The 144,179-nt window shown below is 45.2% G+C and overlaps 1 protein-coding gene and 1 pseudogene across 5 annotated transcripts; one reads left to right on the top strand and one right to left on the bottom strand.

Moving 5' to 3' along the window:
* The first annotated feature begins 25,999 nt into the window (after nt 1-25,999).
* Nucleotides 26,000-114,961, top strand: FGF1 (fibroblast growth factor 1). Of its 4 annotated transcripts, none has more exons than XM_079771677.1 (4): nt 26,000-26,122; nt 93,399-93,601; nt 109,091-109,194; nt 113,647-114,961. In XM_079771677.1, the coding sequence occupies exons 2-4, from the start codon at nt 93,433-93,435 to the stop codon at nt 113,839-113,841; spliced, it is 468 nt and encodes a 155-aa protein (XP_079627803.1). In that variant the 5' UTR covers nt 26,000-26,122; nt 93,399-93,432; the 3' UTR covers nt 113,842-114,961. The 4 variants fall into 4 exon arrangements, with proteins under 4 accessions (XP_079627803.1, XP_079627802.1, XP_079627804.1 ...); XM_079771676.1 differs by lacking the exon at nt 26,000-26,122 and adding an exon at nt 35,947-36,087; XM_079771678.1 differs by lacking the exon at nt 26,000-26,122 and adding an exon at nt 72,161-72,277.
* Nucleotides 67,362-67,920, bottom strand: LOC307100569 (large ribosomal subunit protein uL6-like; annotated as a pseudogene). Its single transcript has one exon. The product of its transcript is annotated as a large ribosomal subunit protein uL6-like (transcript).
* Nucleotides 114,962-144,179: the final 29,218 nt, after the last annotated feature.

The following is a 144,179-nucleotide window of genomic DNA, read 5'->3' as shown; positions in this document are numbered from 1 at the left end:
CCAGGAGCTCCAGTGGCGCAATCGGTTAGTGTGCGGTACTTATAGACTTCTCATCCCCCTGCAGGGGTGGGGAACCTTTTTTCTGCCAAGGGCCATTTGGATATTTGTAACACCATTCGTGGGCCATACAAAATTATCAACCTAAAAATCAGCCTGCTATATTTGGTCAAGTATTTAATTAACTCACCCCTAATCCATTGGCAGGGCCAGACCAAATGATTTTGGAGGTCTTATATGGTCCTCGGGCCATACGTTTGCCACTCCCTGCCCTAGAGGAAGAAACAAACCCTAAGTTATTTGAGCTCATCAAGTTTCTGTTACTCCTAACTAAACATCACCTCCAATTGATAATCCTCATACAAATAAATAAGTACTTCCTTGATTTCTCTCTCAAACATACCATCTTCTTCCTTCATAGCACTTATACTTTACTAGAGGCCTGTTGCATGATATTCGTGCAATAATAGGCCTTCCTTTCCCTGGCTTTGCTACCGGCCGCCAGGGAGCCGCCAAGTTCCCACTCCTGGGCCACCCGAGAGCCACCAAGTCCTCGATCCCAGCCACAGCACCGCTCCTATAGCTCCCTCCGCCTGCCCTCCCCCTCATAGTAGGCATCCCACCCCGCCCGGCCACTCTGTACCTGCATATGCAAATTAACCTGCCATCATTGTTGGGTTAATTTGCATACTCACTCCTGATTGGCTGTGGGCATAGCGGAGGTACGGTCAATTTACATGTTTGTCTATTACTAGGTAAGATAATTATTTGTTTGTTTGACTAATGGCTTAAACTTCTTACTAGTCTAAACTAGTAAGCTCCGTGAAGTCTAGGTCTTATTCTCCTTTGCTCACTGCCATATTCCTAGCACCTAGAAATCTGCACAATTTCTGTGGTGACCAATGAATTCCACTGGGAAGTAGCCCCACCAAGAGCTGAAAGAACAGTCTGAATGTCAAGTAAGCAAGTAGGAGTCTTTCAAAGGAACTACACTTGTGTTGGAATTTCTGAAAAGACAAAGTAGAAAATAAATCAAACATCTAGATCAACGAGCAGAATAAACTTGTCCTTTTAATCCAAGTAGTTTCTGTTGTTATTTTTATTCCTAGGACTGGGTTTTTGCCAGAGGCAATGACCTAGCTAAAAAGAGAAGGTTCAATTAAATAAGAGCATGTGTGATAAAATTGTGAGGATTTTGGAATTTTTAACCATGATCACTATTGTGATAATAATACTACTTGGTGAATATCTCCTTCAACTACTGTCTCAAGATAATTATTTGCATTTATAACCAATTTCCCTGCTTAATAACTCCCAGGACTTAAATAAGCAGATTGATTCTCCTCCACTGAAGGTCATATCCAAATAAAACCTTGGTCTCGTGTTCATTTGTGTACATTGGAAAGAGCCATTACAATAGGAAACTGTTTAGATTTACTTCAACTTTTTTTTCTGGAAAATATTTCAAATTCTCACTTCAGTAGAAAAACATGACCTGGAAAAAAATATTTGCTGAGTGTGTTTGAACTTGTTCCCGCTCATGATTTGATAAATCTGCATAGACAGTGTACAGTTGAATAGAGCACATATCATGCAAATCTCAACTGGAAAGTGTCAAAATGACCATCGTCCCCTGATTTGCAGGCAGCCCCTGACGTTGTTTGGGCTTCCCCAGAAGCAGACCTGGAAACAAATATTTGAGAGCAGCCAGCGTAAGTGGGAGGTACAGGGACACGGGTAAAGGGTTGGGAGGTCGATAGAAGAAAAGGAAGACAGCAAACAGGGGTGTGTTAGTAAGCCAGCAACTAGAGCAAGTGACTGGAACTGAACTCTACAGAGAAACTGGGAAATTATGTAAAAGTCACACCTCAGATGTTTCCCACCGGAGGGATGAGGCAGCTGGGTACTTTCACACCAATTCCCATCAGTCAGTGGTTGAGGCTACTCTCAGAGATGGGAATTTGCTGGTAGCTTGTAGAGCAGGACAGAGGGGCCTTATGGAAAAAGTCCTCAGGTACAAAGGTGCAGATCCTGGCAGTGAGAAGGGTCAAGAGCACAAGAAGCAGGAAAGCCTCTGCTCCAGTGCCTTTCAAGTAAAGCTCCGACATCAATGTCCTGTTTCATAGGTGACATAGGAGAAGGCTTTAGATGGCACATGGACAAACTTTTAAAAAAGTAGTTATAAATGAGGTTTACATTTCCCTTCTACTTAATGTATAAGATGTTGGTTTTCCATACTTAATGCATAAGGTGCTGGTTTTCCATTTGTGTAAGTGTTATAATAAACTAGAGGCCCAGTGCATGAAATTCTTGCACGGAGGGGGGTGGTTCCTCAGCCCGGCCTGCACCCTCTCGCAATCTAAGACCCATCGGGGGATGTCCAACTGCCAGTTTAGGCCCAATCCCACTGCGGGACCACTGGCTCCTAACTGCTCACCTGCCTGCCTGCCTGATTGCCCCTAACTGCTCGCCTGCCTGCCTGATTGCCCCTAACCTCCTCTGCCTCAGCCCTCGCTGCCGTGGCTTCATCCAGAATGACATCTGGAAGGTCATTTGGCTGTCTGTTCTAATTAGCATATTATATTTTTTATTATTATAAATTATTATAGATAGACTAGAGGCCTGGTGCATGAAAATTCATGCACTGAAGGGGGGTCCCTCAGTCCGGCCTACCCCCTCTCACAGTCCGGGAACCCTCAGTGGCGGGAGGTGACCTGGCGATCAGGGGAAGGTGACTCCCCATCACACCTCTGCTGCTGCCACTGCCTGCAGTGTAAGCCTTGGCTGGCCCCAGTTACCTGAGCCTTGGGCGGCCCTGGGCAGCTGGGCAGCCGCCATCCAAGGCTTGCTTAAACCTCGGGCCGACCCTGGGCAGCTGGGGGGCTGAGAGGACTGGGGGACTCCAGAGGCAGGCGTGTGGAGCAGCCGGGCCCACCTGGGTATGGGCCCGGCAGTGCCACATGCCTGCCTCCCCGGCAGGGCTGAAGGGACTGGGCGCCACCATCTTGTGGCTGTGGGCGCTGCCATCTTTGAGGGCGGGGCAGTCAATTAGCATATTCCCTCTTTATCAGATAGGATTATAGAAGAAATCAAGTAAAACAAAGGTGATTGATGCATTTAAAAATACTGAAAAATGTAATTGTACAGAGGTGCAGCAAAAGTAATGGGGAAATAACTGAAGTTTGGGAAACACTGGTAGGTATTTTACAGGTGGTGAAACTCAAGCATAATGCTGAGTGTTTAATAAATATCTATTGTGTTCTCAGCACTCTTCACGAACATAAGAGACTAAGAAGGCATGAACCCTGCACTAGGATTTTACCAGTAGTGCTAGCAGTAGCAGTGGCAGTAGCAATGGTGCTAGGAGCAGTAGTGGTAGTACTAACAGTAATAGTAATGGTACTATTTGGTGAAATCTTATGCTGACCAGCTCCTCATTTGCCTTCCTCTGGGAAGCTGTACCAACCTTCATAAAGTACATCCTCTGTTTATGCAGAGAATGAGGGTCAGGCTGCACTAGAAGAGGTTTCATTAAGGTTTCAAACTGTGGAAAAGAAATCTTCATGGCAGCATGAGCAAAGACAGAGAGAAGGGGCCTGGCCTGTCAGTGGCCACAGTCAGAGAACAAGGCAGGCACAGCCTTAGATACTTCATCCACTGACCCACTTCCTACTCCACTCAGGCCACCGAGCTGGACTCAGCAGCTGGGAGCAGTAAGGATGGAGAGGAAGCGAGCTGCAGATGACGCTGCCAGCCTGCCCCAAAAAGTGCCGTCTTGAGAGGCTGTCTTATTGTGTAAAAAAACACACACACAAAAAACAACAACAACAACAACAACAAAACACACACACATAAAAAAGACATAAAATATCCAGGTGGCAATTTTTGGATGTTCAGCTTCCTTTACAGAAGTCAGATTTCCCAGTACATCCTAATTCTTGTGTGTGTGTGTGTGTGTGTGTGTGTGTGTGTGTGTGTGTGTGTGTGATGGCCAAATGTCATTAACAATGGGCAGGCATGTAAATGAAGAGTCATTAGACTAGGAAGGGCTTAGCAGCTTCACTGCTCTGTGTCCTCGGAGTGGAGGTACAATGGGCAGAAACCATTGCTGGGCTACATCTAAGTGTCCTGCAGCCTCCAGGGACCGTCACACATCTGTAAGCACAAATCTGGACTGACAGCAACATCACATTCAATCAAGGCCTAGGCTTACCCTCAGAGCCACAGGCTTGCTACAGAAAATGCCTGAATGGTTGCCTCAGAAAATAAGTGCTTATTTGCATTAGAACTTAAATTTGCATGTTGTTTACTTCACTTACGTTCAGAGAATAGAGCTGTAGACTGTGCTCACATAGCTCCACATCCTTCTGACTTCAAACTGGGTTAGCCAACCTTAAAATACTCACTCAAGCATGTAACCTAGGGAAATTTGCCTAGCTTCCCAGAGCTTCTCCTCTTCTTTAAAATGGGGGCAACAGAAATCGCTGGCCACTTCCTAGGATTGTCATAAAAATTAAATGAGGTAAAATTAGCTTGATGTCTGATACATGTGTAAGAAGTGCATGATCATGACTAAGTGTGACTGATTTCAATTGTGGCAATCTTTGCTCAGCCTTTATGTCCTTCCTTGTTGCAGAACAGCAAAGCACACTTATTGTTAAACTAACTAAACAAGGAGGCCATTAGACTGAGGTGGCTTTAATGTCCTGGAGACCTACTTATGCAAACCAAAATCTATGCCTCAAGGATACCAAGTTGAAACCTACAGACAACCAATCACAAATAGCCAACAAGGCTTTAAGCTATAGCCAATCAAAAAACTCCCTTTCTTTGCTTCCATACTTGCCCCTCACTACTTCTGGTTTGGTGCTACCTGGCTGGAGTTGATTTTTGCTCAGATAAATTCTTAAAATTTTTAATATGCCCCAGTTTATCTTTTAATAACAGTATGAAGAGAAATTAACATAAAAATGGGGATATGATTTGAGCAAGTCCAAGCCTTACAAGAAGATTAAAAAAAAAGAGAGAGGGGGGAAAGGATGACTAAGGTTCTGAAATGCCAAACAGGAATGGAAGATGGGAAAAGACAAAGAACCCGTTTTAAGAACATGCTTCTACTGATAAACACAAAGTAATTTGACTGTGATGGAGCATAGCATTTAAAATAACTTAGTGGGGAACTGAATATGTTTAATCCCAAATAAAAAGGGAACTAAGAAAGAGTATAATTAAAAGGTCCACTGGAAGGGGAAACCTTAATGAAACCTCTTCTAGTGCAGCCTGACCCTCATTCTCTGCATAAACAGAGAATGGTGCTTTTGCTGGCAAAATCAAAACACTACCTTAGAAATTTATAAAAAATGTCTAACTTTTATGCTGTACACATGAAACTAATATACTAGTGAATGTCAATGGTAATTTAAAAATTTTTAAACATTTAACAAATAAAACAGACACTGTCCTAGCTGCTTTGGCTCAGTGGATAGAGCATTGGCATGCAGACCAAAGGGTCCCGGGTTTGATCCTTGTCAAGGGCAGGTACCTTGGTTGCAGGCTCTTCCTTGGCCCAGGCACTGGTCGGGGCTCATGCAAGAGGCAACCAATCAATATGTTTCTCTCACATCAATGTTCCTCTCTGTCTTTCCCTCTCTCTTCTACTCTCTCTAAATCAATGGAAAAATATCCTCGGGTGAGGTTTAACAATAACAACAAAACAGACACTGATGTCTGCTGTGGCAGGAGAGGTATGGGCTCCCACTGTCCCAGGAGCCACAGTCTCCTGTGTGCCACACGACTGCCTCTCTGTGGTCTCCTGCTTCCACTTTTGCCCCCCATGTTCCACTCAGCAGCCAAAGTTAAATTTTTAAAAGTATAAATCAGATGTTAATGCTCTACTTCAAATCCTTTTAATGGGATAGGGCCACAGCCTGAAAGGTCAGGATCTGGTCCCTGATTACTTCTCTGGCCTTCTTCTGCACCACCACCTCAATCATGATTCCAGAGCAGGCCAAGCTGTTCCTCCCACCAAGGCTGTTCCCTCCGCCTCGACCACTTCTGTTCACATCTTTCATGCCAGGATCTCAATTCAGACATCAACTATGAACTCTCCCGATCCAGTCTCTATTCCTCTGCTTTCCTTTATTCTCTTTCTAGCACTTTTAACACGGGGCCAAATCTCCTATGATTGTTCATGCAGTTATCATCTGACTCCTGTCACTAGGCTGTGAGCCTCTGGAGAGAGGGAACTGGTCACTAATGACTCTCAGGTACTAGAATTGCACCCTACACAGCACAGTTCTTGAATAAGTAAGTAAATAAATGTAATGGCAGGCCGCAACAAGGCCTCTCAAAAACTGCCCTCACCTTCGGATAACTAGGATTAAATTCCAGGACCTGCTGGGCCTGATGAGGGAGGAAAGAGACTATACAATGACAGCTGTAAGGATTAGCTAGCATGTGTCAGCAGGAGCCAGAGAAGGACCTCAGGGATTAGATTTGAGGGTTCTTGATCAAGAGCACAAGACTCAAAAATTTTGATTTGGATGTACTTCCTTGAGACATGGGATTTAAAACCCTGTCAAGGACCCTAAGAGGCACACTTGTTGCTAGGGTAGTTATGGTAGGCAGCCTCCAAAATGGCTCCCAATAACCCCTGCCTCCTGGTATTAATGCTCTTGTGTAATCCTTCCCCGAGTATGGGCTGGACCATGGACTCACCTCTATCAAGTAGAATATGGCAGACGTGATGGGATGTCACTTCTGTGAAATAATGTATGCTGTTTTAAGCTACCAGGTTTTGAGGGAATTTGTTCCACAGCAATAGACAGCAAACCCAACAGCTCTTGGAAACCTGGAGAAAGTGACGGCCCACGCTGAACAAAGTGCTTTGCTCTGAAAGACAGTAGAGGGAAGAATAAAGGGGCGAAGGAAGTAAGAAGGTTGGGATATGTATACATTATATAAGGACAGGAGACCTTAGGATCCTGTTCCATGAGGCGGCCTAGAGGACACACCATTAACTAAGGCCTCAGGACCTTATTAACTTAGCGTCACTAAGAAGGTCAGCGCTGGCCCTTCTCTGTAGTCCAGAGAGGTGGCCACAGAGCTGGGCTTGTTAATACCCACGGGGATGACCCTCCATTCTCAAGTAACAGAGGCCAGGTGTCAATCATCAGAAGCCAGCTGGCAAGTTTAGAGGAGCAGCTAAGAGAGGCTAACCTGCAGGGAATTGTGGAGATTACTGATAGAGCATGGCATTCCTAGGAGCAAAAAAGATGAGCAGGTCACGGGTGATGTTTGATGTTTATAACAAAAGACAAACAAACAGAAAGAAAGAGTGGAGGAACAAGAGACTGAAGGCAGTTGTCCCAATACGAAGTCATGGCCCCCACTCAGTTCCTGGATGAAGTGAATTTTCAGATCCAGACCCTGTTAACTGAAGCAGTAGATAGATCCTTAAGAGAAAGGAGCCATCTTAAGAGAAAGGTTCTTGGCCTTTGGCCTAAGAGCTATCATAGTGGAGGAGGTCAAATGGAAACTCTGAAGCTGCACCCTACCTCCTGGAGGGATGGAAAAGATTAGTGTCACCATTAAAACTCTAAATGATGCAGAAGTGGTGGTCCTTCTGTATCTTTATTTAATTTGCCAACCAGACCTCTGCAGAGACCAGATGAGATGGATCTGGAGAATGACTGTAGATGACTACAACTCAACCCAGTAGTAGCCCTGATGCAGCTGTCATGCTGGCTGTGGTATTTTTGCTGTCAGGGATTAATAAGGCCTAAGGTAGATGGTATGTGGCTCTTTATTCAGTGAATGTATTTTATATTTTTAATGGAAAAGAGGATCAGAAACAGTTCACATGATCATGAAACCGACAACACTTATAACCAGTTTTGCTTCCATGCTCTTTTAACTCCCTCACCTTCTGTCATACGTAGTCCAAAGAGAGCTGGACCACCTGGACATCCCACAGAACATCACACTGATCCGTTATATTGATGGAATAAGGCTGATCAGACAGGATAAGCAAAAGGTGACCGAACACTGGAAGCTTTGATAAGTGCATTCCATAGGGTGGGACACGAATGCTATGAAGATTCAGGGACTAGCTACAGCCACTGTAAAGTTTTTAGGGGCCCAATGCTCAGAGATATACCAGAATACCCCCCTGTCAAGTAAAAGACAAATTGAGGAAAGACCCAGTGGGAGAATCATGATACAGTCCTGTGATTCTAGCTCAAGGCCATGCACCTTTAGAAAAACAATTCTTGATATGTTACTGGGCCCTAGTAGAGACAAAACGCTGGACCATTGGGTACAAAGTGATCACGTGTCTGCAACTGCCTATTATGAGTTGCATTCTGTCAGATCCACCAAGTTATAGAATTGTGTGGGCCCAGGGATCATCAGCTGCAGCAGAGGAAGAAAAAAAGACCCTCTTGAAGGCCATGGTCAAAGAGTATGGTAAAACTGTGCTTTGGGGAGAAAAGTGTACCTTCTCAGCCTATGAGTTATGGGGTCAAAGTTGGAAGGAGAGTTTTAAACTTGCCTGCCCCCAAAGGGTACAAGGGTGGTTTCTGGGTTAGCTGCCTGGGGGCCAGCGAATGCAGAAACAGAATGGCCACTGTCTGACCAGCTGGGTTCCTAGAGAATTGGCTCTGTACTGGCTCCACAGGGACTCACACGGTTCACGCTGGCCGATGGCCGCCAGGAGAGGGGACACAGGACACAGGACGGCGAAGGCTCCGTGAGGCTGGCAGCAGAGCCTACCTGGCAACACTGCCCAGGCACGTGGACTGAGCCCCCTGCTCCCTTGAGGTCTGACCCTGCAGGCTGAGGCCAGGGCTGGGCGTCGGACCTCTGGGTCCAAGTTTCCCAGGCCAGGGGAATAAAGGGCCATGCACATTTAGCAACCACAGCTCCTCCTCTGGAAGGAGCTTGGGCACTACAATGTCCCTTCACCAAAGAGCTGTGTAGTGTCGACTGTCTTCAGGTTTTCACACACCTCCTTTGACCCTCCAAAGCTTTGTTGCAGTCAAGGTGAGGAGCCCTGGTGTTTTTCCATCACATTCACTGGCCTCAGACTCATCATGGCCTCAGATTACATCACTTTTCTACTTTCTTTGCTTCTTTGTGTTCTGTTGCCCAACACTTTGCTTGGTTGCTGAGGGAAGTCTAGTTGGGTCAGGAAACAAAAATTCAAGCTTAATTGTTGTTGGGCAGAGGCGTGGTAGGTCAGAATCATTTATGCAACTGTTCTCAAACATAAATGTGTTCAAGAATCGAGGAGGAACTGGTTACAAATAAAGCTGGTCACACCCTAGGGCTGTCTATTTAGTGAGTCTGGGGTGGGGCTGAAGAACCTGAATTTTAAAGCAGTGCCCCAGGTGATTGGAGGCAGGCCTAAGGAGCTGTTGAACCATACAGGTGGCTGGGTCTGGCCACACACCCACTGATTCAGAACAAGCAGCCCTGAGTGTGTCCTACTCCACAGAGGAATCTAGCACACAGCTAATTTTGGGACCCACTGCCATAGCAATTATTTCATTAAAAAAAGTATTTATCTGGACGTTCTTTTTTGTAGTCCTTCCCTTCAGGGGGTCTCATCACTCCCTGAAAATCAATGCACACAGCTGCCAGCACAGAAACCCTGGAGAAAAACTCACATGTACCCCCAGCAGCTGAGATCCTTAAATAAAAATGATGACAGACATGGAAAGCATGATTGCAATCATTTTACAGAGCCTTTCTCTCTTCTCCTGGGTCCAGTGGAAATCCCCAAGGTCACCTGGAGCTGCCCACCTGGCTGGGAGACAGTCCTGCTCCATATTATTTGGGAGCAAGAGCAGGCAGCTGTATCCACCAATCTTCAGAGCCAGCCTGGCTGGCCAGCATCCTGAACGGCTGCGGCTGCGTAGCACCACCAGATGGGCTCCTCTGTGCCAGGTGCCAGGTTGCTGCAGCTGCCCAGGGGGGAGGGTTCCGGCGGTGGGGCTGTCTGCACCTGCAGGGAGTGATGAAACCTAAGGAATGTAGATTCGCCCGAGTGCAGACAAATCCTCTGGGGAAAATCAGCGGCCTCAGCACCAAATTATGGCTGATTAAACAGCAGGATCTTTGATCAGACTTGCCTGTCGGGCTGGCTGCCTCTCAGGAGGACCGGATGGCTTCATTTGGAGTTTATGATAAAGCTGAAGTCCCATTCAAACGAATAGGACCCTTATTCCCCAGTCCTCAAAAGACAAGTGGAATCATGGGCCGGTCTCAAGCTTAAGCTCCTGCCCTGATTGCTCACCTCCAGTGGGTGTCACTGGGAATGGCTTACACCATTGCTCTCATTCATTCGTTCATTCATTCAACAAACACTTACCAAATGCCTACAATACTAACTCACATTGTCTGAGTGATTGCCCTGGGCCAGGCATCTTACGCAATACTCACCAAATGGCATGAGTGACAGACTCCGTCTTCCAGATGAGGAAACCGAGGATCAGAGAGGCGAAGCAGCCTGCCTACAGCCTGCCAGGTGGTCCGCCGTCCTGTCTATGTTCCAGGCTGAGCAGAGGCACTGCCCTCTTCCTGCCTTTCAGTTGATTAATCTCATCCACTCCCTCTACACACAGACCTTTATTCTCTCCATGGGGTCCACCCCTCAGCCTATCAACCCTGCCTCCTCGGGCACTGGCCCTTCTTCCTATGTATTCATGGGGGTCACACTCGCAGGTAGAGTCGTCCCTGCTATCCCCTGGCTCCTCCTTCATGTGTGGTCACCACTCTCCTGCTCTTCCTTATACCCTCTGGTTCCTCCAGTGGTCAGCCTTTTAAATCTTGAGGTTTCTCACAGTCCTTTGACACTTAGCCCCCATGACATTGCTCCCACATTCACGTCTTCACTGTAGGATCTCACTGCACTGACGATGCCCTTATCCCAACATGATATCCCATCAGAGGTTGACATTTTGCATTTCTATTTGTCAGCATCCCCTATTAAGACAGTCTCATGAAGCGGGGCCTCTGGTGCCCAGCACAGTGCATGGCACATTGTGGGTACTCAATAAAGGTTTGCCAAACTGACCAGAACAGACTCACATGCCTTATATACCAAGGCATGGGCAGTAAAAAAAAAAAAAAAAAAAAAAAAAAAAAAAAAGCCAATCTGTTATTTTAACACAAGAAGGTAAACGCAACCTCATGAATATCACTCGTGCTTAGAAGAGGGAAAGCATGACTGAAATGTGGTAACTGAATTACGTAGGAAAGGAAATAACATGTAGGTTAAATGCATGGCTCGGGAATCTGCCCACCTGGGTTTGAGTCCTGGCTCCCCCACTTACTAATTAATAACTGTGATCTCGAGCCTTAGTTCTGTTATCTCTAACATGGAAGTAACTAACTTTACAGGATAGTGTGAGGGTTAAGTGGCATAATCCATGTGAAGTGTTTAAAACAGTGTTAATGTTCAGTAAATGTTATATTTATTTTCTGTTCATAATAAACTAGAGGCCCAGTGCACAAAATTTGTGCACTCGGGGAGCGGTCCCTCAGCCAGGCCTGTGCCCTCTTGCAGTCTGGGAGCCCTCGGGGGATGTCCAACTGATGGCTTAGGCCCCTCCCCATGGGGAGCAGGTCTAAGCCGACAGTCATACATCCTTAGTGCTGCTGTAGAGGTGGGAGAGGCGCCATGAGCCTGGCTCAGGGCATCTGACTGAGCAGTGCTCCCCCTGTGGGAGTGCGCTGACCACTGGGGGGCAGGCACCTGGGACCCAGGCTTCCCTCCAGCCCGGGCTTCGTCTGGAAGGATGTCCGGTCTAATTAGCATATTACACTTTTATTATTATAGATGGGTTTGATAGAGAAGAGTGAGAAACAAACTAAGAAGAAACAATAGTAATAGTATTTTGAGAGTGTGGTACCAACCTCCAGGTCATGTAAAAAGTGCAGGTCAGAAGTGATCAACCTGAGGCCCATATTTAAAATTTTTAAATTAGCTGCTAAAAATAAAAATGAAGAAACTTCACATTAAAAAGAAAGAACCCCCGAGTTCTGACTTCTCTCTCCAACTCACTACAGCCACTCCACATGACTGCTTCATACTGGCCTGCTTCTCACTTGTAGGAGTTTGAGTGTGTGACCCCTGCCATAGAAAATGCCTTTACAATACAGGTATTATGTATTCTTATATTCTCTGCTCAGGAACCTACTGTATCGCCCTAGTACTTCTCTCATCGAACTCAAACTTTAACTGTCACCTCCTCAGTCTGGGGACCCATCCAGTCTCCCTTCCCCATTACACCCCCACCCCCAACAGGCTGCTCCTTCCCCAGACTAGCACAGCACCGGGGACAGGAGCAACAATTACTCAAGTGCGGTTGAGTGTTCTCCGTCTTTCCCCTGAACAGAAATCTGTCCTTTTCCACTCAGTTCTGTCCTTTCCCCCTGCTGTTTGGCGTCCTTGCTTTTGCTGGATCTATCACTAGACTTTTGTGAATGAGGTAGTGGGGGATGGGATAAGAGATGGGAGGTTAGGGGAAAGAATGAGGAAACTAGGGGCAACTAGGGTTGGTGGCTGAGCGGAAGGGGGACAGGGAGGGCCTGGAGCGGTTGGGTGAGAGACGGGAAGAGCAAGGACAGGAAGGGGAAGTTGCAGTCCGCGTGCTTCCACTGCAGTCACAACCACACCATTCAGGCCTCTGGGTCTTTGGTCCCTGGGGGCAATACCTCCTTCTGCAGGAGAGTGGAGACCCAAGAGGGCTGACACCTTACTGAGCGCTCCTTCCTGTCGCTCAGGGCTCAGGGACTGCACAGGGTCATGCAGAGGGACTGACCTCAGTGTCCTCAGGTGTTCTCAGGTAAGTGGCCTGAATAAGATGTTGGGCATCAAGAACCTGGGCTCTTCAATTTCACCTCTTGGCAGAAGTGTGATGAGATTAGATAGCAACATGGTTTTGTGTCCTGGGCCATTAACCAGGAAGATGCTCTAGAGAGCAGTGGTTCTCAAGCTTGAGCCTGTGCCACCGTTACCCGAAGAGGAGGGCAAGGAGGTGACACTTGTTAAAGCAGGGATCACTGGGATCCACCCTAGAGGTTCTGATGCAGCTGGTCTGGGATAGGTCCAAGATTCTGCTTTTCTAACAACTTCCCAGGAGCTGCTGCGGGTGATGAATGGGGGTCACACTTTCAGAACCCCCATTCTAGAGTCCAAGGCTGAGGTCTAACTGCAAAGCCACATCACTCAGCCACTTTAAGGGGGGGGAGGGGAGAGTAACAGTCCCCTCCAAGCCACCCTTTGCTATCACTCATCTTTCAGTGCCTTTACTGGACCATAGATGCCCAAGGTGTAGTGGAGAATGCCTCCTTGTGGTTGGAATGCAAAATTACCTGAACTGTAATACACTTGCTTACCCTTAGCAAGGTTTGCAGAACTAATTTAATTGTATCCGCCTGACAGAAGCTCCAAGGAAACCTGAGATGTCATCATTCACCAGGTTTGGTCCACATGCAGACAAGGGGCCAAGGGGCTATTCAGGTCCAAAGTGCCTAGGGACAGCAGAAATGATTTATTTTCATGCTTTGGGGACTGGACTTTATAGGGTGAGACATGTTTTAGAAAAAATAATCCAAACTGAATTATTCACTAAATTCCCTGTTGGAGACTATGCCTTTGTAACAAGCTACAACTGAACAATTTCAAAACCCTCAGGTGACAAGAAGAAACCTTGAATGACTTCGAACCATATCTTCCCACCCCCATCCTGACATTAGAAAGCTGGCATTAACTGCGGTCTAGTAGTGCAAATGCACCCTCGCACCCAATTTTGTTGCCAGTAGATTTGGAGCAAGCCTACAACTTCTCAGCTTCTAGCGGGTGTTGCAATAATGTCATATAATTTGCTGCCACCTACTGCTCGGACCTGGAATGTGCAGGAGTTGGTAACTAGAAAACAGCTAAGCAGGCCTCTCAAACTTGAGTGCCTTAGCATTACCTGGAGGGCTTGTTATACCACAGATTTCTGAGCTCCACCCCTAGAGGCTCTGATTCAACAGGACTGGGGTGGGGCCTAAGAATTTGCTTTTCTAACAATGTCCTGGGTCAGTGGTCAGCAAACTCATCAGTCAACAGAGCCAAATATCAACAGTACAACGATTGAAATTCCTTTTGAGAGCCAAATTTTTAAAACTTAAACTTCTTCTAATGCCACTTCTTCAAAATAGACTCGCCCATGCCGTGGTATTTTGTGGAAGAGCCACACTCAAGGGGCCAAAGAGCCGCATGTGGCTCGCGAGCCGCGGTTTGCCGACCACGGTCCTGGGTGACGCTGATGCTGCTCGGTGGAGGTGCACCACTTCAAATGGCACGTGTAGGCACGTGTAGGCACCTGTACGCTGTAGGATGTTCAGCAGCATCTCTGGCCTCTACCCACTAGATGCCAGTAGCAACCTCTCCCCCCAGGTTTGGACAAGCAAACATGTCTCAGAAATCACCAGATGGCCCTGGAAGGCAAAACTGCCCCCAGCCGAGAACCGCTGCCCTTAAAGGTGGGCAGACTTCCCTCTCCCGTCGAGTAGGCTGAAGGCTTCCTCAGGCACCGCCTTAAGTACATGATGCTACTGACATTCGGTAATCTCCTGGCTCACTGGGTTTAAACAACACCAGGAAAACTCACTTACATTTGTTCAATACCTACGATGTGCCAGGTACCCTATTAATGCCTTTTAATTACTTTCATTCTCACAACCACTCTTTTGCTGATGAGGAAACGGAGACTTTGACAGGTTAAATCACTTGTCCAAGGTCATGGTTAAAACCTATTGGATCTGGGTGGGGCAAGGGGAACGCGGGGCTGTCTGGACTTGAGTAGTCCAACAAAAATATAAAGCAAGCCGCAAATATGAGCCATGTGTGTAATCTTACATTATCTAGCAGCCACATTAAAAAAGCAAAAAAATAGAAGAGAACTTAAATTTTAGTATTCTGCCCAACATTTATATTCAAACTGTTACCATGTTAACATATAATCAGTTTTTTAAAAATCGCTGATATACCAACTGTCCCCATGGCAGCTCTCTAATGAATTAGCTTGACCTTCAGTGACAAACCCTGGTGAACAGTTAGTGCTAACTCATGTGGAAGCTGAGCTGCTGGGCTGGTGCTTCGGGGTTTGATGGATGAGGCTGGCGTGCTCCGCTGTCTGCTGGCTAGTGATGTGAGCACCTGCCGGAGCAGCCTGGGCGAAGGCCTGGCTGAGAGCAGGCGGTGGCTGCACTAGCTCTGAACATGCACCTTCCCTGCTCATTCCTTCCTCACTACAAGCCAGTGTTTACAAACTCCTCATCCCTCCCAGACCTGGCAGTGGCAGGGGACAGAGATGCATGTCCTCAGAGAGGGACCTCCCCTTCCCCACAGCCTGTGACCCCAGCCCAGGACCCTCACTGACAGTCACCCAGACCCTCTGACCTCTGTCACCAGATGTGTACTCGTATCCCACCTACCCGATGACACTGTCCCTTCCCCCGCCTCTCCGGGCAGCACATCGACCCACAGAAATCCTGCCATGAAACCCAAGCTTCTCTCCTTTCTAAAATCTCTGGATGTAGGCTGCTCATGTTTGGTTTCAGATGGTGACATTTATGCCAGCGGGGTTGACCTGTGATTTTCCTTTCCTGTCGTATCTGCTGTGGGGTGGCATCAAGATTCTCCCGATCCAGGGAAAGCAGCGGGCGTGTTCTCTGGAAGACCGTGTAGGAGGCTGGCATGATTTCTGAAATATTTGGTAGCAATCAGAGGAAACCACCTGGGTCTGAAGGTTGCTTTGTGGAAAAAAATATTTTGCATTTTTTGCTTCTAATTGATGTTTACTTCTTGTCAAGTACCCAGATCTGAAGTGTAAAGCTTTATGGTTCCTTATCAATATAAACACATCTGTTGCCAACACCCAGTTCAATATGCAGAATGTCTCCAGCACCTGGCAGCCTCCTGTAGAAAGAGGTTTTTAAAAAATTGCTGATATAATTTACTTTTTTTTTTTTTTGCGCTCAGTCTTTGAAATCTGTATTTTACACTTACAGCATACCTCAGTTCCCACTAGCCACATTTCAGGTGCTCCAGAGCCACACGCGCTCCGGGCTCCCCTCTAGATAGCGCAGGCCGAGACTCTGCCTCTGCCCAGATGCCTTTAGAGGGGGAACAGCAGGTGCCAATTCTACTGCAATGCCCTCCCCTTTCTGCCCGCATGTCAGCCCTTTTATCAGACCCACATACCTACTCGTCTCCTCTGCAATCTGTCCTTGGGGTAGTTCTGCTTATTTTAAAATGAGGTCACAGTTTTACCAGATTCATCAAACAGCAGACACCTCCTCTGGTGGCCAGACTGTGGACTATTATCTCATTTTAGTTCCGAGAGATTTCCCCGTGGCTATCTTCCCAGAGTCTGTGTATGTCCTTGCAATAGCAGAGATCACTCATCCCATCTGAGGCTCACCACCAAGGCAAACATCTAATCCTCTCTGTGTCTTTTGGTTTATCTCCAACATCTACAAGTGCCCATCCTCATTTGAGGATTCTGCCTTTTCTTTAGCCCTATGCCATGTTTCTCCCTGTAGTTCCTCATGCTGTCCGTATGATGGGTTTCTGATTAGGAAACCAATGATCTCTAGAGAATTTTCCAATAAACCCCTTCATCTTACCACATTTGCTCATTAAAGTTTTATTGGTATGGAAATCAAGGAAGACTTAAATACTAGGTCAACTTACACCAATGAAAGGTAGAAATGAGAGCTACTCCTTATATATTGCTTCTCAGCCGTGCACAGGTTCAGCACTTGGCACAGGTCATCTTACTCATTTCTCCAAACAGTCCTATGAGGTAGGTGCTGTTATACCTGCCCGTTTTAGAGGCAAGGTGAGGTGAGGCGGAACAGAGTTTAAGTAAGATGCCCAAGGTCTCCCAGCTAGCAACCGGCAGAGTTGGGGATGGCATCGAGGTCTGGTAATAGAGTTGATCTCCTAATCTCTCTGCTCCACTATCTGAAAGATGATTTGCACATGTTTTCAAGGATGTGGTTTCATAAATTATACACCTTCCCCAGGATAATACCATATGCTTTCTTTTGATGAGGAAGAAATATTTATGTATCCTTGGTGTTCTAGGGGCTGCCTCTGAAGCAAGCTGTCTCAACTCTCAGGATGCCAGGCTCTTTCCTTGAACAGGGGCTGGAATCAGGTCCACCAGGAGCCCCAGCAGCAGCAGGTGGCCAGTAAGGTCACAGTAGAACCCAGACCAGGTCAACTGAGGGCAGAAGCCAGAGTGGGAGGGGGATGTAGAATCAGAGAGTGAAGACAAGCCTCCAGGAGAGGAGAGGGAGAGAAGGTGGGAGTAAGAGCCAGCCAGGGATCAGGGAGGGGCTATGCTTTTGCTTTGCAATTTTGTTCTGATGGAGGGAAAGCTAAGACAGTGGAAGACACAGGAGAGCTTGGGGAGGGGTTAGATGGAATCAGCAAGGGCCCTAAAGAATCAGGACAGGAAGGCATTTGAAGCCCATGTGGGGGGAACATGTTTGCCAGGTTTGGTGCCAAAGCCTTATACCTGCTTCACTCTATCACCTCCTGCTGTCAGAGTTTCCACGGTCACGTGTTTATAGTCAGAAACATTTTCTCCCTACTAAGCATAACTTCGTATCCTTTTTCATTGAGGAAATACAAAACACATGATTCCAGAACACATATCGTGGGGCAGCCCCATGTACCACATGGCATGGTTTGATGCCAGGGACACTAAGTCTGTTTCCACCTAAAACAGCACCCACCAGCTTGCTTCAGGCCCCTGAAATCGCACACTATATAGGTTACCTTCCTAAAGCACCCTGTTAAATATAAACAGGTCAAAGCCGTTGAAAAGAGCAGCCGTGCTCATAGCAGCATATTCACAATGGCCAAAAGGTGAAGCACCCCAGTGTGCGCTGCTGGATGAGCGGATACACAGAAGGCAGCATGGCCATGCAATGGCATGTTATTCAGCCTTAAAAAGGAAGGCAGTTCTGACACCTGCTACAATGTGGACGAACCTCGAGGACATTGTGCTAAGTGAAATAAGCCAGTCACAAAAATACAAATAGTGTCTGATTCTACCCACATGAGGTACCTAGAGCAGTCAAACTCTGAGAGACAGAAAGTAGAATGGTGGTTGCCAAGGGCTGAGGGGAGGGGAGGGCTGAGGGGAGGGGAGGGCTGAGGGGAGGGGAGGGCTGAGGGGAGGAGTTACTGTCTCATGGGCACAGAGTTTCAGTTTTGCAAAATGAAAGAGTTCTGTGGATGGAGGGTGGTGACGGTTGCACAGTGTGAATGTACCTAATGCCATTGAACTCTATACTTAAAATGGCTACAATGGTAAATTTTATGTTGCCTGTATCTTACCACGATTTAAAGAAAAACAATAAAAAATAACGACCCAGGCCATTTAAAAGGGGCTTCTTGGTCACTTGTTCTCATCTAGAATTAGTTTGGCTCAGCTTTGCTTTTCTGTAAAGGAAGCTCAACCGAGAGCAGGGTATTGAGGAGCTGGGATCTGGAAGAGTGGGTGATAGAGACGACAGTCATGAGGACAGTAATCCCCTTGGCTCTAGGCTGTGCTTTGAGAAAGGCCAGGTCCTAGGCTCCCATCTTAACCTAAAGGGGACCCCCTGCGGGCTCCTCAGTAGCAGGAGGAGAAGGTGAAGGAAGGAAATCCCTCCCCGCTCCCCAGACGCTTTGGGAGCTGCTTGAGGGAGGAGGGGAGACAGTAGCCTCTGCCTATTTTACCCTTTGCCTGAGGGCTGCTGGACTAGAGCCCCCCCTCCACGGAGTAATAAGATTGCACACTTATTACTAATTAGGCCTCATGACTCAGCAACACTGACTTGTTTAGAAAACCTTCTCCCAGGTCTCTCCTCTCACAAGCTGGTGTGAGAGGGGCCCAACCCTTGTCTCAACGTCAAGGGCAGGTGAGAATGGTGAAGCCACACCCACAACCAGCAGGGTTGGTTGGGGTGGGGGGCACTCTCAGCCTTGTGCTGGCACCTCCTCCATCAGACCTTGGGAAAGAAATGTATTTTGGTCGGAGAAACGCAGCATTTTAAAGCTCTCTCATTAATGAGAGAGACATAACTGTGATACTAGTGTGGAAATACTCAAGGAAGAGCCTCCAGCTTGAGTCCCAAGCTTAACAGATGCCATTTTTATCAAATGCTTTCTATTCTGTGACATGCTTTGCTTACTTGTTTTTATTAGACAAGTCAGGAAAAGTCCACATTGGATTTCTCTTCTTTCTGGCTCCTCACCCCCCATTTGTGGGAGGGGTGGTGGTTTAGGTAGGGGTCCCTGTCCTTTCAACAGAGTGTAAGCTTCCGCCATCTGAGAACTCACGTTGGTGCCGAAGCATCCAGAAATGGGCTCTGCCTCCTTTGCAAATGACGACTCGTCCGGTCCTGGCTTCACCCCATCCCAGATGGCAGAGCTGAGGAGACAGGAAAAAATACATATTTCAGAGTCTTTACAGCATTGTTCCTCCCACCCCCCACTTCCTGTGAAGGAGGATTTCGTCTTGGCCAGCTAACTTCTGAAGCTTTTCCTGTGCAGAATGTAGGAAAACGTGGGAAGGGATTCTGAATTGTGCAGTGCTGTGGGTGGGATGGCTTGGTGGGTCCACAAAAAAAAAAAAAAAAAAAAAAGAAGAAGAAGAAGCAGGGCGTTATCTACTAAAGCAAAATAGATCAGAAGGTGACAGACAGAGCCAGGGATGGGTTGAACTTGAGGGAATTCAAGAGATAAATTAAAGGGGATTGGAGTAGCCGCTGAGCTATCATGAGGAGGATATGGGAGATTTTTCAGAAATGCTGTTGGTGCTATGAATGGAATCCACCCTCCCCCTTGGCATCTTGGAAATTTCAGTAAAGACATAAATTGGTTTCAGTGCTATTTTTTGTCTGAGGGACTGGATTTACTCTCTCATCCAAACTACGAAGGCTAAAGTTTCATAATGAGGGAGAATCAACCTTCACCCCTCTTCTCCCACCAGCACAGACTGTAGCCATATATTTCAAGCTCGTATCCAAAGGCTGGGTTTAGCAGCGGTCGCCAACCGGTGGTCTGTGAGGTCCGAAAGGTTGGAGACCACTGGTTAGACAGCAGATATGTCTTGTTTGGTTTATTGAGAGTAAATTTTTTCAAAAGGCACCATTGAAAATTGGGATTTCACATTTTAAAAGCCTGAATTTCCTACTTCTCCTAAAAAAAAAAAATTGAAAAATCTGGCAACATAAGACTCTCATTCTCCTAAGGCAAAAATAGCTCGTGCTCTCCAGTTAACCCCGTACCCACCACCCACGTAAGGTGTGCACTTGCGCATACACCTGGCCTTCCTGCATTTGTATTTCCTGCCATCTGGTAATGGCAGGTAAGATAATTAGGGCTTGCTCTCCTGCTGAGGACAGGAAGAAAAGCTGGACAAAAAAAATAAATAAATAAAATCAACTTGAAGGCCTCAAAAAGTTAAAAATATAATGAAAAACTTGCCAAACCAAGATCTGGGAAAAGATGGGCATTCAGGGAGGTGAGTCCAACAACTGGGGATTCTTTTCCCTTTAGTACATTTACTGCTTCTGGAAGGACCACTAAGAAGCTAAACATCGACCAGCTGCCTCCTGCACACCTCCTACTGGGGATGTGTCCCCAACCAAGGTACATGCCCTTGACCGGAATCCAACCTGGGACCTTTCAGTCCGCAGGCCGACGCTCTAGCCACTGAGCCAAACCGGTTAGGGCTGTTCAGGATTGTTTAGCAGAAGTAAATACTATAGGGTGTTCTTTAAGCAGAAGGAAAATGATTTAAGATGATAGGGTATAGATGCAGGAAGAAAGGAAGAGCAATGCAAAGGTTGGTTTAAGGGAATTCAAAAGCATTAGACTGTAAAAAAAACAACATAACCATGTCTACCCGGGGTTAAAAAATATATAAATATACACAAGTACATATAAGTCAGGAGTGGGGGGATACATGGAATTAAAATGTTCTAAGGTCCTTGTTTTACTACAAAAGAAGATAAAAATACCAATTGGCATTAAACTTTGATAAATCAAAGATACATATTTTGATATCTAGGATAACCTCTAAAAGAATAGTAAAAAAAAAATAAAAAGGATACAACTTCTAAGATTATAGAGGGGAAAATAGAATATCCAACCATTCCAAAAGCAGGCAGGAAAGTAGAATAAAAAGAATACAGAGCATGTGAGATAAATGAAAACATTTAACAAGTTGGTAGATTTAAATCCAAATATATCAGTAATTATATTAAATGTAAGTTAACAAAATACTTCAATTAAAAGTCCAAACATATTGAACTGCAAAAAGAATTTATATACTCTTTATAAGAAACATCTACAGTTTTAAAAATGTTGAAAGTAAATAAACGGTGGAAAATATATTAATAGTACATGTTAATATCAAAGTAGATTTTAAGGCAAAAAGCATTACTACAGCTAACGAGGGATACATAATGATAAAAAGTTCAATTGTACATACCTTATAAGGCTGCTTTAGAAATCTGAAGCTAAGATCGACAAAAACCATAAGCAGAAGTGACCAGACAACTGAGTAAGGATGTAGATTATGAGAACAAGATTAGCAAACTTTACCTCCTGGACATATATAGAATATTGCACCCAACAATCACAGAATTCACCTTCCCCAACTATTTATCACTCCCCACTTTCCAGGCAAACAAGAGGATTGAAATTCTCCACCCCATTGAATGCTAGGTGTGGCCATCAAACTTATTTTGGCCAATGAAATGTGAGTACAGGTAACTTCCAGGTGCTGGTATGTTAGTAAACGTATCTCCCCTTTCCCTCAGTCTGGGTCCTTGATTGAGAATGACATGGAGCAGAGCTTGCCAGCCAACCTGTCAATGGACATGTTAATGTCAATGAGTGAGAAATAAACCTTTGTTATTTTAAGTCACTGTCATTTGGGGATTATTTATAACCACAGTATAACCCTGTCTGTCCTGACTAGTACTGGTACAAAAAGAGAAGGACTTTTTTCCAGCCACAGAGGTGACCCAGTTTTGAAAGAGTGAAGAGTTCTGGTGAGTTCACTGTGGCTTAAGCTCCAGGGAGGTGAGGTGGAAACAGGGCTGGGGCAACAACTGGGGATGAGAGCCGCTCCCAAGAAGAGCCTGTGAAGACTGGCTAGAGGCAAGTTTGGAAAGTTTGGAAGAGCCTTGGACTTAACAATAAGACATGGATATTGTGCTGGAAGTTCAAGGACTTCTAGAAGTGGTGATGGATGAATATCGGTAGTAATGGAGAGGATGAGCTGGGGAGAATCTAATCAGGTGAAAGGAAGAAGTTGGGTAGAGAGCTATTCTCAATGAACATGTTATAGGGCAGTGGTGGGCAAACTCATTAGTCAACAGAGCCAAATATCAACAGTACATCGATTGAAATTTCTTTTGAGAGCCAAATTTTTTAAACTTAAACTTCTTCTAACTCCACTTCTTCAAAATAGACTCGCCCAGGCCGTGGTATTTTGTGGAAGAGCCACACTCAAGGGGCCAAAGAGCCACATGTGGCTCGCGAGCTGCAGTTTGCCGACCACAGTTATAGGGTTTTCTTCTGCCCCCTAGAGGTAGCTGTTCTTAAGAATTTGGTGAGAATTTCTCCAGGAACTGCATGTACATGCAAACACACACATAAGCCAATTTTAAAAACACAGATCAGATCAATTGTATTCTATCTGCTATTCTGAAATTTTTTCCAATTAATAGTACTTTGTGGTTATTTTCAGCAGCATCTCAAAGAGATTTACCTCTTTCCTTTTTATTGGCTGTCATTGTATAGCTGTACCATAATCAAGTAACCATTCCCTGTTAATAGACATTTAGGCTGTTTTCACTAGTACAAACAATGCTTTGGTGACCATTTTGTGAATGATACTAATACATTTTAATGTCTTCTTTCTATAGACAATAAGACCAGTTTTGCTACCATTCTAATGGTGGAAATTTTAGGCTGGTGACAGAAACACAACTAAGACAGGCCATTTGAAGCCACGATTTTATTTAGGGGGTGCCTTGTATGGCTGGATTATGCCCAGAATAGTATCTTAAACACAGTGGGCACTGAATAAGGATTTGTTGGATGAATGAATGAATGAACAAATGAATCCACATCCACTGTAGACACTTGTTGGGCCTGCCCTGCCCTCATCTGTAACAGGATTTCTCAACCTAAGCTCTACTGACTTTTAGGGCTGGACTCTTCTTCATTGTGGGGCTGTCTTGTATGTTGTGGAATGTTTACCAGCATTCTGGCCCTGACCCAGTAGGCGCCACTGGTACAATCCCATTTACAGCAATAAGAATGTATCCAGAAACTGCCAAAGATCCCCTGGGGAAACATTGCTACTGGTTGAGAAGCACTGATTTATAATATGGGTTGTATTTGTCTAAGGACAAAGGCCCTTTCTAAAAACAACCGACTACAAAGTTTGATCCCATTTCTACCCAATCCTCCCACATTAAAATGACCTCTCTTCATGGATTTTCACAGAGATTTCTGGATGTCTTATTCTTGGTCCAGATTTTACTTCTCTAGGGCCACCTGGCACGTCCCCCATGAGTTAGGTCAACCTCATTGTACATTGTAAATCCCCATTATGCATTCTCTAATTACCAAACACACCTCCTTGGAAGTACTTATCAAAGTGAATTCTTACATTTATTGCAGTAATTATTAAATTATTCTGTGTCCCTCACTCAACTTCCTAGAATTTGGCATGTTACCTATCATTTTTTGTTCACCATTTTCATATCTAGTGCCCGAAACAATGCCTGACACATATTAGGTGTTCAGTGTGTGTTGGATGGATGAATGGATGGATGGATGGATGGATGGCAGTATTTACCCACTTTTGCTCCCGTGCCTTTTAAAAAAATTTTGAAAAACAATGTTACCTATACCAACATTTACAAGTTGATACGTTAAACGTTCATCATTAAGTCCATATATATTCAAGGTAACTTCCAGCATATTGTAATATTGGGTTTTAAAAATTAAACTGTGACATCATTCTCTAAATGTACCTATTAATTTATTGTCCTTTCCAATATTTTCTACCATTTGCTTTCACAATACTGTTCCTCAAGTTCAAGGGATGGAAGAAACAAGGTTGTTAAATAAAAAATTCCTTAAATAATTACTAAGGGAAGCTGAATTAAATAATTAAAGGAAGCTTCCAGTTTGGGGGCCTGGACCTGGGGATTTTTACATTTGGTGAAATGGCAACTTGGCAAGATTTGTGAAGGGTGTGAACCCAGACACATTCGCAGGCAAGCCCGTTTGAGGGAAGAGTCCCCATAGAAATTGAGAACCTGGACAGTGATTCTCTAAAACGAATCCTTGGTGCGCCCCTTGGAAAGTCTTCAAAACCATCATCCTGGGGTAATGCAGCCTAGTGGCCTGCAGAGGGCAGTGTTGGACAAGCCGTTGGGCTCCATCTCAGGCTCGCCCTCTGGTTAGCAGAGAGAAAGGGCAACTAGCTTTGAACGCAGTAGGGAGCCCAGGCTGGGCGTCCCAGCCCTGTCCTCTCCACTGTGTGTTGTTTGCACAGTGAATTATTCACAGGAAACCAGGAGGAGGAGGCCAGAGACTCTCCATTCTGTACCTAGAATCACCGCCTGGGACTATAAACAGATGCAAACCTCATTCACTCTTCCTCCCCTTCGAGAATTGAGTTTGGGGGGAAAATATTGAGGATTGAAGTCATGGGACTGAGTCAACCGTGAGGTTTTTGCTTTTCCTCTAAGGAAAGGAAAGTAACAGTGACATCTCAATAATGTGTTGCCTCGGGAGACAGTGAGCCAAGGGCGGAAAGCGTCTGCCCTGGAGTCGGACAGAGGGAGGCTCACCTTTGGAGCCAGCCTCTGCCTTCCTGATGTCAATCAGAACAAGGTAGCCTTCACGGGCTGTGGTGAGGATGAGGGACACAATGCAGGAAAGGTGGGCAGCATATGACGGACATGTAGCAGGAGCTCAGTAAGTCATGGTGATGATGGCGAAGAGCATGACACTCCATTGGCCATGTGCCAGGCAGGGGTGTCTCCGAACTTTCCATTCAAGTCTGAAGAGGAAGGATCTGAATCAGGTTATCCAATAAATGCCTTAGGTTTTACAAGCCTATGAGCTATAAGCAGAAACAGCCGGAGGAGGAACACAGAGTCGGGGGATTCAATGTTGGATCCTAGCTCCTTGACACTGTGCCTCCTAGGGCCGGGGTCCCACCCCGATGTTGGTAAGAGGGTCTGTGTGTCTAAAACAGTGTGTCCATGATGACCCTATGTATGTGGACTAGATGATGTGTCGCCAGCCTCCGACATAAAAGCAATTGCTTTGTTCACTGCATTTATCCTCTGTGAAACCTCCAAGAGTGGGGGTAAACTAGTGCAAATAAAGTTAGTCATTTGGACTAATTGCTTGGATATATTCAAAGTAAGGCTCCGAGCGAGACCCCTCCCCACTGCCTTACGTGGGGAAAGGTACCAGGGACTAGTTCCGAGAGGCACGGAGACAACTTGGACGAGATAACTGTCCTTTCACCTGGCAGCTGGCCAGCCCCCAAATAGCTCTCGTGTCCAGTCCAAAAATAAGATCACATGGGAGGGGGAGAAATAAATACGCAAGTGCGTGTCCTTGGGCTTCCCGTGGGCGCACCAGCATTGGCCGCACCAACAGGCACCCCAGGAGGGTGGCCTGGGGACCCCTCTGCCGCCTCCTCTCCAGGCTCCAAGACTGGGAAAAAACAACCTGTGCCAGGGAGGGTGTGGTGTGTGGTTGGCACCCAGCCCATCTCTTGGGGCTCCCTTGAGCTCCATTCACACCAGAGAAGGAGCAGGAGGGAGAAGACAAGCGGATCCAACAGCCTGGAATCCTCCTTTTGTTGAAGGACACTCCCTTCTGATGGCGGCTGGAAACTCCCTTCCTGCTGCAGCGGCCGGCCTGCCCTGGTCCTGGTAGGACAGGGTGGACGCTGTAGACTGTTGCAGCTGCCGTGGCCCCAGAGAGAAAGTGCCCCAGAGCCAAAGCACAGAGGTGAGTACATCCGTTTCTCCAAGGGGCTCAGACTGCCCTGGACTCTGCCTGGCTTCAGGCTTGCCTCAGCATGAATGCTCTCCCCACCCCCTTCCCCCTCTCCTCCCTGATCTGAGTCTCCGCGGCAGGCTTGAGTCCGTGATGGATGCTAGAGTAAATATCCCTGTACTCCCTTCTTGCATTCGGAGGCCCATTGGCTCCCGGAAAGAATGGGGTAGGTCTAGTTCTTAGCGGGGGAAGCAGGAAGCGATTCCTACCGAGTGAATTATCTTTGCTGAGACCCACGGAAGACGTTTCGCAGGAAATCGTTAGACAAATCCCATTGCAGTAGAGTTAATGCTTCGTTTTTAAAAGCCCTGCATGAAGTAGGAGATGAAAGGATGCCAGCTGAGTCTTGGTAATTGGGCAAAAGGGGAAAACACGGAAATGGGATATGTGGAGCTTCCTTTCCCCTCAGCCCCTTCTCCATCTCTTCCTGGCTTCTTAGGGCCCTGCAGAATGTACCTAACAGATCCAAGGAATGCTTTCTTGTTTGAGAACAAGAGGAACAGAATCAAAGGTTCGGGGAGAATTATTCTGTAAGCAGAGTCAAAGCACAAAGAAGAGAAATGTATTTTGCAGAGTCTTGGTTTCTCCTTCTAACATCTGCGCACTCCCAAACACGTGACATGCATGTACCTGTGCGCATTTAGGGACATGTATAGAGGTCTCCATCACTCGTACACAGGTACCATTATTCCTGGTCACACACCGCCCCTCGGCTATGGACTACAAATATCTTTGCTAGGGATAGGCCAACACAATGCTTGTGGGAACAAGACAACTACCCGAATAAGTCAGGATTCTTTTAGTAACAATGGACTGAAACCTAGTCTGTGGGGATGAAGGCAAAACAAAAAGGAAACGTTCCCCCTTGTGTAATTGAAACGGCCAGGGCTTTGGTGTGGTAAGATCCAGCTGTGCAGACAGTGGCATCTCGAATCCATCTTTCCCTATTTTTTGGCTTTGCTTCCCTGTGTCCTATTCTATTCTCAGGGAGACTTATCTATCATGGTGGCGAGACGGCTGGCAGCCAAGTCCAGGCTGACACTCGACTGGCACGGCCACCCTACAGCAGTTCTAGCTACCGTCTCAGAGGCACATTTCATCGCACCAATGTGGGTCCTGTGCCCACCCCTCCCTGGGGCTGTAATCATCCCCGTCCAAAAACCACATGGACTGAAGGCCATGAAGGGCTGGGTCCCCACAGATGCCGAAGGTGCTGGTCCCGGAGAAGGGGGCAGGACAGCCAGGGCTGTCTCTCCGCTGCTCTGTGAGATAGTATCCATCAAGAGTCAGAGCTCTTCCAACACAGCTGCTCCTCCTTTTCTCTCTTATAGCCCACACACGCTTATTAGTGACAGAGGTTGCAATGTAAGGACAATGATCAAAGCAGGTGAGTAGAAGAACCCATGGCATGGCATTTCTAGAGACCCCTGGCAGTGTGAAGTGACTCTGGCTCAGTGCCCAGACTGAGTCACCATGTCCAGACCCACTGGACACCCTGTGCTCACGCAGGTCTCCCCTCCCCACTCCTGTCTCCCTCTGCTCTGCTGCTGTGAACCCATCTTGCCTTTCAAGGGAGGGGGTGCTGCCTCCCCGAGGCCTCATCTGGCCTGTCTGCCTTTCTGCTGTCTCCCTCTCTGAGCATGACGGCACTGACTCTCAGCATTATCGGTGCACATGTTCTTTAAGAACTTCATGCATCTAAGTTTCTCTCGCAGCTTGAATTTTACATTTCTGGGGGAAAATTAAATTTCGTCCCCAGCCCTCTCTGTGGTGTCTAACACATAGTAGGTGCCCGATTAAGTGCTACCAATTAATTGAGCAACAGAAAACCAGCCTTACTGAACAGCTTAGAGAGGATGGCTAGATTTCTTGAGGTCCTTAATTCTGATTTTAAAAGTAATATAATAATTATAGCAAACATTGAACTCTGAAGGTATGCTGGAGTCCCTATAGGCATTGTGTCAGATAATCCTCATAATGACCCTAAGGTGCAATTACTGCCATTTTTCCCATTTACTGGGTGGGAAGACTGAGTCTGAGAGAACAGACTTGTTCTAGATCATACAGCTAGTAATTGGTGACATGGGAGTTAGAGCCCAGGCATGCCTGCCATCTCATTTTCTATTAAATTCATCGTTTACGTGTTTATCAGTGGAGCTTCCTGGTGCCTGATTTTAAAGAGCAAGAGGCACAAGTGATTGGTCAGGAAGCATGAGGAAGCTCAGATATTTAAGATCCCCCTTCTGCCCCTTGTGCTCCCAGTGCCTCTACAAGGGATCCGTATTAGATTGTACCCAATGGTGCAGGGTCACACCCTACCCCAGAGCCAACAAAAAGGTCAAGAGCACAGCGACTGTACAAAAGGAGGTGCCTCGGGGGTCTGTAGAGAGCAAGGTGCTTTGTAATTAGATGAGGGTAGACTAGTCTTTGAGAAACAGTAGCTGGAGTGTGGGCCTTAGAATGCGAGCTTGCCCCTCTGGCTGCCCATCATTAGGCATGACCCTGACCTTTCTCTTGCCCCCCAGACCAGGGGGACCAGGCAGGAGGCCTTCCTCCGAGGTGGCTTGCAGGATTCTGAAAGCAACCAAATTCTGATCTCAAAGAAAGCCCCACTCTTGGGAAAACGGTCACTGTTTTTTTATACTATCGGTGCCTCTACACCCAGACACTGGCCTCAAGGCTGGTGCAGTCATCAGTGGTGCTGGAGGTGTCTGCATACTAACCTGTGCGTGAGCCTCTTCTCAAGAGCAGATCCTATCTGACTGATGTCGGGAGTCCTCACAATATCCCGTGAGAGGGTCCGAGAGCTGGTGCGCAAAACTGAGTCACATCCAGATCACACAGGCCCGGACTGGGGATAGAGGAGCTTTGAGTCTTTAGGATCCAAGCCCGCTTGCTTCTCCAGGGGGTTATAACAGAAAAAAGTGAAAACCAAAAGTAAGAACCATTCTTTGGATAAACCTTTTAAGAGCAAAACCACTGATAAACCCAAGAGAAACAAACACATGCCCACACCAACACTTGCACACTAATGTTCGTAGCAGCGCTGTGCATGACAGCCAGAGGAAAGGTGCCAAATGTCCATTCACGGTGAGTGGGTAAATAAAATGTGGCATATCCCTGCAATGAAATATTACTCAGCAATAAAAAGGGAGGACGTTTGGATACACGATACAACACAGATGAACCTTAAGGACATTACGCTTTTAAGGGAAAGAAACCCATACGGTATGATTTCATTTATCTGAAATGGCCAGAACAGACAAATCTATTAAGACAAAAAGTAGATTAGTGGTTGCCTGGGTCTGGCTGGAGGGGGAAAAGGGGAATGGTGCTAATGTGCCTGGGGTTTCTTTCGGGGATGACAAAAATCTTCTAAAATTAGTGGTGAGGGCTGTACAACTTTGTGAATATACCAAGACCACTTAGTTGTATACTTTGAATGGGTGAACTGCATGCTATATGAATTATATCACAATAAAGTTGTGGAAAACCCAAACCATGGCTAATGAAATGATGAACCCAGTGATAGGGCTTCACTGAAAGATGTGGTCTCACCCTGTCTGCCCTGATGAGCTTCTGTCTTGACTCACTGCATTGGCCATGGGCCACCCAGACACTTCAAGTGGAAAATATATAGACGGAAAACATAGGATCCATAGATTTCTCCACAGTCTAATCTAGGAGGAGCTTTTTCCTTCTTCTTTGTACAGATCGTTTAAAATTTTATGGGCTCAGTCTCACTATTCTGTTTCCATTTCTGCGTTTCCAATCATGCTTCCAACAGCATTCCCCATTCGACGATGATAACGATGAGTTCCTCTCATGCTTTCCTGTAATGTTTTCCTTCCAGGTTTGTCTTATTATAGTTAAAGCTGCAATTCCTCGGGAATTTAAGCAACAAATGGGGGACCCAGGTTTTTGTGTGCCTGTGTTGTTGTTGTTTTGCCAAATAGCTAACTAATGATTAGATTGAGAATTTTAAATTTGGGCTTAAAATGAGTTTAGGGTATCTTATAAATTTCTGAAATTAAATGTAAAAACCCCCACAAAACTGTGTGTGTGTGTGTGTGTGTGTGTGAGAGAGAGAGAGAGAGAGAGAGAGAGAGAGAGAGAGAGAGAGAGAGCGAGCGCACGCGCCCAGGGAAATGGTTATAGACCTTGTGAGAGTCTCAAGGGTTTTTTTGTGACTTACAAAAAGCCACCGTGCTCTCTGTATCTCATAACCTGGGGTCCATGTAGACCAGCTGAGCACCTCCCAGCGACTGACACAGAGTCCAAGCCAACGGATCTGTTGTTAAACAATTATAGGGGAGGCCTGATCGATGACTCCTGGGTCAAGTTCTCTGTCACGTGTCAGGTGAGGGTCACACCACCTTTCAGTTTGACATTTGACTGAGATGGAGAACCAGATGCAGCTCTAACTGGCTCCCCGTGGACCAAACTGTAGGTTTCTAATCATCCGCTGACAAATCAATGGAGCTGAAAAAAACTGGGGGCTCTCCTAGCACAAAGAATGTGAGGAGGCTCACAGTGCAGTAAGTATAAATAAATATAAAAATGGAAATAGAACTACAAAGTGGAAATGCCCCTATAAAGAAGGTGGCAGATCCTATATTCAGACTCATGCCTTCGTGTAATAAATATATATGCAACACCCACTGTGTGTCTAATAGGCAATATCTAGACAGATGGTTCTCAAGGCGTGGTCCTGGGACCAGCACCATCAGCATCACCTGGGAACTTGTTAGACATGCAAATTTCCTGGCCCACCTAAGACCTACTGAATTAGATACTCTGGGGTTGGGGCCCAGCAATGCAGGTGGTTCTGATGCACATTCGAGTTTGAGAAGTACTGGTCTAGGGACTGGGACTATAATGATGATAAGACAGATAAAATTCCTGTCTCCTCATGAAATTTATTTACATCCCAGTGAATGTGTGGTAGAGGGAGACAGAAAACTAATAACTGAATACAGTAATTTTCAGATAGTAGTAGGATCTATGAAGAAAAAGATCTACGTGAAGGACAGTGGAGAGGGGCTGATTTAGAACAGGTGGTCAGGGAGGAGATAGTCTAAAATGAGACCAGAGTGGTAAGCAAGAGCCAGCTATGCAAAGAATAAAGGGGCAGAAAATAAATGCATACACTTTAGACAGAGGGAACAGCAAGTGCAAAGGCTCAGAGGTAGGACCATGCTTGGCTTGAGGAGCAGAGTGACTGAGCACCATGAGCAAGGGGTGAGTAGGGGATGGGCTTGGAGAGGCAGGTGGTGGTAGCAAGCTCAGCTCTTGTTCTTAGTGCAAGGGAAAGGCACCGGACAGTTTTGAGCAAGTCGGGACATGATCTGTTTACCTTTTAGCAGGATCCCTCTGGAATGAACTGTAGGGGGTAAGGGAGGGCAGCTAGGAGGATATTGCAATAATTAAGACAAGGAATATTGATGCTTGGATGGACTAGACCAATGCGCAAAGATCCATTAGTAAATGAAAAACAAACAGCAATGCAGGACATTGTGCACAGGAAATTGTTTTTAAGCATACACACATTCAGGAGTACAAAGACTTTTTTCTCCCCTTGAAAGGATCCAGAAAAAGAAGTTAATAGTGGTTACTTTTGGGGGAAAGGGGGTTAGTGAGGGTCTTTTTATACCTTTCAGTGTATTGTACATTTTTATGATGTGCACAAAGCATTACTATTCTTTAAAGATAAAATATTTTAAAATAAAGATTGAAAAACTGAGATAGAGGGAAACATAAAATAGAATAAGTGATGGGTGATCAATGTCAGAGAGAGGAAGCCCACCTCCCATGGGTATAACTCTTTGCAAACATCCTGTCCAAAGGGTAACGGAGAGTCAGGCTGACAAAGGGGTGTGACTCCTGTTCTTGTATTAAAATGGGGACTGGGCGAGGCATCTTCCCACTGGAAACTGCTGGACCCTGCTTCAGTCCTGCAGCTCTGGTGATATTTGTGGTTATGAGGTCTCCTTGGGCAACTAATACAATTTCCCGTGGATGTCTGCTGCATTTCCCTTTGCCTGTTTGTCAAATCGCTCCCCTCCTTCTTCTTGGCAGCTGGTTCACCATGAGGCCAGCATGCCCTTCATCTAATTGCATGATTGGGCATAAACAGAAGGAAATTCTTCGCTGGAGGGAGAGAGTGGCATGCAGCATCTGATTTCTCCTATCAGCTGATGAGGATTTGTTGAGTCCCGTCAAGGTCAAATGAGATTAGAAAGAAAATGCAGTGTGTCTGGTGTGCATTCCACCTAACTGTATCACTTATGTAAACAGGATGAACAAAGGAGAAATTTTACAGCAAATATTGACTGTCAGCTTTAAGATTCAAGGACAAGAAGCCAGGGCTTATATGTTATACCTGAAGAGAAAGAAAATGTATTTATTGGGGACATGTTGAACCCTGCTGATTCTCTCATGCTCTGATTCCTTTTTCTTGTTGGTGCAGTTAAAAAGTGATTGTTTGCCCCGACCAGTTTGGCTCAGTGGTTAGAGTGTTGGCCTGCAGACTGAAGGGTCTTGGTTTCTATTCTAATCAGGGGCACATACCTTGATTGCAGGATAGATCGCCATCCGGGTCCAGTGCAGGGGAGAGGCAGGCAACCAATCGATGTCTCTCTCTCACATCCATGTTTCTCTCTCTCTCTCTGTCTCTACCTCTCCCTTCCAGTCTCTCTAAAAGTCAGTGGGGGGAAAATATCCTTGGGCGAGGATTAACAAAACAAAAAATTTAAAATGATTGTTTTATGTCTTGATTTTCAGAGGCACTGAGCAAAGAATAAGTAAAATCGTGGAAATGCCACATTCTCTTTTATTATCCTTCTAAAGTGCTTATGAGAGGTTTAGAGCCACTTTCTAAAATAGCAACTGTGGAAATGCTCGGGAGTGAGTCAATCTCTTAGGACGCGGAAGGACAAAATCTCACCTTCGGCAGCAGCCACATCTCCGATGTGGATGACTCTGGCCAAGGCCACATCTCTGTGTACACCTACTGGGCTTCTACTAGGACTTTTGTTGGTCCTCCAAATCTGTCATTTATTTCCTTGCTCTGACCCAGCCTCTGCAGCACTAGCAGACTTGATTATAAGGCTTTAATCACGGCAGAAAGATCATTAAAAGTGGCCTCAGAACTTTGAGGGAAGATGGGGTTTCTGTTACATTCTGTGTATTGGGTCTAGCGTTCTGTGGGTGCCTAATACATGGCTTCCACAGCTATTATTTCAATTGACTATTTCCTGGCCCGGAGCTGGAGCTATTCTGAGGCCAGACTTTAAACTAGCCATCTCCATGTCCCTTCCCACACTAAATGAGGCCAAAGAGCATTAACATATTTCATGACTCAAACCATCTGAATGTATATTATTGAAAAGATAAATCTAGATACTTGATCTGGAAGTTGAAATAAATAGGGAACCTGAGGGATGTTAAACTGCAATTTTAAGACATTTCAACACTGAAGGGAATTCTATTACAGTAAATACTTTAAGGACCCAAGGCACCATTCTTTCCCAGCATTTGGACAGGAACATTTCCGAACACCTGATATGCAGTAAGGAAATTCACTTGTCTCAGTAGTGAGGGGACGATCCTTTGTCCAAGAGCTGCGCAGTTTGTTTGTGTTTAACAGCGTCTCGCACCTGTGTGTAATGGAGAAACAAAACTGCAGTAATGACTTACACTGCCTTGCAGTTTCAAGGTGCTCTCACACTTTAGCACATTTGATTGTCACAATACTCCTGCCAGCTTGCAGGGAAGGCGTGGTTACGAGCATCTTGTTCATCTCTGTGAAGAGGGAGGAAATTCCAAGTCCTGAAGAGCTGAGTTGCCCAGGAATGGTCAACCCCACAGAGTGGGCGGGTTCAAGGGTGTTAACCTGGTTTCAGGCACAGGGAGCACTTTAACCAGGGGTGCACCCTGGAGACACTCAACCAAATCTCTGGCCTCAGACTTTTAGGGTGTTTCCTAACTTAAAAATCTATCATTCCACGTGGTGAAAAAGAGTTAACACACACACACCAATGCAGCAGAATTCTCCAATATTGAGAAGACAATTATCCAAAATATTTTTATCTTTCTATCATTCAGAAGGCCCATGGGAATCATGCAGAGACTCAGGGAGATTATTTTTTAAATCCTCACCTGAGGGTATGTTTTTTCATTGATTCTAGAGAGAGAGGAAGGGAGAGAGAGTAATTGATGTGAGAGAAAAACATTGATTGGATGCCTCTCATAAGCACCCCAACCGGGGATCAAACCCACAACCTGAGTATGTGCCCTGACTGGGAATCGAACCTGCAACCTTCCAGTGCATAAGACAACGCTCCAACCAACTGAGTCACTCGGCCAGGGCAAGATTATTATTTTTTCAAAGTAAACTGTCAGTACCTGACTATGTGGAAGTAATTGGCAGTTCATGGAGGTTCCAGTTAATAAAGTTTGGAGAAACAACCTTTTTCTGCTCCTTCAGGTCCCTTTTAGGAGAGCTGCTGCTCGTCATGATCCGAGTCATGCGACGGGTGTGCCTCTAGCTCTCTGTCACAGGAGGTGAGACGAGCTTCTCCGAGGCTCAGCCCTGCTGAGGGCAGAGGAAAGGCTCCCCGGGTGACCCTGATGAGTGTGGAGAACAAGCTTCCACCTCCAGCTTCCCAGAGGAGGGAGAGACCAGAGAGCATGTTTCCAGTTCCAACAGGTCAAGCTGTACCTGTCTATCTGACTCATCAGGTGGGGAGGCTTGCCCACACGCACGCACACACACACACACTCTCACATGCACACCTCCCGGGCTCACATGAACAAGGAGGGGACTCTTCATCCTGTTTCCATTTGGTCTCTTCAAGGACACTTCCTGATCCATGCCTTTCAGCCCATCTTCAGTCCCCACCTACTAGCCAAAGAATGATTTGCACAGGCCGCTTCCTGCCTTTCTTACCCCATTCCTGGCCATGGCATAAAGATGGTGTGCATGGTCCTCTGAAGAAATCCCCACCCCTGAAGCTGGGCTCACCTGATGGTCCGCCTCGTGCAGCAGGGACAGGCTTGACCACTGGTGCGGAATAGTCTCTCTGCAGCCCTAACCGAGATGGCCACTGCCTCGCGTGGCTTTGCAAAACATCCTCTGCAAGGCTTGGCTCTGGGAACGCCACAGACAGACAGACACACACACACTCTGCCACACACAGACACCTACACCCTGTGCAGGGATGCCAGATGACAGAGCAGCCTTCTGATTCCAGAGAAGCATCTCTGAGCCACGACCTGCTGTTTCCCTGGCAACCGAGGCCTCAAAATAAACAGGATTCTGCTCAGACTGGCCAGTAGTCCATTCGGTTCAGCCATTTGCCCCTAGACAAACCACGCTAAAACAACACCCGGATAGTTGCTGCCACTGTCTGCTGTCTCGGCCTCCCTTCCCTGCTGGCCAATAGCTCCGCGTTCCTGGGCCTGCTGCTAGCTGTCCAGAGTGGGGAGCGCTGAGAGCTCTGTGTACGTTTCTGTGGGTGGTTGTCTAAAGACAGGTCCCCTCTGCTGATAAACAAGGCCAGGGAGAGACCTAAAGGCTGACATCTCAGCCCTCCCCCCACCCCCAACTGCCTCCCTGCCTCCCACACGGCCCCGCGGACTGGTAGCCGGCTCTGTGGCATGGTGTCTGGAGGCGTACCAGCAACCCGGTGTGCGTGCCACGGCCCGTTCCCTCTCCCCACACAGAACTGCAGAGAGAGAGAGAGAGAGAGAGAGAGAGAGAGAGAGAGAGAGAGAGAGAGCGCGAGAGCGCCGGCTTGAGCCTGCCAGGGAAGCACTGCAGCGCGGTGACAGTGACAAACACAGCAGAGGACGCCAGGCGGATTCCCTTCCCCTCGGAGGGAGAGAGGCACAGCCCTCAGCCTGCAAGCCCTCAGGTAAGAATCAGGCTTCTGTTCTGGGGAACAAGAGCAGGTTATATCCAAATGTGAGGGTGTGTGTGTGTGTGTGTGTGTGTGTGTGTGTGTGTCCGTCCGAGTGCAAGTATAAGGCTACATGGAGAGGGAAGATAAAAGGGGGAAATGAAGGCAGGAAGATGTTTTAAGCAAATACCACTGCAAAGAGCATGCCTGCAAGTGAGCACCCAGGGGCTCCCCTCTGGCTGGGTTTAAACCGTGGTACAGGCTGCTCTGGGGGGAGGGCCTGCAATGGCACGGGCATGCAAAAACAGCACTTGCAGTTCAGAGACTGTCAAAACGATCCTGCACCAGGCTGCCCCATTATCTCCGTTCCCCCGACTGCCAGGCCGATGACTGGAGGGGGCGGAATGTTCTCATTTACTTCAAGTGCTGGATGCGGCCCTTGTGGTTGGCAGAGTCGAAAGCTGTGGCCTTAGCGAGTGGCTGGCGTTCTCCTGGTGTATCACACTCACCCGCTTGGGGAGCCTGGAAATTCAGCTGCCTCAGAAAGCTTGTCCACTGGGTGGGCGCCTTCGATGGTAATCCACCTGTTCCTATAGAAACCTGGCTGACATGTAGGATTATCTGCATGTATTTCGATAGGGTGGTATTCTGAGGGCCCCACCGGTCACCTGCATTACTTCTCACCTGGCCTTCTGATCTTCTTGGAAAATCACATCCTCATTTGAGATAGGCACTGGCAGAGAAGGAGCAGGAATGGCCAAGCCAGTGGGCACATTCTCTGGCACGTACGCCAAGCCACACCCACATCGCGATTACATGACCAAAGTATGCAAGGCTTCCAGACAGGAGCGCTCGAAAAATTCAGACCTCCGGGTGCTGGGGTGGGAATGCCAGGCATTTGATCAAGTACACAGTTTTCGGAGACCCAAGAGGGCAGGCACCCACCTGATCCCACCTCTCAGGTCCAGGAGCTCTCTCTGTGCCCCAGCAAAACGCAAGCACGGTGCTTTCTCCCGCTGTGTATATCCACCACCCACTGCTGTGCCTTCCTTTCTGCTTTGGTGACGAGCACTTTCCCTTCCCTTCGCTACAGGGATTGGATTGTTTATGAGTTCACTCCACAAACACCAGTGGGAGGACACGAGCGTCTGGGCAGAGGGCGAGCCGGGCTCTGCATGGGGATGAGCCAGCCCGAGGGTGGCAAAGGGCTGAAAAGAAATGGGCTTTGCAGAGCGGTGGCTAGTGAAGGGCTGGCCAGCTGTTTACTGGGGCCATTAGTGTGAACAAGTGTGGATTTTGGTTCAGACTGTGATTCATCGTCACAAATTCCCTTTTCCTTTGTTTTCTTTGTGTTGGTCATTGAGGGCTTCCTAGGAAAGTCCCCTTCTGAGATTGTATATCCTGAAGGAAGATCACTGAACCTGCTGCTGAGGGCAGCTGGCGGGCTGCCCTTCCTCTGCAGGGCCTGCCTTTATTACAGGAGTAGATGGATTTGCAAATGAAGTCCTTGATTAACGGCGAAGTTAATACCCAAAAAATGAAGGGAGGAAACACTGAGTTTCTTGTAAACTCCCTCCTAAATCTGGTGTGCAATTACCCATATGTGGCTTGCCAGGCTCAAAAAAAGGATTTAAGGAAGCAGAATTCAGTTAAGTGGTTTGAGTTTATGGTAGCACCAACCATGAGGATCATATTTTCAGTGATGATGGTGGATGGACACCCATATGCTCCTTCCACGCCTAGCAAAGGGACAGACAGACATCTGATCCCAGGACAGAGTGTGTGCTTGTTCACTTTGCTGACAAGCATTCTGCGGACCCTGAATCAACTCCTAAGGCTCATGGAGCAGCCAGCCCTGCAGTGCTAACTTCCGGGATGAGGGATCCTGCAGAGTGGAAGAACCTCATCTAACAGGCATGCCTGGCGAATGCAATATCCTCAGTTTAAGATATGGGAAAGATAATATTCAGTCATTTCTGCCACAGACATACCCTGGTTTAGGTAAATTTAACACCTATACACGACACATAAATTGAACGGGAATGAGTATTTTTTCCTCAAGAAAGGATCTGCTAATCAACAAATATTTATTGAGTACTGACAAGGTGTCCCAACTCAAGATGTGACAGCATCCAGCCCACTCAACCATAGAGAACGGAGGGGACCTACCTGGGAGGTCAGGTAACAGAGAATGAGCTGGGCTGGCAGAATGTCCAACTCAGGTGGGAAGTGAAGGTGTCCAAGCCAAAGGAGTAAAGACAAGCACCGGGCCAGTGGCCTACAGGGAGAGAAGAGGGTGAGTACGAATACTAATTATTTTGATTCCTAAATTTTATTATTTAAGAAAAGCAGCATAACATAGTGGCTGAGTGTGTAGTCTGCAGCCAGACTCTCTGAGGTTCAAATTCAGATTCTGACACTTATTAGTTTTGTGATTTCATGCCTCAGTTTCCTCATCTGTAAATGGGGTAATAAAGTACCAACCTTGTTGTTGAAAGGACCAAATAAGTAATGCTCTTAGCACAGTGCCTAGTTTGTAGTGATTACTATGTATTTGCTATTATTGTTTATTATTGTTATTACCTGAGGCCTAGTGCATGAAATTTGTGCATGGGTAGAGTCCCTAGGCCTGGCCGGTGATCAGGGCCAATCTGGGCCTTCCAGCTGCCGGCTGGGGCCTCCCTTCATTCCACGCTGCCCCCTGGTGGTCAGCGCACATCATAGCGAGCGATTGGTCTCCCGGTCGAACTCCCATGGGGACAATTTGCATATTAGGCTCTCTCTCTCTCTCTCTCTCTCTCTCTCTCTCTCTATATATATATATATATATATATATATATATATATATATATATAATTGAAAGGTGAGCACTGAAGAGGCTGCCCACAGGTGGATTTGTTCCAAAGTCCAAAATGACACTCTGTGAGTGACCACTAGAGCCACATTTTGGGCAGCCTGGAGGTGCTATGGCTTTGTGTGGAGATTTGCTTGCATCTCTAAACATCCAGAAACAAAAGAACTTTGTGCTGATTACCAGCATTTCTTGAGCCCTTATTTTGTGCCAAGCACTATGTTTGGCTTTACATGTATGACCTCACCAAATTCTCATAACAACCCTATGAAGTAGGGGTGTTGTAGCTGCAGGAATCGAGGCGTGGTGGGCTGGGCCATTTGCCTAAGGTCACACAGTCACCAAGTGGCAGAGCCACACCTCACACCAGGCTTTGTTCCTAACCGGTATGCCATCTGTGTTCTGGGGGAATCACCGGAGGTGTCTTGAGAGGTAGGTGGAGTTTGGTGACAGGACTTCAACAGCAGATGATATTTGAAGATCTAGAAAGTAGGCCAGGATTTAAAGCTCTGCCTAGAGGTGCAGGACATCAGCTTGGCCCATGGGCAGAATCTCCACCTTGAGGACCTATGGCCTTTGGGACCAGGTCTTCAGGAACAAGGCATGAATGCAGGCAAGGTGGCCTCAGGCCCTCCTGAATCAAACAATGATGGTGTCCAAGAAGAGAGGAAATGGTGCCTCACAAGAGACAGAGGCACAGGGCTGGGCCAGGGCTCCTTATCCCTCAGGCCTAAGGTCGGAGGTCATCTTGAGCTAAGCTTGAGGTCAAGACTGGATGACTCCAGTTGTGGAGAGAGGAGAAACAGACAATCCAGAACTTAGTGCCTGGGTGCAGAGAGGTTTACACTGATATAAAAGACTTGACTTGCCAATTCAATCCCCGAAAGGAGAACATTCAAAATGTGATTTACAGAAATTTGTTTTATGCATAATTGCTCAAGACCACTTCTCTGACTCCATCAGAAAGGCGCTCCCACCTTGCACTAGGGCTGTGTAGATGTGGGGGTTTCTAGTGGACAAGACTCACCTTTGCCCCTCTAGGACCTGTGGTCCACTCGGGGGTTTTTCAAACTTTAATCTGCATAAGAATCATAGGGGAGCTTGCTTAAAACTTAGGTTTCTGGGTCCTGCCATAGAAGTCCTAATTCAGCTGGGTTCCTGAGGGACCCAGGATTCTGCATTTCCTGGGAAGGGGGAGGTGTCTCTGATGCTTTGGTCCACAGACCACCATTGTGGACGCCCAGGTCTGACAGTTGTTCTGGTTCCCTTGTCTTCATTACTGTTAATGAGAACACAGAGTCGCGTGGCCTGAATACATAGCAGTTAGCCTCTTCGTTGTCATCACGTTTGTCCTGAATTCCCACTTTTCTTGGACTAGACCTCAACTTATAATAGTAAGAGTGACAGCACACCTACTGCATACTGAGGTATCATGTACCTGGCACAGCACTAAGCCCTTCACATGTGCTATCCTCTCATTCCATCTTCACAACCATCCCATGAGATGGGTGCTGTTATTATCCACATTTTACATGGGAGGGGAAAGGTCCTACTGCTAGTGACTGGCGGATCTGGGATATGAACTCAGGACTGGCAGATTACCAAGGTGCAGGCACGCAGCCCCTAGACTAGTCTATGAGAGTAGTTTTTGTTCTTTGTCCAGTCAACTCTTCTTTCTCACTTGTGGGTGTTTCTCCAGTTCACATTCCTAACTTGTCCACCCCAGTTCCCAGACGCCCATGCAATTTCTTCAGAAGATGACGTGTCCCTGTGCTTCCCTACCTTTACCTCATTCAGGAAGTCAAAAAGGATTGGGGCAATGGCAGTGGAAGGTAGGTATTATGGGTTGAATGGTGTCCCCCCTCCAATTCATGTTAAAGCCCTAACCCTGCAGTATTTCCGAATGTGACCTTATTTGGAGATAAGAGGTAATCAAGCTTACATGAGACCATTAGGGATGACTGGTGTCCGTATGAAAAGGGGAAATTGGGACACAGAGACGTGCATAGAGGGAAGATGACGTGAAAAGATGCAGGGAGATGATGGATCTGTGGTACTCGTTATGGCAGCCCCAGAAAAAACTACTACAGGAGGAACATGGGTTCCCTCTCTAGGCCCTCACTTTGGGGCAATGAAGTTGAAGGCATTATGCCAAATTGTGGCAACTTTTCTTTTTCTTTAACTTTCAGTGCTTTTCTGTTGGCTTAAACAATGTTCTTTGGAGTTACAGGTAGGCCTAAGGCCTTGGAAGGAAGAAGGAATGAATAGAAAGAGTGAAGAGAGAGGAAGGAAGGGCAAATAAAGGGGAAAAAAAGAGGTAGGAGGAGGAAGAGGAGAGAGAGTGGGGTCTGGGATACTTGAGGGCCATTAATGACCACTTCAGGTTCATTCAGCTCTTTTGTGGGGCACCTCCTGCATGCCAGGGAGCATGCTAAACTCTGGGCTGCAACAGAGACTGGAACTGTTAGTCCCAATCTAATGGAAGTTTGAGGCCAGATGGGGATGCTAACATCAATCACACAGTACCTCTCCTGAGTGGTCCATAGTAGCATATGCAGAGGGCCCGGCCCAGTCAGGGGGTCTGAAAAGCTTTGGAGAGGAGAGTTGAGATCTGGAGGGTCAGCAGGTATCTACTGGGTGAGGGCAGACTGTTTCAGTTGGAGGGAAGAGCACGTGCAAAGGTTACATGGTGTGAGGAAGTGTGGCATCCCCAAGGAAGCAGGTGTGTGCATGTGCATGTGTGTGTGTGTGGGGGGGGGGGGGGGTTGGTCAGAGCTCTAGGGACAGGCGAGGGCCAGACCATGGCAGCTACAGCCCCCAGGACGCCATGATCTGCTCAGTTATATTTATTCATGCTGAGAGATGAATAACTTGTTTCCAAAGAGGCCTCCTGGCAGCTTTCTCACCTTCTTGAAAGTCACCTCTCTTCTCCAAGGTGTGGCTGATGGGCATCAAAGGCAAAGAAGTGATGCCGAGAACCCAGCAGGGAGTCATTGATGTAGGGTGTTCCAGCCCTCACGCCCCTGGAGGCAGACAGAGGGCTCACCTCCGCCCCATCATCAGTCTGATGGGAATAGCAGAGGCAGTTGGCATTGATTAATCAATGTGTGCAAAGTGCTGCACCGGTACCTCTGGGGACATAAAGAGCTTCTAGAAAATGAGGCTCTTCCTGTCCTTCCTCAGAATTTCCATCAGAATTTAGAAACTGGCAACTGGGGGAAAGCTGAGAATGTTCCAGAATCAGTCCCCAGAGTCTACACAGCAGGAGAACACCTCCCTGGTTAGGAGTCACAGGCGGCGTGGACTCAGGTTTCCTGGCCTGCAGTGATAGGGCAGTGTCCACAGGAGCCAATGTTCCTCCTTAAAACCTCCAACTGCGGTCCTGGATGTCTTTGCTGAGGACTCAGGAAGCAGCAGCCAAGTTTGGAAAGAGAGCTGACAAGGGAGACCAGGAATTCTTCTGACAGTTCCAGTTCTGACCCATCTCCCATTACCCTGTCCTGATTTCAGAGTGACAGTCTGTGGGATGTATTGGCAGGACAGCATAGAACTGAGAGCATGGGGTAAGACTGGGTTCGAATTCTGACACTCAGTAGCTCCACAGCCCTGGCCAAGTTGCAAAGCCTCTCGATTTCTATAAAATAGAGATAATATGGTACCTGTGTCCTAGGGTTGTTGACAGGAACAACCCTAGGATACAGGTGTGAGTTTATACAGGTGAAGTCTATAATGCATGTAAGTGTCATGTTATCAGTGTTAGATGCTGCTATCCCACAGGGTTGGTTTAAGAACTTAGTGAGATAAGACATGTAAAGCACCCAAAATGTTTTAGTACACAATGCATAGCGCATAGTATTTTATCAATAAAGTAGTAATGGTTATTACTACGGTCAAGCTTTGCAGTCTGGCTAATGTTGTTTGGAAGCCTCCATATGAGTGCATTTGAACAAACAAACAAAAAAAGATCCTGCAACATGAAGGTCACCCACTGACCTGCTGTCCCTTGTTAGTCTTTTTTGTTCCAAAGGACAATGACCAGCCTGTGCTTTTCCAGCACTTAAAATCCTCATGTCAGGAGCCTTGAACTAGCAAAAACGCAAAAGCCCCTTAAAGAGTTTAAGCGCGGAGCAGACACAGGCTCCTTGTGCAGCAGCTTTAAATGCAGGCGTTTCCAACCCCAAGTAAAGCAGTGTGAACTTCAGCGTGCTTCTCTCGCTGGGTTCACAAAAAGGCTCGGGATTCCCACCCACCCATCCAGGAGGATGGGTGCAGCTCTTCAGGCTCTCACCCCGGCCCTAGCCCTGGGCTTTGAGTTTAAATCATTTGAAAACTGACTGCCGGGATGAAAGGGATGGCCGGCTGTGGGTTGTAGAAACTGCACCGACATTTAGCATGTAGCTGCACTGTGCTCCCCCCCCCCCCCCCCCCGCCGCCCCGGCCCCCGAGTGACCTTGGGTAAGGAACTGGTCCTCTGGCGCTTTGGTTTCCTTCTCTAGGGAGAGTGGAGAGTGCCTTCCTAGGGGGTGGTTGTGGAGATTCACCAGAGGTGGTGTGAAGGCTCCAGCTGTCCCTCTCAAGATACTTGTTTATTTCCTTCCCTTCCCTGTGGCCCTCCTGACCATCACATAGCTGCGGATGTGGGGAGAACCTGGTGGTGACCGCTGGTTTAGAGGCTGTGAATATTCCCTGCACCGGGTGACCACAAGCAGATCCCCTGGCTTCTAGAGCGGCACAGAGAGGTGCTTGGGAAGGGGTCCCTGTCACAGTCTGCAGAGGGGATGCTGGCCGCCCCACACTCCGCTCTGGCCCTCCCTGCACCACCAGGGTCAGGCTCAGAATATGGGTTGTCACCTGCTGCCCGCCTGTGTCGTCAGACCTCTTACTAAGTAAAGCGTGAAGGTTGATGGTCTCCCATCAAGGAGGTGGACCCCTTCCCAACCCATCTGACCCTTCCCAGGCGCCTCCCCACCTCCCAGTGAGGCCTGAGGGTTAAGCACACAGCTGGTTCTGGGTGGGTCCGAGTACAGGCAGTGCAAGTGGGGGAGAGTGTTTCCAAGGCGATGTCCCAGTTGTTTCTGCTGACCCATTGACCTGACCCTCCCCGCCTTGCACTGCCCCAGAACTGAGCCAAGCCCTTGGAAGGCGGCTACACCTTGGGATGTCTGGCTGGGGCCCTGCTGTGGTGGGAGGTTCGGATCCCACGCTGAGATGGACCCTGGGGAAGGTCAGGGCAGGCTGAGCCAAATCAGGCCGTCACCTCTGTTACCTCCAGGCCTCTCCCTCTTCTTCTGACAGCATGGCAGTCAGATGTCGGTGCAGAGGCCCCTGTTTTAGGAATTGTAAAGAACACCTTTTTAAAACACACACACACACACACAAAAACAACAACAACAACCTCTAAGCACATCTGACATTTGTCAGACAATCGCAGCCCCAAGTCAGTATTTTCCCCCTAGTCAGGTTCCTTTCCCTTCCTGGCCAGTCCCACATCCTGCTGGGCCTGCGTTGGCCGCTCATGTTTCTCATTACCTCTCTCCCATCTTCTTTAAAGGCTTCCCACTCCAGCCAGGGGTTTTATTTTTAAACTTGCACAGTAATGCTAGGGCTGAGCAGGACACACTGCCCACACTCACAGGAAACTGGGCAGCCTGGAAAAGTAGCCCCCTTTTCGAAGACTTCCTTTCTCCCTCCCTCTCTTCCTTTCATATTTATTGGGCACCTTCTCCTTGAGGGGCCCTGCCCCAAGAACAAAGACAAAGGACAGATATGGTCCTGGCCCTAGAGGAGCTCACATTCTACTGGGGCAATGGAGAGGGGACAAAGCGCGCACACACACACACACACACACACACACGTACACACACACACACACACACACACACACACACGAAGTAAGCCAACAAGTAAATAAAATAAGTAGACCTTGTGATAAGATTTAGTCTCTAAAGGTAACAAACAAGGCACTGGAACAAGAGAAGCTGTTAGAAATAGGTGGAGAGAGAGAGAGCCTCTCTAAGGTGACAGACTGAAGACCAGGATAATGAGGGGCGCCCTGCCTGCAGAGAGGAGGGATGCAGACGATCTTCGTGGAGGAAAGAACATGTGACAAGGCCCTGAAGTGGACATGAGTGTATGTGCTGGAATCCAACATAAGGCCAGGATACCTCAAGCAGAGTGGGTGGGGTGAGGGGGTGTCAAGATGGGGGTGAGGAGGTGTGCAGAGTTTGGAATGTGTTCTGAGTGCAGTGAAAAGCCATTGGGGGATTAGAATCCGGAGGGGACATGCAAGGATTGACATGTGAAGAGCCTCATTTGGTCGCTAGCAGAGGGTTGACTCTAAGAGGTCAGGAGGATGGCAGAGACCTGAGTTGGGAGGCCTTGGAGTCATGCAGAAAGGAGGAGATGGTGGCGGAGGCTGGAGGAAGCAGTGCCACAACTAGAAACAGGCTGGCTCTTTCAAGAATTCGCCTGCTATTAGACATTCTCCTTCCAAAGAGCTCATAGCACAGTATCTCACGCTTATAAACAGAATAGAACACTCAGGCCCAGAGTTATAGCATTGGCCAGTATAAGCAATAGAGTGTAGCTATCCTATTGCCTGGAACTAGTCATGTTTATTAGGTTTCCAAACACAATTAAGATCTTTATCCAATGTTGGCTCCTCAGATTTTCTAAAGGTGCATAAACACTCCACTCTCTCTTTGAACCACAGCAGCTCTCTCTGTCCTTTATGGCTTTGGCTGGGGTATGAAGCCAAATGGCTGTGACTGAGTCATCTCACCTTCGTGCAAAACTCACAGGTGACTGTATGTGCCTGGATGACCTGAACAGTGGTCCCGGCTCTCCAAGAGAAATGCAACTGTGCTATTGCTATTCCGAAGGAAGGAGATGGAACACAAACTAGTCCAGCAATGTAGCCATTCTACATAGAGTAATAATAATAATGATGATAATAATAATAATATCTAATATTGTTGTGTACTTTGAGGTACTTTACTTGAAGTAATTCATTTAATCCTCCAAAAGGCTGATAAGGTAGGTACCACTCTTAATCCTTTTTACTGATGTCAGAGCTGAGGCTGAGAGGGAAGTCAATGACATCAGTGGTGAAAGAGGCGAAGTCAGTTGGCCTCCACGGGAGGGACGCCTCACTATGTACCAGGCTGGGGTGCGTCTGCTTTCATCACTTCTGTGTTTTTAAACCTGCACAGAAAAAAACTGAAGGAGATCATCCAACATGTTAGCAGAGCAGGGATATGTTTTAGTTTTTTTAATGTCTTGACTACATGGTGCTTGGTACATAGTAGATATTAAAAAATGATTTGTTTAATGACATTGTTGAGTTCATGAGTATGTGTTACTTAAAAATTATTTTACATACTCAAGTAACATTTCATTATAGGAAATGTAAGCAATAATGAAAATAAAATTTAAGAAATTTTTAAAAAATGAAAATTTATCCATCATCCAGAGATAATCATCGTTAAAATGGTAATATTGATGCCTTTCCAGTTATTCCTCTTGTGTTTATGTCTGTCTGTCTGTCTACCTCCCTATCTATGCATAGGTATGTGTGTATACAAAAAAGTAGAATCATACTGTATTTATAGACTTTAACTTACTTCCTCACTTAGCAGTATGTCATGGGTGGGCTCCATTCTTCTAAAACTTCTTTTAAGAAATTTTAATGGTGGCAGCACATTCCTCTATAATGTATTTAGTAAGTCCTCTATTATTGGATATTCAGTTTGTAGTCACTATCTATAATAATAAAAGTGTAATATGCTAATTAGAGCAGACGTCCTTCCAGACATCCTTCTGGACAACCTTCCAGATGAAGCTGGGGCTGCGAGGGAAGCCTGGGTCCCGGGTGCCAGTAGGAAGCTGGTGCTGGCAGCCAGGGGAAGGAAGGCCTACTCTTGCACGAATTTTGTGCATTGGGCCTCTAGTTATTAATAATGCTGTACTGAATATCCTTCTCAAATCATTTATGCATAGTTATACCACTATCAAAGACAAAAGAACATTAAATAATATACTGAAATACAAAAAGGAGAAAGACACTTAATTTTAGGGTTCTTTTGGGTAGGCCAACTAGCATGTTTCTTGCATGTATCCTTCAGTATCACTTACATCTTAAGAGATATTATTTAGAGTACTTCCCATTTTCCCAGCTCCTTGTCATTCCTCATTTTTCACATATATTTTTGGTGCAATTCTACCACAATGGAACTGAGTTAAGAAAAAGCCCACTTGTGGCTGAAATATGGGTCCTGAAATTATACAACTGGGTTTAAATTCCAATCCTACCTCTAAGCAGTGTGTGACCTTAGGCAAGTTCATTTTTCTGAGCCTCAGTTTCCCCATGTGTAAATGGCACATGCCTCAGAGGATGTAATGAGGTAAAAACCTTACAGCTCTCCTGAGTATCTGCCCAGCACGGAACAAATGCTCAGAAACATTGATTACTATTATTATGAAGGTGAAGGGAGACTTCCTCACAAGCACAGTGCTTTGGACAACTCCCTCCCAACCTAACTGCGGGGTCTAAGGAAAATGAATTTAAAAATCACTCAACATATGCTCTGGCTGTATTACCTTTGTGTGTGTGTGTTGAAGTCTAAAGTGTTTAAAAAAACCAATTAAGTCTTTTTTTTTTCCCTTTCTTGCCAAGAACCAGGTTTGTTGGAGTAGAGAGACTATATTTAAATTCTTTTGTTCACAGCTGCATAAGAAATGTAGCCTTTCTTTCCATTTAGCCAGCTGTGTTTTATAACTGTCTACCCTAAAATAAAAACAAAGCAGGCAAAGAAAGCAGGACTGTCTACATCAATTCTAAATTGCTCTCAGTTTTATATAACAAAGTAAGAAACATATAACCCCGAAAACAGAGACCACAGAAGGAACTAATCTGACTCACGTAGCATACGCCGTTTGTTAACACAGATTCCCTACTGGTGCATAGTAGGTGCTCATTGAACCATGTTGACTACATTTCTTGAATATATGTTTTCCTTACAAACAGCAGGCTGGTGAGAAATAAATCAGTATATTCATTTAATCTAAATACTGTCGGGGCCTGTTCAGAGGGTCAGGAAAATATGTTAGATGATTAAGTGACCAGATGCTCTTTGAGTTTGTAAGTTGAGTGTTGGGAAACTTTTCCCTCTTAACTCATGGCTCTTGAAATATGTGTATGATCTTAGTGGAACTGTGTAGGGATTTCTCTAAACTGCCATCACGGGGAGCCTATCTGAGAAAGTACTTCTGACGGCCAGGCCAGGTTTTTCCATTTCTGTCTAACTCCAGAAAATGTTCAGAAAAATCTGAGTATATGTGTAACAGTGTATAAAAGTGGCTCTAAAAAATCACAGATAACATGTCATTGTAAGGCAACCCAGCATAGGCACCTGTGAATGCCAGGTGCCACGCTAAGTGCTCTACTTAAGTTGCTTTGTTGCATCCTGATGCCCTACATGTGAGGCAGGCAGTGCCACGGGCCTCATTTTACAGATGGAGTCATTGAAGCTCAGAGAGGTGAACTGACTTTCTGGACTCTTGTCCAGGAAGCCTGACGTCAGAGCCCACGCTTTTGACCACAACTCCCCCTTTATTTCCTTACTGTGTCTCGTCAGGTCCCTTGTACTGGACGTCCTTAATAGGGGTGGCTCAATGGAGTAATGGGGACAATGAAGCCCAGAGCAGGCTCCTCAAGGTCATACTGCAAATCGCAATTGCTGAGAGGTGGCCGCTTGTTTCCTTACACATATTACCTAGGAAACAGAGGCACTTCTCAAAAGAAAGCTAAACATGTCAGGCTGAGTCAGTGGCAAAGGATTAGGTGGAGGCTAGTTGAATCCAGATTAATGTAATCTGATTTGCTCTGGGTGGTGACGTGCCTCAAGCACACCACCCTGTCGGACCAGGAATGCAAAGCAGAACACTTTCCTTTCGCACACAGCCACTGCCTCTGCCTGCGCCTGCGAGGAGCTAGTTAATGAGGAGAACACCCTCTCTCCGCCTCTCTGGACTGGACCCATTCATTTCCTTAAGGAAGGAAAGTGGTGTGGAGCCCAGGCCCTCCCCCTGGGCCTGCCCTGCTCTGCTCCAGACAGACCTGCCTTTGTGAGCTCAGGTGGGCAGGACCTCTGTGGCATCCCAAGGAGGTAGGAGAGAGCCAGAGGGGAGAGCTGAGATGGGAAGGTTGGCAAAGGGAAAGGGCTGGTTGCCCAGGGGGCTGTACCCAGGCAGCCACCACCAGGCCAGGCAGGGTGCTTCCTCCATTCCTTTCTGGGCATGAACGAGGCAGGGGCTATGCCCAGAGAGCCTGTAGGAGTGATGGCCAGGTTCCAAAGCCTGACCGCATCAGGCACTTTGACCTTCCAGAGACCCCCAAAAGAACACATCCGTAGTGTGGAACAGTTGGTAGTGGGAGAATGCCCACGCCTGCCATCTGATTGCTTCTCCCCAGTGACTCAGGAGGGACAAGGAAGGGTGGCCTTTTCTCTCTTCATTTCTTCACTTGGCTGGAGTTTGGCTTGTCTTGTGATCAGGTAGATATCTTTATATGCCACCTTGTCCTCTATATCCTGGCTTAAATTCCCCATGTTATTTTCTGAATAGGTCAGAGGACATACAGACAGGCAGATGGACAGACCGATAATTAAGTGATTGTGGGGGATCTTGTCTAACATGCCATGCTTTCTACCGTCTGATTCAACGGTGCCACGCTGTTGCTGCTTTTCATGAAACCTTACACCACCCCATCCAGCACTTTGCATCATGTCCTTAAGATTTTTAAGTGAGCAGAAATGAGTTTTGAGAAGCTGAGAGTTTTGGGCATGTTCCTTCGGCCACGAGAGTCACTCTGTTGTGTTACAAATCCAGTGACAAGTCCTATTTCCACATCCTCCCCAAGGGGCAGGGCCCAAATGCTGCTTCTGATCCAACCACGTGACACCAGACCTTGAAGGTGAGCCAGCAAAGTTACAGATGAAAGTCTGGGTTCTGCTGACACTGAGCTTGATGTGGCAAGGCAGGACAGTTATGAAAGGTAGGTTGCAGAAGGGGGGTCTCACCTCAGAAAAGCAAGGTTTGCCAGAGAGCCAACCTGGGGAAAAGTCGGGAGTTCCATCTTCGGTGCTCACGAAATGGTGAGTACGATTGACGCTCAAGGATGGACTTGGCAAAGCCCGTTTACCCATGAGACTCTGCAGTTTCCCCAAGAAAAGCCTGTCGCCTGTGTGCTGTGCTTGCCAAGGAAGGCTGGGCAATGCTCTCAGGACCACGGAGAGCTTTGGGAGGGAAAGACCAGGGGAATCTGAAGAAATGGTGAGGCTGTGGGTGTGTGAGTCGTTAATGTTACAAACAGAAAGCTTGATCGATTTTGACACACAGACTTATTAGGTAGAGGTAAGAGGCTTTGAGAAAAACATGCCATTTGCATTTAGGTCACGTGTGTGTACAGGGGACTCCAGCAAGAACAGAGGCAGAAGGTTGGGGGGAGCCATCAAAGGCACCAGAGGAGACAGGAAGATGAAGGGACAGAGAAAAGCCTTGTTGGGGGAGGTCTTGGGACATTAGTTGCTTGAGAAAACCCCAGGCTGGGTTTGTGGTGGCCTTTTCCAGGGGCAGCAGCCAACCTTCTTTCCAAGGTAAATAGTTCCTGAAGGAAAGTGTCCAGAGTCCTGAGGAGGAGAGTGCTGGGCAGATGGAAAGCTAGCTCAGAAAGGAGGGCAGAGGTGAGGATGTGAGGGGTGGGGAAGGGGGAGGGGCTCAAGGGGAGGCAGGGGAGGCTGCCGTCCTAGACACCGATGAGCTCACGAGGGCTCATTTGGGTTCTCAGGACCCTCCCCATTGAGAATCAGAGGCTATTTTATAGTGGGGCTCTGAGGTGCCTCAGGAATAATAATACCCCTCTTTAGGAAATGTCATTTTATTATGTAATCTTAGTATTTATTTGTATCATCCTCATTCAATGTTTATACAATGCAGCACCATGCTAAGTAAGCAATTTACATAACGTTATCTCGTTTATCTTCACAATAACCCTATGAGTTGTTATTCCCCCTTGTGAAGGGGAGGAAAATGATGTTCTAAGAGAAAAACATGCCTTGCCTAGCTCAGGTCTCATGGCAAGTAGTAGCCGAGTCAAGACTTGCCCTCAGTGGGGTTGACTCCAGGGCCCAGGCTCCTGTCCCCCAGAGAAAAGGCCCAACCAGCCTAAAGAGCAGACGGAAACCCCAGACATGAGCCAGGAATCTAGCACAGGAAACACAATCACACAACACCTCAACTGCCACTTACTGGATGTCTGCTTCCATATTTTATCAAATCTACGACACCATAAATTGTAAGATATGTAAGGTACACCATTATTTTATGTACCACTAAGAAAAAAAAAAAGCTGCGCATCCTGGTTTTAGAGATGTTAAAATACCAAAAGAAAATTGCCTCTGAGGCTTGGTGAAATATTTTAAGTGCTATTCTGTGCCAAGAGGTCTGCCTCTACAATCTCATTTCCTCCCAACAACAGCCCTTTCTCATCACCCCCACAATACAGATGAGGACACAGGGCTCAGAGCAGCAGAGCCTGTGCCCGAGGTCAAGGAAACAGAGCTAGAGAGCTGCGAGCCTGGACCTGTCCTCGGCAACCTCCTGCACCAAAATTCCTGTCCTTGACCATGTTGCCATTGAAAGAGATGGGAGGACACCTTTGTCATCTGTTCCTTTTGGTGGACAGCCAGCTGGGCCAAGCAGAAACACAATGGAGGCACCTGACTTCCAGAGAACACAAAACCTTGCCTTGTTCCTCTTTACAGCCTCATCTGCGACTGGGTTCACTCTGCGTCTCAAGCTCCCCCTGAACTCTGGGGATGCATCGTCAGGTTACAAGTTCAGGATGATCTTTTCAGCTCTGCCCATTCATTTCCTAATTTATAAGCTTCTTCTGACCCATTTCTCCCCTTTTCCAAACTGTAGTTGGTGATTTGTGCCAGATTTTGTAACATCATCCTTGACCCTGAACTTTCTTCTCCCACATCTTCCTTGCCTCCTCCCATGTCTTAACTCTTTGGCTCCACCCTGGCTTGTTCAAGAACCGTCTTTGTGTATTAATCACTTCCCAGCCCTATTTCACTCTTCTCCCTCATTAAAGTTCTTCTAGCATCCTTGTGGGATAATAAAAGTAAGGGGCAAACAAGGTGGGACAGGGACGTTGTATGTGTGGGAAAAGCCAACTGGACAAGTTTTCTTGCTTTAATTTTTAACCTCAAAATCTCCATCATCCACTGTGGGCTCTGTATCTACAAGCTGGCCTCTTAGTTTCCAATTTATGTCATCATTGCACATCCCCTCGCCCTCTGTCTTGACTTCTTGGCTATCCTTCCCATAGTTTTCCATCGTGAAGAAGGCAGTTGTACTTAACGAAACCTTCCTCATCTCTTGGAAACACTCTTGCTCCCTCCCCTCCCAGCCACTGAGTCACTCTTTCCCTTCACATCTCTTCTCAAAGACTTCCCGGCACTGGAGATGAAGGATGGGACTTGGCACTTTCCCCTTTCCCAATATTACTCCCCACTTCAATGGGAAATTAAAATCACAGCTTGGAAATGCCTCTTAAAGGGCAAACTTATTCTATTGGAACACGCCCACTCTCTTTTTCCCCCCATGACCCTTCTTCTCACTCCTCTTCTATCCTTCACAATCTCTCTTCTTTTTCTTTGCATGACTGTCTCAACTCAGCCTAACTTCCCACAACGCCCCACTAAGGGGAACTTCGACAAAATTCCCACTTTCAGTATCTGTAAACCCTATTGGATGTTTCTTTTCAGTGTTTGATCTAAGTGCTAACCAGCTCAGTACCGATTTCTTTGCTCCAAGCTCCCCCAGGGCAGATATGTCTGCTTCACTCATTCACTCCTTACACGGCAAGGCTATTGTCATAAAGATATGCTCTGTGAATGAATGACTAGCAGGCATGGCTGGGCTTTTGTGTCCATTTGGGAAGGGAGCTCCATGAAGGCACCCAGTCAACAAATATTTACTGAGACCCTACTGTGTGCCAGCCCCTCGGTTAAGCATGCAGATAGAATAATAAACAAAACAAAAATTCAAGCTCTCTTGGAGCTTACCTTCTCCTACAAAATGACTGTATAAAAAATTATTCCTTTTTATAGCTGAGTAATATTCCACTGTATGGCTATACCACATTTTGTTTATCCATTGATGGACATTTGAGTTGTTTGCACCCTTTGACTATTATGAATACTGTTGCTATGAACATCAGTGCACACATTTTTGTATGATATGTTTTCATTTTTCTAGGGTCTATCCATAGGACTGGGTTTGTTGGGTCATATGTAACTCTATGAATAATCATTTGAGAAACTCCAAAACTATTTTCCAAAATGGCTTCACCAATTTTACATTACCATCAGCAATTTGAGGACTCTGATTTCCCTACATCCTTGCCAACACTTGTTATTATCCATCTTTTGATTATAGCCATCCTAGTGGATGTGAAATTTCTCACAGTTGATCTGCATTTTTCTGATGGATAATGATGCTAAACATCTTTTCATGTACAGATTACAACATCCGTATTATGCCTTATTCCCAGACAGTGCCTGCATATCATAACCATTGTTGAATGAACATAACCAAGAATGAAGCAAGAAACGTGCCTGGAAGGACATTGGTTCTATTAGCTATGACAGGCCTGGAAAGGGAATGGTTGTATGAGGGAGAATATTTTGAAGCAATGTATTTTGATCCCTCCCACTCTATCCTGCTGCCTTTAAACCATGTTCCATTTGGAGCCTTCCTTCCTAGAGGCTGGGCCAAGAGGCCTGTTGCCTGGAGCCTGAGAAGGAAGGGGAACATAGAATAAAGAGAGAGGACAGTTGGCTCAACCGCCCAGATTTGGGGAGAGATTTGCGAAATTGCTTGAGCTCCCCTTTAGCATAGTGAGGGCGAATCTGGCAGACAGACTGTGCAGTTTCTACCACTGTGTGGGGGCATTTGAGGGCAGGGCAGCTGGCCCTGCAACATGGGGAGTCCCAGAGAGTCGAGAGGGTGGATGGATGTGATCTGGTGGCAAGTGGGTTCCTGCTGTTCCTGTGTGATGCGGATGCTGAGACAAGAGCCAGAGGCCAGGGGCAGACCTGGGTGGGGAGGCAGAGACGCAGCGAGGCCCACAGCCAGCAAATGCTGGTCAGCCAAGGAGCCGCCCTGGGCCCTGACCAAGCCATGAGAGACCAGGACCTCAACTTGAGCCATGAAGGCTGCGGTGGGCAGTCAAGGGCTCCACACCAAGACCTTGGGCCCCAGAGGCCTCTGAGTGAGGGTCTCGACTCCTTCAGGGAGAAGTTGAGTTACCCCACTGCTCTTACAGCAAGATGATACTCAGAAGAGGAGCCGGGAAGGAGGCCGCAGATGGAGGGCTCTCAGGGGCAGAGCAGGACTTAACAGGCTTTTTAAATTCTTGCATTGGATAAAACTGAAGCTGTTTCTCAACTACCTAACAGGCGAGGTCTTGTGAGAAAGCCCAGATTACAGACAAGCAAAGAGGACCTGCAGTTATGTTGTGTGAGAAAGCCAGTGCCCTACCACTTGGGCCTGTTTTAAGCTGGTTAGCACAGCAGTGAACTAGCCCAACACAGGGCAGTGGGAGCAGGGACATGGTTGGAACCTGACCTCAGCCTAAGAGTGTGGCTGTGTCTGTGTCCAATTCTAGGGCATGCAAGAGAATGTCTCTCCTTTAATCAGAAAAACAGCTCAAAGTGCATTCCTTTGTCACCTTTGGCTATGATTTTTTAAAAAATATTTTTATTTATTTTAGAGAGGAAAGGAGAGGGAGAGAGAGATAGAAACATCAATGGTGAGAGAGAATCATTGATCGGCTGCCTCCTGCACACCCCCCACCTGGGAACAAGCCTGCAACCCGATCGGGAATCAAACCATGACCTCCTGGTTCATAGGTGGATGCTCAATCACTGAGCCAAGCAGGCTGGGCTGGCTATGATTTTTAAGAAGCATTTGGAGGCATTTGGGTGGGCCAGGCTAGAGTAACATCACTCCTCTAACAGTGGCACCACCAGTTTTGGAGCCCTTACTTTGTTTTAGGTGCTGTACTCACTCTTACACGTGCCAATGAATCCTCCAACAACCATCCGCTGTTAGTCATATTTCATAGATAAGGATCGAGGGCTTGGTGAAGCTTCCAGGATCTTTTGTGGGTCCATGGTTAGAAGTATGTGAACATGTGATCTAGCTGCTGAGGCTGGGCTTGTGGCACTGTGTACGCTGCCTCTCGCTTTTCCTGCCTAAAATTTCCCCTTAGAATCTAAGCAAGAGCTGGCTAAGAGCTTTCATTGAAGAAAAAGTTTTCAATGTTATTGTTCTGTGTTTGTAGAAAAAACAAACTCTCCCATTTCACAATAATAAGGATGGTTAAATAGAAACATGACATGTAACCAAAGTAGGAAACCCAAGTGAGAACTCTGCATGGCCAGTCTTCCCCTAGCACAAGCCAGCTCCAGTATACTCAAGGCCTCAGCTTTGCTAGTTATGCAATTGTTTCCAAAGACATTATACTCAGCTCAGCCCAAAGCATGTGTGCGTCCACTCATCCATTTGCCAACCCAACTCTCTACCCATTCATCCACCCACCCATTCATCCACCCATCCATCCACTCATCCATCCATCCATCCATCCATCCATCCATCCATCCATCCACCCATCAATCCACCCATCCATCCACTTATCCGTCCATCCATCCATCCATCCATCCACCCATCCATCTACTCATCCGTCCATCCATCCATCCATCCGTCCATCCATCCATCCATCCATCCACCCACCCATCCATCCATCCACTCATCCATTCATCCATCCATCCATCCATTTAGTTTTTCATTTCACAATTATTGAGCCTACCACATACCAGGCATAGGGACCCAAATAAACCAGGTGGTTCTTTCCTTTGACAAGTTCACACTTGGGGCAGAAGCACCCCCTTAGTACAGTATATACGGGTACTAGACATTGGTTCAGCATGTGTGCAGTGAAAGTAGATAGGGAAGGGGAGTGGAGAGAGTTCGGCATGAGAAGGAGGGAATGAACTACCCCAGATCTCTCTGCGTCTCTCTTCTTAAATGTCTCAACTTAAATGTTGCCTTTTCAAGGCATCTTACCTGACCATTTATTCTAAAGTTGACATTACTTTTTATTCCCTCTCTTGGCTCCTTGACACTGTATTTGTCTTTCTTTGTCCTTTAATTCGGTGGTGTGGTCTGCAAAGTCCCAGGTACAATGCGGTTCCATTAGGACAGGGACTGCAACATTTTTCACAAAAATATCTCCAAAGCCTGACATAGGGTGGGCACTCTGTTTGTTGACTGAATGAATGAAGGTTTGTACTTTGGCCTGCAGGCAGTGAGGAATAATGAAGAATGCTTGAGCAAGAAAAGGACACGATCAGATTTGTGGTTTAGGAGGACAAGGCTGGAGATGTTGTGGATGAGGTGAGGAGAATAAGCTACACAGAGAAAAATTAGAAGCACTTGCCTGGGATTGGGGTCAAGATTTTGTTGGCCTGACCTAAGACATTGATGGTAGGGAAGGAAAGGAATAAAAAATATAAAGGATATTTAGGTTGAATCATTAGGAGATGCCTGTGGGCAGGAAGGGAAAGGGAATATGACTAAGGTCAGTTGTTTGGGATACTCTGTAACCAATGTCCTGTCATTAATTAAGGCAGAGGCAATTTGGGATTTGGGAGACATGGGTAGAATCTGAGGTAGACAAGGGCACCAGGGAGACAAAGAGAGTGCACACACTGTTGAGAGGACACGCTCTGAGGGATGCTGGCCTGCAAAGGGTGGCTAAAGGAAAAGAAGCCGGGACAGGATGCCAACCAAGGGCAGTTAAAGAGACGGAAGACCCAGAAGCCAGTGCTATTGTTGAAACCAGATAGAGGAGAACAGCCTAGAATGGGATTAAAAGCAGGAAAGTCCATGAGAGAGGGCTGTGGAGACCCTGGTTCAGGCTGCAGCATCTCCAGCCATGAGGAAGGTGGGTGCAATGGGCCAGATATTCTGGTGCTTAAAGAGAAGCCAGACAGCAGGAGTTCTAGGCAAAGTCTCCCAAATGGTAAATGTCAAATCTATTAAGAACAACCACAACCAGTGGTGGCTCCAGCAAACCAGATAGCCTCCGGCCACATCTGGCTCCTGGGTCATATGTTTACAACCCTGGTTTTGTCAGAGATCATGGCCTAGCTTTTCCAAGGAGAGATTTTAGAATCAGTTAAGGGATAATCCATGCATATTATTCTACAGCTTCTTTCCCCCCCCCACTCATCTATGTACATATACATCTAGCTCTTTTTCACTGCTGCCCAGTATTTGCTTGGCTGTATCATTCACTTTATCATTTCATTATTGATGCCACATGGTTTCCAGGTTGTTGTTATTGCACACCGTGCTACCGTGAAGCGCATTCATTGATCTCTGGACACTGGTGAATCCTTCCACAGGACAAATTCTTAACACTAGATCTGCCAGTCACAGATCGGCACATAGTGTGCTGTTTTTTCAAAGGACTTGTTGAAGTTGCTCTTCCCTCGAGCCTGGGAATGAAAAATGCAGGGAAGATGTATGTCTAAGGAAGCTTGTAAATGGAAAACAAAGCTTTAAAGGATCTCCACCTGACAAATATACCGGGTGGGGCAAACGTAGGTTTACAGTTGTTCATGTGGAAACGAATACAATAATTAATAAATAATAATACAAGAATAAACTCTGTGTTTTGCATACTCACAACTGTAAACCTACTATTGCCCCACCCTGTACAGCTTTCTTTTTAATCAAGATGCTGTGGGTAGGGTTGTATTTATGAATAGGTAACTCTTAGTCATGAATCAAATAACTAGAGAGAGAAAACTTTTACCTCTACTCTCCTTTGGTCATCCATCTTCTAGGCCTAGAGTCAATATTTGAAGAAGGCAGTTACTCCCTACGGCCCAATGAAACATGTGAAAAGAGTCCTGGTGTGGGAAACTTGTTCACAGATTTCAGGGAGATCAAAGGTTGAAGTCCATTAAATTTATTTTTTTAAACATGATTATACCCCTGGGATTTGGTATTTAATCTGTGAAATCATCGGTTTAATTATATTTTTCAGAAGATCATTCTTTGCCACCTGAGAGGGGAAAACCCCTCTCTCATCCTACAAAGAACACAAAAACACGCAGGAGAAACTAAGAGGAGGCCTCAACAGCCTCTTTGCAGGAGCCTTGTGTTTCAGCCCCGCAGGCGGCACACTTAGCTCAGAGCGCCCTCTTCTGGACTCGGGCTCCACTGCACCTGCCTGGGCCTAGCCCACCAAGACCATGACAAGTCTGATTTTGAGTGTCCAGAAAGCTGCTCCAATTCTAACTTCAACACATCTTTGAGTTTCTTCTGCCTTAGCCACTGAAACCCCAAGATGGTCTTCTTCAATATTTGTGCTATCTTTTCAGGTCTCACAGAACTCTGTCTCCTCTTTAAAAATGACTCCTTGGTTACTGTTTTCAAAAAATAGCCTCCTTAGATCTGAGTTAAGTCATTGGATTCCAGTTACGTTTAACTGTCGGGAATACATTCATGGTTTTGGGTAGGTGGGAACTAGGTCTGGAAGCCACAGGAGAAGGGCAGACAGTTCTAGGTGTCCTCACCCAATGCATTTGAGCAAAACATGGTTAAGAATGAGGTTTTCTATTTCACTCTAGAATGCAGTCAGAACCTTAAGTCATCCTCATATTTCCTCTATCCATTTAACAAATGTTTGCTGAGCACCTACTCTGTGCCAGGGAATGTGCTAGGAGCAGGATCACGGTAAGGGACAAGATGACGACAGTGTCGCTTTAATCCATCGTGTGTAATAACTAGGTGGTGTACTTATTGCAAAATGCTTGGAAATCTAAGCGCGTCATAATGGGTTCCTGGAGCCTCAATGAGGTGTTTTCAAATTACCTGTTAATCTATCACGTCCTGCTCCCATTACATTTAACTAGCTTATTCCTCTCAATTCAGAGATGGCTTCTTTCTCACTTCTTAAAAGGGGCTATTCAATCCTCCAAGAAACACGCTCATAATCTGTTAGGATAGGAAGGAGGAGGCAGGATGAAAGAAAACAGCTTTTCCAAATAACTGCCTGTTTTGCTTGGAGCCAGGGTGGGCAGAGCTGAGGCCGGGCCCTGTTTGGATGTGGCAGCCTGTGGTCACCTGGCACTGGCTTCGCAAACCCTGCTGGGGGAACCCAGCCCGCAGCCCACAGCTCCATCCGCACCCTGCCCATCCTCCAGGCAAGAGCTGCCCCTTCTCTCTCGCATTGGGGGATGGGAGCCATTTCCCAGACAGAGGGGCATCAGGTTCTGGAAAAGGTCGGCCCCAAGAAGCGGTGCTTCCTGCAACCAGACCCCGCATTTGTGGAGTTGACGACATCAATGACAGCTGGGGAACCAGGCAAGGTCATCCCAGACTGATAAGGGGATGACGCAAGGCCAAGGGCTGTGAAAAGTCAGGTCCCAACACAGCTCCCAACGAGATCCACTCGTTATTTATATTCTCTCTGACTTTTACTAAACTTTAGATGAACCTTGGAGAGGCAGACATCCTTTCTTCCTCGCTTCTCTTGGATTTATAACTGTAATACGATGCTTCTTTGGAAAGTCATGGATCCTTCTAGCCTGCTATCCAAAGTACACGTGAACTCGGCTTTTAAAAAAGCTAACCTCCCCCAAACCACTCCTGATTTCCAAAGCGATGGTTCTGAACGATTGTATTTTATGGGCTCACTCCATCAAAAGTCCTGAATGTTCAGGTGCTCTTTCCCCAGTGACACTGTTCAATTAAATCCAGTTCATTCAACTCAACTCAGCAAATATTTACTGACCTGAGCACTGTGTTAGAAAAAGACCCAGACATGCGCTCAGGAAATTCACAGACCAAGGGATGAGACGGATGAATAAATAAATCCTTTCAGTCCAGTGTGGTAAGCGCAATGATAGAATCATGTACAAGGCGGCGCTTGACAGCCTCTGCTTTCATGGAGTTATGGTCTGGAAAAAGAACCAGATGATAACTGTCACCTGAGTTTTAATGGGGCATCTGGCCAGGGGGTCCAGTAGGACACCCTTGAAGAAGTTGCAGTCGTGACTGAAAGATGGGTCAGGGCAAATTAGCAGTAGGGTGGAGGGAACAGTGGTCCAGGCCGGGGGGAGAGCATGTGCAAAGGAACTGTGGCAGGAGATCACAGACTGTAATCAAGGGACCAAAGCAAAGCTGGGGCCAGAGCCTGGGACTGGAGGGGGAGAGCTGGGTGGCTGGGCCAGAGAGGTCAGCAGGGCCAATCCCATGTAAGGCCTCGTCAGCCACGGCCTTCACTTCTGTGCACTCACTTCCTATCGGTGTGAAGGGGATCAGAGCATCGTCTACCCTGTGGGAGTGAGTGCATCCCTTTAGCACCAAGGCGTGTGCTGTCAGTATCAGCTGTAATTATCATCCTCATCATCGCACCAGGATGAGTCTGTGAGTGAGGGCCACGCTGGCCAGGTCAGATATGAGGTCTCAGAGGCCACAGAAATTAGCATAAACTCCTGTAAGAGGAACCATGGGCTTTCTGGAGACATTCTGAATGAGTGACCGGCTGGGCTGCTGACCACAAGGCTCAAAAACAACCACCAAGAGTTTATCCCCAAATACCCAGAAAAAAACCGAGACAGAGGAAGGACAGCGCCTCCCGAAGAAGGCTGACTATAAATGGAAAATTGCCCTGGGAGAAAACACATCTTATTTGATGTGAACCCATTTTTGACTCTGTCTGGAAATCCAGGGCAGAGGAAGTGGAGGGGACAGGGGTGAGCACGGGTGCCCAGGCCGAGGCTGCCGGTCTGGGGACAATGAGGAAGGTCTGCAGCAGCTGCCACGGCACCCACACCTCATGCCAGACGCTGAACAGACCCTGGGCTCCTGGACTGCTTCTGGGCTGTGGCATGTGCCCGGGGCTCAGTGTTGGCCCACAGCTGACATGGGGAGCGGGAGCTAGGCTGGGAAAAGGCAACATGGGAGAAGCCGCAGGGGAGTATGGGGAGCAGGGCTGGCGTTCCTGGGCCACTTCTGTCTCCTAAAAGGACTTGTCGCAGCACTGCGTGAGGTAGCAGATCCAGTAAGCGCTGAATAAATGTTAGCTTATAAATTAATCAGTACTCTCTTCCAAGCAACTTGGAGGCTCCATTACCCTCGGCTTTTAGTGCCAGTTCTACAACCCATTTGCTGGGTGGCACCGGGTAATTTCTGAACATGTCAGTGCCTAATATTTCTCATTTGGAAAGAACTGTGACCTTCCCATTTCAATGGCTCTACTTCAAAAATGTTAACCATAATAAAAGGCAACATTTGGTGACATGCTTCACTATGTGCCAGACACTGTTAAGAACCTTCCTGGGAGGTTAGAGCCCCGGTACTCAGACCTGGAGTCAGAAGGTCTGGGTTCGAATCCCAGACGGATCCCTTCCAGGATCCGTGGCTTTGAGCAATTCCTTAACCTCCCTGGGATCTGGTTTCTTCATCTGTGAAATGGGTTTGGTCATAGTACCCATGTCACAGGGTTCCGGGAAGACTGGATTAGGTAGCTCAGGAAGAGGCATCTAGTACAGTGTCCGGTACTGAGAGCGCTTACTGACCCTTCACGATGAGCATTATCATGAATTCTCCCCGTCTGTACTACCCAGTACCCTGTATTACAGCCCAGGAGACTGAGGCTAAAAAACGGTTACATGTCCCCACAATGAAATATCATTCAGTGATTAAATAAATAAATAAATAAATAAATAAATAAATAAGCTCTCAAGCCATGAAAAGACATGGAAGAAACTTAAACCCATATTACTCAATGAAAGAAGACAATCTGAGAAGGCGACATAGTGTATGACTTCACCTGGATGACATTCTGGAAATGGCAAAACTATGAAGACAGTAAAAAGATTAGTGAGTTCCGGAGCGGGAGTGAGGGGGGGGGGGGGAGTGGGGGTGCAGGAGGAGAAGGGGAGAGTAGGTGGAGCAAGGAGGATTTTAGGGCAGTGAAACTTCTCTGAATGATGCTAAATGGTACACACATGTCCAAACCCTTAGAATGTACAACACCAAGAGTGAACCCTGATGTCAAGTATGGGTGATCGTGAGGTGTCAGTGTAGGTTTATCAGATGCATCCCTCTGGTGGGGATGTTGATCATGGCGAGGCTGTGCATGTGTGGAACGGGGGGGGGCATATGGGAATTCTCTACCTTCCTCTTAATTTTGCTGTGAGCTAAAACAGCTCTAAACAATAAAGTCTATTAATTTTTTTTAAAAATTTACGTGGCACAGCTTCGGGAGGTGGAGCTGGGACTTGGAGCTCGCTGTCTGTGAGCTCAGCCAGGCTCCTCTTGCCCACTCCCCTCAGCAGCAGGGACACATCAGGCTCCTGCTGGCGGAAGCAAGTCACAGGAAGGAAGCAGGTGGAGACTCAGGAAGGAAGGGCGCTGGACACCTCTGGTTATCTTGGTGTGTTCATTGGTCTACAGGCCATCCCCAGCCCGCCCAGCAGCTTCCCTTCACCTCTGGTCTCCTCGCCTCTCTGAGCCCGGGCCCTGCCTGAATGGAGGTGTCTGTGGGAAGGAGGCGTGGACAGTGATGCACCACGGCCCCTCCACTGACACACACTCAGCTCCCAGTGGGGATAGCTTGGGCAGTGTGACCCCTAGGAATGAGCGTGTGTGTGTTCAGCTATGTATTTACACTTTACAATGTTGATCCTTCTGACTCAGTTCCCCCGACCCCCAACAACATAAGAAATTCCCATTTGCCACTTTAGTACATTTCAGAACTTGTGTCTTGTAGCTGATGGTATGTGTTGATCATATTTTCCCATGTGAAGAACAGAGTGATTGAGGGCTACCTATTTAGGATCTCTATCAGTAATGTGATATTAAAGCAAAATCTAGTGACTATAAACCTCTGTCATAGTTTCAAATAATGAGGCTAGGAGCCAAACTATAAAATGTATATGCAAGTTATGTGCCTTAAGTAATTTGATCCTCACAGAGTGTTGTGGGTTTCTTTGTTTGTTTGTTTGTTTTTGAGGTGGGAAGTATTATATCATCATTTTGTAGATGAGGAAACTGAAGCTCAGAGAGGTTATGTGACTTCCCAAGGGCACACAGCCACTAAGTAGTGGACTCCATAGACTGTTCACCTTTGCTGACCTTTTGAACCTTTTGCACATGTTATCTTGATAAATCCTCATGGATTCCCTCTCTCTCCTACTTTAAATGTCATGCCTAGCACAGTGCCTGGCAGAGTGGAGCTGTCAATCAATGCTGCGCTCCATCCCTCCCCTTGTACACTCCTCCTCCCACCACCTATCTGCTTCCCAAACTGGAGGATGCCTAAGAATCACCTGGGAAGGTTTATTACCATGTAGATTCAGTAGGTCTGAGCCAGGGCCAAGGAATTTGCATTTTATAACAAATGTCCCACATAATTCTGATGTTGGTGTTCCCTGGATCATACTTTGACAAACATTCATTATTCTGTGGGCTTTAAAAGAAAATCAATTTTTTGTATTTAAATCACCTGTTAAAAAGTGAAATAAGTCAGTCAGAGAAAGACAAGTATCACATGATCACACTCATATGTGGAATCTAAGTAACAAAATAAACTGATGAAGGCGTGGATCCAGAGACATGGAAGCATGAAACAGAGTGTGGAATCTCAGAGGGAAGGCGGGGGAGGGTGGGTAGGTGGGAGGTAATCAACCAAAGACCTTGAATGCATGTATGCATAACCCATGGACACAGACAATAGGGTACTGAAGGCCTGGGGTGAGGAGGAGAGGGGACGAGGGCAGCTGGAGGGGGGCAAAGGGGGAAAATAAGGGGTATAGATAATACTTTCAACAATAAAGAATTATTTTTAAAAATACAATAAAATAAATGAATGTGGTAAAAAGAAAAAAACCAGATAGTTCAAAAGAGTGGACAGTAAAAAGTATGTCTCTCCATGTGCAAGGGTGTTCGTGGCAGCAGTTTGGATAATAGTGAAAAGCTAAAGGCAGCATAAGTGTCCATCCCTAGAGAATACAGGCAAATACAATGTAGGCAATTGGAATGGTCAGAACTTACATAATTTACTTATTCAACAAACTAGAGGCCCAGTGCACGAAATTCGTGCACGGAGGGGGGTTGTCCCTCAGCCCAGCCTGTACCCTCTCCAATCTGGGACCCCTCTCACAATCCAGGACTGCTGGCTCCCAACTGCTTGCCTGCCTGCCTTCCTGATTGCCCCTAACCGCTTCTGCCTGCCAGCCTGATCACCCCCTAACCACTCTGCTGCCAGCCTGTTTGCCCCCAACTTCCCTCCTCTGCCGGCCTGGTTACCCCTAACTGCTCTCTCCTGCAGGGTTGATCACCTCCAACTGCCCTCCCTTGCAGGCCTGGTCCTTCTCAACTGCCCTCCCTTGCAGGCCGGGTGCCTCCCAACTGCCCTCTCCTGCTGGCCATCTTGTGGTGGCCATCTTGTGTCCACATGGGGGCAGGATCTTTGACCACATGGGGGCAGCTATATTGTGTGTTGCAGTGATGATCAATCTGCATATTACTCTTTTATTAGATAGGATAGAGGCCTGGTACAGGGGTGGGGGCCAGCTGGTTTGCCCTGAAGGGTATCCTGGATCAGGTGGGGGTTACCTTGGGGTGTGGGGCGGCCTGAGCGAGGGGCCTGTGGTGGTTTGCAGGCAGGCCACGCCCCCTGGCAATGCAAGCGGAGGCCCTGGTATCTGGAATTTATTTTCCTTCTACAATTGAAACTTTGTAGCCTGGAGCAGAGCCAAGCCTGGGGCTCCCTCCGAGGCCGGTAGCCATTTGTGTTGGGGTTATAATTGAAACTTTGTTGCCTTAAGCGGGTGGGCCCGGCCAGGGTGTGTGGAAAGCTTTGCTTCCCCTGTTGCCGGCGGCAACCCTGGCCTGCTCTCTTAAGCTCCATTCTGCTGCCATTTGTTTGAATTTGTTTACCTTCTATAATTGAAACTTGGTAGCTTGAGTGGAGGCTTAGGCCTGGCAAGGGCAGGCGGAAAGCTTGGCTTCCTCTGTTACCTAGGAAACCTTGCTCTCTGTGGCTGTAGCCATCTTGGTTTGGGTTAATTTGCATACTCGCTCTGATTGGATGGTGGGCGTGGCTTGTGGGTATGTTGGAGGTATGGTCAATTTGCATATTTTTCTATTATTAGATAAGATATTACAGATAATACATCAAAATGGATAGTCTCGGATACAATGTTGAGTGAATAAAAGCAAATTGTCGAACTATATATACAGAGCACACTGCTTGTGTGTCTGTCTTGGCCATACACACACACACACACACACACACACACACACACACACAAATCATAATAGTAGTTGTCTTGGAGGAGGAGATAGAAATATTATGAAGAGAAACAAAGGGAACTTCAACTTTCTCTCTAATGTTCTATTTCTTTTCCATAAAAAAAATCTGAACTAAATTTGAGAAAATGTTAACACTGGTTACATCTGGGTAGAGTGCACACAGGTGTTTATTGCTACTTCTTTTTTGTTTTTCTTAAATAAAAGGAAAGCCGACTCTGTCGTCCCTGGGCATCGTTTCTTTCCCTGAAGGCAGCCTGATGTTATTTTATTTGTACCTGCCAAGGTCAGTCTGTACCTTAACAAGCATGGAAATCTAATCTGATTCTCCCCCACCCTCTCTAGGACCTGGTCTTATTAATTAAATTATCTTTTGATATTCAATTGTTCCAGTCCCTTTCCTATAGGTTTCTTCTTATTGACAAATATCCTCAGGTCTCTCATTTAAGAAAATTCTCCATTCTCCAGTTCTCTCCATTCTTACTTCCTCAAGAAATGATTTTCTCTTGGTGTGACCACAGTCCTCCCGGGAGGGTAGTGTGGACTCGCTGCCTCCGATTCCTCATCACTGACTAAAGCATTTCCTCCCCTCTTCTGGATTCCCCATCCACCCATCTGTGGGAGCAGAACTCAATGATCATTTCTTGATCTTTATGTTTCTTGACTCTTTTGCACTCTGATACTTTTGGTCACCCCTTTCTTGACCCTGTTTCCTGCTCTGACTTCCGTAAGCATTCTTCATCAGTCTTTTTCTTCTTTGACTCAGCTCCCCTTCTCTCGCAGCCATATTGGGACTCCCCCACGCCCACCAATTCTGTCCTCTTCTCTCCACTGATGACCTCACCAAGCCCCTGCTCCAACCACAATGAGCATTTTGGTGAAGATACTCATTTCCTCTTGAGTTCTCTTCCTAAGTGGCTTCAGAACCACATTTCCAACTGTCTGAGGAGCACACCCACCTCAATGTCCTACATACAGCAAGCTCAGCCTGCCAAATTCAACACACTTACCCTTCGGGAATTCTGTATTTCAGTGCATCTCAAATTTAATAATATGCATATGGATCACCTGGGGTGTCTTGCTAGATGAAGCTTCTGATTCTGTAAGCCTGGGGTGGGGCCTGAGATTCTGCATTTATAACAAGTACCTGGGTGATGTCTATGCTGCTGGTCCAAGGACCCCACTTTAGGTAGCAACATGCTAGAGAGATTTCCGTTCTCCAGGTCAAGGGTTAACTCTGCAAATCAGAACCAACTGGGGATTGCGCTAGTTATAGCATGGTTTAATAAATGTGCATATGGCCACGGAAAACAGTTTGGTGGTTCCTGAAAATACTAAGAATAGAGTTACCACATGACCCAGTAACCCTTCTTATTTTCTACCCGAAAAACTCAAAAACATTTATTGGCAAAGATATATGCACCCCTATGTTCATTGCAGCATTATTCACAGTGGCCAACACATGGGGACGACCAACGTGTCCTTCAATAGATGATTGGATAAAGAAGATGTAGTACATATACAATATAGAATACTGTCCAACCATAAGAAAAGGTGAAATACTGCCTTTTGAAACAACATGGATGGACCTGGAGGATATTATGCTAAGCGAAATAAGTGGGTCAGAAAAAGCTAAGAACCATATGATTTCACTCATTTGTGGGATATGAAACTGAAACTTATAGACACAGACAACAGTATGGTGGTTACCAGAGGGAAGGGGGTAGGAGTAGTAAAGGGTAAAGGGGGCCAAATATATGGTGATGGAAGATTATTTTCCTTTGGGTGATGGGCACACAAGGCACTATATAGATCATGTATCATAGAAACATACACTTGAAACCTATATGATCTAAATTAACCGATGTCACCCCAATAAATTTAACTTAAAAAATAATAAAATAAAATATCACAAATAAGTATGAGGAATCACCTGGCATCTTGCTCATGCTTTAACTGGACAACTTAGACCTTATTCATCAGGCTGCTGAACTGTTCCTTTTTCAGAAATAGACATGCTATCCAAAAATTTTCTGATATCCTTGTTTTTAACTGTTGTGGCTTGCTGAATCAAAGCAGCTGCATTTATTCAATATCATTTCCTTCAAGAATTAACTCATCTTTTTGGGCTTGAGTTCCTGAACAAGCAATATCTGACCTCATCCAAACCCTGTGGACATATTTTTCACTCAAGAAATTTCTGATTTCAACAAGAGAAACATTCTCTGGGATTATGACAATGATGGCGAAGTGAGCGTACACAGACCTCACCTTGTAATGGAAGCCCAGTGTGACACCCTTGATCATGTTCTGTACATGACTGCAGATAGTGTGAATGGTAGCCAATTCCTTCCTATTTCCCCACCATTTGTCAACCGGAGCCTCTTCTTTTTCTTTCCAAGGAGACTGAGTTCTACATTGATGTGATTGAAGTTCCTCCGCGGGGTGCCTCTGGGGCCCTTTGCAATAACTGTGTGTCCCATCCCATTTTCTGGGACCTCGACAGTTGGATTGCTGAGAGTGGTCTTCATTCACAATAGATGTGGTAAAGCTTACTGTCATATTTTTAAACTGACTGACTATCGGAGAACATTTCCAGCAAGTGCTATGAAGGAAAATTTTGAGTTCTAAGATAGAGAAAATCTGAGAAGGGGCAGCTTAATCAGAATTTCAGGAAAGATCCTTCTGCAGAGATGACATCGGAGCTGAAATATGAACACTGAGGAGATGGACACACAAAGGTCTAAGAAAAGAGAAGCATTTCAGGCTGAGGGAACAATGTTTCAGGCAGAGGAATAGCAAATGCAAAATGCTGTGGCAGGTCCATGCTTGGTGAGTTCAAGGAAGAGAAGGAAAGCCAATGATGTAGGTGGAGCACAATGAACAAGGGAGGAAATGAGTGGGAGGAGGCCATGAAGAGGCTGGAGCCTGATCATGAGCCTGTAGGACACAGTCTTCCTATGGATAGAGCAACAGGAAGTCATGAGAAGTTTTTAAGCAGCAAGGGGTGTGAGCTGACTTAAGCAATCTGCTGTAGGAGGGCAAAAAAATTGAAACAAGGAGGCAGATAAGAAATAACGATGGTTTGGAACAAGGTGGCAGTAATGGAGATGATAGAAGAAGTCAGACAGGATATATTTTGGAGATAGAACTAATAGGACTTGCTGGTGAACTGAATGGAGTGAGAAGGAGAGAAAAAGAATGACTTCTCTGTTTGGGGGGCTGAGGCACTGGGGACATTTATTGTTTTGAAATTTTTGAGAAAGAAAAGCTGGGAAATTGGGTAGAAGGAATCAACTGTTCTGCCTGGGCCATCTTAAGTTTAAGATAATTATTGGGCATCCATGTGGAGATGTTGAGCAGGAAGTGTGTTGTAAGACCTGGCTATAAATTATCTTTCCAGCCTTACCTCCCTCTCCCATGAACTCATCATATATAAGCCATCCTTAATTCAAAGTGTACTGCTTCCTCTTCTCACCTTGCATTTCCCCAACTCTGTTCCTTGCCCATGTAGTGTCCCCTGTCCAGTGTACCTGCCAATCTTGGTCTTTTGAGACCCTAATCATGTATACAAACCATCTCAAATAACCGCTCCTCCCCTATATCTCCATCCTCAGTGCTTTGTGCCTCCTGGGAACTCCCATTAAAATGTGATGTCTTATTTGCAAAATTCATCACACCTCCCCACCCAATGTATATTTACCTCCCCTGCTGGGCTATAAGTTCCTGGAGGGCAGGACTGGCATCCTGTCCTTTAGGACATCTTTCATGATATCCACAAACGTGCCCAGCACATAGAAGGCTATTCATTAAATGTCTTGAATAAATGAGTGACTAGGACATGTCCTGAGATGATAGTCTGAGGTTAACCTAGAAATTGGTGATCAAAGGTGGGAAGTTTTCTTAACCCTGGCGGACCTGTTGATTGCTGAGTCTCTGGGTCATTGGCATGAAACCACCTAGTGCAATGCTAAGAGCCTTGGCACATGTACGTCATTGTGTATCTCCATATAGTAATGTCCATAATCTGCTTGGGGCCAAGGGTATATTCTTTTATAAAATATCTGAATCTTATTTATGAACTCACTAAAGAAGCCCATTATTAGAAAAGCTGGTAGTATATTCTTTCCTAAGAAAAATGCTTACAGTGTAGTCAGCATCACTGCTGCTCCATGCCCAATTTTGATCAGCTGCACTTTGATCCACTTTGCTTTCTGTTTGTGCATGTACCTTATGCTGGGGCACCAGAAACTGGTGTTGAATCCTGATCATTTTACACCCTTGTGCCCCATCTGTCCATGAGGCTTCATTAAAATCAGACTGATTTATTCTCGTGCGTTTTGCTTCACCATGTGCCAGGTCATGGATTCTGAAGTAGGGAAGAGACAATGACAGGTCAGATCAGATACTGGGTAGTGGGGTCTTTGTATGCAAGCTGACAGGCACCTAGAACGTGAGAGAAAGACAAGATAGAAATGGAGAGTAGTGACTTTGGAAGGAGGCCGGGGTGTGACCTCAGCTCAGAAGGGTGTGAGAGGGAAAGGATGAAGAAGGAAGGGTATGAAGGCTGAGGGAGATTAACAGAGTAATACAGACGGTCCCTGACTTACAGTGGTTTGACTTATGATTTTTCAACTTTATGATGGTGTGAAAGTGATATGCATTCAGTAGAAACTGTACTTCAAATTTTGTATTTTGATCTTTTCTGGGCCCAGGGATATCCAGTGCAATACTTTCTCATGATGTGGGGTAGCAGCAGTGAGTACAGCTCTGTCAGCTATGTGATCACGAGAGTCAACACTGATACTCTACAGCGTATTCACTGTGTGTGATGATTCTACCCAACTGTAGGCCAATATAAGTGTTCTGAGCACATTTAAGGTAGGCTAGGCTGAGCTATGAATGGTCAGTAGATTACGTGTATTTTCGACTGACAATATTTTCATCTTACAATGTAACCCCATCAGAAGTTGAGGAGCATTTGTATAAACATAAAGGATAGAGAAGTAATGGAGGCTATTGCAGGAGGATGGTAAAATAACATTATCAATACCAGCACTTAGGCCCTACCGGGTTTGGCTCAATGGATAGAGCATTGGCCTGCAGACCAAAGGGTCCAGGGTTCAATTCCGGACAAGGGCACGCACCTCGGTTGCAGGCTCCTCCCTGGCCTGGGCCCTGGTTGGAGCAAGTGCAGGAGGCAACCAATCAATGTGTTTCTCTCACATAGATATTTCTCTCTGTCTTTCCCTCTCTCTAAAAGATCAATGGAAAAATATCCTCGGGTGAGGATTAACAACAACAACAATAAAATACCAGCACTTAGCACCTACTAACTGTTGGTTACTTGCCAGGAATTGTGATAAGGGCTTTATACAGATTATCTGATTCACTTTTCCCATGACCTTAGAGTAGGTACTATTATTTAACCCATTTTACATATAAGGAACTTAGGATCAGAGAGGTTAAGTAACTTGCTCAGGGTGACGGAACTCACAAGTAGAAGAGCTGGGATTCTGACCCAGTTCTGTTGGATGCCAAAGTCTATGTTTATAATCATCGTTTTATGCCACCTTCTGATGTTGATTCAGGGACATTTCCTACCACCATGCCTGCTGGAGGGTGAGAAACTCAATGTCTCTCAACACCCCCAAAGAGTGAGGTGGTGGGTGATGAACTAAGTCGGAGGTGTAGTTCAAAAGCCCAGCTATGACTGAGCTGTCTGCCAGTCCGTCGAGCACTCAGAGCAGAGATGCTCATCACCGCTAGAGAATACTCACTCCATTGTGTCAGGCCCCACCTAAATGTTTTTTTATTGTCTGCTCTTCACCATGAGTAATGCCACTTTCCATTTTAAGCCGGGAGCTTCATGAGATGACCACGTTATAAGCCAGGATTTAAAGCTAAGTGCTGCCTGGGGGATTACTCACCCACTTCAAGACGGGGCCAACATCACACTCTCCCACTCAAGACGCCACTGGAATATCTTATTCCTTGCCAAAAGCTAAAGGAAATCTAGTTTCCCTAGAATCAGACTAGGAATGGTGCCAGGTTATCAAGAAGCTGGCGAGTTAACTGGTTCTCCATGTGGAACTACTGTGGTTGTTCTGGTTCCCGCCTGTATAGTAAGGTTTAATGGCTCATTCACTAATTTAATATTGGCAGAGGGCCTACTATGTGCCAGGCACTCTGCTCCATGATGGATATACTACAGTGAGCTAAATGGCTGTGGGGGCTAACAGTCTAGGGGAGGATAAGCAGACAATTATAATAAAATGCTATAACCAGTATAATAAATGATATGACATGGGAAGCTCAGCAAGTTTGGGGAACCAACAGCTAAGGATTTATGCCAAAGGAGGTATGAAGGACAAGTAGGAACTGGCTAGGCTAGGTTTCTTAATTTTAAACAGCCCAAATTGACTTTGACTGATATAAGCAGAAAGAGAGTTTAGAGAACCTGGGTTGCCCACAGCATCACTGGGAAGGTGTAGTGGCCTAGCATCACACTGCAGGAATGATCCAGACAGAACTAGACATGTACGTGTGTGTGTGTGTGTGTGTGTGTGTGTGTGTGTGTGTGTGTGTGTTGCAGGGGTGGGTATCCCTCAAATATGGGAGGGGGGCTTCAGATGCTGAGCAGTCAAAGGATGACAAATGTCCAGGACAGCAGGTAGAAGAAAGGAATGTGGGGAGGCTGTCTCAGAATGACCTAAGATCTTCTGAGTCAGAGAAACCAAAAGGAACAGCTAAAAGAGAGTGCTGACTTACTGAGGCAAGCAGCTGAGGCAGGCAGCCAGGCTCACAGGGGTTTCCTTGGTGAGTGAGGTTTGCTGCTCAACCAAAGACTTCGAGGCCTCTGTGGGGAAACCAGCTGTGTGACAGCAGGTAAGTCGGAACAATGTTTTAAGTCTTTCCTTTCATGCCAGTGTTCCTGAGGCTTTTCTGGAAGGCCATAGTTCTCAGTATATGCCTTTATATTACAGGGCCCACCTAAGTCAGAAGAGATGTTCTCCACATAATAGTTGGAAAAGATGTTTGGGATAATGATAATAGCCAACTTTTATTGCTGTGCTCACGTGCACTTAGATGCATTATTTCAGTTAATCCTCATAATAAGCCTGTCAGACAAGCAGACAGAAGCACAAAGATTAGAAATGACTTGGCCAAGATCTTAGCAAATTGTAGAGCTGGGATGCAAATGGAGACCTACTTTATTGTAACTAAGAGTCTGATGACAGAAGACAAGAAGTGAGGATCAGATTTTAAAAATGGTCATTAGAGAGGGAGAAAACTATTGTTTCTATGCTAAGTACATGATGAGGGACTGGAAGCCTAACCCCCCAGCTATTACCTCTCTCATGGGCACCATTTTGAATCTTAAGGTCAGCTATTGCTCCCTACTGAGAAATTTCCAATTCTATCCAAGGGAAAAAAAGCCCTGTTTTCCTAGAGGGAGCCTTAAGTGAGAAACTTTTAGCATTAACTCAGGCTATTGACCCCTAGACTGCAGCAAGAAGTATATATAGTATTTTTAAAATTTATTTTTTATTGTTGAAAGTATTACAGATGTCCCCTTCCCCCCCCCCCAGGCCTTCACCACACTATTGTCTATGTCTATGAGTTATGCATATATGCATATAAGTTCTTCAGTTAATCTCTTCCCGCTGCCCCCCACCCTCTCTTCCCACTGAGATTCATCAGTCTATTACATGCCTCCGTGTCTCTGAATCTGTTTTGTTTGTCAGTTAATTTTGTTCATTGGATTGCACATATGAATGGGATCTTGTGATACTTACCTTTCTCTGACTGGCTTATTTCACTTAGTATAATACTTTCCAGGTCCATCCATGTCTTTTTTACTGCTGCATAGTATTCCATTGTGTAAATGTACCACAACTTTTTTATCCACTCATGTACTGATGGACACTTGGGCTGTTTCCAGATCCTAGCTATTGTAATTTTGAATGGATTTTTTAAAATAAAAATGTCTCTGACTACACAAATAATATATGCTACTGGTTAAAAAAAAATAGGGAAATATGGAAAAATATAAAGAAGAAAATAAAAATCCTTGTGACTTTACCAGCCAATGATGGCTGTTGTCACATTTTTGGGTGCATGTGTGTAATCTGTAGTCTTTTTCCAATGCATATGTATAGGTATTATATTTTAAATTCATAGTTTGGAATATCTTAAATAACTGTTGTTTTAATTTCATCCCTTTCCTGAAGGGAGAATTTACCACCATATGCAATTTTGCAAATGTACTAAATGAACATCAGTAGAGTAGAGCATTATAGGGAATGCAAGTTAGTTTGTTCAAATGAGTGGGCAGATGACATGACGTGCCCGGGGGTGCACTGGAGATAGGGTATGTGCCTGGTTCTTTAAGGAGGACTTGGTTTTTCATTATTTATTAATATTTCTAGCTGGTAAGCATTATCTGAAAAAATGTTTAACATAATGATAAACCTAATCAAGCAATCATTTACTTATTAGGGAGAGATTTATTCCACATTCTACCATGTGGGTGATATTCAACAAGTTATGCAGTTTCTAGGACTGAGCATCAAGTGGAATCTTGGTTCTGATCCCACTTCCCCTTCTCTGGCCTAGGGGACCGCAACTCTTTCCACATCCCGGTCAAAAGGCAGCTCAAAACCCCATGGTCCGACACACAGTGACTTGGCTTTCTCCAGGAGAAATGAAATCTGGCCTTTACAGTCCCCTCTGAACATCTCTTCTCGGAGCCCATGTGACTGAAGCCAGCACAAAGCTAGGTCTATTTGGTCACTGCTGTTGTCAACTCTTGGCACATCCAGTGCCAGCCATCTCCTGTCGTTTTCCCAGCTCATCAAAACAACGTCCTACCAGTTCAGGAGCCCCGTGTGCTTTCTCTGTGCTGCCCAGACATCTGTTTTGTGTTGGGAGTCAGGGGCCGGTCAAGTGCTTGCACAACGCAGCTGGATTTGCTGATATAAACAAAGTTGCTCGCATGTGAGTTTTCTGACCCTGAAAAGGCCCCAAAGAACTATACTCAGGCCTCCAGCAGGACTTTACCCTCAGTCCAGGGGACAAGGAAAACGAACTTGAATTTAGTTAATAAGTTATAGCCAAGAGGAAAGCGAAGCACCAGGTTCCTCTCTTTCCTTCCCTGTCTCCACGTAACCCTTTTCTTACCGGGCCATTCCTCATCCTGAACTGAGGTGATGTCATTGCCAAGTGCATCCATGTGGTGACCCAGGAAGCCAAGGGGTAACAGTAGATGCTCTACCTCATACCCCTAGTTCAGAGCTCCTTCTACCCTTGCTTTTTTTGCTCTGTTTTTTTCATTCTTCTTTAGATTATATCTTTACTTACAAAGTAAACAGTTAAACAATACATAAGTGTCTATTATAAAAGTTAATAATCTCTCCCTGGCTGGTGTGGCTCCTTTGGTTGGGCATCGGCCCATGCACCAAAAGACTGCCGGTTCGATTCCCAGGCAGGGCACATGCCTGAGTCACAGGCTCAGTTCTAATTAGGGGGCGTGCAGGAGGAAGCCAATCAATGTTGCACTATCACACTGATGTTTTTCTCTCTCTTTCCCTAAAAATTAATTTAAGGATCTTTAAAAAAAAAAAAAGATACTCATACTTGGGTTCAGTGTGGCAATTGGCAAATTAGTATGGTTTCCCCAGGCTTTTGTTTCTGAAGCGACTTCTAAGTGTAGAGCGTGCCTTTCCAGCAAAACTAATAAGCTGCACGGCATGGCATGGATCAGCACTCCCCCTGCCCACCCTCCTTTCTTTCAACAAATATTTATTAAACACATATTATGTTCCAAGCCTGTGCAGGACGCTGGAGAGAAAAAAATGGACAAGGACTCTGCCCTAATGGAGCAAAGTCAAGGGGGAGAAACGGTTCAGTAAAAGCTCCAGTGAAATACAGAGGGGTTAGGGGAACTTGGCTGGGGCGCTGGGCCAGACCTGGGGCCGGTGGACGGGAAGTTATGTCTGAGGAAATCTGGGGTGAAGTCTGAAGAAGGAGGAATATCCTGGGGGCTGACAGGGCAATGTCGGCCAAGGGAGGTCCAGGCCAAGGGAAAAGCAAGTCCAAAAGCCTGGAGGTGAGAGCGAACCTGGCACATTTTCAAACTGGACGTTCAGTTCTGTTAGAGGCCAGGTGGATTCAATGCCGGGGAACCCTTGGGCCTTCTTACTCAATACTAAGCCCAGGAGAGCTTGGAGGCAGGTGGGCCACTGGTCGTGCCTCAGGAAATGGCTGGGATATAAGCTCCACGGCAGTAAGACTGCGGACTTTGTTCACCATCCGAGAATGGGGACAGGAACATAGACTCTTAATAACCATTTGTTGAGTGAATGAATGAAGTGCCCTGAAGAGGACCTCAGCCATCTCCTCTGGTGTCACCAAGCCCCACCGAATCATAAGGCCAGGAGGCATATTGAGAGCCGGCTGTTCCCCTCCCTTTCCTCCGAGTGTCTGACCTGCCCTCAAACCTCCCAGAGATGACACCGTCTTGTAGATAGCATGACTCGGAAATTCAGTTCTTAAGGTCAGACACATGCAGCTGAGGGACAGACGACTTGTCCAGTCATCTGGTGAGTCAGGACAGGATGCAGAAGAGCAGGGACAAGAGTCCTTAGTGCCCAGCCCGGCAGGTCAGGCAGAGAGGAACTCCGGCTCCATAGCACTATTTGTTATCTACTAAGATGCCTGGTGCCTCACTTCCAACCCGACTATTGAAGAGGAAGACGCCCACATTCCCCCAAAGCAGCACCATTTCACCTGGAAATTCTATTTCCCGGCATATTTGGTGGGAGGTGGGATTTTTAAATCCCAGTTTAGCTCTTCTCCTGGGACTGTGCACTGGCTGAATGCTGCTGTCTGTCTGAGAGAAGGCCACTGGGCCATTCTACCCAAGATACCCTGGTGGAGGCTGTGCAGAGTGGCTAGCACATTTGGCCCACACCCACATCTACTGTCTTATCTAAGGTCCCGCTACCTCTTACTTGGACCATTGCATCTAGTTTCCCTGCTTTCACCTCTCCTCCAAGACTTCCCCATGCAGCAGCCAGAGTGACTTTTTTAAAATGCAGTTCTGACCATGTCTCACCCCAGCCTGCATTGTTCAGTGGTTTTCCACTGTCCTGGAGATAAAGACCCATAGGGCTCTGCATATGTCCCTGCCCTCACCTCCAGCCACAGCCCTCTCTTCTCATCCCTGGTGGATCATTTTCAGTTCCCCAAATGAAACATGCTCTTTCTAGGCTCAGGGCCTTTGCACATGCTCTTCCTGATAACTGCTCCCTCTTCAGTGGGAATATAAATGTCTTTTCCTCCAGGAAGTCTTCCCATCTCCCAGGCTTTATAGGTCACATATTTTCTGGCTCCCATGGTGCCCTGGACTTGACCGCGGTGACATTCCATTCACTGGGAATCCCTTTATGGTGGGTCTTCCCCACTGGAATATGAACTTCAAGAGGGCCTCATTCAGTCTGTCCTGTTCCCCACTATATTCCTCATGCCTGGCACATAGTAGGTGCTCATTAAATATGTGTCAAGTGAATGAATGAGTACTCAGATCTTTGAAAAGCTGGGAACAACTTTACCAATAAAATAAGAGACAGAGAGAAATACAAACATAACAGAACCTCATTGAAATTCTGAGCCATGTGACCTTCCTCACCCTGGAGGCCTGATTTCATCTTATCATGGGCTTGAATATTGTGATTAGATGCCCATTAATTCTCCCGAACTGGTTTCTAGCTCAGTTTAGAGAGATTTGGGCCTTCCCATCAGGTGCCACTATACACAGCAAACCAGAGCCTTGGAGCCACCCAAATTAAGTCAAGATGCATTGGGGTGCCTGCCGGATGCCGGGGCCTCTCGCTGCAGAGACAGGAAGCCCCCTGCCCCTGCCTCACACGGCAGAGCAGGGCGAGGAGCACCTGGAGCCTGCACCCATGTCGCCTCACCTGTTTTCTTTCCTTCCCTCCAGCAGGGACAAACAATAATTCAGTAAAGGAAATATGAGTAATGGAAAGAAAGAGAAAAAAATAAACATATCAAAATGGGCAGTGTCCCCTGGGCTCCTGCTTTTAAAGAAAACAAGGAGAGTAGATTTGGAGATATTTCAGTGACTCTGCTAAAGGGACAAAAATAATCAAGCTGGCCCTTCCCTTCCAAGCTGAATTCCTTTCCTCTATCTTGATGAAGAAAACAAGGCTACCCCAGACCAGGACTCTCACACTCGGGTGTGCATCAGAATCCCCCAGGAGGCGTGTTGAGGCTGCAGGTGCCAGACCCATGTCTATAATACTGACAAACAGTCCCCCACCTAGATGCTCAATGAAAGGGGATTAATGAACATAGTTTTGCATGTCCACATAGGGTAACCCTATGCAGCCATTACAAATGGAGGTATAAATTTATGTTTATTAATAAGGAAAAATTCTAATGTATTGAGTAAAGTCAGGTTATAAATGATCAGAAAAAGAAAGAAAGAAAAAAAAATATATATATATGAGCAATTTGCTCAGGCGATGACCTGGGCTGTGGGGGGACACTCTCAGAACAGGATTCTGAGCATGTGCAGATAATGCTGCTGGGAGGATGACTGAAGAAGGAAGCACCTAAGAGCAGGTGAATTTCTTTGCAAGGTTTTCCCTGAGGAGAGAGGCCCTTCCACAGGAGGAAGGTCAAGTCTGGTCTATTTTCGTAACGGCATTTCCAGTGCTTAGCGGACTTATTTCCTGTGGTCCCCGGGAATCCTGCAGCAGGCTCTCAGGAGGATGTTGGTGATAGGAAGCAGGAACTTCGTGAGTGATAATCAATAATTATCTCTATATTTGCTTCACTTTTTTTCTACAAAAATAATCTAGGGGAAAAACACTTGCTTTAGAAAAGCCAAGTTCATTGCGACAGAGAGCAGAAGGGGACATGAAAGTAAGTCTCTTAGTGTGTGGCAGCATCCTTAGGTCATGACTCTACAGGCTGAAGATGGATTTGTTCACTCATCCCCTTCCCTCCCTCATTCATTCAACAGATACGTGAGCAACTCCTCTGTGCCAGGCATCGCTTAGGGGCCGAGGAGAAGATGGCGCTAAACACGGCCCTCCGGGAACTGACAGTTTAGTGAGGGAGATAGACATCAAACAAGTAAACACATGGGTGGATATTTAATTAATTCCAAATGATGGGACGTGTTGGAAAGGACGAGAACAGGAGGCAACAAGACAGAATGATGAAGGCAGAGCAGGGACAGAACTTAGGTCAGGAGGTCAGGGTAGACCTGAGGAGGTGGTGCATCAGCGGCCATCTGAAAGGCGAGTAGGAGCCAAGGCAGTGGACCGTGCTGGGGAAAGGCATTGCTGGAAGGCGAGCAGTTTGTAGAAAGGCAGCCCTGTGGAGAAGACCACACTGGGTCAAGGATCCCAGGGAAGACAGCAGTGGCTGGTATGCAGTGGGCAAAGGGAGGGAGGGGCAGGACGTAATGCCAGACCAGACGGTGTCTTGTAGGCCATGGTAAGGGTTTATGAAAATGGAAAGCCACAGGAGGATTTAAAAGAGGGAGTGGCCAATCTGATGTAAGCTTCTTAAAAATCCCTCTGGCTTTGAGTATAGAAATGATCGGAGGGGCCCAGAACAAAAGAGGGGGCTGTTTCAGAAGTTCAGACAGGAGCTGATGGTGAACTGCACAGAGATAATAAGTGGATAATAAGTACCTAAATTTGCTAACTCTACTAGAGTCGAAGGGCTCAATATTGAAAGGTTAGAGAAACTTAGACTAGTTAAAAGGGCAGGGTGAGATGAGGGAGGCACTTGCTTCAGGTGCAAAATTTACTCAGAAATGGTATTTCAATGCAATATTTTTTAAAAGTCAAATTTCATGCGGAAAAAAAAAACACCCATGACGAACAAATATCAAATTAAAAAAGAAAAAAAAGACAGGATCAGTAACAGTGCTGGGCCAAGTCAAACAATGAGCCTGAGGGAAAAAAATCAGCAATATGCATTGTGTCTTTATTCAAAACTTTCCTCACTCTTGTCCTTGGCTTGCTGACCCTCCCCACCTGTAAAATGAAGAGGCCACCATATAACCCTCTGCCCTGAAAACAGATCTTATGGAAAGAAAGCTGATGACATAAATCACCACAAGCCCCTGGTGGTTTAGACAGTATCTTTTCTCCTTATTCTGGAGAGTCTGAAGCAGAAAGTGCATAAGAGTTGCTCCCATAAATATTTCTGATGATAATGTTAATGGCTAGCATTTTCCATGCTCTTAATATGTCAGGTACTTTGCCAAGAACTGTTAAATACAATGATTTCATTTGATCCTCACAGCAATCTGTGAGGTAGGTATACTATTACCCCTGTTTTACTATGCCTGGTATATACTTGAGTAACATTTAGTAAATATACGAAGAAAGAAAGGATGGATAAAGAGAGGGGGAAAGTGGCAGGCCTCACACTATTCCTTCTCCACACTATATGGATAACCAGTGATTCCAACCCCCTCCTCTGGCAAACACAATTCTCAGACAAACACTATTCACCAAACTGAAAAGGATCTGCAGAAAAGGAAAACTAACCTTAATTATTACCCTTTTCCATAGGGATTATTTTTTGGTAAATTACTTTTTTAAAACCCAACAGCTTTTTGAGAACAGACGTTGTAAATTCATTCGTTCCCAATTATTTATTGAGCAATTACTATGTGTCAGGCACAGATCTAGGTGGTGATATGTAATGTGAGCAAAACAAACCTGATTTGGGTCCTCATGAGGCTTACAGATCTCTGTGTCTGTGTGTGTGTGTGTGTGTGTGTGTGTGTGGTGTAGTGGAGCAAGACAAACAGTAACAAGTAAACAAACACATAAGTGGAATCACAAATGTTACACAAGATACAATTTGGGTCTGAGGTAGAGGATAGGGAAATGATGAGAACTATCCTAGATACAGTGGGTCCGACATAGACTCAGGGAAGCTCATAATAGTCACATTGCTGAAAATTCAGTGCTAAACATTATTTTTGAAAGTCAAATCAATTAAACTCCCTACAGAATGTGAAATTTCACAACTCCTAGGGAGGGCGATTTTGAAGAGCAACACCTATTTATTTATTTACTGATTTATTTACTGAACAGACCTATAGAAAAGTTATTTATACCACTGAGGGCTCAAGAATACAACACCATGAAAAACATTGGGAAATGTCCTGCCCTACCCCATGGGCCCATCTAAATGTCCAGGTTTATCAAATTCCAGAGGAGCCCTTTGCACTAAGGAGGAGCCCAGGAATGTAGAATCTTTAAAAGCTGAGAGCAATTATGTGCAAAAGCATGGCAGAAGTCACCCTGACATTTCTCCTCACTTTTGTTGCCTAATCTGCTTTCGAAGGCCAATAACGTAAAAATTCTCCATTTTTCAAACAACCCCACCCAATATAGTGGTGCTTTGATATAGAAAACATGAGAGAGGAGTAGTGGACGGTGCGGAATATAAATGGCTTGGAAAGGTCAGTGAGAAAAAAGAAATAAACCAGGAGGGGAATCACGAGGAGTTGAAACCATGCTTTGAGCTACCTGCCAAAACTAAGGAAAACTCCCCGAGAGGCCAAGTTTGACAGATGAGTGTACTGTCGTGGTTATCAGCATTTACCTATCCCAGTGACTTTTCTGATAAATGTCATCTTGTCTGCAATGTGCACCACCCTGGAGATGCTAGATTTATTTCTTATTTAGCTTCTTGGATGCAAGATTCCAGCTCATTCCTTATCAAACACCATCTCCTTTCCATAAAACCCACCTGGTTCCTGCCAACACCTGGGTTGTGTGCAGAGCTGTTGTGTGAACTACCAATGACGTGGCCACAGGACCACGTGAGCCACCGGGCATGCTGAAACCGGGCAAACAGTGCGGATGGGAGAATGGCCGCTTTTGGACTTTTCATGTGAGATCAGAGAGAGTTGGCAAGTAAAACGCTCTAAAATTAGCCGAAGTCCTTAAAAAGAAAAAATGTAAAAGGAAGCAAGGTTTATACTAGTCTAATGTAGACGCTCCAGAAACTAGTCACTAGAAGGCTGGCTCTGGGGCAGGTGACTATTTTCTTCCTGCCCTTTGGCTGTGGCTCTCACTGGGTCCCTTTGCAACCCTGGGCCCTGCCCCCGCTGGATTGCTGCATGCTGCTAAATGCCTCTGCAGGAATGTGGCTCCCGGGCCGAAGCGGGGCCTCTGGGCCCACTTTCAAGAACCAGAATAGACTCTGACGTGTGAAATAAGCTCTGTGGAGTTTATATTCCTCCTTTGTATCCAAGCACCTTAAACCCGAAACTGCACGCCAGGACTGCTAACCATTCTTCCAGAGACGCCTGGCTATCATCTGTCTGGCAGAAATGTGAGTTCCGTCCTCTTTATTTTTTAATGTTTTGGTGAGGCTGGGGCTCCTGGAAATGAGGCTGCCCTACAGAGGGCGACACAACAACCTGATGTCTCATGGCTGAGGATTTCATTCGTGGCTAAACCACAGATTTGCTCAGCCTCTCGGCTGACAGTTCTCTCGGCTGGAGCAAAAGGGAACGTGTGCATCTATCCGTATACCAGAAGGAATAGCAAATACAAAATGATTATAAAGCGCTGAAGGTAGTGTCTACACAACAGGCACCCGCAGAGGCTTGTTTACTCACATAAAATGCTTTGTAAAAGCCCAACTGCTATCAAAATGTCAATATTCAACACACTGATACATTAACAACAATTCCTTTGATTTCCTAGACACTCTCTGTATGCAGGGCCCTTCCCGGGCCTGCCTCGTTCTTTCCTCGTGGCCCATGACCACATCAGTACTCGTAGCAGCCTCATTTGACAGACGAGGCAGCAGAGGGTCAGAAACATTAAATGACTTGCCTGGTCACACAAGGAGTTAATGAAACAGCAGAAGCCAAAACCCAGGCCTATGACTCTCAGATTGTGAGAACTTGCCTTTTTCCTGGTGTTTCTAACCTAGTAGGACCATTCACATAGTATACCCCCACACATACCTCCAGTGGTCCCTGGCCTGGCCCCAGCTCTTTTATGATCAATGGCAAGTGACTCTAGTGTGACAAAGGTCAAGATGGACTTGGGTGACACTGGATCATTCAGGGGAAGCAAGAGAGTGGCAATCCAGAGGTCACTGTACTGCTGTGAAAGAGGATGGTCGTGTGCCAAGGTAGGAACATGCAGACTCCATTCAATGACAACAAGTATCTCCTTTAGAACGCCATCAACAGGACTATGTGAGTTATGGAGGCTGGTGGGGCAAAAAGAATAGAGAAGCTAAGGATTACTCAGTCCAATGGACTTTCTCTTCTCTTTCCCACGTTTCTTGGCAATTAAAATCATGGACTCTAGAGTCAGAAAACCGTCCCTTTATATCTCAGCTCTAACATTCATTTCGCTGTGTGACCTTAGGGAAATGATTGAAGCTCTCTGTGCCTCTGGTCCTGAGCTGCAGAGTGAGGGCTGAGAAAGCAAATGCCTCAAGTTCAGTCCAGGGCAGCATCTCTGTTCTGTTCACAACACGTTGGGACATTGAACCAGCTAGGGTAGGTGACTGAATAGAAAATTTTACTCTATTCATTTACCTCCCAGACTAAAAAACAAAAACAAAAACAAAACAGAGAAAGAAAAAAAATAAAAAGCAATGCCTACCTAACAGAATTTATTTGAGAATTAAAATAATGTATGAGACACATAGTAAACGTTCAAGAAAAGGTTACTATTTCATTATTTACGGACACATTTTATTATTTCTGGTATGTCCAAAGCGGGCTATTGGGACACATGAAGAAGAACAAGCTCTTGGCATTTTCAGAGAGATAGCAAACACATCCTTCAAAAGACTGAGTTTGGAGAAGCCAAAATTTCTGGGTCAGGAGATAAGAAAACTAAGAAAGACCCAGAAAACTGACCATCTTCCTATGAGCTGGAAGGTCTGCAGACTCCAAGAAAGAAATGTCCTTGCTGGGCTGGTTCTGGAGATTGTAACCTGTACAACAGACTCAAAAGATGGTTGGCGCCACATCAGTAAGAGAGGCTGGAAGAAGGGGCGAGTGCTGCTAGTGTCTCTGCAGAATCACTTTGCATTTGGCTCGAGGCCCCGAGGCTCGGTCGGCAGGAAGGATATTTCCATTAAGATGTGCGCAGCCCTTCAGGATGGCGGAGAGCCTGCAGGATGCTTTGGAAGGGGGCGGGGTTGGGGGGAGCATTAAAGTTCAGACAGAACAGAGCACACACGCCACTGCCAGGGAGTACACCACTTTTCCTCTCGGAGTGGAGGCTGTTTTCTCTAAGCACTTGAAAGAATTCCTGACCTCCGATTGATGCTCCATGGGAGAAGTGCTTTGAGAGTAGATGAGCCAGACTGCAGAGAATTAAAGATCCAGAATCAAGGGAGGAAATACAGGGTATTGGAGGAGATCCTTAAGGGGTGGGAGTTGTCTGCTCAGATTTTCTGCTCTTCGTTAAGGGGTGTGAGAGCTCAGGGTAGGAGAGCTGCTGGGTGCTACAGTTGGATTATAACCACCCCCGCTCCTGCCAGCTACTTGGTCCAGGCTTCTAGGCCCCTCTTTTCTGAAGCATGTCTTGATGAATCTCGTATGGCCAGAGTGTAAACTCCTTCAAGGCAGACACTGTGATTTCTGCTACAGGTCCAGAATCCCTTTATCTGAAAAGCCTTGGGGGTAGATATATTTTCAAATCAGAATTTTGGAGATTTTAGAAAGGCAGTATGGTACATATATTGTGTATTATGGAACAACTCCAGTGAGGTTTGGGACAGTACCCTATAATCAATCAAACACGTTACTAATTCTGCACTGGATTATAGAAATATTAACACAAAGTGGAATACAGGTTTTAGTCGGAGGAGAGTTTGGGTCAAGTTTTGCCACAATTTGAGTTAGGAAAGAACTTCTAGTGTTCAGAGCCTTTTGCATATTATAATTGTGGACTAGGGATTTCGGGCCTTCCTTTTTCCTTTTCTTTCTTTTCTTTTTTAAATTTCCAGGACATCTGCAGGATTCTATCCATGGCAGGTACTGAATATAAGTTGTTGGCATTCTAAGTATGACATATTGATCTCCCTCAAATAATATTTGATTCTGGAAGCCAGGGCACAGTTTATCAGTGACTTGGGATTCTTTAGAATTAAAAGGATCTGAAATTAAAGAACAGACAAGAAGGACTATTGAACCCTAGGTTCTCTGTCATCCTGGACACTAATACACACAAAATGATGAAATATCGTTTTTCCTAGTATATCCTCGTTAGCACCCAAGCAAATGAAAAGAGACTATCATTACATATAAGTGATAATGAAAATTTCTAACCTATATATAGAAAACGATATTTTTAAATATTGCCAAAATATTACTCAATGTTTAAAATCAAGTGTGTCCAACCCAAAATGAATAGTGCAGATTGACAAAACTAAACAATATGATACATGGAGTATGGTAACCAAACTAACATCTACGGAATCCTTACAAGTTTTCAAGTATAGGGCTCAGCACTTTTTGTGTATTATCACTTAACAATTAAAGCAATTCTGTGCAATAGCTGCTGTTATGAAACCTCATTCTGCAGATGAGGAAACTGAGACTGTAAGACTGAGTAATTTGCTAGCAAGTGTCTGGCCAGGACTCACACCATAGTTCAGTAGTATGTTGGTACAGTACACCAGCTACCAGAGAAAAGAAAGAAGGTGGGTGGTGGAGGAGGGTGAAGAACAGAAGGGAAAGAAAGCATAGAAATAGAGAAGAGAAACAAAGCTCTGATTTGTAGTATTTGCCCATTTTTGTGGTGTAAATAGTCTTACCAGGGTTGATATCAAGCTACTAATGGTTTAACAACTGGCTCACAAAATTCCTGAATATTTAATAATTGGCTTTTACAAACGTGCACACCACTATCAAGTCCATCCCAGGCCACATCCATGGTTTACTGCCAACTTTGGAAGATGAGATTTCAGCTCGGGGAACAGAACTGGCTTGGGAACAGCACGCTGAGATGCTATCCCGGGCCAGTCAGCCATGGTTATGTTCCTACCTCAGACCTGGTACAGATCACGGAGGGTGGAGTAGAGGAAAAAGAGGAAGAAGAACACACTGTCTCCCCTTCTTCAGGCAGACTTGCCTTCACCAGAGGGTGTAAAGTGGGTCCCTGCCAGCCTGACACTCCCTGGCAAAAATAGTAAAACCAGACCACACAGACGTTCTCTGGGTCAGATAAGAAGGTTAGCCTTGAGACCAAAGGTCTGAAATCTTCCTTTAGGTTCTTAATTTTCATAATACTTCTTTTGAAGATGTAAGGAAGTATCTTCTACAAGATGGGAACCAGGGTTGGGCCTATTTTTAACAGAGGATGGGATATTCTAGCCTAATTTTAACCCAAGTAAAATGCATTTAGGCTCTTGGCTTAGTTTTTCTATTAACACCTGAGGATTAAGTCTCCTGATAACATGCTTCCACTAGAGCAGTGGTCGGCAAACTCATTAGTCAACAGAGCCAAATATCAACAGTACAACGATTGAAATTTCTTTTGAGAGCCAAATTTTTTAAACTTAAACTTCTTCTAACACCACTTCTTCAAAATAGACTCGCCCAGGCCGTGGTATTTTGTGGAAGAGCCACACTCAAGGGGCCAAAGAGCCGCATGTGGCTCGCGAGCCGCAGTTTGCCGACCACTGCACTAGAGGATCCTGAGAAGGAACTGGCCTGGTATTCAGTCACCCACAGGACGCTGATTATGTGCAAGCATTTGCTAAGTGCTGGGTCTAGGGGGAAAAAAGGAATCGCCCAAGGTCTTAGAGACGAGTGAAGGAGACAGTCAAGTAAACATAGTTAAATTATATTCATTCACTCATTCAGCAAATATTTACCAAGTGCCTATTAGACACCAGGCATTTTGCCAGACACGGGGATACCATAGTGAGCAAGACATTGATTTATACTATCATGGAACTGACAGCCCCGTCGTAAAGGGAGACATTAATTAAATAATGAAAAGAATGAATGTGTAATTAAAAACTGAAGTAAGAGCTCTGAGGAAATATTAAATGGTCTTATGAGAAGTGGAGGAACCTGACCCAGTTAAGGAAAGTTAGGAAAGGCTTCCTCGAGGATTTTGGCAAATGATCTAAGACTTGAAGAAAAAGTAGGAGTTAACAGGGTGGGTGGGGTAGAGAGAAGATGAAGAGGAACAGTGCTCTAGAGAGAGAGAAGAGCATGGGTAAGGGTTAGGGGGCAGAGGGAGGCAGTGATTTCCAGGAAATGAAAGGCTAGTTTAGAGAGCGAGTGTGGTGGGAGATGAGGCAGGGGAGGAAGCCAGGGCTGGCTCTCACAGAGCCCTGCAGGCCTTGTTGGGACGCCACGAATGAGTTTAAACAGGGACTCTGTATGGCAATTGCACCCAGTGCTGTACGAGAGTAAATACAGTGTGGCTATGGAAGCATTAGGGAATTGACTCATCTAAACTGGTACGTGTGGTGTGGAGGAAGAGTAGGGAGGTTAGGTTGGGGGACGTGTCAGACAGGCTTTCTGGAGGAGAGAATATTGGAGATAAATTTTTGAAGGGTGAGTATGACTTAGCCAGGCCATGGGTGAAGGGTGGAGGAAGGGAGAGAGAAAGAATGCTGCTGGTGTGAGGCTGTGGGGGGACTAGAAGAAAAACAGGTCAGTAAGAGAAAAGGCAACGGGGTTAGGCAAGGAGCAGATGATGAAAGCCTCATACGTCATGATGGGGTCTGGGTTTTATACTTATCCTGACGGTGGCAAGGAACCCACTGACACAGTCAGAGATCTTTAGCAGGAGACGGATGGTCAGATTCACGTGTTAAAAGGCCACGAGCAGCAGGGTCAAAGGGGATTGAAAGGGAGCCGTGCTGGAGAAGGTCCCCACTGCTGCCTGTCTCAGCAGCCCAGGTGAGAGAAAGTGTTGCGTCTGAACTAAAGCAGCCACAGTGGGAATGAGGAGGAGGATTTTAGGAGACATTAAAAAGGTACAATTGAAAGGGTTTTGACACCAATAGGAGGGGTGGGAGTGATTTCTACTCCACCCAAAGAATAGTCTGAACAAAATGGGTTCTTCTATTTGTGTTGAGTCTTGCCTTATGACCTGATACATGACCAATTTTTATAAATGCTCCAGTGTCCTTGAAAAGAATGGTGTTCATTAATTTTGGGGTGCAGAGTTCTCTCATGTTCAGTCAATTGAGCTTGTTGTGTATTTCAATCTTCTATATCCTTAATATTTTTGTGTCTGTTTGCTCTATTATTTATGAGAGAAATATATTAAAATCTTCCACCACCATTGTGGATTTGTCAACTTCTCCTTATGTATTTGACAATTTTTGTTTATATATGTTCAGGCTCTGTCATTATTCTACAAGCTTAGACTTTTTATATGTTTCTGTTGATTATTCTACTTATCTCTATGCAGTGATGCCTTTTACCCTTAATCATTCTTTTGGCCTTTGACCTACTTTGATCATTCTTTTGCCTTAGACCTACTTTATATGATATTACTATAGCCATATCAACTTTAAATTTTGCTGACATTTGGTATCTACTTTTCACCCGTTTGTTTTTAACTTTTCTGTATCTTTGTGTCTTAAATATGTCTCCTGAAATCAGTGAAGATTAATTTTTTTAAAAATCCAGTAGCTAGTAAATTTAGCCCATTTACATTTATTGTGATCATAATACATTTGGATTTATTTCTACCACCTAATCTTGAGCAATTTTTCTATTTCTTTCTTTTCCTGGATTCTTTTGAATAAGTACAGTTTTATTTATTTTGTTTCATTTCCCTTATCCTTGCCAGTTGCTGGTTGGAATTAATGAATTCTATTTCTTTTATTTTAGTAATTACCTTTAATATTTGATATTACGTTTAATATTTAATATTAGCTCACATTCTGAGTTAATAAGATCTAGGTTAATTAATATCTATAAGGAATAGTTAGGTTATGAGGTGATGCCATTCACAGAGATAGGGAGGGAAGACTTAAAGTATATTTGGAACCAAAGGTGAGGCCTGTTTTACACATGCTGGGTTTGTGGACACAGCCAATTACCACCTTAACAGATGCCTGTGCATCTACCTTCAGTGGCTTTATACACTTTGCAAAATATCTCCCTTCATGGGTATTCTGCACTGTGTAAGGAGTGACAGGGGATAAAAGCAAAAACAAAAAATCAGCATTTGTTTTCCCTTGATTCTTAGAACTGGGAGTATTCCCTTCCAGCTTAGTGGCCAGGGTCAAACTGAGCACAAATGTCTTGTTCAGATAGCAGGCTTCACAAATGTCACTTCAATAACTGTGGATAAACTGAGGACTGAGCCTGAAATGGTGACCTGGATTCTGCCACACATAACACTGCTTTCCCTTTGCCTCCTTCATTTCTCCGCTATCTCGGTGGCTTAAATGATTAGGGGGGAGGGGCTTAGCTAATTTCTGCCAAATATGAGAGGGACTAAAAACTTAGAGTTTCATACCAATTTAAAAATTACTTTAAATTAAGCATTCAATCAGAGCTGACCTAGACCACATCAAGCCTTGACTGGCTCAACACAATCGTATCTCCTAACGGTCAGGCCACAGTTCTTCTCTTTCCAAGTGCTGTCAGGACTATTGAGCCCAGGCAGGGTGGGGACTGTTACAGGACACATCTTGGAAGGAGTGAATGACTCGCCCAGGTTCCCAGAGCCGATTAGTGCATGGAAGGGGCTGTACGGTGTTGCTCACTGTACCACACTGAAAAGTGACTGTGTATTCCTGGGCAAGGGTGTACACTTAGCATCCTGCTCGTGTGTCAGAGTTCACACTCTCCTCCAGAAGCTACAGCTGACAAAATATGTCAGCCTTTAACACGGATGTTCCAAAAGGCTTGGTGTTCTCTTCACTTTGGTGTCACTAAGAAGTCAAGAAAATCTTCAGGTTTTCCCAAAATCTCACCAGTGCCCCAAATATCAAAGGGCTGGGCTTAGCACACAACAATGGCATGAAGTCCACTTGATCTTTGACATCTCCCAAACACACACACACACACACACACACACACACACACACACACACACGGACAGAGAGGGAGAGAGAGGGGGAGGGAGAGAGAGAACTCCTTCCCCTGACAGCCAACAAAAAGATAGTAATAACAAGAAGCAGAGCTTATAAATTTCCATTATGCTTAATGCCTGATTTCATGTAGTTAATGGATTCATTTATTAGAGCAATTTGTGTAAATCCCCAAGGGCTTGCTAAGGCTGCTGCCTAATGGTTTTATCACCTCATAGACTTCCTTTATTCCTATCCTCTAACAAATACTGGATTGGCAAGGAACCGTGGACCAACCACTGCTTAAAATATTGGTAAACTGTAATAAAAGGCAAAAAAATAAAAATGAGGGCTTTTCATGTCTCTGGGGTTTCCTTAGCAACAAAAGGGATTTCTTTTTTTTTTTTTTTTAAGTGTCAGCTGATTCATAAATGCTGCTTCCATAGTCTATCAATTTCACATTGACTCAAGGCTTATTTTCAGGAGTCAGCAGGTCCCCATCGGGTTTCCAGGTATGGATCTGCACTGAGGGGTGATGGGAGCAATCTGAAGTCAGTACAATCACCCCATTACCGACCCTCCTCCTGGGGGAGCAGGGAGAGCAGAGTCTCAGCCTTGCATAACCGTAGGCTGCCCTGTAATCAGGAAGGAGGGGTGCCTGGTGCCTGCTGGTCCCTGCAGAGGGTGTTTAGCTGGAGAGAGCCCCGCAGTGACGAAGTCCGGGAGGGGGAGCATTAGTACAGTCCTTGGCCAGAGCTGGTGCCTCCAGCCTCAGTCTGCCTTCTGTGCATCTGTTCCCCTTCATCCCAATGGGATGGAAGCAAGAATGCCAATAGAGCCAAATCCATACCCAACACTTAGGTCCTAATGGAGACTCTCCATGGGTGCTGGATCTAGAAGGGCAGCCTCCTTAACATGCACAATCAGGGGCACATGGGACTTCCATTTGAGAAAACCCAGGCACAACAAGAAACAAAAGTCTGCCCACTAAAGACTGACGTTACAAGTGGCTATTTGTACAGTTAAATGACAACACTAGTATATAATTATTATCTCCTGCAACAAATTGAGGACATAACTTAGTAAGTGCTTGGAAAAAATGGATAAAACAAAGAATATTAATGATCTCTTAGTTGTATTTGAAGGGAGGGGCATCTTATAATTATTCTATGCTAATGGGGAGGTGATAGGTAAAGAGGGCCATGTTTGGAAGAACCAAAGTGCTTTATATCAGAAGGGATCCAGAAGCAAGTGGAGTGAGAGGGAGATGAAGAGGCTGGGTGGGAAAAGGGCTGAGAGAAACTGAGAGAGAGAGAAAAAAACAAAAACAAAACAGAGGTGGACACAGAGACGTAGAGGTTAGTGGATGAAAGCAAAGGATCTGGAAGAAAGAATGGGGGTTTGAGAAGGAAACACAATGTGCTGTGCAAGGTAAAATCTGCCGTCTTCCCTGTGAAATCAATGTAAACAGAATTAAGTTTCTATCTGTTATTGTACTATGTGAAAGGGCTGGACAGAGTTTTACCATATGAGAAGAGCATATGTGGGATGCTCTGACTTTAAATATATGTTTATATGGTATATGCAAAATTCTCTTTGGGGGTTTGTGGAGGGACATCAAACTATTAACTGAAAGTGGGGATAGTGTGACTGGCCCATGTGGCTGCAGCTAGCAAGAGATGTACCAGAAACACTAAAATGCCTAGAGCAGAGAAAACAAATGGACGCTTCCAAAATGATTCCTAATTCCAAAGTCACCAGGACAAATTATCCAAATTGTTGCCTCCGTTTGCAGCGGAATTAATTTCTGTGGAGTAGCTCCATGAGGCTGTTCCAGGGATGGATGGATGGATGGATGGATGGATGGATGGATGGATGGATGGTGAGTGTGGAGAATGCAGGGGGCTGGCTGGCTTTCTGTGACATGCCCAGGGCTCCTTAACACCTAGTGATGTGGGTTCTGCTGGGGAATGAGAGACACCGGAGTCCCACTGCAAGGTTGGCATGGGGGCAAAAGCCGAGGCTGTTGGTGATGGTGATAACCAATGTCTGGGTCACAAATAAATAATTTTTGCCTGAAACCACAGACAGCACCACACCTTATATACTACGTTTTCCTACATATACATACCTATGATAAAGTTTAATATCTAAATTGGGCACAGTAAGAGACTAACAACAATAATGAAGAATAATATAGAACAATTATACCAATATCCTGTAGTGGAAGTGAGGTGAATGGCCATAACGTAAGGGTGACTTGAACACAAGCACTGATACCACAACAATCGATCTGATAACTGAAACGACCACTAAGAGACAACAGGTGGGTGTGTATCCAGCATGCATATGCTGGACAAAGGGAGAGTCATGTCCTGGGAGGGATGGAGCGGGACACGTGAGATTTCATCAGGCTACTCTGAGCTCTGCGCAATTTAAAACTTAGGAATTGTTTATTCCTGGAATTTTTCATTTAATATTTTTAGACCACGGTTGACCCTGGGTAACTGAAGCCACAGAGAGGGAAACTGTGGAGGGGGCGGGATGACTATAACACGGCAGTATCAGTGAGGTCACTGAACCTTTTCCTGGTGAGTAAGGGCACGTTAGGGCTTTGTTTCAAGAACCCCATCTGGAGGCTCAGAGACACCGCTTACCAGCTGTTGACCTTGGACAGACCACTGAACAGCTCTACGTTTTGGCTACATTTTATTTACAAAATGGGGGTGATATTATTGTCTGTTTCAAAGGGTGGTAGTGAGGACTATATGAATCAGCTTGTAGCCCAGAATACAATGATAATGATGATGGTCATTATTATTATAAGGCCACCTGATAACCAATGTGTACGAACAGCATCTACTCACACTTACGAGGGTTCCATGTCAGGGTCCTGGTCTCTTCGCCTCTGCCTTGTACAGTCCTTGAGTCACCAGCACGTCATTCTCCTAAATGGTGGGGACAAGTACATGCTTTAAAATTCTAGTGTCTATTGGCTTTGCTTTTTAATCCTTAGAGGCATAATTGACACAGTTTTACACTAATATGTTACAAATTTGTATATAGGGGCCTGGAGGACCTTAGAGGATTATAATATGCAATGTGGTGGTTTCTGTGTCATAAGTATGTCTCATTAGACAGTAATTAGGATGAAGATGGCCTTGCACAGGGACACCTTCTCTGTGTGTCATGAGGATGTGTGGACAGCTGTGGAAGCAGGCAACAACTGGCATAGCCTTCATAACGATCTGTCTCAAAACACGTCCCTTGGCACAGTGTTTGCCCTTTAAAAACCCCATGTAACACCCCCACGTGCTGCTCCCCAGTTCCTGTTCTGTTCCCACCAGCAAACCCAGAATTTTCCTTGACACATTAACCCTTGGCTGTCACTATTGTGGGAGGCCGCCATGCAAGTCCTCCAGGTCTCGAGCCTGGGCTCTCTGCTATCTCTGCACCTGGGCCTGGCGGTGTCCAGTCAAAACCGTGGGAGGATAGAGGGCAAAACCTCAGCGCCGGCCTCTCGGCTTTTGTGGGTTCCAGCCAGACCCCGGGTGTTATTTTAGTGCAACTTCGGTATTTAATTTGAGGATGTGTGTGGATCAGAAGGAGGGACCAACACATTATTTTCTTTTCCCTTGGCCAAATGATTAAATTTAAAGTTCTAAAAAACACACAGCTTGATCCAAAGCCGTGTCCAATTGGAAATGAGAAATGGCCAGACAATCCCTCCCCTGCCAGGACTCTCCTTCCTTAGCCGCCGGCCTCCGCACGGGCCCATTACTGTGGGCATCACCTGGCCAGTCTGTGGTTCCCAGCCGACCAGAGCCCTGCACCCCAGGCTCTCTTACCCTGCTTGTACGTTGCACCTTTGCTGGAAGAACGTTCTACAGGTTTGTTCAATTTCTTACAGCCCTGAGAGCACCCTAACCGGCCGCTGCTGAGCCATGGCTGAGGGGGAAGTCACCACGTTCACGGCCCTGACCGAGAGGTTCAATCTGCCTCTGGAGAACTACAAGAAGCCCAAGCTTCTCTACTGCAGCAACGGGGGCCACTTCCTGCGGATCCTCCCAGATGGCACCGTGGACGGGACAAGGGACAGGAGCGACCAGCACAGTAAGCACCCATGCAGCCTTCTTGGAGGCCCTCCCCTTTCTGGTGTCTCCCTTAGTCAAGGGTCGGGGAAGGGAGGACATCTAAACATTGGTACCTTCTTCTCCAGGCATGACACTCCCAAAGGCAGGGCAACAGGAATGTGGGAAGGGTCTGGGTGTGGAAACTCGAGTTGTGAGGGCCACAGGCTGCCTAAAGGAAACTCTCTGTTGACTCACACAACTGCCTCGAGATCAGATGTGGCGGCCAGTGTTCAGATTTCTGTACGTAGTGAGAGGTCTGTTCCTCCAGGCTGGTCAGGGTCCTGTTAGCTCCATGCGGGGAAGAGCTGCATGGGGCAGGGTGGGTAAACCTTCCCACAAAGACATGGGCTCAGGTTCAAGTTTACTGACTCTCCAGGTTACCTTTCCACTGGGACTGGTTTGTGAAATCCTGGTTTGAATCGCAGCTTGCACATCATAAATTATGCAGCTTCCGCTCTGCATATCGTGCAGACGTGGTTGTGGTAACGGGAGGGGTAAAGTCGTTCTCCAGACCTTATAGAAATTAGAGCCGGAGAGATTCAAGCCAAAAGCGGAGCATCTCTTCCGGGCTTTCCTGCCAGCCCAGCTCTCAGACGGTATTGATAAATGGAGTTATAACTTCGGAGAAAAGAATCTTCTTGACTACCTCGGAATAAAAATGTCTTCCTTCTGCTTTAGTACTTCAGGTGTTGGTGTGTGTTGATATTAGGTGTCTGGGTCCTCTGTGATGTAACCGGGAACTCCCTGAGTTACCACTGAGGCATTAGATGTTGCAGAGAAGGCAAAAGTCAGATCTGGTCCCTGCAAAGAGGGTCAAATGGGCCAAACGTGTCACGAGTCAGGAGAAGGAGAGTATGGATGAAATTAGTGTTCCATAGGATGGCTTTTACATGGAATGCACAGGTTTAGCCCAGGTGGCTCAGTTGGTTGGGCATTGTCCTGTGCACTGAAAGGGTGCTGGTTAGATTTCTGGTCAGGGCACATGCTGGAGTTGCTCAATCCTCAGCAGCAGGGTGTGCAGGAGGAAGCTGATTGATGTTTCTCTCTCACATTGATCTTTCTCTCCCTTCCTCTCTCTAAAAATCAATTAAAAATCTTTAAAAGGAAAAAGAAAATTTTGGAACGCACATCACTGGTTTCAATGTGATGGTTTATATATCAGATAGTCTTCATTATTCATGGAATATGCCCATGCAGCAGGATCTAAGTACAAATGACCACCGCACTGTGCTCGCTCTCTACCCTCAGATGCACAGGCAGTGGGGAGGGGAGCCGGCGTTTATGAACCGACTGGCATTGTCCCTTCCCTCCCAGCCACCTTGAGGTGAGGAGCAGGAAGGCTGAGGTTGGGGCTTGCAGCTGCAGAGTTAGATGTATTGGGCCTTGTTTTGATGGCTTGTCTTCAAATGGGCCTTCTGAATGCCTGATCCTCGATGAAACATAGGCACCAGCGTGAGGCGAAAACGACTCTATTTAGTATGCCAACTGTACAGAAGCAACATTTACTGACAATAAATCGACTTAGACTGGAGTCTGTTGTGTAAGGCAAGTCACACAATTTGTGTGATCTGCCCCACTCAACATAAGGGAAATGAGCTTTAATTTCTCTAAAGTTTTAAACATTTCTAATAAGTTTTACCAGTTTTCTGAACCAATGGAAATGTTCTCTGGTGCTCGGACTCTCAGGGGAAAGAGTCCTCTGGGTTAAGCTGGCTGTTTCGGGGAACCTTGAATTCTGGGGTAACAAGAGGTGACAATGACAATTTCCACGTACTGGAATTTCTGTGCAAATGGCATATGTCTACATTGTTGTCATTCCATCATCCACATAGAGACTGCACTCTGAGTGGGTAATACTGGGACTTCTGAATAGTGCTGAGTCACCTCACCTAAGATGCCAGGGCCCTTGGAATGCAGCATAAGGGAGCCTTAGGATGTGTATGAGGAGGTCTGTATACAAGTAATGATTGGTTAACTATTTGGCAAGTGAACAAGGGCAAGTTACTTGACCTTTCTGCCTCAGTCTTCTCATTTATAAAATAATATTTCTTGCCTCACAGGTTTCCCGAGAGGGTTAAATGAGATAATATGGTGAAAGTTCTCGGCACAGTCCCTTGGCTGAGAGTAAGCACATGTTGGTTAATATTGCTATTGTTATCATCATCGAGATTTACGTATATTCGACCCAGCATATAGAAATCCAGTATAATACTTAGGGCCTCCCCTCGTTTTTTCTCTTCAAACATACTGCCTTATAGGAAGGCCAGGGGGTCTAATTTCAGGTTTTGCTTCAATGCCTTTCTGGCAACATGCAGAGTTGGTGTGTTGGCCTATTTACTGATTCTAGGACTAAGAACAAAGGTCAAGGAGGACAGAAATCAGAGTCAGTGGGGTGAGTGGTTCTGTACCTATCAGTGCCGGGAGAACTGGGTAATCTACACGTGCTTGGCAGAGCCAGGGGCCTGGGATTAAGAGTCAGAAAGCCGAGTTCACATTCCTGCGTTGCCCCTTAACTGGAGCAGCACCGGGCAGTTACCATTCTCTCCTTTTGCATCAAGTGCTCTGCAAAGGCAGCTTTGAGCCCCCAGCCCCATGACCCTTCCAAACATCCCCTCCCATCTGGAACTTTAGATATCTTTGGTGTTTCCAGCTGTCTGACCTTGTGGAACATATTGAGACTCAGTTTCCCCACCTATAGAATGGGAATCATAGCACTGCCATGTGTACTTGACAAGGCTGAAAACTCATGAGGTCCAGCAGCCCAGAGGACTCCCTGGATTGAATGCACCCAACTGAATGTGGTTATGTCGCCCTCTTCTGCCCAGTGGCAGTACTGCCACAACCCTTGTGAATTTCAAGGATTATTATTCAGAAACATAATTAACCTGGAGAGGCATGGAGTGGATGATCCCTGACTAACTGATTAGCACAGTCTAGTGAGGGGATGATTAATATTCCTTGGTCATTAGTTTGAGCACGATTAGAGATTGTGGTCACAAGTAGAGTCACATTCTAAGACTTCCTTCAGGAAGAATGATTTCTAAAAGCCAATCAAATATTTAAATAAATCTACATAAATCATGCAGGATACAACTGTATGCCTGCCAAAACAACTCCTTTCACGGCTTCTCTTTGTCCCCAACCAGCGGATCTGCCTTGGGCAAAATTGGGAAGTTTTCAAAATTGGTCTTCTACCTCCAGGAGAATAAGTCCCCAAGTACTCACACAGGACCCCTCCTGGAGTGGCATGACCCTACAAGGGATGCTTGTGCACAGGCCTTTGTAATGCAGCCCTAAGTGGAATGTCTCCACTTGTGGGGATCTCGGGCCTGTAGAGAAGATGTTTTGGTTTGCCCCTTTACAACTCCTCACGTTACATGGTGGGCAGTACCACTGTGGGCTGTGAGCACTTGTTCCATTACCATTTTCCAAATGCCAGGAAATGCAGAGAGCAAGAGCTGCCAATTGTGAGAAGGGGCATGGGTGCTGGTTGTCAGAAAATTCATGTTGATTCTCAGGACTTCCCTTTGGGAGACGGGTAAATGGAGATGTCACCACGAGAGGGAGGATCCTGGAAGAGGAGCAGGTGCAGGGAAAGACATTTGAGGAGTGCCTTGTGCACCAGGCAGCTCTCCTTAGAGTTGTAATTCCACATTTAACTGTGTGGCTATTTAATGGTTTTCTCCCCCATGTGGATGAGGACTTAGAGTCCAACAATGCAATTTTAGTGGCTAGCACATTGCCTGACAGTTGATATAATGTCCAATAAACATTAATTTGATTAGTGAATGAACTGCATTGGTGGTAGATAGATCCAAATTCCACAATATCTATATATATAAAAGGCTAATATACTAAGTGTCCCTCCTGCCGTCTGACCAGTTGCTATGATGTGCATGGACCACCAGGGGGCAGATGCTCAATGCAGGAGCTGCCATGACGTGCACTGGTTGGCACTACGGACCTGGCACCGACTAACCAACACTTTGCTTTCCCCAAGTGGGACACAGGCCCCTCCATTACCCCAGAGTGACACCCCGCCAAATCTCAACCAACGCTGCCAAGACCCCATGGCACAAAATGCAGCCCACAGCCCAGCCCAGCCCGGAAATGGTTGCTTTGGGCTCCAGGTAATGACATCATGTAGCAATGCCTATCTTACTCTCCCTAGTGACTCGCCTCCTTGGAGTTTCTTCAGCCCAGGAACACAACTTGCTTTATAGCCAGGTGCAAACATTTTACACTTTAACCAAATGTCTGTGAAACGTTTTCACGTGCCTCATCTCATTTGATCCTCACAGAAGTCCTGGAGTAGGTAGATAGGAGACTCAGTGGAATCCTATTTTCTTTTCATTAGCTGGAAAGCAGAGGTTTAGAAAGCTTAGAAACTTCACCTGACTGAAAAGAAATAAGAAATGGTGGACCTTGAAAACGACTTAAGGTTTTCTCACTGTGCAGAATATAGTCAAACACTGCTGCAGTTAAGTATTTTGCCCTTTGTTCTTCCTGCATGATATATAATAATAATCTGCTTCGTATTGATATTTACTGCTGTGTTGCTGACAAGTACCTGAAAGAGAAGTTGGGCTGCTTCACTGGGCTGGAAAAAGTTTAGCTAAATCAGAAAGCAGGTCTAATTAAGCAAGTTTATTCTATATCTATAAAAGGCTAAGTTGACTTGCACAGGCACAATACATATAAAGCTCTCACTGGCGCCAATCGCACGCATGTGTTTCCATCTGTCATTGTTGATTGTGAATTTGGTTGACACTTCTATTATAGAGAAAGGGCGAATAGCGATATTAAAACATTTCTTCTAATTAATTTCCTTTCTTTTTTTTAAAAAAAAATTTTTTTTATTGATTTTTTACAGAGAGGAAGGGAGAGGGATAGAGAGTTAGAAACATCGATGAGAAGAGAAACATCGATTCAGCTGCCTCCTGCACACTCCCCACAGGGGATGTGCCCACAACCAAGGTACATGCCCTTGACCGGAATCGAACCTGGGACCCTTGAGTCCACAGGCCGACGCTCTATCCAATGAGCCAAACCAGTCAGGGCTAATTAATTTCCTTTCAATGTGCATGAATTCGTGCACTGGGCCACTAGTCTATATATATATATATAAAAGGCTAATATGCCATGTGTCCCCTCGGAAACTCGACCAGAAGACCGGGAATTTGATCACTCACTATGGTGTGTGCTGACCACCAGGGGGCAGCGTGAAATGAAGGAAGGCCCCGGCCAGCAGCTGGAAGGTCCTGATTGGCCCTGATCGCCAGCCAGGCCTAGGGACCCTACCCATGCATGAATTTCGTGCACCAGGCCTCTAGTATTATATAAATGCCAATTGAACACCTGGAAGGGCCAGGCTCTGCACTAGATTCTTCCATTTCTGCCTAGCTACAAGCCCGTGAGGTTACAAATTATCATCATTCAGTGAACACAGAGCTAACAGGGCCCATGACCAGCAAGCAACTGGGAAAGCTCCACACAGAATCCCCAGCTTCTTTATGACTAAGGCTCTCTCCATATGCTACTGCTGCCCCAACATCAACACCATGACTCTGGTTTTCCCCCACAAACATATTAAATAAACATACTGGGTTCACACAACCTGTCATGTGGGTCAGATGGATGTAGGCGCAGGTCCCATCACCACTTACTAGTCCCATGTCACCTTGAGGGTGTCATCTCCTCTCCACGTTCCTCAGTTTCCATTTTAAAAACAAGGATGACAAAACCATCAGCAAAACTAAAAGACAACCCACTGAATGGGAGAATATATTCACTAATATTACATTTGATAAGGGTAGATATCCAAAATATATAAGAAACTCATATAACTCAATAACAAAAAATAAACAATATGATAGAAAAAATGGGCAGAGGACACGAATAGACATTTCTCCAAAGAAGACATGTAGATGGCCAACAGACATATGAAAAGATGCTCAACATCACTAATCACCAGAGAAATGCAAATTAAAACCACAATGAGGTGTCATTTCACACCAGTCAGAATGGCTGTAATCAAAAAGTCAACAAATAACATGTATTAGTGAGGATGTAAAGAAAAGAGAACCCTTATGCACCGTTGGTGGTGTAAATTGGTGCAGCCACGAAGGAAAAGTATTGAGATTCCTCAAAAAAGTACAAATAGATATACCGTATGACCCAGCAATTCCACTTCCAGATTTTTATCCAAAGGAAAACAAAAGCACTAATTAAAAAAGATACATGCGCCCCCATGTTCATTGCAGCATTATTCACCATAGCCAAGGTACGGAGGCAACCTAGGTGCCCACAGATAGATGAATGGATAAAGATATGGTACATATATGCAATGGAATATTACATTGCAATAAAAAAGAATGAAACCTTGCCATTTGTGACAACATAGATGGATCTAGAAAGTATCATGCTAAGAGAAATAAGTCAGACAAGGAAAGGCAAATACTATATGGTTTAACTTATATGTGGAATCAACAACAACAACAAAAAACCAAATGAACAAACAAAGCAAAAACAGACTCATTGAAAAAGAGAGGAAAGAGATGGTTACCAGAAAAGAGGGGGATGGCAGGATGGGTGAAAAAGGTAAAGGGGAATATAATCAATACTATTGTGATATGCTTATACAGTGCCAGATGATCACTAGAATTAGTGGGGTGATCACATTGTAAGGTCTAAAAATGTCACATCGCTATATTGTACACCTCAAAATACTATAACTAATGTAATACTGTATAGAAACTATACTTAAATTAACAAATTTAAATTTTAAAATAACAAGGATGACAAGGTACCCATCTCATAAGAAAGTAGGAGTTTTAAGTGTGATAATGTTTGTAAAAGTGTTTAACACACCACCGGGCACATTGTTCATCCTCCTCGCCCTCATCCCTAAGGGCCCCTGGACTTCCTCCTCTCACCATCTGATGGTTGCAGACTGTTAAGTGAAGTAACTGCTGTGTTTGCTCGCTAGGCCGAGGGTGACTCTTCCTCTCAGTGTCTGAGACTGTCTAGGCTCGGCACTCCCAAGGCCTGGCATGTGGGTCTCATGTGCCAAGCACTGGCCCAGCAAGCCCTGCCCGGGTACTCTGCCCCGCAGAGCAAGCATCTCCGTGAAAGCAGGGAAAGCTCCGTGTCTGATTCCACTCCTCCTTCTAGAGTTTCCTGTCTGGTGACGGGGACCATGACTGCGTCCTGGATGGGATTCCTAACGGGAACGCTAACTGGAGATCGTAAGCTCACAGGAGTCCCAAAGCCGCCGGCCGCCTCTGCCTGCAGCCTGCACCCCTCGCCTCCCAAGCCCCGCAGAGGCTGCGTGGGGAGCAGGCTTACCGGCACCGCTCACCACACAGATGGAAATGTTCTGAGCAAAGTGTGTGCCAATCAAATATTTATAAATCAAACCACATCCTAAAGGCACTAGGGTAGTTGGCAGGTCCAAAGAATGCTACTTTACTGTGCGGCCCTTTCCAAAGGGCAGACTCCCTCTCTCCGGTGAAGTCCGCCCGCCCCTCTTTTCCAGGCAGCCAGACTTCCTTCCTCGGGTTTGCCGGGACCGCCACCTACCTACCGGGAAAGGCACTCTGCTCCCCACCAGATCCGGCTGGAAATCAAGATCGCTTTTCACGGGACCAGCGTGGACACAGCCGACCCTCCGGCCAGGCAGGGCGCTCTCCCAGCGGGGTTCTCACCTTGGTCGATGTGATGCCAGAAGGCTCCCTGCTCTTCCTCCCCGTGCACCCCTTATCTGGTTACGCAGGAGGGATTTTTCTAGATAAACTTTTTTTTTTTTTTAATATCGCACAGTCCATGGACTGTAACAAAATTTTCCAGGCACCTCTTTCAGACCCTAAAGGGGAAGCAGACGCCTTGACACACTCTAAGAAAAGTCTTTTTCAGATATATATGTATTCCAAACCACTGGAATTCTTTTTCCATCAACTCCTTTTTCTTTTTTTTTTTTTTTTCTTCACCATCTTTCTCTAATGTTTTGCGGAGCCCGGCTTGTGGCTACGCTTTAATTATAAATGCCACTGACATAAAACAACCTCACAGAGCTCTGAATGAGGCTGACCTCACTTTGGGTAAACACGGCAAAGGACAGGAAGTCTCGACCCAGAATAAACCAGGCGCATAATCTCTTTTGGCCTCTGGTTGGAGAGCAGGAGTGGAAAGCGGGCTCAAAGGCCACGGAGCTACAGGAGCAAAACTTCCCTCGGCGCGTTTGTCTCACTAAACGCACCAGCTGTGATCTCATTTTTTTTAAATGTCTAGAACGGAGCAGGAAGATGAGCGTGAGGGCGGCCTGGGGCTGAGATACCAGGCGCAGGGTCCCAAAAGCTCACCTCTCTAGGCGCGGACAGGCTCCTAACACCTTTTCCTTTCTGTCCTTGGAAAGTAGGAGTCACATATCTTACTGCAAATAAACCATCGCGAAGAGCTAATGGAAGGCTCTGGGGAGCAGAAGAGAAAACCAGAGAGACAGGCTCACGGTTGCTCAGAAGAAAAGGTAGAACACCTCGTTAGGGGCCGGCATAGCCACTCAAAGACTCGGCTCCCCTTCATGTAGGTTCCTCTAAGTAAAGACCCAGGAAGCCGTCCCAACGATGCGCAGGGGACAGGGAGGAGCACGATCCACAAGGCCATCTTGCACATTTCAGTAAACTGACATTTATTTTTGACAAACAGGCCATTCCCACACCTGCACACCCGCGTGTATTTATTCCTAGTAAGGGAGCAGGCCTCTGGATTCTATTGACAATACGGTCACAAATCCACCAAGCAAACATCTCCAGCCTTCTTACAGCACACTGTTGCAATGCTTTGTAAATGGGATTCCTTTAAGAAATTTATGTCTAACACAAGAGTACCTTTTCAAATAGTGCTTTGCATTTCTTCAGCTAAGTCAAAAGTCGCGGTCCCCGGTTCAGAACTGGGGAACAATAAGGACCCTACGGACTCAGCGACATATCATTTTTCAAAAAGTACTCGCCCCTTCAGGCTTGGGGTGGTTTAGAGCCACTGACCTTCCTGCGCACAGATAGCAAGTCCTAGCTTCCCCGACGGGATAAAGAGGGGCTGCTCCTCCCTGCTCTGGTGCTAACCTGGGGGAAGAGGCTGAAAAGGAAAGGTGTGGCTTCAGTGGTCCCTCACGCCTGTCCTGCCTCACCAGCCTTCCTGGGCCCCTGCCTGCCTGCACAAGACTCACCTTTATGGATTCCTATGTTTAGAACTAGATGGTCCCGGGGGTCAAGCCTGAGCTGGGCCATAGAGCATCACAGGGGTTATCAGGAGCAAGAAATGGACGTCTTGGCCAGCGCTCAGTATTTGCCCATTGCCTAGAACTGGGCTATGTTCATCATCCCCCCAAAAGTACAAAGGAGAATTCTACCAACACCAGCAGCCCCATCACCCAGAGTTAACCAGTGTTACCAGCTGGCTGTTCTTGCCTCAGAATTGTGTTTTTAAAGAAATGAAGAGCTAGGCCCTGGCTGGTTTGGCTCAGTGGCTAGAGCTTTGGCCCAAGGACTGAAAGGTCTTGGGTTCGATTCTGGTCAAAAGCACATACCTCGGTTGCAGGCTCAATCCTTGGCCTCTGTCCAGGCACATGCAGGAGACAACCAATCGATGTGTTTCTCTCACATCGATGTTTCCCTCTCTGTCTCTTCCCCTCCCTTCCACTCTCTCCAAAAAATCAATGGAAAAATATCCTTGGGTGAGGATTAACAAACAAACAAACAAAAGAAATGAAGAGTTAGGATGAAGGGGAAGTTCCCTCTACTCCCCTCCCCAGTCTTACCCTTCTCATCCTTCCCAGAGCTGCTGCTGTATGAACTTGGTCTGTACTGGGGTACATTTTTCTATTTTACTCCCTATATATTCATGAGTTATGCAAATTGTTTTGTATTTTTCATAAAATTTTCATTAAGGATTTACTACAAATATTATTTTTAAAAATATTTTTATTGATTTTTAGAGAGAGAGAGGAAGGGAGAGGGAGAGAGAGAAAAACATCAATTTGAGAGCAAAACATCAATCGGCTGCCTCCTGCACGCCCCCTACCAGGGATTGAGCTGCAACCTGGGCATGTGCCCTAACTGGGAATTGAACTGGAAACCTTTTGGTGCATGGGACAACGCCCAACCAACTGATCCACACTAGCCAGTGCTAAATATTATTTTTTAATTTGCTCTTTTCACTGTATATTATTTTCTGCTTCTCCTTGAAAGAAAATTATATCCTATATAATAAAAGAGTAATATGCAAATTGTCCCCTCTACCGGGAGTTCAACCAGAGTTCAACCAGGGGGCGGGCAGGCCCGCCAACCACCCAAGGCCCCTACCCCCGGCCGGCCTGACCCGATCAGCCCCAAATAGTGCCAGCTGGACCTTACCCGTGCATGAATTCGTGCACCGAGCCTCTAGTGTGTGTGTGTGTGTGTGTGTGTGTGTGTGTGTGTGTGTGTGTGTATATATATATATATATATATATATATATATATATATATAAATGAGAGAAAAGGAGAGAGTTTTTGTTGTAGTTGCTGTACTTTTGTTTGCTTTTAGCTAAAAAAACAAGTGGTATTTTTGCTATTGTGTTGCTTTATCATTCATAGGGTCATCTGTACCCCTAACTGGGCATCAGCTCCTGAAGGCAGGGCCATTGTCCGACATTGAGCTCAATTCCCAGCACACCACAGAAGGTTAATGAATACGTGTTAACTGAATGGCTTTCCCCTTGGCTCCAAGAGGGAGGAGCTCCAGTTGGCTACAGCCAGGCTGTGTGGCCAGCTCCTCCCTCTTTCTGAGCCCCTTTCTCATGCTCTCTCCTTCCCACTCTTCCTTGGCAGCAACTGCAGGAGGATGTAGGCTTGGAAAACTGGAATGAAGTCACACTAGGGAGCTGGACACCTAGTCGGTTACACGAGCAGCTCGGGCTGGGTGTTACTCCTTCCTGCCAGCCCTGCTTGCAGAAGGATATATGTTTAGGAAACTTAGCCAGAAAGAAATTCAGTGAAAATGAGCTATGAAACTTGGACATCCTGGAGAAATAATATTTACAGAGGAAACTCTTGAGACGAACTCTCACCAGTGTAACAACCCTGGTGCTGAGGCTCATGGCTGAGAACTGGCTCGTGTGCCAAGCAGTGCTGGCTCATGCTCTGTGAGGCCTTCACACAGCCAGAAGGGGACTCCACAGACAGCAAAGTCAACTCACTCACCCCACAGCAAGATGAATGGGAACTATTTAAGGCATAGAACAGAAATGAACTAGGAAATCAAGAGCTTTATAAAAATCTTCCTAGGTGATAACAATGTGTCAATGCAGGTTCATCAGTCATGACAAATGTACCACTCTGGTGGGGAACGTTGATGGTGGTGGAGGCTATGCATTTGCGGGGCAAGGAGTATATGGGAAATCTCTGTACCTTCCGCTCAGTTTTGCTGTGAACCTAGCACTGCTCTGAAAGATAAAGTCTATTTTAAGAAAACATCTTCTTTGATTGCCTCAAAGGATTTGCCCCTTGGGGTTTCTGTTGCACCTTTAATGCGTTTAAATAAATACCAACAAATGGAGATGCTCGATGGAAAGAAAGTCCCAGGTACTAACGTCACTCCATGTGCTATGGCTACAAAAGGGATCATGGATGACCACCTCCATCTTGCACATGTCTGACCCTGAACACAAGGGAGTCCATGAGGGGAGTGAGTACAGCTTCATTTGGACAAATGTTTCCCAGACCTGGAGCTCAATGTGTTTTATGAAAGAGAGGATAAAGCAGGATACTTGGAATGCTTAGACCGGGGTCATGGTTTTATCCCTGATTATAAGTATCACATTGGATAAACCATGCTGCAACCAAGCTTAAGTCTTCTCACCTGTAGGACAGAGCAGTGCCACCTTCCTCCAGGGGATGCTGTGAGGAGTGATGAAGTCACCTAAGCACAGTGAAAATGACAGTTAGTACTGGGCACTGTCCATGCATTGGATCATTTCATCCTCACAACCCCATGAAGCAGGTTCTATCATTATAGATAAGGAAACAGAGGTAACACACAGCTAACACACAGCCGAGCCAGAATTTAAATCCATGCAGTTTGACTATGGAGCCTACACTCTAATTTGACACTATCTATACCAAGATAGAAACGTGGATGCTCGCTGCCTGGCACCTTGCAGCTGCAATAAATGGTTATCCCCCTCCTTTGGTCTCTCTTAAACGTACAGGATTATGCTGAGAAATTGATAGCAAGCTCTCTGAAAACCATAAATGAAAACGTAGGGAATTTATTTAAATGCTTTATTGAGATTAAACTCACATACCATACAATTCACCCATTTAACGTAAACAATTCAGTTGTTTTTTTTTACATTCAGAGTATTCAACCATCTCCACAATCAATTTGAGAACATTTTTGTCACTTCAGAAAGAAGCCCTTTACCTCCTAACCATAATTCTCCCTTCTCTCTCCCCACTCCCCTCCCCAGTCCCTGGCTACCACTATCTACTTCCTGTCTCTGTGGGTTTCCCTATTAGGACATCTCATTCACATGGACTCATAAAATCTGTGGTCCTTTGTGACTGGCTCCTTTCACTTAGCATGTTTTCAAGGTTCATCCACATTGTGGCATGCATCAGTACTTTGTTCCTTTTTATTGCCAATAATATCCTATTGTATACAGTATTGCCATCAACCATATTTACTTGCTTCGTAGACTGTTAGAGCTAGAAAAACTGTAGAGACTGAATCCATATACCTCCCATTTTACTGGTAAGGAGACTGTGGCCTAGAGGTTAAATAGCTTGGCCAAGGTCACACGGAGGGTGGGTGGTAGAAGCCTTGAGCCTCACAACTCTCAACTTGGTCCCGTCTTACTTCACTCTACAAGGCGTTGTTGGAAACATAATTCAAAGCTCACAGTTTATTGGTGATGGACCAGCAGAGTCGTCTCTGCAAATATTGGCAAAACATTATTCATTCAACAAATATATACTGGCTGTCCCCAGAGGGCAGGGCACTGCCTGAGGTGCTGGAGACCTAGTTGGGAACAGGACAGACAAGAGCCCTGCCCTTTCTCCCACACAAGATTTCTGCACATTCTCCTGGGGAGGTAGAAATAAATGAGTAACCCTCTAAGTAATTTTTTAAAATTGTACTTTGTATAAAGTGCCATTAAAACAAAACAAAAAAAACAAGGGGCAGAAAGAGATGATGATGTGGGGACCGAGGTGGCAGTGGCAGTGGCAGTGGCAGGAATAGGGAGGTGGGGGTGGGAAGGGCATCACAGAGTGTCATAGGGTATTTGGGTGGGAAAGCCCTCTCTGAGGAGAGGGTGTTGTTAGGCTGAGGCCTGGAAGAGGAGAAGGACCAACTTTATGAGTATCAGGGCGCAGAAGGTGCCAGACGTAGGGTAGAGCACGTGCAGAGATCCTGAAGTGGCAAAGAGCTGGGTGTGTTGAAGGAGTTGATGGATGAAGCGAGTGGTGTGATCTGAAGCTAGAACAGGGAGGGCCCAGGTCACAATGGAGACCCTTCGGCCTGTCATCTCAGAGCTAACTGACGTTAGGAGGGCCTGAGGGAAAGAAGGCCGGTGGCTTCCATTTTCCTTCCTATGAATTAGATAAACTACAGTTACCTGAGTCTCTGTAGCAAAGACTTCCAAGGACAAGAAAGTTGCATCTTCAATAGGGTAATGTAACTACGTATCGCCCTTGAAGTGTTAACAGAGGGACATAAGAAAATACAGGCATGTTAATAGGGAAGTGGTTAAATGGTCGTGGTATAGCCACATAATGGAACACAATTCAACTGGTAAAAAAAGAGTGAGGTTAAATCCTTCAGTATTGAAATGGAAAGATTTCCAATGAGCTGTTAGCCGGAAATCAACCAACCAACCAACCAAACAAAAACCCAACCTGCAGAACTGTGCGTCTAGGATCTTACCACTTGTGTAAAAAAAAAAAAGCAGGAGACAAAACATGTATTTGCTCATATATGCACCAAATTTGAGTAGAAGGATTCACCTCAAATATATCTAGGAGGGGTTTCCTTGTTGTCTTTGTCTCCCCAGGAGAAGGTTCTGGGAGGAAGGACAAGGGTCTCATCTGCCCTGTTTACTGCTGTAACCCCATTGGTTGCAAATGGGAGGCTAGGACGGGGTAGGGGAGGCTTTTCACAGTCTCCTCTTATATTGTTTCCAGATTTGAAACATGGGAATATAATTCTTATTCAAAGAAATTAAATAAAAAGGGAAAATAAAGAAAAAGTAATGAGGGGTCTACATGGGCCAACCAAAGCCCTGTGTTCTTTCCAGCTCCCCCTGCCCCTTGGCCTCTGACAAAGCTGAGCCTCAGAGAGGCCAGCTCATCCTCTGGTGCAACCACTGAGTGCTCACTGGGCCCTGGTCTAGACTCCACTCCTAGTCATAACGATGGTTTTGATGACCAAAGAATTGTCCAGAAGAGTCCAAAATTAATTCTGATTCCCACGTGTGAACCATCACAGCCACCATGGACAAATGAATAATTATCAGATAACATTGGACTCCGTTTAGATACCCAGCAGTGGGCAGTTGGTGTAAATGGGGAGAGAGTAACTCAGGGTAATTCACATCCTTGCCCTCAACCTCGGCACTAGTGACTTTTTGGGGCTGAATAATTCTTTATTGAGAAGGGCTTCCCTGTGCATTGTGGGATGCTGCTAAACTTCTGCCTTCTGGATGCTAACAGTACCATCCCACTCCAGGTGGGACAACCAAAAAGGTCTCCACACATGGCCAAATGTCCCACTCCCCCCCCCCCCCCCCGCCGCAATACCAAAATCGCCCCCAGGTAAGAACCACTGTTTTGTATCCCTGCAATTCCAGGTAAGTGGGTCATTCTCCCAATGAGAAGCCAGGGTTTCCCTCTGCCTCTGCCCCGTTGGATTGCCTCAGAGGATGGGGGGTTGACTCAACCTGTCCACAAGCAGCTCCTATTCCTAGAAGGCCCAGGCTGTAAAAAGACACCCCCAAAGCAGGTTGACAACTGAGGCAGAACACACTCAGGCTGCCCAGTTGCCCACGCTACAGCACCCCACATCGCTGGGACCAGGAGCCCAGGGAAGTGAATGCGGCTTCATCCCGTGGTTATCTCCCTCCAGGTGACAAAGAAAGAGAAAGGAGTGAGGCTCCGTGAAAAGTGCACCCCAGGTGATTTTGTAACAAACGGGGATGGGTGGGCACCCCGACTTCATCTCTCCTTCTCTCAAGAACATAATTCCCAGTGGACAGCTTTCTTTGGAGGGCAAAGAAAAAGGGACTGTATTTCTATGTTTTGATTAATCTGAGGCTCATCCTTGAGGCCCTGAAATGAATGAGCAGAATTTTCCGTGGCTAACTGTCCTGGCCGCCAGGCCCTGTTGGCAAAGGCCTCGTGTTTATTTACTTTTGCTCGTGTTATTTTTATTCCAGTTCAGCTGCAGCTCAGTGCGGAAAGCGTGGGGGAGGTGTATATAAAGAGCACCGAGAGTGGCCAGTACTTGGCCATGGACGCCGACGGGCTTTTGTACGGCTCAGTAAGTATGAGGCTGACAAGCTTCCAGACTCGGCCAAGGTTTGAGGTTTCCAGAAATCTTGTTACGTTGAGTGATACACACTATAAAGCAACAATTAGTCTCTGTTTGTTATTTTTTCCCCCCAGTAGGGTTCCCGCCCTCTACCCTGCCTTATTTTAGGCACAAACATAAAAGAGTTTCTTGTGGTATTCTCTCAAAATACTCAAACGTATTATCACATAGAGGAGACATTGATTGAAATTTTGGTAAGTCATCCATCACTCATCCCAGAATACCTAGCTCCACTTCACTCATGCATTCCAGAAATCTTTCTTGAAGTCCCCACTGCACGTTATAGGTGTGTCCCCTGTGCTTTTTATAAGAACTGCAGAGCCCAGATCCTAGTAGTGAACATGTCACGCACAACACTTGGAAAGGGTCTCCTATATAAAACATTTAATAGCCCAATTGTGCAAACATTTATCAAATGCCTCCTGTGTCTAAGTACAGTGAGGTACCGACAGGGAGGTGAAGGTGAATGAACCACACCCCTGCCCTCGAGAGGCACAAAGAATTTATTCAGTAGCTAACATCCTCTGCATCGCCTTCTCCAGCCCTCTTCTGGTTAGTGCTTTATATAGGTTTGACTCTGTTAATGGTGGTCTTTGTGAGAAAAGAACAGAAACAGAGGAAATCTGATTTTTTTTCCCTTACTGGTGTCTCTGGTAAAAAATTTGATGAGAAAGAGAGCTGAAGCCAATGGCCCCAGGTCCTGAAATTATTTCTGGATTTCAATGACCCTTTCTCTGTATCCTAACAACTGATAATTAAGGTTTGGCTGTAACTCATAGCCCAAGCCAAACACCTTTCTTCCTTTTTAGTAAGATGCATGTCTACAGGAAGGCAGCCGTGGGGGCGGGGGTAGTCTGGGGCTCCCTTTAACTTATATTGAATTGTCAAGAGGCAGTGGGCACAGGAAACCCTCTCTGAAGCCATCATCAGCCAGAATTTGGGATGTGAACGCAGTTCAGCTTTTTTCATGCTCCCCACTAGGGGTCAGGAGATGGGATCATCAGTTATAGGTAGCCTCTACTAAGCTGTTTACTGAAATACAGACCAAGTGGGACAACTTTAAAGGGTTTGGAGCCAGGCAGTGGCTGCTACATAGGGAGTAGGTGGTGTGTGTTTTAAGGTAGTTCTTCCAATTGGTAATGAAATCAATTGACCAATCAGTCATTCACTTGCAGGCTCATAAGTGAATCTCATGCCTCTGCCACTTTGGCAAGTTACTCCCTTTTTGAGCCTTGTCTAAGATGAGGACAGTAATGGACAGTACCGACCCGCATACAGGGCTGAGAAGCCGCAGGGAGACAATGAACAGACCCGCCCACCAGCGTGGCTGGCTCACGGGAGACGCTCCATCAATAGTGGCTATGAAACATTCAGTTTATACATCCCTTGCCCTCATTATTTCATAGGTTATATATTAGTTTTATGGCTTTTTCCTCCTTTAAATCAGTTTTGAAGTTTATAACTTCCTTTTACTCATATAAAAATATTGGGGGAGACTCCTCAAATCTGATTTTCTCGAGGCTCCAAACACCCCCTACCCCCCACAACCCCCATCATCCTGGCCGTCACTGTAATTCACCTAAAATATTCAGACAGTGATCTTAATATATGAGGCCTCAACGTTTTTATATTTCCCATTGATAAGGACAAGTTCTAACATATCTCAGAGCTCTGCCTCATACTCTTAACCGATTTTTGGCATCAGTCCATCCTGGTACAAATTTATGTGTGTGTGGAAAGGACATATTTATTTTTAAAAATAACTTCAAAAGGCTATATCCCAAAACATTCATTCACTTATCTCTGGAAGTGGTAAAAGGCTAACTTTATAATATGTGAATGCCTTCCTGTGTTTTCCAAATTTTCTCCAGTGGGTATATGTCACCTATGTAATTGGGAGGAAAGCATGCTAAATAGAAAAAAGAAAATAATGAAAACAATTGCCATGAATCAGCTGTCACTCCCCAGGCCCTCGGCGTTGCTCCAGATGCATAACGAGAGCTGACAAATCCTGTTGGGAGGCCAGAGGCAGCACCTCCGATTTGGCCTGCTGACTCAGCCTCTGACTCAGCTGTTCTGTGTGTCTACCGCTGTGGTGGAATAGAGACATCAGGTGGGGGGTGTGGCCGTCCTCTACTTTGTCACAGAACAGGGGCCTGATGCCCAGTGAGGGGTGTCATGGGGGGAGCCCTCCCTACGGGGGAGTGGGCAACCCACACAGGTCCCAAACTGCCAACCTCCTCCCACCCCTGACAATGTGCATCCCACACCAATGTCTGGGTAAGTTCCTTCGGAGGCATCAGAGTCACCCAATTAACTATTCCGTCTACGTCCCACCTTGTTCTAACGTGACCCAGTGCCTCACCCCTAGCAGTTGTCACTGCTCTAGACTGCAGATGAATAAGCAGCAGCGGGCTTCCCGTTACGGAGTTCCTTGCTAATCAAAGATAACTTTCCTGAGGCCTCTACCTGATCTCAGGGGTCCAATTCGATGCACCACCTCGTTGGCGAGCACCTACTTCTTGCAAGGTTCTAAGTCTGGCTGTAGGCAGAGGGCTGACAAGGTCCCATCTCTTCCCTGAGGAGGGCTTACAGTCTCAGGCAAAGGTGCCCACAAACAGGCAACACTGCACAACAGAAAGGGGCTCCCCAACCACTGTGGGTGAAGAGATAATGTAGAGACCCTGCGACTAGGAATTGGAGCCAAGTCAATATACAGCATAAGTATTTTAGTACACCTAACTGGTTTCTATCCAAATATAATAAATGTTTCCTACAATCCTGGCAAATAGGAAGTTCAAATAACTGGGGTTCCTGCCACTCTCTAACAGATGCATTCCAAGTGAAAAAATAATTTTTGATAATGACTGGCCTATTGAATATATTGGAACTCTTTTCCACCTTAATAAATTTACAACTGAATTGGATTCCACTGTGTGTATGTACTACTACCTACTTAGCCAATCACCTTTCTATGCATATTTAGGTTGCTTCCAACTCATTACCATTATATCCAATGAACATCCTTGAAAATATAGTTTTACACTTGCTAACTATCTCCTAACTGTTCCGAGGAGTGAAATTGCTGGGTCAAAGGTAGTGCATATTTAAACCTTTGATACACATTGTCAAACTACCCTCAGCAAGTCTCCACCAATGCATCTCACCAACAGCGCAGGAGCGTGCGTGTTTCCTACACTCTCACCAATACTCAGACTTGTCTTTTTTCTCCTTGCAGATATCATTGCCAACATGTTAAATCATTTTTTAAATTTGCGTTTTCTTGCTAGTGAAATTGAATGTTTTCATAGGCTTATTGCCAGTTTTTGAAACAGCAGACATAGTGTGCCATTTTGATAGCATCCTAAGTCTATATCCATCCAGTCTTATCTACTCTCTGTGCCTACGTACATAAGGATGCAAGGAAGGATGCTTATCACCTGTTAACCCTTGTCTATATCTGGGTGGCGGGCTTTGGGTGTTTTTTTTCTTTTCTTCTTTCTTTCTTTTAAGTAAAAAAAAAACAACCAACAAACTTTTTAAATCTTTATTGTTGGAAGTATTACATATGCCCCCCTTTTACCCCCCATTGATCTCTCCTATCCTGTCCCCACCCCCCACCCCAGGCCTTCACCACCCCACTGTCTGTGTCCATGGGTTATGCATATACGCATATGAGTTCATTGGTTGATCTCTTCCCCCCACCTCCCCTTAAGTAAAATTTTAAGTTTTAAAAAGTACAATTCTTTTTATAAATATTAGAAGATAAAGCTATTTTCATTTAAAACACACACACACACACACACACACACACACACACACGCACGTTAGGTCTCAGGATAGGTTTTGGGCTTAGGGCACATTTTGTGCAAGCATTGATGGTCTTAACAACGCTAAGATACTATCCTGCTATTGTTAATGAAAATCACCAGGATGAAAAATAATATTAGCAGTCTTTCATTTATTCTTTAAGTCCAAACTTAATAGCCCTCACTGCATCGCCATCTGCTTTTACCTGTTTGAGACGTTTTTCATGGCCATGCCTATCTAGGTGCCAGGCCTCTACAGAGACAAAAGCCCAGCCCCCTCCCCCCTTGGGGTGCCTATAGTCATTCAGGATCTCCCCAGGGGCAGACTATAGGATCCTGAGGACAACAAATGGAAGGGGACCTTACAATAACAGCAGGTGTGCATTGAAGGCTCATTATGTGCTGGGTCCTGTTTTAAGTCCTCATTACCATCCCCAAAGATAGGCTCTATTATTACCCCAATGTTACTGAAGAAGAAACTGAGGACCAGAGAGCCTGGGTAATTTGCCCAAGGTCACACAGCTTTAAGCAGAGGAACCCTGCCTAAACCACTCACTAACAGTCCTCCTCTCTTTTGGTTGCATCTTTGTAGCAAACACCCAGCGAGGAATGTTTGTTCCTGGAAAGGCTGGAGGAGAACCATTACAACACCTACACGTCCAAGAAGCACGCAGAAAAGAATTGGTTCGTTGGGCTCAAGAAGAACGGAAGCTGCAAGCGTGGTCCTCGGACTCATTATGGACAGAAAGCGATCTTGTTTCTCCCCCTGCCAGTCTCCTCTGATTAAAGAGGTCTGTTCTGGGTGCTGACCACTCCAGAGGAGCCTGAAGGGGTCCTCGCCGGCTGACCCCAGATTGTTCCCTTGACCATTGGCTGCGCTAACCCCTGGCCCACAGAGCCTGACTTTGTAAGCAACGCGCTTCTAAAATGCCCAGTTCGTTTTCTTGCAGAGCCCTTTACCCCCAACCAGTTTGGAACAGAGGGGACCAAATTGCTTCTAGGGGCCAATCGGCTGGCCAGTCTGGGCCTGGTTTGGAGGTCCAGTTGCCTCCGGGCACCTGCTGCAGGCTGAGCCTCTCAAGGCAAAGGTGGGGCCAAAGGAAGTGTGTTCAGGGGGCTGCCGAGTGGGTCAGTTAGTAACTGCATCCGGTTCCCTCCACCGAGTAAACCCTGTCCGCAATAGTTCCCCCAAACAGCGGGCAGGACTCCCTTCCATCCTTTCGATCCCCCACGAATATTAGAGAGCAGCTATGGTGAGGTTAGAGGAAGGCAGCGCCCCCTGAGTAGGAACAGGGATGAAGAAGTCCTTTCACGAGAACGGAAGGGATTGCACTGGCAAGGGGAGACTGCATGCTGGTGGACGGCTGAGAAGGAAGGGATCTCAGTGCGGAATCGATGAAGGGTGGGGGGCTCGGGCACGGGAAAGCAGATGAACGCAGCGCCTTGAAAGTCCTGACGATGCCCTGACTTTCCGAAGGTGATTAGGCAACAGAGAGCCCCTGGGTGATGTCAGGTGGCCAGCATGAGAAGTGGGTTCTTGGCTCAAGGGCATCGGATGTTGGGAAAGTCATTTGGGTCCTGGGAGTGGGTGTGGGAGTGATGAGAATGAAAGGGAAACGGGGCCGAGGGGTGGTTGTCCTCTAAAGAGGATGATTCTAGAAGTGAGAAAGGAAGAGAAAGGGACGCCAGGAGGTGTGCTTGGCCACCTGGAGGCAGAGGCTTTGGGGTCCCAGGGCAGTTGTTTGAACGTAGATTCTGGTTCAGTGGGACTGGGGTGCGGTTTTGGCATTTCTAACAAGCTCCAGGTGTGTCGATGCTGCTGCTGACGCCCACCATACGTTACGTTGTGGTCCTGAAAGAATGTCAGTCAAACGAAGGTGGCTCAACCTTCCCTCCCCCACCCCCGCTCCTCATCCTTAAAAACACTGTAGCATTCAGGCACATCGGCGCAGTCCTTACGGAGCAGGTATTTAAGGCGCTTTGCCCATTGCCTATAAAATGCCCATTTAGAAGATAAACAGAAGCATACTTCAAAAATGTTCAACCCTCACCAACAGCTTTTCCCAAGAGACCATTTGTGTTACGATTACTTGTATAAATATGCTTCCTGCTTAAAGTAAACCTGACCCAAGTGGCTAGCAAATTAGAAACACCATTCATCTTTGACATATGATACCGTTGCCCTGTAAATGCCTTTAATAAGCCATTTAAATTTACTGTGAGACTGTATGTTTTAATCACATTTAAAAATATATAGCGCAAAGGCAGTTAAACTGATTAGCATCCAGCCATTGAGAATGACAATAGTAGGATACGATGTATAAGCTACTCAATTATCTACCACTTATACTCCATTTACCTGTAAAATGAGATTTTCCTTTATTCCCCACTGTGCTGTTAGACATTTTTCTTTGAAAATGGGAATTTCTTAAGCAATGATGTGACAATTGTGAATGAAAACTGATGAGAGTGTTAGCTCATGTTTTATAAGGAATGAAAGGGATTATTAATTGAAAAACAATTCCGTCATATGGAGAATGGAAGAAAAATGACAATTTGTGAAGGTTCGAAGCAGTAGTGGAATTGAGAACTGAACCGGGTTAAAACGATTGTGAATAATACCATCCTCCGTTTGTTTCTACAGCAAAATGATTGCATTTTTTTTTTTTTTTTTGTAACTTGGATAAGACGATTCCATTTTATATTAGTAAATCTTTGCAGGCAAGTTGGGGATAGTACAATGTGGCTTAACATCTATTTACTATGAAGATTTGGCCAGAAAAAGGTACCCAGAGAGGAAATCCAAGATATTTATAACGGTCCATAATTTTTAGTATGTGAATCAAATTCAAGTATAACATTGGCCAAGAAAATGTAAATACTGTTGCTAACAGGTGAGGCAGATGTCTGTGGTTTCAGAGACATTGTAGAAGAAACACTACTGTGACCTCGACCCCCACAGGCCAGTCGTCACTCGTGTATTCGTTCAGTGATTACTTAAGTGCCACTGTGTGCCTGGCACTGGACAGGGTACTGAGGCCTCAAAGCACCTTGTCTGCCTGGTTTGCTGCTGTCTTCTCTCCAGGGCATTAGATGTATGATGAAAGATGCTGTGGGTTCATTTCCATCCACCAAGTAAAAACAGACTTTTGTAGGTTCCTGCTGAATAAACAGTTAGTCCCAGAAACCCAGGTTTGGGAAGAATTAGCAACCCCCAGCATAAGATAAGCGACTATCAAAGTGTCAGAGGACCTGGCAAGGTAAACCTAACATTTGCACCTGTAGAACCATGTCAGGCAAAGAGCCTGGCAGATCTGGTAGGAAGCGAGTGGTTAGCAGTTCCCCACTCGGTCTGAACACGCTCTGGTTCCTTAAACATGGAGCATCCCTGCTGCTCTCTCTCTTCCTGGAGTCAGTTTTGTGGCCCTCTGCCTGTCACGTGCCTCTTGCGTGGGTTCACCTTCAGGCCAACTGTTATGAGTTGCCTGACATTCTGTACAAAGCATCAGGAGTGTGTGTGCTCGGGGCTGTTCGGTGCTGGTGGAGGTGGTGGTGATCTGTTTCCTTGGAATGGGTGATAGCCAAGCCTCCTATGGCCAACAGTGTGCACTTACAAAAACTGACCAGAGCATCTTGTGTTACTGAAGATCGGGTACTTGCTCTGCGTCGGAGGCGATGGAGCCCAAGCCCTCAGCCTTGTAGAACATGATGCCGAGACCATCCTGGGCTGCAAAGCAGACCTCTGATGAAGAAGATGCCTGTCATTTTACATCACTGTCTCCTTTTTTTGTGTGTGCACTTACAAGTATTAATAAATGTTCTAATAGGTAATAATGTCTCTGAGTTTCTCTGCATCACATGTCTCATCTCCCTATGGAAGGACTTCCCTGGCATCCCTGAGGTGTGGCTGCTCTTTCACCAGAAACGTTAAGGCTGATAGGAAAAGGTAAGGCAGCAACATTTTTCATTTTGTTTGGAAACCTAAGGCAATATTGGTGCTTTCCTAGGGACCCATTAGAGAAATATATTCAGGAAATTTGCCCCCTGAAGAGCCAAGCACCATAAGTAACTCAGTTGACACTTTAGCTTCATAGTATAAGTCATGCAAAATTATGCTCCTACCTATTGTAGAGTTGACCAGCTTATGCTTAGGCAAAGGTACTGTCACCTGAAAAAAATTCAAGGACGTATTTACAATTTTAAGTCAATGGTCAGAGGCGCATCTCTTGCATCTCAAGAGCCTTGATGTGAGATCATTGATTCCCCCAGCAGATTTTCTGAAATTATCACGCTAAGCAACATCTCCTTAAACTTCTGAATCATATAACTCCTTATTCTTAGGAGAAAGTTCAGTTGCCTAAACATCATGGCAGAATCAGATCACACACATGCACACTCACTCACATGTATATACACGCACATACACACTTGCACTTACACATGTGCACACGCACCAATAAGCACACATGCATGTGAACCAATAAAAGAAAGGTGAGCAGCCCTAGCCGGCTTGGCTAAGTGGGTAAGAGCATTGGCCCACGGACTGAAGGACTCCTGGGTTCGATTCCGGTCAAAGGCATGTACCTTGGTTACAGGCTTGATCTCCCACCCTGGTTGGGATGCATGTGGGAGGCAACCAATTGATGTGTCTCTCTGACATTGATGTTTTTCTCTCTCTGTCTCTCCCCCTCCCTTCTACACTCTCTAAAAATCAATGGAAAAATGTCCTCAGGTGAGGATTAACAACAAAAGATGAGCAGTGTTTGCTCACTCTGCTAATTACACACCACAATCAATCCCTCTGTTTCTTTTTCAAGTTGCCTAAAGCAGTATTTTTCTCCCTTTTAGAGCTTGATCCACACTAAGAATGACTTTTTCCATCACAACCCAGCACATACATACTCTTGTACATATTTACAACTGAAACAAAAAATGTCACAAGGCTATATATATGAGATGCACTCAGATTTTTCTATTACATTCCACTAAAATATGCTGGTCAAGATCAATTAAATTGGGACACAACAGTTTGGGTCACAATGAAAGTTTGAAACGTGGCTTAAAGTAAACATGCTCCTTCCCAAAGACAATGAGACTCAATTAGAATCCTATGTGATGATGTTAGTGTTTTCAAAGACACAGTTTGTTCTTGAAGAAACAAGTCAAGGAAACACCCTGCTACCCAGAAACCATCTGTCCTAAGGGTTCGGTGAATTCTCTTAGCTGGTTTTCTGCGAATCATGCAAAATGAATGCACTGTCGCAGATTCCACAGATACCGCTGCTGCCTCTCTCTACTGCTGGTCCTGGCAGATTTCTGCTCTCACAGCCCTGGGGACTTTAACTCCTTTGGAATTGTCATCAGTTTGGGCCATTCCCTCCCTAACTCCCACAATCTTCATGTCATTTCTTCGTTTTCCCCCCAAAATTCCTACTTCACAACCATCTATATAATAAAAGCCCAGTGACTGTTATGGCAGAACGTTGAGAATGACTGGTCACTGTGATTCACACTGACCACCAGGGGGCAGATGCTCAATGCAGGAGCTGCCCCCCTGGTGGATAGTGCGCTCCCACAGCTGGAGCGCTGCTCAGCCAGAAGCCCAGCTCACAGCTGGTGAGCGTAGTGTGGGTGGCAGGAGCCTCTCCCGCCTACGTGGCAGCACTAAGGAGCAGTGAGCCAAGCGGTAAGGAGTGAGCATGTGGGCAGTTAGGAGCAAGAGGGATGTCCAACTGCTGATTTAGGCCCAATCAGGCCTAAACCGGCAGTCAGACTTCTCCCGAGGGGTCCCGGATTGCAAGAGGGCTCAGGCCGGGCTGAGGGACACCCCACCCCTGTGCACGAATTTCGTGCATCAGGCCTCTAGTTTCTAAATAAGACATGAAAAGTAGACTGAGCCAGAAAAAAGGCTAGAAAACCAGCCTCCGTCACTTTCTGGAAATTACCTTTCTATCTACCCAAAGAAGAGGTTTTACCATCCATGACTCAGTCATAAGATAAATGCCATTACTACTGGAATGTATCTTAGCCAGCCAGGGATTTAAAAATTATCATCTTTGCTCAATCAACTAAAAAAGAGTAACTCCATGCCCTAAATGTTTGAGGGGCTTAAGGTAATTGAGCATTGGCCTCTTATGGGTGAGTTGGGCCACAAAGAGAAAAACAGAAATGAAGTAATCACTTTTCATATCTATCCGGGAGATGTCCTGTCAGCCATGGGGTGGGCAGGGGAGGGCGATCCTGAACCCTTAGCACTAGGGGTTGATATATTAACAAGTATGGGAATAATGACACGTCAAACGAAGATGTGCCTTCAACTGCACTTTCACAAATTAACAGAAATTACTTTCAGGAACAGTAGTGCAACGTAGGAATGCTTAAGCCCAACCCAGCAGTGGGATTTGCATGTTCTCCATTTCAAAATTACTAGGGGTTTGACAACTACTGTTCAAATTAAAATGACGGCTCATAACGAGTGGTGCTCGCCCTTCCTACTCTGCTCCTTAAACCTGCCCTCCACCCCTGGAAAGAAACTCCCTTTGCCATTGTACTTAAAATTGGCTCTAAAATCTCAAGAACTCAGAACCTGAGGTGTGGGGATGTGACAGCAGGCGCTCTAGATCCCAGGGATTCACCCAACGTTCTCTCAAGTTAGAAGGGAAATTTACTTAGCGACTATGGGATCCTTCTGTAATATTGTACCTACTTTGCGGTTGACATATTGACTGTGATATACTACACTGTTAGCTTTCTGCCCTAGTTAAAAAATTAAAAAGAGAAACCAGGTCACACATGGCCTGAAGCTAGAGGGTGGTTTTGCTTTATGAAATGCATATATTGCAGGATCTGGTTTTGGGGTCTTCTGATGGGTCTGAGGATGCTTGTGATGTGAGGAGGAGGTATTTCCCAAATTTCTTCCTTCTCCCTTAGCTTCCCACTATCACACAGGCTAAATTTACACATTCAGCAGCTAAACATTGGTGTCTGTTTTATTACATAAACAAGCAAAACCTCACCGTGTCTTTGATGTGCTTTTCTAACAACCTTAATGAAGGGTTGGGCATTCCCTGTGTGTAACTGTGTTCAGCTTCAGGATTGGGTCACTTGGCTGCTGTGTTTGGGGGTGGGGGTGGGGGGTAGCTGTAGGCAGGCGATTTGTGCAAATCATCACATAAACACACTTCATTGTGATTTTCATATTTCATGTTTTCCTGCCTTAGGAAAACTTTTTTTTTTTTTTTGGTCTGATGCAGAGATACATAAGGGCAAGATGTTAGATTATTTTACTAATATGCCTTAGCCCCAAACTTTTTCTCCAAAATAAGTTACAGGAATGTTGTTATATACTAACTTGTTTTGTGAGCATTGTAAAGGTAGGACTATTTGTAGCCTGGGAATATCAACTGTGAAGAATTCAGCAATTTCCTGTAGAAATGAACAGTAAAATCTATGGCTTTCTCCAAATAGAACACCTGCACTAGAAGCCTTGACTCTGACCTGCGAAGTGGCGCAGGTTTTAGGGCTGGCCAGATTGTTTCTCATAATATGGGACAAAATCTCCAATCCAGGACAGCTGTGCAGAGAGGAAAAACTTGTTTCTCTATTCTTGGTGCTACTGGAATCTGTCACATGATGTTTAATTGAAGTGAAGAAGAGAGATGGATTTTATAGATTGCTTGAAAATGTGTAACTCCCAAGCAACCTGAACATCTGGGAAGAGTCTGACAGGGCAGAGGGCTACCCTGAACCGTCTAGACCTCCAGAACAGTCAGCATCAATAAAGTGAAAATGAAGCCTCTTTCCTCAGTTCCCTCACTAACGCATCCATCCATCAATCATTTATTGTCTACCATTGTGTCAGTCAGGGTCCAATCAGGAGATAGAAACCACACCAACAATTTGAATGGGGAAATTTTTTGTGAGTGTATGGGTGTCAATCCTTACCCAAGGGTACACTTTTTCTATTGATTTTTAGAGAGAGTTGAAGGGAGGAAGGAAGGAAAGTGGGGGAGAGAGAGAAAAAAATATTGATGTTGCTTCCTGCATCCAGGGGCCCGGGGATCAAACCTGCAACCCAGGTACGTGCCCTTGACTGGGACTTGAACCTGCAACCCTTCGGTCTGCGGGCCGACACTCTAATCATTGAACAAAACCAGCCAGGGCAGTGAGTGGAGAAACTTTAATGGGAAGAATGGTTAACTACTAAGAGGGGTCAAGAGCTCTCTAAAGAATCTTGGAACAGCAGGTGTAGGGAAGCAGGTAGTATCCCCAAGGCTTAGGAAAGCTTGAGAGCTGGTCTCCTCTCGAGGATGAGATGCAGACTTCATGGGAGAAGGTATGGCTGTGGCCCATAGGCCAGGGGAGGATCTCACTGCAGTGCTTCCAGGAGCTTCCCACTGCAGCACCAGCAAAACTCTCCGGAAGCAACTTGCTGGGGTTGTGGACCACTAGGTCTCCCACAGGAAGCTGCCCCTGGCCACTGTGTCACAGGAGCAAGAAGAGAAGCACAAGAACCCCGAAGAAAAGCCCCTTGCTCTCCCAGTGTCCCTCCAGTGCCCTCTACTGACAAACCTGAAGTTGCATCAGCTGGCAAAGGAGGGTCCAGGTCCAGTGTCACAAAATGTGGCCAAGAAGAATGGATTTGGAGCATAGGCAATACATAACGGGCATAACCATGATTTAGATACTCTGCTAGACACAGTATTAAAAGATTAATAAATGTGGTCCTTTTCCCTTTAAAAGCTTATTGCAGTGAAGAAAGTCTCTACATGAAATTCAGGACCAAGTTTTTTTGGTTTTGTTTCCTTTTTTGAAAAGCTACTGTCTTTCTAAGGCCTCTGAGCTTCTCTGAAAACCACCATGTATGGTCAAGTACATATTGCTAAGTCATTCCCTGATTTAAATGAACCCAAATCCATGTAATATACATATACAGAAGAAGATAGCCCTGGAGCCACACTGGCTGAGTTGAAATCCTGGTTCCTCCACTTACTGATCTTGTAACTTTGGGCAAGTTACTTAGTCTATCTGTCCTCCATTTTCTCCTCTATAGAATAAGGATATAAATAGTCCCAACCCCACAGGGTTATTGGGAGCATCAAATAAAATGATGGTATGCAAGTATTTTTTAAATATATTTTTATTGATTTCAGAGAGGAAGGCAAAGGAAAAGAGAGAGAGAAACATCAATAATAAGAGGAATCATTGATCGGCTGCCTCCTGCAAGCCCCCTACAGGGGATCGAGTCCAGAACCTGGGCATGTGCCCTTGACTGGAATTGAACCCAGGACCTTTCAGTATCCAGGCCAATGCTCTATCCACTGAATGAAACCAGCTACAGTGGTATGCAAGTATTTTTAGCACAATATCTAGATATGATAAGGGTTAACTAAACATTTGCTATTTTTTAGAAAAAAATAATTATGCATATTATATAATACTAGTGACCCAGCACGCGAAATCGCGTGAGACCCAGACCCGCGGGAAATCACACGGGACCTGGGACTCCCCTGAGTCCTGGTATGCCACCGGACCCAGAGTCAAGTCCCTGCCCCCGCCCCCGCCTCACCACACACGCAGTCTCCTGGTGCCTGGTCTTTGGTCATTATGGCGTTACAGCCACTGGGTTTTTATTATATAGAAGTTATGGCTAAAAATGATCTTTTAGATTTTCCATTTAGGTTCCCAATGATCAATTTTATAAATCCATATTTGGAGAGATCTTGCTTCACAGCAATTCCTTTGAAAGAGATATATGAATCTTGGTTGACTCCAAGCTCCCTTCTATAAGGCTCAGATTATGGGATGTAATTGTCCTGCTGTAGTTTAAACTGGCCAGGCCTCATATAGGCCATTGTACCTCATTCTAGATGTTGCATATTAAATGAAGTTTTACAAATAAAGAAAAATGTTATGTGGAGGGTAACAGATGAATATAAGGGGCAGAAAAACATATACAAAAAACAAACAACTGAAGAAACTGGGTGTGTTTAGTTCAGAGAAAATTTTAAATGAGATATCAGAGCTCTCTTCAGATAGCTCAAGAGTCACTCTATTTTTCTTGCTCTGGTAGTCAAAATGAGTATAGGTATTTGGAACTTGTCAAGGCCATATATTTTGGTTTAATATGAAGAAAAAAAATATTTCTAACAGCTAGAGCATTCCAACTGTGGTGGAGGCCCAGCCACAGGTAGTGTGATTGTGAGTTTTTCATACAGAGCCTGAAAGGACACCTGTGGTAGACTCTGTGAAGTGTCCTCCGCTCCCCCTTCAGAAGTGACCCTCCCAGCTGCTGAGACTACCTCCTGCAAAGGCCTTTGCCATCAGCACCCTTCAGTGATGGCCTTGGTCAGGACAGCTGCACGCCCCTCTGGGGTAGTCTGCACAGGTGCATTACAGCCTGGTCCCTTTGCCTCAACTTTGGACAGTTCTAAGGATCTTTCCAGTTTCAGAATTTCTCATAATGTCCACTGAGGCCTTTATTAAAACTGCCTCAACTTCTCTTTCTGCCCCATCCTGCTATCTTCCCTTCCACAAGTGTCATCTCAAGATTTCTGCATGCTAATCTTCATCTCAGAGTCTGCTTCCCAGGGAGCCTAGCCTGTGACAATACCTGTCGGGGATGCTGGAGGTACTACTCTGAGCCGGATAACTGCAAAGGTCCCCTTGGTGACTCCACCAAGTCTTTGGGTATCTGGAGCTGAATGTTCTAAGTCTACAAAGTTCCAACCTGTCTCTACTGTGTGCAATCCATGTGGATGATCCTCAAAAGAAACGTCACCCTTCGTCCTAATGATCTGATCTATGACTGGCCTGGTGTCACTTGAGAGGGGGCCTTGTCGAGTCATTAGACTGTTTATTCCATCACTTGTCCAGTCTTTCAACAAATATTTATTAAGGCCCAAATATGTACCAGGCCTAGTGGGTAGAATGGTGCACACAAAAAAAGCTCTTTCCTGGAGCTTATAATCTAGTGAAGGGAAATATATGAACATATTATTTCCCAAATTTCAGTCATTTGCATATTGCCTCTAAAATGTTTGCCTATATTCCCATTGCCTGACCATGGTACTTCTCATTCATATGGCTTATGGAAGGCAGATTCACAGTTTTATCTACTTTAGGCCCATTGTAAGTAAAAATGTTCACAAAAGGATCGACCACTTACTCTAGAAATATTTTTAATACCCATTAAAATAAACATATAACTTTAAAATAAAAAAATGAACACCTGTATATTATCTGTGTCATATACATATACTACCCTTTGGAAGCAATTTACACAAAGGATCCCATAGAGAAATGTAAAGCTGCAAGTGTGACAGGTGCTTACAAAAGAGAAGTATCCAGCGTCCTCAAAATATATAATAGGGGATTGGACTCACTCAAGGGCTTCCCTGAGGAAATGAGCTGATATCTGAAGGAAGAGTAAGAGTTGGCTAGGTAGAGAGGTGGATTATGGATTGTGAAGAGCATTCTGGATAGAGGCAGTAGCATATGCTAAGGCCCTATAGCAGGAAGAAACACAATACCAGTGAGACTCAAATGTGGAGAGCAAGGGGTGGGGGGCAGGATGTGAACTGAGGCCAAACAGCAAGGTGGAGGCCAGTGATGGATGAGGGAAGTTAGGTGGAGTCCATTCTCCAACATCCATAGATAACCAGGTGGAAGCTATATATACATAATCACTCTCTCTCCCCATGTAACTGAATTATAACACTTTCCGAAACCCTCTGCCAAAGGACACAAATAATCAGTATCAACATGCATGTTTTTGGCTTGGGTTCAAATCTGAGACTGTGAAATGTATTCCAGACTTGAAACTTTGGGGGCTGAGGTTATATTCACTAAATATTTAGATCTTTCCCTGAGGCTTTCATTCATTCCATCCAGCAGGTGGAGTACAGGAAAATGCTTTTTGCTCCCAATAAATCCCTTATATCCAAAAGGAAAAGCAAAGTTTGCCAGCATAGCCAAGGGTGAGAGATAAAACAAGGAAGCAGTGGTTGTGCATTTGAGTCTCATTCAGATGGAAAACCTGAACTCAGCAGCTTCTGATTTCTGTGCTTCCAGAAATTCTGAATTTTGATATTTCTGTCCAAGTTTGGGTAGCTATGCTATTAATCAGTCCAAAAACAAATGAAGCGGCTTAAAAAGAATCACACAACCAAAGCCAGACTCTTCACAAGATAGAAAAACAGAAGGGCAACTTGGACACTCTTCGGAGATTGTGCCCTTCTCAGGGTTTGGGGAGGGATCTTCCTGCCTGGAGATGTCTAAATCTGGCTATGAAAGAGATAACATAAACATGTTTACACAGACCTAATGAGGAAAACTCAGTAGCCCACACTGCCCTGCAGTTACTGACTTCTTAAAGTCCTATGGTCAAAAGTGACCTCCTAGAAAGCACAAAGAAACCGAAGAGGCAGAAAGCAAATAGAGAGAGAATAGATTATTTTCAGTATTCTGAATTCTGTAAGAAACATGACTGATGCCATCTGGCAGCCACTCTGAATTAATCTCATTCCCTTTTCTAGAAGGCACAGGGACCTGCCTTCCTGACAACCAAACAAAGAAGATAGTTCCTGAATCCTCGCTATGGAGGAGGGACTGTAATCCAACTCCTGAGAATGAAGAATGAAACGGGCTCTATTGAGGAGTCCACACATAGCTGGGGAACGTGGCATATAAACAAATCATTAAAATGCAACATAGGAGAGCACTAAAAAAATTCATACAGGAGCACAGGTGGGAGGATGTTTATTATTATTCCAATCAGAGGAGACAGCATGTGTTAGGATGCAGAAGAGCAAAGAAGAATGGTGTGTTTAAAGGAAAGTGAACTGCTCTGGAGAATTTGTAAGGTTCCTTATGGCGGAACTAGGCTTAAACTCTGCCTTTGGGCAAGAAGAAAGCAATGGAGACTTTAACCAGGGAAGGCATAACTCCACATTTATATTAAACTCAGATAGCACAGGCTGTAGTGGAAAGAAGATGAGAAATCTCGCAGGTAGGCTACTGTTAGAGCTTGGTTTCAAGATAAAAAGAACCTGCATTGGTGGTGATGATGATGATGGTGGTGGTGATGATGATGATTTTTTTAGTGTGGAAATTTTCTGGTAAAATTTCTTGGCTAATTTTCTCCTTTCCACTTATTTAGTTCATTTTCTCCCTTATCTCTCTCTTTCTCTCTCTCTCTCTCTCTCTCTCTCTCTCTCTCTCTCTCTCTCACACACACACACACACACACACACACACACACACACACACACACACACAATCGGTTCTATTTCTCCGGAAAATCCAGATTAATAATACAATTTGTTAAACATGAAAACAGTAATACTTTTGTTTTTCTTTTAAAGCCTCATTTTTTGATACTACATGTTAAAGTATTTAGGAGTTAAATGTCATGATGTATATAATTTACTTTACAATGGTTCAGCAAGCACACATACACTCGGAGATAAAGTAAATATGGCAAAACGTTAATAAGTAATAAATGTAGAGTATGGGTGTACGGGTATGTATGATACTTTTCTTTTTACCTTTATGTTCAGAATTTCCCAGAATAAAGAGTCAAATTAAATGAGAAAATGAAAAATCAGAGCAGTAAGTGAGAACTCACAGATTTCGCACTCACCTCATTTCTCATGGTAATCATTAAATGAGATTTTAAAAGCTCCTGGGTGCAGGAGACAAAGTCTTGAGTTGGAGGGTAAGTACGGACTATAATTGAGACTACTGTTAACCAGGATTTTCAGAGCTACACTATCAGTGAAGGGATGGAACGGGGGTGTGTATAGTGGATGGGGGTCTACCATTGGGCAGTGGTCGGCAAACCGCGGCTCGCGAGCCACATGCGGCTCTTTGGCCCCTTGAGTGTTCTAACGCCACTTCTTCAAAATAGACTCGCCCAGGCCGAAAACCGACTTCTGCGCATGGGCCACGAAGTTTCAATCACATTGTACATGCGCGCCCGCACGTGGTATTTTGTGGAAGAGCCACACTCAAGGGGCCAAAGAGCCGCATGTGGCTCGCGAGCCGCGGTTTGCTAACCACTGGTCTAGGGATATGGCTATCCTCAGCTCTTTATCATGAAAAGGAAAGGAAAGGTTTCTCTCTAAGAATGTATAATCATGAATCTGTCCTCGAGTAGAATTGGGCTATACATTTACATTACCTTCCTGGCCTAGGAACCCTTAGCCTTAGAAATTAATAAAAGACAATGGTCTCTGATATTCTTTGGACACCAGGTAAAAGCAAACAAACTCTCTCTGTATATTCAACCCCCCAAATAGTGTTTCCATATTTAATGCACTCATAATCCAAAAATCTAACCTAATAATAGACAAACATGTAAATTGACCGTACCTCCGCTACACCACCAGCCAATCAGGAGTGATATTCAAATTAACCCAACAAAGATGGCAGTTAATTTGCATACTCAGATGCCGAGTGACGGGACGCTTGCATCATCGCCATGGCAACGACGCAGGTGTTTTGCCCCACCCCCGGTCTCTCAGGGCCTCTGGGCAGCATGGGAAGGCGGGGCCGGAGTGGAAAGAGGACTCTGGGGCCTGAGCGGAAAGGGGTTGGGCCAGAGTGGAAAGGTGGTGCCCGCAGCCAGGGAAAGGAAAGCCCATTCTAGCACGAATCTTTGTGCATCGGGCTTCTAGTTACTTATAAAAAGTTGAATGAGAAGAGTCAGCAGATACAACAAATGGTACCACTGAACACCTAAGAATTCACATACTGAAATTATTGGATATTAACTGGACATAGACCGTAAAATAAGTATATTTAAAGTAATCAAATACATTTTTCAAAAATAACTTATGTGAGAAATAAAAAGACTATCATGAACACAAAGTACATTTAATCAGAAAGGAATTAAACAGAACTTCAAATGAAAAACAGAAATATTTAAATTTAAAATCTAATGGGTAAACTACTTCCAAAAATGTCAGAGGAGTGAAGTGGTCATGAAACCCTCCCAGAGAAAACAATGACAAAAACAAGATTTTAAAAAGGTGTCTTTGTTTTTTTTTAAAAAAAGAATAACTATTGAAAGACCCTGGAGAAGGTCCAAACTCATACAGAAGCAGAAGGAAAGTTTAATCTCAAAAATCTGCCACAGGAAGGGGTAAGAATTGAGTTTATGTCTTCCTGGCCTGACAGTGATGCCCAACTCTTACAGCTATTGCTATAAAAATAATAGCAGTGGAAAACCACAGCCTTACCAGCCAAGGTACCAGATATCAGAGTTCAAGGCTGAAAACATATCTAAAAATCTACAGGAAAAGTACTAGCAGCAGAAAACCCACAGAAGGAATATTAAACCCTGAGTATAAACTTTACCCAAATCTTAGGCCAAGAGCTAAACTACGCATGTGTGGGAGGAGGCCATAGAAGGCTTGGTGAAAAAGTGCACAGTAATTAGAAAGAAGTCAGCTATTGAATGATAGAGCTATGTGTTGCCCCATTTGTGAATTCACTGCCTTTTTTGTTTTAATCCTCACCTGAGGATAAGTTTTTTATTGATTTTTAGGGAGGGAGAGAGAGGGCTAGAGAGATTGGTTGCCTCCTATATGTGCCCTGACTGAAAATAAAACCTGCAACCTAGGAATTGAACCCACAACCTTTTGGTGTATGGAACATTCCAACCAACTGAACACTCCAACCAACTGAGCCACCACCCAGGGTGCCTTTTGTTTGTATGTTTTTAAACTGAGTAAACTTTCCAACCATGCACAAGTCAGGTGCCAGAAAGTTTCATCTTATAGGCTTGAACTGTCAAAGACAGAACTAAAAATCAAACAGCTAAAAATTAGGGAGGGGGGAATCTCTAGAAACAAAAAAATAAAAAAGAGTGCTTTTCATCTGTTAAAATCCTTGAGTAACCCCCAAATTACACAGAAACAGGGAAAACCCCCATAGGGCCAGGTTAAAAAAATAAAAAGTAGCAATAGGAAACCATAGGACAGAGTTATTAGCTGCTACATATCCAAGGGTGACAAAGTTTGCAATTAGAGTTCAGACAAGTTAATTATACATAGAACAAAGAAACAATGAACCTCAGAAGAAGATAGCAGAATCTAGAGTTGCCATATGTATTATCCACATGGCCCAATTTTCAACCAGAAAATTAAAGTGTGTTCTATACTCAGGTGAAAAGGCAGTCAATAGAAACTGACCGACTGGCTCTAGATGTTGGATTTATCAAAGAGTTTAAAGCAGTTATTATAAATATGCTCAGAGAATTAAAGAAAAATATGGCATCATTTTGAATGAACAGTTAGGAACTTTCAATAGATAAATGAAAACTAAAAATTTAAAATAGAAATTCTAGAGCTGACAAGTATAAAACTTAAAAGTTCACTAGATGGGCTCAATGACATATTGGATATGGCAGAAGAAAGAATCAGTGAACTTGAAGGTGCAACAATAGAAATGTCCAGTCCAAACAAGAGACAGAATAAAGACAGGGAAAATGAGGAGAACCTCAGAAACCTGAGGGAACAATATCCAAATGTTCACTACACACATAATTGGAGTTCCAGAGGCAGAGGAGAAAAAATATATATTTGAAGAAATAATTACTGAAAATTTCTCAAAGGGACAAAAGAAAACTCTTAAGAGTGATGGAAAAGTTTTGTATTTTAACTGTAGTTTCAAGCATGTATACATTCATCAAATCACATCTAATTATACAATTTAAATGGGTGTGCTTTGATTAAAATGGAAAGATGAAATACACCCATCCCTTCCACTAAAAATACCTTAATGGATGAGTTAAAATTATATTCAATATATCTTAAGAGAGAATAAGGGTAAACAGAAAATTTAACTGAAAGAAATTAACCAGAGTGTAACATGGTGCAAGCAGTGAGAGGTCAAGAAATACACACAAAATAGAATGAGAGGAGTTGTAATATTAAAAAAAGAGAGAGAGGATATGTGGACCAGTGGTGTTGGGAAAATTTTTCAGTAAGAATTTTTCAATTTTGATGAAAGACATGTACACTAAAGTTCGGGAAGCACATAGAGTTCTATGTAGTATAAATTACACTGTATCCACATCTAGACACACAGTTGTGAGGATGGAGAATGCCATAGAGAATATCTTAAAAACAACTGAAGAAAGAGAACAAAAACACTAATTCAAAAATATATGTGCACCTCTATATTCATTGCAGCATTACCAGTAATAGCCAAGATATGGAAGCAACCTGGTTGTCCAACAATAGATGAATGGATAAAGAAGATGTGGTATATACAATGTTATTCAGCAATAAAATAGAATGAAATCTTGCCACTTGGAACAACATGGATGGACCTAGAGAGCATTATGCTAAGTGAAGTAAGTCAGACAAAGACAAATACCGTATGATTTCACTTAAATATGGAATCTAAAAAACAAACAAAACAAAACAAAACAGAAACAGACCCATAGATACAGAAAACAAGATGTTTGCCAAAGGGGAGGGGAGTGGGGAATGGGAATTTTAAAAAATAGAGCAATTACCTTTTAAAGTGGCCTTTATACTGGCAGCAGACTTTTCAACCCAATAGTGGGCAAGAGAGAGTAGAATCTGGTCTTCAAAGTGTTGATATAAAGTAAATGTCAACTGCTCCCTATTGGTATCTCATAACTAGCGGCAGAGCCATTACTGAACAGCGCTTTCTGTTTTGAGACTTCCCATTACCTCGTCATTCCCAGTCTATCAAAATATGTCCAGTCTCTTAAACTATTAAGGGATTTTATTTAAAGTAAACAGTGTTAATGTGTTGAGGGTGTTAATGACTTAATACTGTGGACTGCCAGTGTTGACCTAAGCCATTTTAATTATAATATTACGTAAATATGCACAAATATATAAAACTAGGTATAAATGTGTTTGCTTGTAGTTCTCATACAACTATTAAACCAAAACAAATTTATATATATATAATTTAATTATAAAAAATTAAAAACGAAATTACTATGCCAATAAAATACAAAATATTGATATAAAAGTGACAGATGATGCTATTTTGCTGAGATTAAATGACTGCAATTGTGCTTAATAGCAGAAAGATGTAGGTGTATGTCTTCTGTTTCACAGGGGGAGGCTCAGACAGATGGGTTTGGAGTCAGACTTCCTGGGTTGAAATCCCACTGTGTGATTTTGGCAAGTGACTTAACCTAAGTCTCCAGCCCTCCTCTGTAAAATAAAGATAGTGAGTACCTACTTATAGGGATGCTGTGAGGATTAAGTGCAGCAATGCAAGGAAAGTACTTAGCCCAGTGTGCCTGCACATAAAAAGGGGTTTATATGTTATTGTTTTAATTTGTCCCTTTTGATAAATTTAATTTCATTTCTATTCCATTATTTTGAAAGGCTAATCAATTTGATGAGGTACCCCCCCCCCCCCATACATAATATCACAAAAGTTCCATTTAAGAAAAAAAATCCTAATGAACTTGGGACCTACAAAGCTATCCCTCTGCTGCATCTTCAGGAGCACTGGAAAAGGTGCCCATCACACCAGGCTTTTGCGGTTGGAATGCCTCTGTCAGTGGGAGCCCCCTATGACTCAATTTGCACACCATGTTTTCTCTTCATTCTGCTCTGCACTGGGAATGGCAATGGCCTTCCCTAGGCCCCAGAGTGAGCATAAACTCCCAAGCAAACCTGGGAACTAAAAGAGTGAGGCCAGACTGAGTCACGGGGTTGTTAGATTTAACAACTTCCTGGAAATGTGAAGGGTTTTAAGCCAAAGGGGTTACTCCCGGGGTGAGAATTAACTGAGTGGCAGGCTGTGGAAGGAGGCGGGTGAAGGGTAGAGCTTGTCAACCTTTAGGAACAACAGAATGCTTATAACATTTTTTAAAAAAATCCACTATATATTCAATCTACACAGAGGGCAAGCCAGTCTGTACAGAATAAAGCCTTATTCGTTTGATGGGATGGCAATTTAGGATAAGAAAGGTTGGGCTGAACTATCTCTACAACGTTTATCAAGAGAAATTTAACAAACAAATGAGCAACACCGAAGGAGAAACTTTTCACTGCCTAAAAATACAACCATTTTTAAATGACATTAGCCCCTACTGTATACAAAGGCAGCTACTTAGAAATAAATCTGAGATATCTCTTAATTAAGGAAAGTCTATTAAGCTCTTGGTCCCAAAGATGTATCCTTGAACATAATCATAAATTTCTTACAGTTCAGACTTGTCCTATTTCCAATTATTCTAAGTGGGTGAGGGATCAGTTGGGTTGCCTGAGTCTGGGTAGGTTCGGGCATATTCTACAAAAAGCAGATCCTGCCGAGTGAGAGAGGTACTTCTCACTTGCTACTCGTTGGCCCTATCCTTAAGTCTTCGCCTGATGGCACAGCAAGCTCTGTGGTGAAATGTAGCCAAGGCCAGATAAAGTAGACCATGTGAAACACCAAAGACCACTCCAACCCAAGCAGGCCACTCCACCACCACCCCGAGAAAGCTGCACGCACAGAAGATAACTCCACGGACGGGCTTAGCCCATTCGGAGCCCACTTTCCCCATTCCCGAACTGTGACTGCCTTTCTCCTTCTCCCGGGATACTGAGGAGACTAATAAACAAAAAACTGGTGGGATTCCTCAGATCTCGAGGAACATCAAGTACAAAGAACAATGACAAGATTCAGACAAAATACCGGATTCTTAGAAAATGGAATTTCCAGACACATATCCTTCCCCCATCCCCCGCCCAATCAAAAAGGGAAGGCGGCCAAAGAATCGAAAGCAGGGACTCAGATACTTGCACACCCATGTTCATAGTAGTAGTATTCGCATTAGCCAAAGTGGCTAAACACAACGTGGCATATACATACCATGGACACGTGTTATTCGGCCATAGAAAGGAACAGAGTGCTGACACATGCTACGGCACTTGAAAACATTGAACAAAGTGAAATCATCCAGACCCAGCACGACAAATACGGTATATTTCATTCTTATGAGATATCTGGAATAGCCAAATCCATAGAGACAGGAAGTAGATTAGAAGTTACGCGGGGCTGGAGGGAATGCTGAGTTATTGCTTCATGGCTACACAGTTTCTGTGTATAGTGACTAAACACTTTGGAAACGGATAGTAGTGAGGGCTGCACAACACTGTGAATGTAATTCATACAATAGAACTACACACTTAAAATGGTTAGTGGGGCCACTTTTATGTTATACATATTTTATGGCAATTTTTTTAAATGATGTACTGAAATCCCTAGAAATAACCCAAATGTCCTTCAACAAATGATGGTGCATCCAGCCATATGTTGTCATGAAATGGAGCAAACTATTGACACATATAACAACTTGGATTAATCCCGAGGGCATTATGCTGAATGAAAGAAACCAGGCTCCAAAGGTGACATACTGTATGACTGTATTTGTATGACATTCTCAGAAACACAAAACTATAGGGATGGAGAACAGATGAGTAGTTGCTAGGGGTTGGGGTGCAGGGGAGGGTGTGCTTATGCAGAGACAGCACAAGGGGATTTTAGGGGTGCTGGGATTATTCTGTACTCTGATTGTGCTGGTGTGGTTACATTAATCCATACATATGTGAAACTTCAGAACTAATAACAATTCCTAAAAGTCAAAGATGGGGGAGAGGAGAAATGGCACTAAGACTATCGCTGTTCTATCCCCACTGGTCACATCTTCCTCCCTCAAGCCCCCTTGTGTTTCCCATGGATTTCTCTAGCTCTTAAAATGTCCAAAGATCAGTCTAGAAAACATGTTTTGTAAAATGATGAAGAAAGGTCCATATTTCTATTCCTAGGAGGGCTTCTTTTCCCTGCACTTCATCCATGCACATATAATCACTCTGGGTGTCTTTCTAGCCTTGATGCCTTTCCTGGAAAAACCTGGACTCACTTGGGAAAAAGAAACCTGGCTGTGTCCCAGTGATAACGTCCATGGGGTCCTGGGAATTATCAGAACACACATCCATCACAGCACAATGAGGGGAACACTCAGAGTGCTTCCTCTGAGGAATAAACTTGGCAAAATGTGTGTCCTCCCAGTGAAAGTCCCCTCGGTCGTTTAAGAATAATGGCCCCAGAAAACCTTCTGGTTTCATGCCTGTGAGTATCTGGAAGTAGCCAGTCCCACAAAGGTCCAAATGCAAGGCTTCATCGAATAAACACACAATTACGCTGTGGGGAAACTCTGGATCCAAACCAATGGTCTGCAGGAGAAAAACGGTGAGCTCCCAGCTATCTCCTGTTTCCATGGTAATTCCGGTCACACTGGCAGCGGTGGCCTTTGAAAGCCTCTGGAAGCCCCCAGGACATCATTTATGGCAGCTCCAGGCCCTGGACAAACTTGGGAGAAAGCAGACAAAGATGGACGGCCCTGCTTTATCTCATCACGTATTTCCTCACCTCTCCTTGCTGGGGGGTCACCCAGTGAAAGAATATTTTATAAGCGAGCCATTCATCAGGACTCCTAATTAAAAAGTTGAAAGGCATACGTCGCACGGGAGCTGGTTTTGCCGTCTTCTGACGCCTCGTTAACCTCGTCACTGTTCTGGTGAAGGCAGGAGTCTCAGGAATTACCACACAGGTTGTGTCCTGAACCCTTAGGCAGAAAAAAGAGATAGCAACTTTGCGCCTGAAAAATAACCCCCCATCTGACCTCAAGAGTTGTGCCAGATCACGAACAAAACAGGAAGGACAAGACAAGGAGAAGATCTACTTAGACTTACTAAATTTAGGAACACAGTGGGCCCTCGGGTTACATAGGAGATCCGTTCCTATGGCGACACATAACGCGATTTTCGCCGTAAGTCAGAACCCACCTACAGAAGCACCTACGTCCCTCACATGGAGCACATACACAGCAGTAATGATGTGAAAGAGTAAAAAAATTTTAAAAAGAGATAACAATTCCTGACCTTTACTTGTGGTAAATAAATAGAAAACATAAAGTACATATGTACATACGTCAAAATGATGGAACTTTTAAAAAAATAAATAAATGGGAGATGGCGATGTAACCACAAAACATTGTACGCCGAGTCCGACATAACCCGAGGACTGCCTGTATGCACCTTTACCCAGAGGAAAATGCAGTAGGAATAATAAGTAAGCTATTTTTCATAGGCCTTTCTAGTAAAGGGAAAGATGTTACCCAACTTCTCCCTGAAGGAGACACCTTGGGATTTGAACCATACTGTGTACCCCAAATGGCACATTTTTTGAATTTTAAACTGAGTCCAAGTATTCCTTTTATTTTTGACTCAAGGGCAGACTAAACTTATTTTATACGCATAAATAAGCCCTAGGGGTACGGTTCAAACTGAAACCATGTCCATTTATTTTTCCTGACTGGTGAACTGAAATATAAAAATATTCACCCAACCAAACCAGTATTTTCTATGTGTTTGAGTCTGCCGGTATCGTGGAAATGGGAAGCAAATACTTGGCTCTATCAGAGCAAGGTATCCAACTCCATCTTGTTCCTGGTAGAATCTGCTGAGACTTAGGGACATCATCTCAATGGGTCTCACAAAGGCCAAGGGCAGGACCTAGGTCTTATCTGAATCTCTGACATTCTCACTTGATCACAAGAACCAGAATCTCTTCCTTTGTTGGTTCCCTCCAAGAAGAAAGTTGTAGCCCAGCTGGCGTGGCTCATTGGTTGAGCGTCGGCCTATGAACCAGAAGTGTTCCATTCCCCATCAGGGCACATGCCCGGATTGTGGGCTCGATACCCAGTGTGGGGTGTGCAGGAGGTAGCCAATCAATGATTCTCTCTCATCATTGATGTTTCTCTCTCCCTCTTCCTTCCTCTCTGAAATCAATAATATATATATATTTTTTTTAAAAGAAGAAAGTTACAGAGCCCATTTTTTCCAATCACAATAAAAAATTAAGAGTCCGAAAGATAGATTCTAATGCTTACCTATTATCTTTGGCCTAGAGCAAGTTACCAGGGCTGTCCAGTCACTTGGATCCCTTCCAAAACGTCTAATGGGTACCTTTCAATCTGCACAGGACAGAAGGATGCTAAATGTGGCCAACACAGCAAGGCCAGAGATTTATCTCACCTCGTTAGCAATTAATGGTGCATGTGGACAGATTGCTAGACAAGCAGGAACACTAATATATCCTGGAAACATTGACATCCTAGACACAAAATATCAAAAACTGGTGACTGTAGAACAAACAGAGGGCACACGAGTGAGACAGAGGCTGGCTCCTCAGAGAGTAAAGGACAGTGACCCAGGCCTGGCCCACAGCCCTGACCATCTTTTACAATCTCTTTTGGCTTTTTTGTTCTCCTCTTCTCTTGCATAAGGGTCTGCTCTTGGCTTCTTCCATTCTCCTTGGGTCACTATAGCTGCTCCCTCGCTTGACAAGAGAGCCTGCTCCCTGATGACTCCCAAGCGGTGTCTGTACTTCTGTTGGGGGCTATGGGTCAGTAAGTTCAACTGCCCACTGGACATTGCCAGGTGGATGATCGGCAAACATCCTGAAAGTCATCAGCTGTCTCTTCTTCAGACCCAAATCCATTCCTCCTCTTGTATTCATATATTAAAATTCTGAGCTCTGGAGGAAAAATTACTCCAGAATGATTCCTGGGATGCTTGCTCAGTCTCAAAACAAACAGATTTCCAGCAGGAAGGTGACCAGAGGGTTACCGCATTGTATTAGATATGCCTGCTCTCCCTGATGGGTGTGGGGAGGACAGGGGGATATGGGTTAGGGAGCAGTTCCCAGGAGACAGACGTGATTCCATGAAAGTTGGGAAGGTTGATGGAATGTTATGTTGCAAACTCTAAGAGCTGTCAATATTTCTGTTCAGTACTAATTGTTTATAGGACCTACCTTATTGGTTATAAGGAAAATTACAACATTTACATGGAATTTGCTTAAGTATTGGGATGTCTAGCTTTCTTCAGTAAAGTCACCATATGCTTAAATAAAATACAAAATATTCTAAAGAAAGTGAGGAAAATCCTCCAGATGAAATGAATGTGGAGCAGCCTCTGACTCTTGCCCCCTCTTTGAGGGTCTTCTGCTGTGCGTGGCCCCTGCCTCTAATGGAAGCACAGACAAAATTCTCCTTTGTTTCCACTTATAACATCTCAACCCACCTGACAACTTTATAAAGAAAATGATCAAACAAACAAGCAAACAATAATAAAGAACACATGTCCTCACACACAGTCTTAGGACTTGAAATCTAGACATAATCTAATCACCAGCCTCTCTAACTTTCTTTTTCTAAATGAGGAAACGAATGCCCAGCGAGAGTAAGTAGAGAAGGCCCACGGCCACAAAACTGCAGTGTGGCAAAGGCAGACCTGAACCTGGTGACTTACCTCCCCATCTTATGTACTTTTCATTCTCTCAAGCTACTGCTATTAAAAAGGCCTTGTTCCTTCCCTCCAGCCTAAGGCTCCCGGCTCCCGGCTCCCGGCCTCTCTACTACATGGCCTCCCAGCACCATCTTGGTCCCTTGGCTCCTGAGAACTGGTTCACTCAAATATCTTGCTGTATTTACAATCAGATCCCACCCCCTCTAACAAATGAATCCGATAAACTTGCCGCTCAGTTCTGGCTTCCTATCTAAGCAACATGCCTGGTGTACAGTGGAGTTACCTGGTAATGGGGACTGACATCCTTGAGTCTCTTAAGAATGGCCATGGTTCAGGTAACTTGTTCCAGCCTCTGTAGGAGTCTAAGGTGAGTCTCCCAAACAACATTCTCAAGAAACGTATGCCTTAATTATATGCACATGTATGTGTGTTTATACACACACAAACTCACACAATAAGAATTGCAACCTGCCCTGGCCAGTGTGGCTCAGTTGGTTGGGCGTCATCCCACGCATCAAAAGATTACTGGTTCAATTCTTGGTGAGGGCACATGCCTGGGTTATGGGCTCCATCCGCAGTAGGGGGCATGCAGGAGGCAGCTGATGGATGTTTTGCTCTCACATGGATGTTTCTCTCTCTCTCTCTCCTTCTCTCTCTCTCTCTCAAAAAAAAAAATCAATAAAAAATCTTTAAAAAGAATTAGAACTTATATATTGAGGATGATGACTCTTGCTGTAATATTTGGCCAAAAATATCAACATAGGCACTTGAAGATCATGGGATTTGACACAGCATGATGCAGTAAACTCCATCCTGGGCTGGAAGTCATCATAATGTGTTCCTTGTCCTGATTTTGTTAGCCAGACTCAGAGCCCAATCTGCATGCCAGCTCAGGATATCTGGGGAATCAGCCTAGGTCAGCAGGAATTTAATTTGCCTGGAGCCCCCAAAACCTCATAAAACAGTAGTTCAAATATCTCTGGCTATGTCTGAGGGATGGAGATGAGGGACAGCCTCCACATTTGTAAAGAATAAATGTCTGAGGAGGGGCATTATATGATATGTAAAATTCCTTTCCTGGACGTTTATATAGGAATCTAAATTTTCCTTGGTTTGACAGAGAATGTTTCAGAGGAGGAGTAACTTTTTCTTGAATTTTTGCTTCTGGGTACTTACAATGGAGCATTAAGTGTCTCCTTTCCCCATTACTCTCAGTCCAGGCCTGGACTTGCTTCTTTATTTTATTTTTTAATCCTCACCCAAGGATATGTTTTTATTGATTTTTAGAGAGCTAGGAAGGGAGAGACAGAGAGAAACATCAATCAGTTGCCGTCCGTGTACACCCCAACTGGGGATCAAACCTGAAACTTTTGGTGTATGGGATGGTGCTCCAACTGAGCCACCTGGACAGGGCCTGAATTTGTTTCTTAAAGGTGTGAGCATCCTATCCCTCTCATCATCCTTTCCCACTACCCTCCCCTCTCTCTTCCTCTTCCTCCTACAACTAAACTGCTTTTTTCATTTAGGAGGATTGTGTTCGATCATCTCAGAGGCAGGATGCAGGCCTCTGCCTTGCACCAGAGAAGCAGAAGCAGCCAGACTCGAGGGTGGCTGAAATTCTCTGGAAGGTCCGGGTTTTTGAGATTTGTTGTTGGACCATCTGTGCCCTACCGACGTGCCATACCCCAAACAGGAATGAAGAATTGCTGCTAAGCCACAAAACTCCGAGAGCCCTCCCAGTACAAAAACTTGTTGAAGGACTTCTTTGGACCTCTTGGGGAAACAATGCCCAAAAATTGACAAGAAAAGCCATCTAAAAATAGCAACAAAATGTCCCAAATACTTCCCAACTCAATTTATGAGACCAGTATCACTCTGATACCAAAACCAGACCTTTCAGAAAATTACAGACCAGGGCCAGGCCAGTGTGGCTCAGTGGTTGAGGTTCAACCCATGAACCAGGAAGTCCACATATATGACCTTGTTTAATTCTCATAGCTGTGCCCTTTATAGGTGGAGAAATGCTTGCTCAGAGAGGTTAAATAATTTATTCAAGACCACACAAGATGGGGGTGACGGAGCTGGGGCTTGAACTCAGGTCTGCCTGAGACCAACTCAAGACTCATTGCCACTTCACCACATGGGCTCTCATGACTAATTAGCTAAATATAAGTAGGTTCCTCGTGTGAAAAGTAGGGATAATACTAAGCAGGAGAGTTTGGAGCTTGAAGAGGAGCATGAGTCCCTCCAACATTACGGCTTTAGAGTCATCAATTCCTACCAAGAGAACCCCATATTCTCTAAAGTGGAGAAAAGTATGTCATTGGTCATTTGATGGAGTTTTCTCCGCTCCTTCCAACTTAGTTGACAAGGACTTGTCATTTTAAAAGATATGAGAGCATTTATATAAGGTCTGATCAACAGATTACATCTTTAAATAGTAATTGTTGTTAGTGTTTTGTTGTTGCTGTTGTAATTGCATTCAGTGTTTAGATTTTTAAGCCAGTGACTCCAAGAGTTAAGGCGCCTTCTTCAATGTTTAGTTTCTTACCCAGCAGTGTTCTCGGCACTAAGAAAAGAGGAGTATAAAGTACTGTAAATGTTGAACTGTGAATTATCACTGAATAAAAACATCTCCAGGCCTTTCAGTGTAAGTTTGTTCTAATATGCTACAACCTGAGAAGAAACAGCCAGGCACCATGATTTTAAAAAGAGACTGCCCATCAAAACAGTACAAAGTAGACAAGTTTTCATTTATTTTCTTTGGAACAGTCCTGTTGGCAACCGCACCCATTTGGTTAATGGAATATTTCTGACTCATTAAACAGATTCATTTAGGGAAAGGAGCCACGGGGCCTGGGGTGGCATGAGGAGACACCCTTGCTCTCCCGTGGAACACTCTAAAAGTGGTGCCTTTCTGACGACTCTCAAAGATAATTTGTTGGCATAATGGTATTAGAATCACGACGAAAGACATTAGAGAAAGCAGCAAGAAAACAAGACTGCGAGTCTCCATGGCAAGGATGTTTAAAGGGTGGAGGCTCTTTTACACCCTCGCCTGGAACCTTGAGGTCAGGGATGGGGGCAGTGAGGACCCACCTCCAGGCTGATCACTTTCACACTAGGACCTGCTCTTACCTCCACATTACCTCACCTGCCCCAACTGCTTATTCCAAGAGCAATCATGGCTCATCCTCCAGGACCCGTAGGTCCCCAGTCTCGCTCCTCGTGCTATGTATGAAGGACAGCAGGCTCGAGAGTAGGAAAGCAGCTCAGAACACGGCTTCTCAGAGCCCTGTAAAGGGGCTGTGGCCAGGAATTGTGCCTGTCAACAATTTGCTACGTGATTTCATGCCATGCCTCTCAATCTGTGCCCCGCATCTCTGCAGTGAGAACTAGACCATTCTTCATATTATTGTAAAACCTTGGAGAGAAGTATGAATTTTAACAACGCTGTGTTGGCAGAAAGTTTTGGTTCCACATAGACCAAATCCCAATACTGTAGTACAACTGCAACGGACATAATCCCCAGCTCTTCCCAGGACCCACTCATTTCTGGCACTATTTAATACCATGTAACTCTAGTACCACCCAGGAGTCTGATAATCCCTTGCAGTTTTTTAAATGTTAAATTTGACCTATTAATACTGAGGAGAAAAACTCTCTACTCAGATATTGAATAATTTTAACACATTAGTCTCATCAATGACTGATCATTGTATAGCACTTTGAGACATTTAATATCAAGACCTACTTCTCTTTTAAATACCAGTATGATCATTTGTTATTTACATGCCATCTCTCTATTCCTCTATCTTGATAACCGATCCATCCCAAAATGGCATCTCTTGGCTCAAAGACTCTTTTAAAAAAGCTCTGGGTAACAGATGTTAACTAGATTTATTGTGGCGATCACTTCACAATATACACAAATATCAAATCATGATGTTGTACAACTAATACAATGTTATGTGTCGATTGTAACTCAATTTTTAAAAGTGAATTTATGGTATATAAATTATGCCTCAATAAAGCTGTCCAAAACTTTTCTTAAACCTCTGAAATTCACTTTGGCAAGGACTGTCTGACTGCAGGGATATCTCTCTACTCTGGGTTTGGTTAAGTAAGAAGCTCTGCTGGAACGGATAGCCCTGCAGCTATGACAGAACCCCAGTGAGAAGAACAAGTCAAGCCTGTGTGTATGAGTGCACAAGGAAGAGCTTTAAATAATTCGGTTCCACCAGTTCTAAGATCCATCCCAAGACTTTACACAAACACGGGCAAGAAAATTTCCCAACTTTTAGTCGAAACAATAAAGTTAACTGAAAAGTGATAAGGAAAGAATTAGGTTTTCCAAAACTAATCAGCTTCCATAAATATGAACACAAACAACTCTGCTCAAGAGAAAACAATCTTTCCTTTTCCTTCCTACATGGGAGTTTTGCCCCACAGTATCATAAACAAAAAAGGCCAGCCATCCACAAGGAAGGAGGAGAAACCCTGTAGACTTTGCCATTCCCCTGTCTTGTTTATTCTACCCCGGAAAGAGGACCATAAAGTCACATCAAGTCCTATACCCTAGGGGCTAACACTTTTTTTTAAATTGCACTCTATGTTAAATAAACAAACTTTCTGAATCACTGCCATTTGTTGGAGAAGAATGTAAATCTGGACTTAATGGGCCTCAGATGTCTTTCAGGGCTGTCTGAACATGACCATGAATGGAAAAGTACTAAGCCCCAGAAGGTAGTAGTGTTCATGGCTGTGGATCTGGCTCAATGGGAGACTTTCTTCTTCCTTTAGAGACAAAGTCTGCCCTCTGCACACCTACAACTGAAAGGGAATAGCTGTAGGACTATCCAAGAGGGGCAAAGGCAGGAGTGGGGTGGGGTGGGGTGGGGGGAAGTGACGGTGGACAGAGCTTCTGACATTGCCCAGGATAACAGAAATAAGAAGCAAGAGTTACCAGTTACCAAGCTTACCACAAATACATCCAAGTCTTCCCCAGGGGCTCTCCATCTTGCCCACATATCTCCATTCTGCCCTCCATTGATACATAGAACCTATCTGCAAGCGGAGTCTTCTCAGAGGATCTCCTCCAAAGGCAGATGTGCACCTTCAGAGGAAAGGACCCAGGTCGCCTCCTTTGGTCAGTGTTCTCTACTCTCGTCTGTGGGCTCCAAACACTCCGGAAAGGGGAGAATTGGTTTGGGTTGTTCTACTTCTACCCGCAGAAAAAGCCCAGGACTCATTCCTTAAAACTGTGGTCATACAAAGCAAGAAAAGACTGAGCAGCTCTCAGACCAGAGGAGGCTGGGGCAACATGACAGCTGAAGGCAGTGTGCTAGCCTGGGCTGGATCCTGGAGTTCAGTTCGCAGGAATGTACCGACGTCTCGTAGTTTTGACAAATGCACCTTGGTAATGTAAGATTTAAAAATGAGGCATACAAAAGTTAACAATGGGTACACAAAAGTTCTCTGTACTTCTTTGTGACTCTTCTTTAAACCTAAAATTATACCAAAAGAAAATGTTTTAAAAATGCAAATCTGAAAAAAAGAAAACCCATGATGATGGCACAGCATAAAAACCTAATAGCAAGAGGAATAGCAGACATTTAGCAAGCATTTATGATATGTTAGGCACTGAGCCAAGCCCTTGACTGACAGTAGATATCAAATCCTCTCAACAACTCTACGACATGAATCCTAATTACATCCCCATTTCTTTGATGAGAAAACTGAAGCTTAGAAAGGCTGGGTAACCAGTCCAATCATAAAACTGGTAGAGCAGGGGTAGACCTCAGACCTAGACAGAGTAACTCCAAAGACTGCTTCTTACTTGCCATGCCATAGCACCTACTGTTCCACCATTTCTTCTCCTCACAATATGGGGAAAACACTTACTTGGACACTAACTCAAAGAGATGAAAGAGCATCTAATAAAGGAGTAAAAATATTAGAGCTCATTTAGAAAGAGGGAGATGGAGAGATAGGCTCTGTTCCCCCCTTTCCAAGTTATCACAATTTATATTCATATTTTAAATTATAAAAGTAATAACTGAACATGGTAACACTATAAAGAAGGACCTAAAATGAAAATAAAAACCCTCCCAGAACACACAACCTCTAGTTCTAATGATCAGAGTAAGAAGGGCTATGTTTAAGGTCCATAAAAATCGGAGTTCATGTTCAGCCCGGCTGGCATGGTTCTGTGGCTGAGCGTCGATCTATGAACCAGGAGGTCATGGTTCGATTCCCAGTCAGGGCACATGCCCAGGTTATATGTTCGATCCCCAGGGGGGGCGTGCAGGAGGCAGCCCATCACTCATTCTCTCTCATCATTGATGCTTCTCTCTCTCTCTTCCTCTCTGAAATCAATAAAAAATATTTTTTTAAAAAAACAGTGTTAATGTACAGAGAGAATATAGATTTGTTCATCAAATCTTGAACTTGAGAATCCCGATGGCCTTAGAACTCTTTTGGAATAGTTTTAGAAATAAACAAAAGCCATACTCTACTTAGCACGAAGTGAACTCCTAAAACTCTCAGGGGAGTTGGCATGAACAGAAAAGGTAAAAGGGCTCAGGAAGGTTGAAGATGAATTCTTGGCTGATGAGTACCAGCAGGCTGTGGAGGGAAGCTAGAGAGGTTTCAGCAGCATCCCAGTGTTTTGAAATTGACATGAGACAGGGCAGCTATGCTTTCCCTGGGAATCAGTATAGTTCAGTGAAGGAAATAATAAAGTTCATATTGGCTGGGAATG

The sequence above is a fragment of the Cnephaeus nilssonii genome, assembly GCF_951640355.1.
Source record: "Cnephaeus nilssonii genome assembly, chromosome: 5".
Taxonomy (NCBI): Eukaryota; Metazoa; Chordata; class Mammalia; order Chiroptera; family Vespertilionidae; genus Cnephaeus; species Cnephaeus nilssonii.
The sequence above is the reverse complement of the archived record's forward strand: the minus strand, read 5'-3'. Positions and strand labels throughout refer to the sequence as shown.

What these genes read in the sequence shown, in the direction of transcription:
- FGF1 (XM_079771677.1), top strand. Translation starts at nt 93,433, where the DNA reads ATGGCTGAGGGGGAAGTCACCACGTTCACGGCCCTGACCGAGAGGTTC. An exon ending in GGACAGGAGCGACCAGCACA is followed by an intron (nt 93,602 to 109,090) that starts GTAAGCACCCAT and finishes TTTTTATTCCAG; the next exon opens with TTCAGCTGCAGCTCAGTGCG. An exon ending in ACGGGCTTTTGTACGGCTCA is followed by an intron (nt 109,195 to 113,646) that starts GTAAGTATGAGG and finishes GCATCTTTGTAG; the next exon opens with CAAACACCCAGCGAGGAATG.